At 33.1% G+C, this 124,807-nt stretch overlaps 13 protein-coding genes and 1 non-coding gene across 19 annotated transcripts; 9 read left to right on the forward strand and 5 right to left on the reverse strand.

The window, feature by feature from the left end:
• The first annotated feature begins 1,327 nt into the window (after positions 1 to 1,327).
• On the forward strand, positions 1,328 to 6,535 carry LOC120579434 (ABC transporter G family member 26). The gene is made up of 9 exons (XM_039831628.1): positions 1,328 to 1,542; positions 1,694 to 1,983; positions 2,288 to 2,443; positions 2,556 to 2,739; positions 2,830 to 3,111; positions 3,300 to 3,581; positions 4,395 to 4,679; positions 4,775 to 4,882; positions 6,235 to 6,535. The coding sequence occupies exons 1-9, from the start codon at positions 1,369 to 1,371 to the stop codon at positions 6,493 to 6,495; spliced, it is 2,022 nt and encodes a 673-aa protein (XP_039687562.1). The 5' UTR covers positions 1,328 to 1,368; the 3' UTR covers positions 6,496 to 6,535.
• Positions 6,536 to 9,593: 3,058 nt separating this feature from the next.
• LOC120579316 (uncharacterized) lies at positions 9,594 to 12,592 on the forward strand. Its single transcript, XM_039831259.1, has 2 exons — positions 9,594 to 11,635; positions 12,106 to 12,592. Exons 1-2 carry the CDS (start codon positions 9,752 to 9,754, stop codon positions 12,214 to 12,216), a joined length of 1,995 nt encoding a protein of 664 aa, XP_039687193.1. The 5' UTR covers positions 9,594 to 9,751; the 3' UTR covers positions 12,217 to 12,592.
• A 12,721-nt stretch (positions 12,593 to 25,313) lies between these two features.
• LOC120579317 (E3 ubiquitin-protein ligase At4g11680) lies at positions 25,314 to 28,974 on the forward strand. 2 transcript variants are annotated; one of them, XM_039831261.1, is made up of 4 exons: positions 25,314 to 25,728; positions 25,835 to 26,413; positions 27,559 to 27,940; positions 28,483 to 28,974. In XM_039831261.1, the coding sequence occupies exons 2-4, from the start codon at positions 25,950 to 25,952 to the stop codon at positions 28,627 to 28,629; spliced, it is 993 nt and encodes a 330-aa protein (XP_039687195.1). In that variant the 5' UTR covers positions 25,314 to 25,728; positions 25,835 to 25,949; the 3' UTR covers positions 28,630 to 28,974. The 2 variants fall into 2 exon arrangements, with proteins under 2 accessions (XP_039687195.1, XP_039687194.1); XM_039831260.1 differs by having other exon boundaries at positions 25,315 to 25,728; positions 27,550 to 27,940.
• A 14,745-nt stretch (positions 28,975 to 43,719) lies between these two features.
• Positions 43,720 to 47,049, forward strand: LOC25490734 (chaperone protein ClpC1, chloroplastic). Its single transcript, XM_024779203.2, has 8 exons — positions 43,720 to 43,984; positions 44,203 to 44,318; positions 44,408 to 44,647; positions 44,766 to 44,951; positions 45,061 to 45,273; positions 45,370 to 45,587; positions 45,696 to 45,771; positions 45,865 to 47,049. The coding sequence occupies exons 1-8, from the start codon at positions 43,720 to 43,722 to the stop codon at positions 47,047 to 47,049; spliced, it is 2,499 nt and encodes an 832-aa protein (XP_024634971.2).
• A 5,289-nt stretch (positions 47,050 to 52,338) lies between these two features.
• Positions 52,339 to 55,962, forward strand: LOC25490736 (protein FERTILITY RESTORER RF2, mitochondrial). Its single transcript, XM_013604617.3, has 5 exons — positions 52,339 to 52,547; positions 53,570 to 53,633; positions 54,550 to 54,719; positions 55,290 to 55,359; positions 55,486 to 55,962. The coding sequence occupies exons 2-5, from the start codon at positions 53,588 to 53,590 to the stop codon at positions 55,689 to 55,691; spliced, it is 492 nt and encodes a 163-aa protein (XP_013460071.1). The 5' UTR covers positions 52,339 to 52,547; positions 53,570 to 53,587; the 3' UTR covers positions 55,692 to 55,962.
• A 1,067-nt stretch (positions 55,963 to 57,029) lies between these two features.
• Positions 57,030 to 64,576, reverse strand: LOC25490737 (uncharacterized). Of its 2 annotated transcripts, none has more exons than XM_013604618.3 (11): positions 64,289 to 64,576; positions 62,265 to 62,357; positions 61,618 to 61,727; positions 60,535 to 61,274; positions 59,358 to 60,418; positions 59,023 to 59,238; positions 58,579 to 58,658; positions 58,337 to 58,429; positions 58,186 to 58,259; positions 57,964 to 58,099; positions 57,030 to 57,369 (listed from the first exon to the last, which is right to left on the reverse strand). In XM_013604618.3, exons 1-11 carry the CDS (start codon positions 64,371 to 64,373, stop codon positions 57,286 to 57,288), a joined length of 2,772 nt encoding a protein of 923 aa, XP_013460072.1. In that variant the 5' UTR covers positions 64,374 to 64,576; the 3' UTR covers positions 57,030 to 57,285. The 2 variants fall into 2 exon arrangements, with proteins under 2 accessions (XP_013460072.1, XP_024633512.1); XM_024777744.2 differs by having other exon boundaries at positions 61,979 to 62,357; positions 64,289 to 64,575.
• Positions 64,577 to 68,351: 3,775 nt separating this feature from the next.
• Positions 68,352 to 72,480, forward strand: LOC11443557 (calcineurin B-like protein 3). Of its 2 annotated transcripts, XM_024777598.2 has the most exons (10): positions 68,353 to 68,536; positions 69,499 to 69,544; positions 69,628 to 69,782; positions 70,116 to 70,198; positions 70,387 to 70,446; positions 71,193 to 71,301; positions 71,641 to 71,693; positions 71,779 to 71,859; positions 71,972 to 72,084; positions 72,236 to 72,480. In XM_024777598.2, exons 3-10 carry the CDS (start codon positions 69,659 to 69,661, stop codon positions 72,291 to 72,293), a joined length of 681 nt encoding a protein of 226 aa, XP_024633366.1. In that variant the 5' UTR covers positions 68,353 to 68,536; positions 69,499 to 69,544; positions 69,628 to 69,658; the 3' UTR covers positions 72,294 to 72,480. The 2 variants fall into 2 exon arrangements, with proteins under 2 accessions (XP_039687196.1, XP_024633366.1); XM_039831262.1 differs by lacking the exon at positions 69,499 to 69,544 and having other exon boundaries at positions 68,352 to 68,536.
• A 1,523-nt stretch (positions 72,481 to 74,003) lies between these two features.
• On the reverse strand, positions 74,004 to 74,801 carry LOC11443175 (uncharacterized). The gene is made up of 2 exons (XM_003600350.4): positions 74,581 to 74,801; positions 74,004 to 74,487 (listed from the first exon to the last, which is right to left on the reverse strand). Exons 1-2 carry the CDS (start codon positions 74,705 to 74,707, stop codon positions 74,240 to 74,242), a joined length of 375 nt encoding a protein of 124 aa, XP_003600398.1. The 5' UTR covers positions 74,708 to 74,801; the 3' UTR covers positions 74,004 to 74,239.
• A 4,278-nt stretch (positions 74,802 to 79,079) lies between these two features.
• On the forward strand, positions 79,080 to 81,578 carry LOC11440145 (peptidyl-prolyl cis-trans isomerase FKBP16-1, chloroplastic). The gene is made up of 8 exons (XM_003600351.4): positions 79,080 to 79,241; positions 79,369 to 79,539; positions 79,676 to 79,710; positions 80,247 to 80,340; positions 80,509 to 80,569; positions 80,666 to 80,711; positions 80,933 to 81,003; positions 81,164 to 81,578. Exons 1-8 carry the CDS (start codon positions 79,180 to 79,182, stop codon positions 81,266 to 81,268), a joined length of 645 nt encoding a protein of 214 aa, XP_003600399.2. The 5' UTR covers positions 79,080 to 79,179; the 3' UTR covers positions 81,269 to 81,578.
• A 5,632-nt stretch (positions 81,579 to 87,210) lies between these two features.
• On the reverse strand, positions 87,211 to 87,771 carry LOC11438678 (cyclin-B1-4). Its single transcript, XM_003600354.2, has one exon. The coding sequence runs from the start codon at positions 87,769 to 87,771 to the stop codon at positions 87,211 to 87,213; it is 561 nt and encodes a 186-aa protein (XP_003600402.2).
• A 1,987-nt stretch (positions 87,772 to 89,758) lies between these two features.
• On the reverse strand, positions 89,759 to 92,343 carry LOC112420184 (uncharacterized). The gene is made up of 2 exons (XM_024778865.1): positions 92,243 to 92,343; positions 89,759 to 90,725 (listed from the first exon to the last, which is right to left on the reverse strand). The coding sequence occupies exons 1-2, from the start codon at positions 92,341 to 92,343 to the stop codon at positions 89,759 to 89,761; spliced, it is 1,068 nt and encodes a 355-aa protein (XP_024634633.1).
• A 2,577-nt stretch (positions 92,344 to 94,920) lies between these two features.
• LOC11437621 (G2/mitotic-specific cyclin S13-7) lies at positions 94,921 to 95,754 on the reverse strand. The gene has a single exon (XM_039832017.1). The coding sequence runs from the start codon at positions 95,752 to 95,754 to the stop codon at positions 94,921 to 94,923; it is 834 nt and encodes a 277-aa protein (XP_039687951.1).
• A 4,369-nt stretch (positions 95,755 to 100,123) lies between these two features.
• Positions 100,124 to 100,227, forward strand: LOC112420533 (small nucleolar RNA R71). The gene has a single exon (XR_003010713.1). It is a non-coding gene; the product is annotated as a small nucleolar RNA R71 (small nucleolar RNA).
• An 11,146-nt stretch (positions 100,228 to 111,373) lies between these two features.
• On the forward strand, positions 111,374 to 119,617 carry LOC11445345 (protein transport protein SFT2). Of its 3 annotated transcripts, XR_003010664.2 has the most exons (6): positions 111,374 to 111,751; positions 117,059 to 117,326; positions 117,483 to 117,587; positions 117,918 to 118,054; positions 118,711 to 118,897; positions 119,137 to 119,617. XR_003010664.2 is itself a non-coding variant. In XM_039831265.1 (5 exons), exons 1-4 carry the CDS (start codon positions 111,570 to 111,572, stop codon positions 118,026 to 118,028), a joined length of 666 nt encoding a protein of 221 aa, XP_039687199.1. In that variant the 5' UTR covers positions 111,374 to 111,569; the 3' UTR covers positions 118,029 to 118,054; positions 118,711 to 119,617. The 3 variants fall into 3 exon arrangements, 2 of the variants coding, with proteins under 2 accessions (XP_039687199.1, XP_003600409.1); XM_039831265.1 differs by having other exon boundaries at positions 118,711 to 119,617; XM_003600361.4 differs by lacking the exons at positions 118,711 to 118,897; positions 119,137 to 119,617 and having other exon boundaries at positions 111,375 to 111,751; positions 117,918 to 118,293.
• The last annotated feature ends 5,190 nt before the right edge of the window (positions 119,618 to 124,807 follow it).

The raw sequence follows: 124,807 nt of genomic DNA on the forward strand, positions 1-124,807 counted from the left end.
ATCAATTTTGGCCACCACAAAACTAAACACACATTAAATAGTTATATAGATGATCTTCAACAAAAAAAAAAAAAAAAACCTATATGTGTGTTACTCTTTTTTATTTGTATTTTTCATGAATTTAAATATGGTGGATGAAAGCAATGAAATAATGTCTTGATTTTGATATTAATCAATGGTGGGTTAATTTTGTAATGTGTTTGGGTCAACCTTCTCTTTGTTGTCGATGATACCTCTTTATACACATCTTATGTCGGGAAGAGCCATTTGATTAATGCACATTTTTATTTTGTCTTAGTTTAAAAAAACATCATATTGAGAGTTAAAAAAATTAATTAACAAGCCGGCCCTAGTTTTCTCTCTTTAGGTTTTCTCTTCTAGATTTTCCATTAAGGGGTGGTTTTGGGTCAATTCTTGACCTTAAATCACCCTTCTTCATCTTTTTTCCTATATTTTAATCTAAATAAGTGATTTTCACAAGATCTATGTTTTTTCTTTGTGATTTCATCATCTAAGTATGGTGGTTTGTTGTTCGTCATCTTGTGCGGCGCTATTTGATTTCTCGTCTTCTTGCGCTGTTCATTTGATTCATATTGAAGATCGATTATTCAATCAAATATTTGGACGTCAACGTTGCAGATCCGGAGGCCAGGATATTCCGGTTACTTTAATTTTATCATAATTTTTTATAGGCATTATGTCGTTATATACTATTAACTTGGATGATGTGAGTATGCTCGCAGATTCATCATTTACGCGGTGTTGAATGATGTAATCTCTCGATTTAAATGAATTAATGAATTAAAAGAGTATGGTTCAAATCTCGGCTAAATAAGAAAGACTACTATGTAGATGGTTACATTAGACACAAAAAAAAGAAATTAATTTCTTTCTCAAAATTTGTCTGTATCCCCAAGGTATAATTGCGGACCACTTCATGTAAGGTTATTCTTATCTCACATTTCCTATAAGTGAATATTTTCATCATCCAAACTGTTTAATTGAAGTCACATTCTTTTCTCCCCATTTTTTCATGAAAGAAATGTTTAGTAAAATATGGAAAAACCAAGCCAACGAGTGACATGCATCTAACTAAATGCTGAAATATCGATATAAATGAGTTTTTTAAACATTCACTTTGTACCAAACAAAATGTTATGCATATCATAATAGTTGAAATCATACCCAAAAAATATGTTAATGGTTGAAAGGGCATGTGAGGATTATACTCACCAATAACCTTGCCATGCAAAGTATGTGTCATACCAACCGAAATGCTTCCTACATATATATGAAAGCTTAGTTGGTTAAATGCAGTTGACTCAACTCAACATATCTAAATTTTATTCCACATTTTGTTTTGAAATCATGGAAATTGGGGTAGAGGATGAGATTGTTGACATGTCAACCTTACCTCCATCAAATGGTTCCATGATGATGGCAAGCAGGAATGCTTACTTTAGGAATAGGTTTTCAGAGATTGATATAGAAGTTGAAGATTCAAATATCAACCAAAATGGCCCCCTCCCCATTTTTCTAAAGGTACTAAATAGTTTTATTCTAAAGCTTAAAATGTGTATTTCTTTGCTGCATATATTACTGTTCTAAGTGACAAGAAGTTAAACATAACTATACTATTCTGACTTTTGAAATCAAATCAGTGAGTTACACATCATTTTTCATTACCATGCAGTTTGAAGATGTAGAGTATAAGGTGAGAAATAGCCAGTTAGGCTCTGATAACCCTGTGAAGGTAATGGTGACAAAGGTATCCACACGACACGCAGTAGAAGAAGATAGATACACGAGAATTTTGAAGGGGATTACTGGAAGCATTGGCCCTGGTGAAATTCTTGCTCTGATGGGTCCTTCTGGCAGTGGAAAGACAACCTTGTTGAGGGTTATAGGTGGAAGATTGCTTGACAATACAAAAGGAAAAATTACTTACAATGATGTTAAATATACTCCAGCTGTTAAGAGAAGGTTAAGTGGTTACCTAGCTTCATATATAGACGAATTTAGATTGCTTGCAGTCGAAGGTAACATACAGTCAAACATCAGTAGCTGTTAAATCAATATCGGTGGTTAAGATTTCAAGACCGTCCGATATCGATCTAACGACCATCGATGTGCTGTCTGCGTGAATGCAAAGTATTTTCGACTGTAGGCAATCTGAATTCATATATAGACATTATTAATCATGAATCATATTTGTTGTGTAAAGTGCTTGATCCTTTTTTAGTAACATCGGCAAATACTTTTATTTTCTTTTTTCTTCTACTTGTAGGATTGGTTTTGTGACACAAGAGGATATACTTTTCCCACAATTAACAGTGGAAGAAACATTAGTCTTTTCAGCATTCTTAAGGTTACCAACCAGTATGACCAAGCAAGAAAAATACGCAAAAGTGGAAACAACTGTGAAGGAGCTAGGCCTTGAAAGGTGTGTTGATATTTTTTTCCCTATGACATTCTAAAACATTGATAAGAAAATTAACAACTTATTTCAAAACCTTGAACCTTGAATCCTAAACAAATCTCTTGTATAACCATAGATGTCGACACACGAAAATAGGTGGAGGATATCTCAAAGGTATATCAGGAGGAGAAAGGAAAAGAACAAGCATAGGCTATGAAATTCTTGTTGATCCTTCATTGCTGTTGCTTGATGAACCAACTTCAGGTCTTGATTCTACAGCAGCAAACAAACTCCTTGTCACACTTCAAGGACTTGCAAAGGTTTTTAATTAAATTTTATCACGTTACAATATTTAGTACCTTGGATTTAAATATATGCTGAAAAAAGTTTCATTTGATTTACCTATTTAGGCTGGAAGGACCATAATCTCAACAATTCACCAGCCATCAAGCAGAATCTTTCACATGTTTGACAAACTTCTTTTGATATCTGAAGGCTATCCTATTTACTATGGCGCTGCTAGAGAAACAATGGAGTACTTTTCGTCGTTGAGGTTCAATCCCGAAATAGCAATGAATCCAGCGGAGTTCTTGCTTGATTTGGCAACTGGTCAAGTGAATGATATAAGTATTCCAACGGATATTTTTGAAGATCAAGAGCCTACTCATGACCCTTCAAAATCGGTTATTAAGGTACGGATTCCTTTCACACGTGCACACACACAATCGATTGGGAGTACCCAAGTTCGAACCCTGTCTGAAACAAAGATTTTACTTAATATTCCGCGCACACACACTTGCTTATAGACACACTCATATAACATATTAATTACATGCTCTATATCTTATTAATATTATGAATTGTTTCTTTATTGTAATAGTATCTACAACTCAAGTACAAAACTCTACTGGAGCCAAGAGAAAAAGAGAATCATAGAGGTGTAAGCGCACCAGAAAATCTTCAACTAGCCATTCAGGTGAAGAAAGAGTGGACATTGAGTTGGTTGGACCAATTTGTTATTCTTTCAAAGAGAACATATAGAGCAAGATGCAAGGACTATTTTGACAAGTTAAGACTAATTCAATCACTTGGAGTAGCACTTTTGTTGGGGCTACTTTGGTGGAAATCTTCAACCAACACAGAAGCTCAACTCAGAGATCAGGTAGTTTCCATGACATTTCTTTAAAGACTTGTATTGATAAACAACGTAATTAAGCGCTTATAGCATTAACGTTTATCACATAAATGTTTATGTATAAGTTATTTCTGTAACAACGGATAAACTAAAGTCAAACTGTTTTCAACATAAGCGATAATTTGTTTCCATAAGTTATCATGAAGAGCTTATAGAAATAAGCTGAGAACAACTTAGAAGTCATGTTTGGACAAGCAACTTAATTAAGTGCTTATAGCATAATCTCTTATCACATAAGTGCTTAGGTATAAGCTATTTCTACAACAAAATATAAAATAAAGTCAAATTATTTTCATATAAACTATAAGCTGTTTTCAAAAGCTTTCTTAGAGAGCTTATAGAAAGAATATGAAGACAACTTATGGACAATTCATAACCTGTTTTCATAAGCTCTTTCAAACAGTCTCACAAACGCTGAGCTTAAACCAGTCAATTCATACCAAAATATAAAATGAAGTCAAACTATTTTCATATACGCTATAAGCTGTTTTCAAAAGCCTCCTTGGAGATATTATATAAAGAATATGAAAACAGCTTATGGTCATGTCACAACCTGTTTTCATAAGCTTCGCAAATGTTATGAAAGTAGATAAGCTCAAATCAGTCAATCCAGATAGACTAATAGACATGTCATAAGTAGTAGTTTCCCTAAGCTCTCTAAAACAGTCTCACAAGTACTTATAGAATAGATAAGCTTAAATAAGTCAATCGAAACAAACACCGACTATATTACAAGATTGAGCTACTAATTAAGCAATAATAACTATATCGACATTGCAGGTTGGTTTAGCATTCTACATCTGTATATTCTGGACATCTTCATGCCTTTTTGGAGCAATCTATGTGTTTCCATTTGAAAAGTACTACTTGATAAAAGAAAGGAAAGCTGACATGTATAGATTAAGTGTATACTATATATGCAGCACTCTATGTGACATGGTGGCACATGTTTGTTATCCAACTTTTTTCTTTATTATTGTCTACTTCATGGCTGGATTTAAGAGGACAGTGGCTTGCTTCTTCCTCACGTTATTTGTTGTTCTACTAATAGCTATAACAAGTCAAGTAAGTTATTATGTCAATGATTAATTAGAATAAGTGATTATTTAGTGTTAAATTTAAGCTTTTAATTTAACTTCTATTTATAATTTTGTTACTAGGGTGCAGGAGAAATGTTTGGAGCTGCAGTTATGAGTATTAAAAGAGCAGGGATGGCTGCTTCTTTGGTACTAATGTTGTTCCTCCTCACTGGTGGTTATTATGTCCAGGTATATTGACATTTTTTAATTTGGATCAGTCACCAATTTCATGCATTCATGTGGTTAGCACATTAGTCGATGTTGGGTCGAGATCGGACAATTCGAATTTCAAGTTCAGCATTTTAGATTTCTAAAAAAAAATATAAATCTATATTAAAATATGGATCGTCTGATCTCGATCCAACGACCATCGATGTACTGACTGCATGAATGCGTGCAATCGGTAGCAATTTGAAATAATGAGTGCAAGAATGACAATAAAAATGTAACATGATTATAATGTTAGTCACATGTATGTGAAATCATTCTTAAAAAAAAAAAAGCATGTGAAATGATTGGTAATCAATGTTCTTGCGTCATTTCAAAAAGAGTATGTTTGTTTGTGAAAACATTGTGCATTTACATTTCCTGTCTAAACTTGCAATTTATAAATTGATGCTTTTTCCTCAAGCTGTTTTCGATTATTATGGATTTGCACATGAACAAATATTTTCAAAGCTCTCCTACAAATTCTTGAAGAAAGAACAAAATTTCAAAATAAGTTGGTAATTTTGTAATTAAATGTACAAACTGAATAAAAGTAGACAAACTTTTTCTTATACTAAATATAGGCAAAAAAATTATGGTTAACCACCTTGAACTGCATACATCAAAATTGCTCAAATACCTACGGGTACTGATACCATTCTTCGGACATGGATAAATCCAGAAATTTTAATAAATGGAGTACATGTCATATCATAAAAAGACAAGTTTTTATTTTTATCAATCTAATTAATTACAAAACTTTTTTTATACGAAATTACTTATTTTGATTTCTTAATCAATGATTTTAGGACATTCATTAGTATTTTTCTTGGACAAAAAAATTACCATGTCAATGGATCACATTACATAAATATCTTGACAATTGGTTAAAAATACAATAAGCAAGTGGGGTTAGTTGGCCCCACTGCCCCCCCACCTTGAATCCACGCCTGCCTTCGAAAGTAGATGCTCATGGTTTTATTTGTCCTTATGACTAAGACGATGATTTGATCCGTGTCAATTTGATAACAACTAGGAAAACAAATACAAGTTCAGTTTTGAGGCACATATTTGTCTTCTTCTGATTTTGTCAAACTAGTACCGACTAGATTACTATCTCAAAAGTTACCATAAAGAGAATCGTAAACTTCTACTTTCGAAGGCCAACATCTCTCATTGTTGGAGTTTCAAATGATTTTCAAGTATTGGTCCATGATGAACCGCCTTTTATAGGCGGTTTACTATTAAAGAAGTCCTGAGGGTAAGACTCACACATATGCATTTCACTTGAGCAACATTTTAAAGCACTAACAAAACACATGTTTTTGTTGCAGCATATACCAAAGTTCATGCAATGGTTGAAGTATCTTTCATTCATGTACTATGGTTTTAGGCTACTTCTAAAAGTGCAATATTCAGGAGACGAATTATATGATTGTGAAAGCAAAGGAGGGTGTAGACCACTACAGAGTTCACCACAATTTGCCACTGTAAACTTGAAAGGTGGCTTAAAAGAAGTTTGGGTTTTGGCAAGCATGGCTATATGCTTCCGATTGTTTGCTTATTTATGGCTCCGTAGAAGAATTGATGTCTGAAAATTAATCTTAATTATTCTATGATGATGAAGTTTGTTGATTGAGAGATTCATGTTAATGTTAGAAATTTATAACATTAGCATATGATTTGAGAGATGTATTAACTATTATCAAATCATGTATGTGAACCCACTTGAAGCCGGGAGCGCAGTTAATAACTTTATTATTAGTTGATATTTAAAATATTTTTAAAACTTTCTCCATTACACTCCAAGAAATGAAAAAGAAGTTAAGCTTAAGCACAGTTTCTTGACCATGATGATTATTAAAGGAGAATATTGAAAGATAACTCTTGTTCTCTTCCCCGTGATTACAGAGAAAGACACCACAATGCACGAAAAACTCATTTTATTAAAAACTTAAATGCTCTTTTGGTCTTTAAGTGTTTATTTGGTATCGCTTTGGTTCCTTAACTAAAAAAAAGATTGTTTGAGTACTTTAATTTAATTTTCGTTACATTTTTTGGTCCCTTCCGTTAGGTTTCTGTTAGGTTTAATAAAAAACGTTAAGTGTGGTACATGTGTCGTTTTGGCATTGACTCTGGAAACATTAAGGACCAAAGTGATACCAAATAAATATTTAAGGGACGAAAAAAGCATTTAAGCTTTTTTTTATCATCTTCTTCATCATATTCATCAATTAAATCCAGAAAAAAAAAAAAAAACTAAAAATAAATATCAAATGAGCATATCCTTCAATCTTTCCTCTTCTGTGTTGAATCTCAAACTTAAAACCTCATGCTTTAAATAATCCTTTGTTGAATCTCAAACTCAAATCTTCTCTTGTTTACAACCAAGAAGAAAAACATAATTTATTCACATAAAAATTATTCAAGCATCTTCATAATTGTTTTTCAACGTATTCATAATTATAATAAATTTTTATAATTTCTTTAAATCATTCATTCTCAATTGATTCACTTCAACACAAATCCATAACCCCTCTTTTATTCAACCATGCCCAAATTCATCTTGATAAACAGGACATTGATTCATTTTCGAGTTCAATAACTCATCATCAACAGTCATCGTCGCCGTTTCTGGGAGGATCTAATATCCATTGTCGTTGTACCCGCGAGGATCTACTATCCATTGTTATTTTTCTAGATTCAAGGTTTTGATGAGAGAGAAATATGGAAATGGTTTTAGGAAACTATGAATAATAAGTTTAAGAAATGGTGGAGTTTGATTATTGCGCTAATCACCATGCTCGTCCAATTCTTCATGATTCGTTGTTCATTCCTTCACACACATCAAATTATTTAATTTCCTTTCAACAATTTAATTTAGCATCTTTTTCTGGGAATTAAAGTTGATATATGAGATTAGAGATTGAATGATTTTGGGTTCTAAATTGGTAAAGATTGAAAAAGATTTTTTTTTTTTGGATTGGTGTGTTGTTGATGATGAAGATCATGAAGAAGAGGATGAAAGGAGAAGGAAGAAGAGGAATAGTACAAACCCTAACGTTTTTTTGATTTTTTTTAACAGAAGGGACCAAAACAGGTAACAGAGATAAAGATAAAGTACTCAAACAATATTTTTTTAGTTAAGGGACCAAACCGATACTAAATAAATACTTAAGGGATCAAAAAAACATTTAAGCCTTTATTAAAAAAGCACTTAGGCCAAATCTTATGCATAAGCTATAAAAGATTAATCATTTGAAAGATCTAAAATGCGTTTAACAACAACCTTTACAACTTTTTTTTTTTACCTAATTACAAATCTTCATAATATAGAATTGATTTTACTTCCATAATTAATTTTAATCTAAAGATAGATTTTGGATATTTTGATTATACATTTGATTTTAAGACTTTTTTTTAAAAAACCATTTGATTTTTAGGCTTAAATAACATAAATATTTTAGAAAAGAGGTTAACTCATTTTAATTTCGAGTAAATTTTATCGAATTTTTTCATTCAAAATCAATTTTTTATCATCATAGAAGTGAATACATGTTTAAATCCGTAGCTAGTTTCTAAAGTTTGTATGTAAAAATTAAATTTTTCACTCTCAATTCTTTGTATATCATTTCAATTGACATTCTTTTGGTCTTTTTAGGCTATTTATGCTTGATCAGAACTCAATTTAACACCCTTTTTTTTATCAAGACTTCAATGATTAGACCCTTTCTTTTCATTTCAGTTCATCTAATATATTGTTACGTCATCAAACTAGATTGTTAAAATTATCGGTTGGTTAAATTTTTTAAAATAAAAGATCAAAATTGTATAATTAAAAATAGGAAATATATGTCCACAAATTCTAGCTCAATCGACAAAATATCGAAATTGTTAGATCGAACCCGAAGTTTAAATCCCACATATATGAGTGAGTTTCAATAGTTATTTATCATTTGACCAAATTGCATTTTTGGTCTCTTAACTATTTAGGTAGTATCGCTTTGGTCCCTTAATTAAAATTCGATTTATTTTGGTCATTTAACTTCTATCCGTTACACATTTTTGTCCTTTATGTTAGTTTTAATTCAAAAACGTTAGGTTTCCTTCATTTTCTTCTGGAATTTTTATGGGATTCTTATTGTTGAAGGTTGATGGAGATCATATGAAGATGAAAAAGAGGAGAAGAAGATGAAGAAAACTTAACGTTTTTGAATTAAAACTAACGGAAAGGACCAAAATGTGTAATGAAGAGAAGTTAAGGGACCAAAATAAATCAAATTTTAGTTAAAGGACCAAAGCAATACTACCTAAATAGTTAAGGGACCAAAAATGCAATTTAGCCTTATCATTTTATTATTAAAAAATAGGAAAACAAAACTATATTTTATCAAAATAGAAAAGAAGAAAAAACTCCATTTTAGCCAAAAACATTAAAAGGAAAAGTGATCAAATAGAAAACAAAACCCCATTTTAGCCAAAACAATAAAAGGAAAAGTGAGATTGATTGAACTAAAATACAATCAATCAACAATAAAAGATTGAAAAAATAATGCAAAGTCATGATTAGAAAACAACTGTACTCTTCCTTCACGTTCATTTAAAACCCCCCTCTGGCTGTAGGTCCCACTAAAAAAACACTAAACAAAAAAATTAACATAAAAACAAAATAAAATAAAAAAACCACTCACATTCATGATCATTAATTCATCATCTCTTATCTATAGTCAAAACCCAAAGAGTTTCCGACAATAACCACCACCTTAACTAAGGTTCAGAATTGGAACACAAACATAAACATAAACACAAATCAAATCCATTTTCTCTCTCCTCAGTGCATGTTTCATCACAATGGAAATGGTTCCATATTCTGACCCAAAAACTGCCACCACTCCAGCATGGCAAGACATGTTCCGATCTGCATCCTCACTAAAACCAAAACCATCCTCCACCAAACCGCCTAACGCGCCGTCAGACACACCCCACGCGCCTTTCATTATTCCCCACGCGCCGTCGTCTGCTCAATCCACCGCCGACCCAGATGGAAAAAACACATTTTCCGGCGATCCTCAGGTGAGACTCGCTCTATACATAGCCATGGCACATATGGGTCTTGTTTTCGCCATTTTCATTCTCTACACTGTTTCCAAGCTTTTGGAACAGTATCTAAGACCTCTTCAATGGGCTGTGCTTTGTTCAATTCCTCTTAGAGGAATTCAACAGACCATTGTTTCGTTTTGGGCTGAGCCTCTCACGTTGGGACTCACAGAAACTCTTCTTGCTGTTCCTGTTGCGGTTTTCAGGGTTTTTGTTGGTACTCTTGTTGAGATTAGAGAAACTTTGTTTAGAGTCATTATGAGGAAACCAAAGCCTCCTAATCCTCATCCAAGTAGGAGACGTAGTGGATTTTCAAAGTTGCTTCGTTTGTTGGTTTCTTTTGGGATATTCATTATTGCTTATGAGAAGCTTGGTGGTTTTGGTTCTTCATCACTTTTAGGGTTAGGTTTTGTGTTTAGCTCTAAGAATGTGGATTCAACTATGCACACTTTGTCTTCTTTGAGGACCAATAGTTTCAGGAGAAGTGCAATTAGTGCTTTTTTTACAAGAAGGGTGGTGAGGAAGTTGAATACTATTGTTGCAATTGGGCTTATTGTTGTTATGATTGTAGGATTTTTGACTGGGGTGATTTTCTTTTCGTATAAGATTGGTGTTGAAGGAAAAGATGCCGTTGTTTCTCTTAAGTTACATGTTGAGGAAAGTAATTATTCTGAGAGAATTGGTGTTAAGAAGTGGATGGAAGAGAATGATGTTGCTCGAATGGTTGATAGTTACACCACTAAGTTCTATGATACTGTTTCTGAACAAATTGATGGGTTGGCTGTGCAATATAACATGACTGAAATTGTGACTGGGATTAAGCATTTTGTGATATCAACTCCTGCTAACTCTTCAACACCTTCAAAAGCTTTGGTCCAACCTTCACCATACACAGAAAAGTTTTTGAGTTTGAAAAGTCGGGTCAAGAACCGTGAATGGAGTCAAATTTATGAGGAACTCGATTCACTTTTCCGAGAGCTTGTGATCACGCGTGAAGATCTGGTTGAGAAGGCAAAAGGGTTTGCTTTTAAAGGCATCGATGTAGCTCAACGTATTTTCGCTAGTAGTACAACTGTGCTTGGAAGCAGTACAAAATTTATGTTATCCATTGCTAATTCCATAGTCTCTGGTGCTGCAGAAGTTTTCAATTTTGTGTCTCAAACAATGGTGTTTATTTGGGTTTTGTATATTCTCATTACATCAGAGTCTGGTGGAGTAACTGAACAAGTGATGCATATGCTTCCAATTTCAATCTCCACTAGAGTTAGATGTGTTGATGTTTTGGATAAAGCGATTTCAGGTGTTCTTTTGGCTACCGCTGAGATTGCATTTTTTCAAGGATGTCTTACATGGCTTTTGTTTAGGTTATGCAAAATTCATTTCTTGTATATGTCAACTGTACTTGCATTCATTAGTCCTTTGCTGCCAATATTTCCATCTTGGCTTGCGACGATTCCGGCAGCTTTGCAACTAGTGATGGAAGGCAGATACATACTGGGCGTTTTCTTGGCTGTTACTCACCTTTTCCTTATGGATTATGGTGCGTCAGAGATTCTGGAAGATGTTCCTGGAAATAGTGCTTATCTTACTGGACTCAGCATCATTGGGGGAATGACATTGTTCCCATCAGCTCTTGAGGTAAAAAATTTAACTCCTTGATTTGATTTTCTGAGGTTTGGTTGTGCGGTGAAAAAATTATTTTGAATGAATTGATTTTGTCAAATTGATTCTGCCTAAAAGTGAGTTGGTTGTTAAATGGTTTATGTTTGGATATATTTATGTAAAAGTGGATAGAAGTTTAAAACAATAAATTTCAACAGTTGTAGATGCAAAAACTTTAAATTCCAGCTTCAAGTTAGAATGAAGTATATAAACATGTCAAAATCTATTCTACACCCTTAGAATCAATTATCTCCTCGAAAAGTGGATCTAAACATAGTTTTTCCATCATTCTTTCGGTCTTTATGCATCATGTTTTAGCTGTTTATCTAGGTTTCCACCCTTGTTTATTGTTATGTGTTGAAACAACAAGGGTGGAAACCTAGATATACACTTATCTTATATCCATGACATTGTTAGATTGACTGAAAGGGTATGTTGTTCTGCAGGGGGCTATTATGGGGCCATTGATAACTACAGTCATGATTGCTCTGAAGGATTTATATGCTGAATTTGTTTTGGAAGAACCAAAGGACAGGGCCAAGAAGAAAACTAGCTAAGCTTCTTCCACCATTGTTTATATAGAAGTATTTATTGGCTGTTGAAGTTTGCTGTAATTGCATGGCTTGTTAGTGGAGTTTTCCTTTCAATTGTGAGAGTTGCTCAATGGTCAGTCATTTTTTTTCTTTTCATTTGTATCATAAGATTATTATATAATTGGCAAAAAATAGGTCTTTTTTTATTGCTTTTTATCCATTTTTGGGGTCATCAAATATTTTGATCACTTGGTGGCAGTGTTTTGTTGAACTGTACATTTAGACTTGTAGTTGTATTTATTCCTGTACAATTATTCTTAATCATTGTATTTGTACCTAAAAAGAAATAATGACTTGTGCAAGTTCGTTGGAAATGTTTATTTTCTTCAATTTTCTTGGATATAGCGTGTTTTATTCAGTGTTGTCAATATTGCCCTTGACCGCTAAAGGATATGCGATAGTGAAATAGTATAGTCTAGCGGCTAAAATAGTCGACATTGTGGCCGTTGTAGTGCCGCGCCTTAGAATGAGATAGAAAATTTCAAAAAGGCCTTAAAATGTAAACGTTAGGGCGTTTTGGTTTGGATGTATTAGAGACTTTGCAATTTAAAACATGATAGCATATGAACTTCTCTCTCGCTCTTGCGGTCGACTCAAATAGCAGTCATTCTGATATTCCGGTAGTGTTTTTGGAGTCGACCGCAATGTTCTAATTGGGAGGTTGATAACACTAGTTTCATCAGCACTCAGCAGTACTTTTGATTATTCTTACTTATGTGCATAAATTAGCAACTATGCCAAGTTCACCAGGATCTTCCACTTGGCTGATACTATAATATAAGTACATGCAGGACACAAAGTACTTTACAACTTTTTGTTATGAAAGGATCTGTCTATCATGAAGTAGGTACTTTTGTAGCTAAAGGATACAGTTAACACTGACAATCAAGATGTTTTCATATATGATATAGTACTAGTGTAACATTACATTCGGTGTGCTAGTTTATTTCTTTCTGTCAAATGAATTCCTGAAAAAGTTGGCACTGGGAACCTGAGTTGAATTTGATGCAAAGAAAGTGTTTGTCAAGATGTAAAATACACCTCACCTCCCACATACAGAACAGGTACACAGTGGAGATGCAAGATACCTGCATTGGCCTGAATGAAGCATCTTGAGTTATTACACAAGTAAAACATATAAACAAGTCATAGTTAAAAACTATGAAATATGAATGAAAAGGTTGCACATGACAAAACCATGATTTCTTTGGCATATATTCATTCATTTTCTTGTGAATAGAATTTTTATGACAATAGGTACAATATATAGAATTTTTATGACAATAGGTACAATATACTACTTGAAGAACTAAATATATGATTTTTGGTAAGAAAAAAAATCTAAATTTTTAAGTTTAGGGGGCATTTTGCACATAAGTGCAAAATTTCAGGGGGGTATTTGATCATAACCGTAAACAGTTAAGAAAAATTTGACAGAGGGGTAAATTGATTAACGTTATGCAATTTCAGGGGGTAATTGAAGTTTTGTTAATTTCGGGGATAATTGACGAAACTTATAATTTCACGGTGAAATTGACTATTTACTCAATTTTTAATGTGTGTTGTTGTGGGATAAAAAATTGCTCATTCTATATGAAAGTTCAACATGTGCTATTGGTGAATAAAAAGGACACTCCGGTGTACTAAAGCTCCCGCACGCAGGTTTGAGAAGGGGCTCCATCAATTGAAAATTGGTCAATGAATTAAATAATTAGCTTTTCAAAACTAAAATACATAGAAATTAAGGAATATCCCCCTCAATTTTTTTCAAGGAATATTGATTTTTCATTTCAAAATTGGACGTTGGAAGAACGGAGAGGAAGTGTTTAAAATCTAAGCCAAAATAACAAAATTGAGATGATTGAATTAAATAAAAACAGGAAATTGAAGATTTTGACGAGGACATATATGGTTAGCGGAGCTAGTATAGCTCTCCCACATAATCGTTGTATGTTTAGATTAACGGTGATATTAGTACAATTTTAGTGATCTATTGTATGATTTTGATAAAAATTATACTTTGTAGCTTCATAAAATAAAGATGGTTTATTCAAAATAAAATAAAATAATAAAGATGGTAAATCATGGCTTCGTGTGATTTTGTCTAACCCACGGTCAATCTAAACATTTATTTCACCACGTATCTGGATGAATATGCCAAACTTTATTAAATTAAGAGTCTGTTTGCTACAACTTAATTTGTAAAATAATCACTTTAAAAAATAATTAATTTTGGCCATTTTCATCTGTTTGTTGCATACTCTTTAAAAAGTGTGAATATGAAAATAATCTAAAAACAACTTTAAATAAGAAGTAATTGAGTAGTTTCTCTTAAAAAATATTTTTTATGGTTTTTTTTGAATCGGCAAATATTATTAAATGCTATCCTTGCAAGACGCAAGGTATGAACAAAACAAGATACAAATGGTGCCGCATATAGACGTTACACCATAACCACCTAAAAACACCTCGGGAGATAATCCCACCAAAACACATCACCACCTAAAATAGAATCCTAAAAAAACAAGCACTGTAAACACCCTTGGAGATATTTTTTTATGGTTAAATATGTCTTTGATCCTATAAATCTATCAACTTTCCCTTTTAGTCCCTCTAAAAAAATTTCTCAAATTTTGTTCATCTAAATTTTCTGTTTTCAAACTTAGTCTCAATTTTTATTTATTTTTTACAAAAGTTCATGTTTCATTTTTTTGTTATTTTTTTTGTTATAAGGCTAACTAGAAAAATAAAAGAACAAAAAGCAACAGAATCAACAAAAGAAAAAGAAGCTAACGCCTCAGAAAGAGTGTTCCTAATTCATCCGACTGCAGCAAAGGGAGGAGCCCCTCAGGAGGGTGTGAGTGGATGAACAAATCAACAACATTTGATGCTCCAAGCTTGGCCATAAAATCTGCACACTGGTTACCTTCTCTTAGCGAATGATGAAGAAAGTAATTCCTAGAACTGATGATGTCTTTAATGTTCTGGATGAGCACGACATAGACATGATAATGATTTAATTCATCCTTGATGAGGTTAACAGTAAGGAGAGAATCAAAGTAGCAGGCCAACTCGTTATAATTAAGATTGACCGCTAACACAAGACCCTGGTATATTGCTGAAAGCTCCGCTAGAAGGATGTCATCGGAGTGTTGCAAGCGGCCTGAGAAAGCTGATATGTAGCTGCCAGCATGAGTTGTAAGAATACTACCAAAGCCAGTACAGATGGGGGCACCATTGCAGCTACCTTCAACGTTCGAAATGGTACAATGATGATTATTGCTGATCCAACGAATGTATTTGTTTCATGTTTGATGATCCAATGGATGAGTTCATGTTTCATGTTGTAAGTGACCTTTTTTGATAACATGACATTGATAAGACCTTAAAATATCATAAATTTTTTATAATGAAAAATAGATACGTTATTAAGTTAATTATACTTTAAGGTCTTAACAATTACATGCCATCATAAAATGTCACTTAAAACATGAAACATGAACTCTTGTAAAAAAAAAATCATGGACTAAAATTGAAAACAAATTAAAACAATTATTTTTTATTTGATTCATTTCAATTTTCAAAGATTTACCTTGTAGTATGCTACATGACGTGAAATAATTGGGCCATATGGCATTATGTTAATTTAAATATTTTTTTTTAACGCTGGGCTAACAGAAGAACCAATACTAATTTTTTACAAAGTTCAAGGATCTAAACTAAAAAAAAAAGTGTATAGACTAATGCTAAAAAATGGTAAAAGTACACAGACTAATAACATATTTCAGCTTTAAATTATTCTTACATTCTCCCACATGATTCATGTGACTTAAACAATACATTAATCATAATGTGCATCAACTTTACATGCATTAGTTCTTCCATTCATCATTTTTAAGTTATATATCATTTAATTGACTCATTTATATTAGATATTAGCAATTCTTCTTAATATGATCTTAAATTGAATCCTTAAAAAAATGATCTTAAATTGAAAGAATCATAACGAGTTTAACCATAATGTCATTATCAACATAATATGTTTTCAACACCATTAATTGCATGAATACATAAATAGAAGAATTTTGTGGAACAATATAATACAAACTTTACTCTTTACAATCTTGACCGTTGAATTTTGTAACGCCACATGTCAAGTACCAGTGAGGCTAACTGGGAAAATGGAGCAATTACAAACAGGAGCATATTTGAACTCATGCTTCTACATGTCGAAGCAAAGAGAAGATTTACAACAGAGACCCATATATCATCAATGATTATAAATATTAAGAATCCAATTCTATTTTTGGTTAATTCTATGACTCCAAAATGTAAATCATAAAAGCCACAGATAGAAAATGATTATTTGCCAAATTGGCCTTCACCCATATATAGTCACAACATATAGAACAATGGACACAAGAGGTCCTTATATTTTAAACCATAAACAGTTCACAGATGAAAAAGTAATGACAAATTTAATGTAACGAAAATATAAAGTCCCTAAACACATAATTAGGGTTCACAATAATTTGAGAGAAAATTAACATTCATTGGAAAATAACTTCATTCATGAAGAATCATATAACTCCACAATCTAATGTTTTGATACCACATGTAAGTAATACTTTTTATTTACATATTTATGTTCAATAAAACTATACATCATAAGAATTTCATAACAAATTATTGTTTATGAAAATTCAACATTCATTCATGAAGTTAAAACATTCAATGAGAATTATATAATTCCAGAGCATAATGTTGTGATACCACATGCAAGTTATAGTTTTCACATTCATGTTTACGTTCTAGAAAACTATGCATCATAAGGATCTTGAAACATATGATTCTCACATGATAAAGATATTACATGGCATGCATTCATATATGGTGATATAAGGTACATAGAAACAAGAATCTGCAAAGGACGGACAATAGAAACAATCCTCTGAATCTCAATCTATCTCTTTTCCATCCGTTCATTTTTACCATCCTATCTTGATAGTTAATTATCAGAGAAACTTTTATGAAAGAGACAAAACCCTTAAATTAGCAACTTGCATTCTTTCACATGAACATTTGCATCATTTCATGTATTATCACATTCTTTCACATTAATACTCACATCCTTTCACATGAGTCACCATATATAATTTATATTAATTAAATTATTCTTATGTATGTATTGTCTTTCATGATTTTCGACTACTTATCCTTTCGTTGTTTTGTGTATGTGCATATGCAAAAACACAGTCTTGTAGGTTGTTTTCAAATGGTCCCAGCTCTGATTAGGAATCATGGGGGTGGGAATATCTATTTTATCTCACACGACTCGTTGGAGTCGTGCTTCCATGGGTAGGTGTTATAATCTCTATTTATGATCATTCTTCTTCATTCCTTTTTAATATTGATGTGTAGTTATACATGAAACTCTCATATATATTTTAATATGTATTTCGAATTGGAGTTTGAGGTGTTAAACATAACATGAAATACAAAACAATAAAAATACAATACATAAGTCACAAAGAAACACACAAAGTCTAAAGCATAAATCAAACAATATATCTAATCGAGGATCACATGCACATGGTTTTGGTGTGGTATTCACATATACTGATCTATAGGAATGAATTAATTTATTTTATATATATATATATATATATATATATTTGATGTGACGTTCGTTGAGTTAAAATAAAGTCGTTGCAAGTGAGGTCACGAGGGTGATTCTGGTTGTTGGGAGGTAAAGGTGGGCATCTCAAATTTGAGGTTGGAAGGGACATCCTCCAAAAAGAAGGAAAAAATGACATTCATGACAATGGAAATGACCTTCATACTCTCCATTACAATTATAATGATCCAATTTCCTGTAAGTTAGATGTTTCTAACTAGGAGTTAAGATATAGAGATTTGGAGGGTAAAACATTGGCCATTAAGAGAAAGACTTAGAGAGGCCAAAACTTCTCACACTTAAAAATTAAGGCTGACACATTCTTATAGGAAGGTTGAAAAATATGATTGCATCAGTTATAGGTAGCAGGAAACCAAATTCCCAATATTCCTATATAATTTAATTGATTCAAATTAATGCTTACAATTACTGGTAAAATGGCATTAGACTATTGTTTTCCTCATTCTTAAAAGAAAAGAGAAAAATGAAATAATTAATCTTCGTTTACTTGAGAAAATATTCAAAATTTATACTAGTTTTACTTGTTAACGAGAAGAAAAATGATTCTTGATGCAAACAATTCTCTTATATTTCGTAGCAGGTATATTGGTGTGATTATACCTTCATAAGATTTCATTATTTCGCAGCAGGCCTATTCATGTGCTTTAGACCTTCATAAGATTTAACCTATTTAGTAATAGACTTATAGGTGTGACTAAATTTTAGTGTAAAATATGCTTTCAGGCTTCATCGGGCTTTTAAAAAGGTCAGACCAGACCTTTAAAAATGAGCATATGACGGGTAATAGGCAAGACTCAGGCCTATAATTTTTGAAGTAGGTCAGACTTAGTTCTTACAAAGTCCGGCCCCTCTTAACCCATTTTCACCCCTACACGCCGCCCTCATGATAAAAACAACCCATTTTCAACTATATCAGATTCCTAGTGTACCACCAGACCCGCTCTAAAAATACATCCTCAATATGGTACTTTAGACCACTCAATATGATAGAAAACCATTCTAACTTTCGAAGGAACAACCGAAGAGACTTTTTTCGAAGGGACAACAAGAAAGATGGACATGGTGGCTCAAAAGCTTGTTGATCAAAGTGAGGGAGAAGAGAGAAAACTCGCTAGTTGCTAAATTTTGGTGTGAGTAGAAATGAGGGAGAGGTGCTCATTATATAGGTGAGGAGCAAAGATTGGTTATAAAATTGATGATTGAGATCTTTTAATAGTTAGAAAATCAACGTTTTGATCTTGCCTCATTAAATAGCACACAAAAGAGAGTTGACTAAAGGGAGGGTGTGCACATGAGTGTGTTAGACACGTCCAGACATCTGTCAGACGCATACTGATGCATGCAAAATGTTTACATGGTGATGATGTGTACCGAAACAAAAAAATCCAATTTTTTTGATTAATTTTAGATTTCAGGTCATTAGAATATAATGCACTATATATACCATGCCCAGGCTCATCCAGGCTAGACAGCTACACGTAACGTGTGTGGTTTTCATGTTGATTGCGCCATCATCCATTTATAAAATTGTGTACCCCAAAGACGCACATTTAGAAGTCCTACCTCCACTACATAAACACTAATGATGTGTTTTTTTATAGTGTAATGATGTGTGTAAACTCTCCTATACATGACTTCTAAGAATTTTTAGGTCCACACATAAACACATAAGGTCTCTTTGGTAAAAGAGAATTTGAAAAGAGAGAAATAGGAGAGAGAGAAAGAGAGGAGAAATAGCAATGTTACCATGTTTGGTATAGCATAGAAATAGGGGGGAGAGATTAAAACTGGTAGGGTCCACTTACTTTTTGTTTCTCCTCTGGCCTCCGAAGAAAGGGGAAGCATGCCGCACTTTTTCTCAAACTTCCAGTTTTACCCTCTTTTATATCGAGTTCTCACACTTATTTTTTTTTTTAGGTCATCTTAATATTACAAGGTATTTTGCGTATGAAAACAAATGGGTTAGCAATTTATTTATTTTTTAAGAGGCTAGTTGGTTGCAGATAAAAATAATTGATCTTGTTGACGATGACACGTGATGTTAGCTTTTTTATTTATGTAATTAATTAATTGAATCAAGATAAAAATCAATTTGAATGTAACTTTTTTAATTTAAGGGCATTCTTGTACTTTCAAAAGATTAATACACTTCTCTCTTCCCTATTTCTCTTCTTATTCTCTTATATCAAACAATACCTCAAATCTATTCTATTTCTCACTTCTTTCTCTCTTCACAATTTCTCTTTCAAACCAAACATAGTGAGTGTTCCAACATAACCTTTTAAATACATTCATTACTTTTGTAAAAATAAAAATAAAATACATTGATTACAAAAAAAGTCGACGCGATTGTTATTTACCCTAGTCCGTTTGGTTCGGGGGTTTTGATGGGGAGGGGAGGGAATATTTTAAATTTGTTGTGTTTGGTTCAATTTTTAGAAGGGGAGGGGAGGGAGAGGAAGGGGAGCAAAATCCCTTATAAGTTCATTTATTGATCCCCCTCAAATTGGAGTTTTTTTGGAGGGGAGGGGAGGGAAAGATAAATGATTTAATTCAATTTTAATTATATTGACATAATTATCCTCATATTTATTTTTAAATGACAAAATCGTCCTTATTAAAAATTTAATGTTTCAATATATTGCTTATTACCCTTTTTTCTTAACATGCCTATATCATCCTTTTTTTTTTTTTTTAAGTAGAACCACATATTCTTTTCTTCTAATATTTTTTTTACGAGAATTCTTTTTTTTTTTTGTACTAACGTTGTTCTCACTTTTATATTTAATATTTTTTAATTGTATTATATATTAAAACATTATCAACAAATTTTGTGCGGGATTTTTTAAAAACATATTTTATAAATCAGTTCTAACAATAATTTTTTTATAAATATTTTTATATTTTCGTAGATTATTTTATAAATCAGTGTTCTAATATTTATGAATATTCAATATCTTGTCAGAAATTTTGTGTATGATTATTTATGGCGTTTACGGTTACTAAGTTTTCATGTTTAATTTTTTATGAAGTGAATAATTTAAAAATCGTGATACTATTTTAATATTAGAAGGATAAAAAAGTAATTTAGTTTTTAAAATCTCTTCTCTCCCCGTGTGAACAAAACATATATTTGATCAAAACCCCTCCCCTCCCCACTCCTTCGTTGAACCAAATAAACCCAACATGTCAACAATCATGTGTTTAGTCCATCCTACATGTACAAACATTAAGCCTTGGGTCTAGTTTAATAAATCAATGCACATAAATCATTTCAAAGTTTAATATATTAAGGCCTCGAAATATGTCTTTTTCATGTAGACCAATCATAAAGCTGGTGGATGTACATGTAGGACGAACTAAAATGTTTGAACCATTAATGAGGAGTGTTATTTGAACAATTAATTTGGGGACCATTTATTTGACAACCATAATTTACAAAGAAAAAAGTAGTATTGGCACGGACAACATAGCAATAGAGAGATAAAGTTAAAAATAATGTGAGTATGAGAGAGAAAGTTGTCATAAAAGTTGTACCAAATGGATGTTCAAATATCATTTTTCATAGTATAAACAATTGACACAACATTTCGCTAATAAAATTTGTTTAAAAGGTTAACGGTGTACACATTTTTTTTGTTTGACAAACAATGTGCACTTTTTTTTTTTTTAGAGGAAAACAATGAATTTAATGCACTACAAAATTTATTTAATTTTTAGAAAATAAATATAAAATATTTTCACAAAATAAATGATCTAGTTTTACTTACTTATATTTCATTAAAGAATAGCTAAATCATCAAGTTTTAAAATATAATAACTACATTATTACATATCAGTTCTACTCTTTACATCACCGATCCAAACATTTGCTTATAAGAAGAAAAAAAAACATCAAAACTTAACCACTAAATCCAAACAGACCCTAATTAAGTTTTTAGTTTTTTTGTTTTATGAAGGGAGACCCTAATTAAGTGTTGTCAACTTGCCATATTATCCAATCCAATTTAATTTAATCTAAAAGTGACTGTTTCTATTTCTTTAAGACATCAGAAATGTCAATTATGAACACGTTGCACGTCCCACCTTCTTAATTCTTAATAGGGTCAAATTTGAGTCAAATACGCCACCAACAAGCCAAACCTATAATTTTTGTTTGTTAATTATATAATTTTTCCTATAAGTACCACTTACTAAATAATATGTTTAAAGATTTTATTGGTTAGCTGAAGGTTGTGTATTTTAGTTGTTCAAGCAACATACGTTCCCAATTTGTTTTGTTTCCATTCATACCTCATCAAGGTCACATCCCTATAAATTTAATTTTCATATTTTATAAGCTAATAAATTTTATAATTGACCATAAATTGATTTTTTAATTGTGCTGTTAAACATGTAAACCATTCATCAATTGACAACACATGAGTATGACACATACTTATCAATCTTTTGCATGAATTTAGATTTGCCTTTGATTTGAAATATTTTAGGATGAGAAATATTTATTAGGGTTAGGATAAGTCTTGATGTTCAAAGAGCATCTACAAAAATATTTAAACCTTTTCTTTTTTCATCTTATGAGTTTTTAACGCGTCCTATGCAGTTTGTACTTTAGAATTCAAACTGCATAAAAACCGTCAAAAACACGTTGAAATATTTCAGATTTTAGAATCCGAATAGGACGCACAAAAATCTCACTTGATGAGAAAAATAATAGCCAAATCTTTAAAGATTATCCGTTAAATAGGTTACTTGAAAAATATAAGTTGGATTTATAAGCAAGTGAATTAACTCCTTATCATTTAAACCAACTTTAAAATAATTGTAAGCAAGAAGAATATTATGTGAATTTTTTTTATTTTTTTTTAAAGTAAATGATGTATTAACAAAAACATTGTTTTATAGCAATATAATCCCTCCCCTCTTTTCTTTCACTATCACTTTATAATATTTGTTTTAAAAAATAAAAATGACCAAACCATGCTATCATTTCAGGTAGGCCTACTTTCTATCACATTAATTGGAGATGCTGACCTATTAATTAAGCTTACTTGCTTGACAATATTTTTCATAATCATTTCTCTCAAAAAAAATATTTTTCATAATCATAATAATGAACACTAATCTTAATAGGCACTTCTAGTATTAATTCCTTGTATCAAGAAGATTATGCAATTTTAGTACATAAACTTCCAATTCGACGAATTGGAATTATATCTCCAGACCAGACTCCCAAATATTTTGATTATTACAATTAGATCCCTCCAGATTATGATATTTTTGCTTACAATTGGTTGCGATGTACGGATGTACTCTAAGGTCTCATTGATTCATGGTCTCTATAGTTTGAGGTTGTTATGTTAAAAGTCCTAAGTTAATCGTTCACTATAATTTGTTGATATGTGTGTGGTCTCTTTTCTTTGGCCATGTCAGCATGTTGGACCAAGTAAGCGCCACTCTTTAAGATTAGTGGTTAGACTTGCATGCCAAGACCAAAATTATTTTTTAATAGTTTAGCGATCATAATTTCACCCTTATAAGTGAAAAATTCAGAGTTTAAAACTCAATCTCTATGTCCCCATCCATGAGCTTAGCTCATTTGATAAGGGATAATGCACAATATGTGCAGGAGCTGAGGTTCGAACCTCGGACACGCCACTTATTCATCTTTAAGATGAATTTCTTTAGCCACTAAGCTACATGACAAAAAAAAAAAACTCAATCTCTATAATTTATAATGTCTATATTAATCGAGCTATCCTCGTAGTGACAACCAAATACGACTGATTATTTCATATTTTTTGGTCAAGTAGCTTAACGGCTTGAGAAATTCACCTTAAAGGTGAATAAGTAAGGTGTCCGGGGTTCGAACTCCGCCCATACATATCTTATGCATTATCCCTTATCAAGTGATCTAAACTCACGAGGACTTAAGATTGATTATTTTAAACAGGATAAACTTGCGCAACTAAAATTAATAGATCTATTTTATAATAATCCTTTCATGAATATATATAATTTTTTTACTACTTTATAATATTTTTTTATAAGATATTTTAAGTAGCGTTTGTGTTCATAGCTTATCATTTTATTTACATTTTCCCTTATTATTCTTATGTTCTGTTTGACCAAGCTAATTTTCGAGTGTATAGCAAAGTATAAACTCATATAACTAAAATAGTTTGTTTTGCAATATTTTTTTCACGAGTTTATAACATCTTTTTTCACAAATTAATAATATTTTCTTACTAACTTATAGCATTTTTCGTTAAACTACTTCAAATAGCATTTGCAATTGGTTATGCTAATTTTATCAAACTATGCTAGCTTATTTGCAATTAGCTATAAACTCATTCATTATTAACCAATTCAATTTTTTTTTACCAAACAGAGATTTATTAGAAACGGAGTGAAACTCGATTGTAACAATTAAAATATTATAGAGACTCATTTGTGTAAATTGAAAATTCACAACCCAAATTTCACATAAGTTATTAAATTTCACAAAAGTATATGACCCATTTTGCAAAGTTAAAAAACGTAATGAAGCTGTCTCCATCCATCAAAGTATTTATGCAACTAACATAAGTTACATAACAATACCTGATTTGATTCTGATGTCGGTCTTGGCTTAACTTAAAAAAAATAATCAGAACAGGTTAAGAAAAAGCTACCCCACAAAGTGTAACTAGTGTGACTAATATGTTTTCAACATTGTATCACGTAGAATAGGACCCCACATCACACACACTTTCTCTCATCAAACTTGACATGACACACATTTTTGCTGCTGGTTGGATTAGGTCGGCAACCCTTACCACACCACAAATTCTCTATATCAACTGTACCCGCCACAATTCAAATAAATCATTATATATATATATATATATATATATATATATATATATATATATATATTATATGTCGATTGCAGTTGACACATATGGTTAGACTTTCTGTCCAGAACAGGTCATATATAAAATGAAATTTTAGACGAATTTTATGATGCATAAATGAGATAAACTTTATATCATGTATAACTTTATTTCTGTCATTTAATTAATAAATCTTATCATTAAATTAAATATGAGTAGAAAACAAACTTGTGCATGTACAAAATTAATTAACTTATGCACATAAACAAAATCCAAATTTTATTATAAAACTTATTGAAATTTGTGGTTCTCTCTAACTTGCTTTGCTTATGTGTGTCTCCCTCTAACTTCAAAGAAAAGGAGAAAAAAAATTGCTTTTGTAGATATACACAAACATTAGACCTTAATAGTTTAAGTCTTATCCACTTTGAAGCAAAGAGACAAAAACTAATAAACTTTACTTTATTTCCCAAATATAAAAGATCTTTGCGTTGGTATTAATTTTCTCAAAGAAAAAAAAAGTTGTGAAATAGAAGTTTGAATTCTGAATAGCTTTTTGAGCTACTCTTACTTATAATAGAAAATATAGTTATTGATGAAGTTGGCGAACGGTTAGCTTCCCTCCAAACAAACCTTGTGAGAGTCTCTTATAATCAAAGCAAAGTTCAGTAGTCAGATTCTTGGTCACCCTCTTGACTCTCTAACTTTACCTTCTTGACATACCCTTCATACCTTCTCTTCTTTCCCTTCATATATATACATATATTTGCTTCATATTCAACAAACTTGAACCCTTGGTTTGTCACACAAGTTTGATTATTTATTGGCATGTTTTTGAGCTTGTGACATATCTTCTTTATTGAGGTGCTATTGAATTATTTCTCATGTGCCTTGTAACATAAGGTATTTTAAATTAAGCATAGTGAAATTTCTTCTATTTTTGAATGATTTCTCATGAGTTTAAATCATGTGTCTCTTTATAATTTTTTAATGATATGTTCATTTTTAGGACCTAAAGAAGACTTGATATGAGGATATGATTATATGAATATATAGAAGCAAAAGGGTCTCTTCAAATTTTGATAAAGTTGTAAACTTTATTTTCAATTTCAAATTCAAGCAACATGGTTTCATTTTCATCAAACTATGCAATAGGAGAAAATAGCATGGCTAGTAGTGTTCAAACCATGCCTCAACCAACTACCTTATCTCAAGATCAACCTTCATTTTTGACTAGAATGGCTATGAGAATATCAAGATCAAGATGTTTCAATTTTTTGAGAAGAGTGTTTCATTACCAAAATGGACCAAGATCTGATCTTGGTTCTAACCCTTTTAATTCTAGTACTTGGATGATGTGTGAGTTGATTGCTTTGTTGATTCAGATAACAAGTTCAACATTTACTTTGGCAATTTCAAAGAGTGAGAAACCTGTTTGGCCTATGAGGGTGTGGATAGTTGGTTATGATATTGGATGTGTTCTTAATTTGTTGTTACTTTATGGAAGATATCATCAAATTAATGGGACTAATGGAGATGCTCTTGGCCTTTCTGATTTGGAACAGCAAACAAACAATGAAGAAAACAGGTATTTCAAGAACTTCCTATTGGTTAGGTTAATATGTTTTAGTTCATATGAAATTACTTCTTAAGTTTAGTTTATATAAATTTTTATTCAATTTTAATCCATATTTTTATTAATTTTTATAAATTTAATTATATGTGGACTAATCTATAATTTAAGAGAGTATACTAATTGATGTCATGTTAGAGCCAGTGGAAATTGTTGATACCATTAATTTTTTTAGGCCAAATAGAACTTTCAAGATAGAATCTTCTGTTATGCATTAAAGAATCTAATAATTGTATTCTTGAGATTGAATTGATTATTTTAACAAATCAATAGAAAGATACGTGACTCATATGCTAAAGATAGAAAAATATTATTTAAATTTTTTCCCTCAAGCCTCTCATATAGCTGAAGTGGGCCTAGGTGCCCTCAGATAAGGCACATGGAAAGTGTGCCCTTAGAAGGTTGGAAATAAGGAGATGATGACTTACCTAATTGACATTTTTTTTTTAAATCTTTAATTTCAAAATATATATATATATATATATATATATATATATATATATATATATATATATATATTTTAAAGCAAAGTAAAAGAAAAGTAGAAGACAAAAAACATGATCCTTAGATATAAAGTTAACAAAGTTTCATGGTTTTAAGGAGAAAAAGAGTAAAGCAAACTTATAACAAAACAAAATTGGGTCATACAAGACCAAACATTTCATTGACTTAGCACAATCATATTTATTTGATTGAGTCTCATAAAAAAATATGGTACATACATGAAGAAACTTTTACACCTCCACACCAATACTTCATAAAAAATACGAATTTTATATCGTCTAAAAGTATACTTCTAGATAAAATTCATTATCTGCAAATACACTTTCAGAAACATACTTGATTTTTTAAATATGGATAGGAAAAGTTACTTTCTATTTCCTAAAATACAATTTGTGTCTGAGTCAAATGGATTCTCCTACTAAGTCGAGTCGATTTAGATATGAGTAGTAGAGGAAACTAAAACTAAATCAAAATTCAAAGAAAGTTGTTGAATGAATCAAAGTGATACTCTTCAATCCATTTTTTTTTTTTTATACCAATGATTAACTAACAAAATAACTTAATTCAATTGCTTTTGTACTATGCAGTGTATACAGGAGCACACATTTGATGAGCAAATGCAGAAGTTCACTAGAGCTTTTCTTTGCAATATGGTTTGTGATGGGAAATGTTTGGTCTTTTGACTCACGTTTTGGAACATTACAACAAGCTCCAAAACTCCAAGTTCTCTGCATCATTCTTCTTGTTTGGAATGCAATTTGCTACTCTTTCCCTTTTCTACTGTTTTTGTTGCTTTGTTGTGTTGTGCCACTCATTAGCACCCTCCTTGGTTACAACATGAACATTGGCTCCTCTTCTAAAGGTGCATCTGATGATCAAATCTCACAACTTCCATCTTGGAGATTTAAAGTGGCTCATACCAAAGTAGATGTTAACAATGATTCTCAATGCAGTGAAAGATTGATCGCCGATGAGCCGGTAAGTGACATAGCTATTATATATGCAAGTACATACATACATATCATTTGATCGTTTGAGGACAAGCGATCAATGTTGATTTTACTCAAACCTAATTTTGACCGGTCATATTTTAAACATCTTAATGAACTATTTTACTTTATATGTATCATATATGAGTTTATTTATAAAGTATAAACTTTCTATAGTTAGAGAGAACATAAGAGTAAATTTTGTGTAAATTTTTATATAAGTTGCTCGAATAACCGATTTTATAAATTATTTCAATTTCAAAAACACCTTGTTTGTGATCAAGGGGATGAGATTCTCTCCAAGTCCCAAGAGATTTTCACTATAGGGAGTCCATTCAATCACTTTTATCTTACGCGGTAAAGATAAATGTATGGTTGAGATTTCAGTACCGACAATTTGTTTCCGCTATTAAGTGATATTTTTACGAGTCGTTTTTTCTTTTTGACACCTAATAATATTTATTATATGTGTATTTCAACCTATAGTTTTGTGTTGATTGATCAATTTTGTGTTGTTGGTTATGGTGACAGGAATGTTGCATATGCTTGGCCAAATACAAAGACAAAGAAGAAGTTAGGCAATTACCTTGTTCCCATATGTTCCATCTAAAATGTGTTGATCAATGGCTAAGAATTATATCATGCTGCCCTCTTTGTAAACAAGGACTTCAAAGGTAGCAATAAGAAAAGTCAACACAACAACCAACATCATTTAATTAATCTTATATGATACATCATACATGCATAATATATACTCCCAAAGATTTTTCCCCACTTTGGTTACATGAGTGAGTTTGTACATGTACAGAAATAGTTCACCGGTAACCAAAATTTTACATTAAAATGCTTTCTTCTTTTCCAGTAAAATTGATGTACACTTTTTATTTTCTTGTAATTCAATATTGTGAGGTTGTCCATTAAGTGTATCCTTTAGTGTTAAGATTGGCATTGCAACCTTAAGGAATATAATTCAAATTCCTCCTGATACAATTATAAAGCAGTTATTCCTGTCATTTTAGTTAATAGTAATGTGTTCCTTTCCCATATTTTTTTTGTAACTCTAACCAATCTCATCATCTAAAATGGCTCTTTGGTTCTTTTTATTTATTACTCATTCCGTTTTAAAATGAGTGTCGTTTCAGTAAAAAAAAATTGTTTTAAAATAAATGTGACTTTCAGTTTACAATGCAATAATATTTTTTTTTTCAATTGTATCCTTCAATTAATATTATATACACTACTTTCAATTTTTTTTTCTTTAATGAAAAACAAACCAATAGTTGATTAGTATAATTTGGTAAAATAACATCTTTATTTCTTTTAATTAATGCATTTCTTAATGCATTTGGAAACCACATTCATTTTCAAAAAGATTTTTTTTTTAAAGAATTTGAGCGAAAGCATCAAGTGAAAGTTATGACATCCTAACTTTTTAAAGAATAATTGAATAGATGCAACCTAAAAAATCAAAGGTATATTGTGTAAATAAATTTGTGATTAAATTAATTAATCTACAACAAAATGAACGATATGATAATGATTGGAAAGGTATATGGTTAAAAAGATGTTAATTCAGCGGTTAGAGGTTGATTTTGTAATCTCAAGAGACAAAGTTCGAATCCCATTTCAGACGATCGTAATTTGATCTTTTTTTTTTTGCTGAATCAAAAGCAAAGGGAGGTATCAGGAGAAGATTGATATCCCAACTAAATTGACATCCCAAATCCACTTCCATCCTATACCACTTTGCTTGAAAATATTATTCAAATAAAAGAAAATTTGTACAAGAGGAGGAGTCCAATCCAAAACCATCAGAGAAAAAACATAAATAGAAAAACAAAAAACAATAAACCTAAAAAAACGAGAATTTTTTGTATATGTCGCTAAGAAAATCATCCCTCATAATTAAGGGTAAAGAGTCTCACCAAACAACATTCATAATTCAATGTATGTGGTTACCTAGCTCATTCGCACAACAATTTCATATACCTCTAATATTTTACAACAATTATATCATTTGTTTCTTTCACCAAGATATGCCGAAAAAAAAAGGTAAGGTCTTTTTGGAGCACCAAACAAATTTATGAGTTTGCTTAATGTTCCGTAAATTGAGTGTTAATTCTCCGAGTTTACGATTTTAGATACCAAAATCGTATTAAGACGGAGGTAAACTCGGTTTCTTGTAAAATCGGAAGGTTTGACGAGTTTGGCCGAATTAACACTCGGTAAACTCGTGTAAACTCGACCGAGTTTATAGAGTTTACATCTAAAAAAACATATAAAAAATTGGCCCTTTTTTGGGCCCATTTTTTTTCAGAACCTAATTTCTTTTCTATAAGTCCAAAGATAACATTTACTGAATAGTTACCTTTATCGTAAAACGTTGTTCCTGAAATGAAACGTTTCTTTTTCTTCTATGAGTTCTCAAACCATGAATAAGGGAGCACATACCAGTTAAGGTTGCAATTCCGACGGTGGAAATTTAGATTTCGACGCCGGTGATTGCGACGTCGGTTTGGGTTGCGGTGGTGGTGTTTGTTAACCTTTTGAAGAAATTAACTAGTTTATTTTTTAGATAGTTTTATTAACAACTTTAGGAACTTGTGAAACTTGTTTTTTTGAATGGTTTTATGGATGACTTAAACTTAGAGACTTATGAAACTTATGATTTTGTGCGTTAATTTTTGTATTTTGATGCTAAGTTGAACATAATGTTTTATGGTTGTTTGGTATAATTTACCTTTGTAACTAAGTCATATATGTTGGAACAAAATGTGTTTCACAATGAACCTTATTAAGTTTTGATGATAACAAGGTATTAAAAATTGTCAATTGGTTATTACTAATAATTGTTCAAGTGTACAGGACCAAAGGCTACTCAAGTTATTTCAATAGGTCTTGGAAGAACAATGGAAAGAAAAAAAAGAAATTCTGAGCATCTGAAGAAAACTGCTCCTGAAGCTAAACTGCTCCTGAAGAGATGACGTCATCAGAAGCAGAAAGTCATCAGAAGCAAAAGTTTTCATCAGAAGCAATATCTTCACCAGAAGCTACATTTGATCCTTTAATCAAACTGAAGATTCAAAGTAGCTGATTTTCAATTCAGTCTTATCAAGAAGAACGAAGAATTGAAAGGGAGGTATCAACGGATATATGGATAGCACTGAGCTCTTGTCTCTCGTTAATAGAGTTGACAAAGTACAAGTGTACAACCACTACCTCCACTACTCTGTTTTCTGTCTACGCTACAAGACAAAACAACAGCCATGCCTGCAGAATTGTACACTCAAGATGGGAATGAATTTGAAGTTTATTCTTCAAAGGACTACACCCAAATCAGGCAAAGGATCACTGGTGGATAATCAAAGGATTTCAAACGACTCTTTAGACGTGCTGATTATCTCAACGTCTCTTTCACACCTCTATATAAAGGAATGAAGACTTGAAGATTTTAGACAGATATACAGAAGTTCAAAAGCGCCAAAACTCTGTCAATTTGATTCTACAAAGCACACTGAATTTCTGCACTGATTTGATACATCTTAGAAATTCAAAGTCTAGAGTCTTTTCTGTATTGTATTGTGAACACCACTGATTGTATATCAAGTGTTCAATTCAAACTCAATTCTCTGTATTTTTGTTTGATTAGAAGTCTCTTGCCTGCGTGCTTGAGCATTAGAAGTCTCTTGCTTAGTGCTTGAGCATTGGAAGACTCTTGCGTGTGTGCTTGAGCATAGTTTTGTGAAGTCTCATACTTTGAAAGTATTGAGCAGTTGTAATCTTGTGATTATAGTGAAATCTCCTTGGAAGTGCAAGGGGGACTGGACTACTTCCGTGTTGTGGAAGGAACCAGGATAACTGCTTGTGTCTTTGTCTTTCTTTTCTCTGCTCTGTTCTTTTCCGCTGCAATCTGACTCTGATCATTTCATCAGAAGCAATCAAACTGCTTCTGAAGTTTTATCAGAAGAAGAATCCCTTTTTAAGAGAAAAAGAAAACACAATTCAACCCCCCCCCCTTCTTGTGTTTTTCACCTTCAATTGGTATCAGAGCTTGCTCTGTTATCACAGCACTTAACCGTGTTACAGTTCAAGATCTATTAGAAAAACATGTCTGGAGATGAGGAATCAGTTACTACAAAATACACAAGTGTCAAGCATGACTATGATACTGCTGACAAGAAAACAGACTCTGGAAAAGCTCCAAAGTTTAATGGAGATCCAGAAGAGTTTTCATGGTGGAAAACTAATATGTACAGCTTTATCATGGGATTGGATGAAGAGCTATGGGATATACTGGAAGATGGAGTTGATGATCTGGATTTGGATGAAGAAGGAGCTGCTATAGACAGAAGAATACATACTCCTGCTCAGAAGAAGCTTTATAAGAAACACCACAAGATAAGAGGAATCATTGTGGCTTCTATACCTCGCACCGAATACATGAAAATGAGTGACAAATCTACTGCGAAAGCTATGTTTGCTTCTCTTTGTGCAAACTTTGAAGGCAGCAAGAAAGTAAAAGAGGCTAAAGCTTTGATGCTAGTTCATCAGTATGAACTTTTCAGAATGAAGGATGATGAGAGTATAGAAGAAATGTACTCAAGATTTCAAACTTTAGTTTCTGGATTGCAAATACTGAAGAAAAGCTATGTTTCTTCTGATCATGTTAGTAAGATTTTGAGAAGCCTACCTTCAAGATGGAGACCCAAAGTAACTGCCATTGAGGAAGCTAAGGATCTAAATACTTTAAGTGTTGAAGATCTTGTTAGCTCACTCAAAGTGCATGAAATGAGTCTAAATGAGCATGAAACCTCTAAGAAGAGTAAATCCATTGCTTTACCATCTAAAGGAAAGACCTCAAAGTCTTCCAAAGCCTACAAAGCCAGTGAATCTGAAGAAGAATCACCTGATGGAGATTCTGATGAAGATCAATCTGTAAAGATGGCTATGCTGTCCAACAAGCTTGAGTATCTGGCAAGGAAGCAGAAGAAATTTTTGAGCAAGAGAGGTAGCTACAAGAACTTCAAGAAAGAAGATCAGAAGGGATGCTTCAATTGTAAGAAGCCTGGTCATTTCATTGCTGATTGCCCTGATCTTCAGAAGGAGAAGTTTAAAGGCAAATCCAAGAAATCAAGCTTCAACTCCAGTAAATTCAGAAAGCAAATCAAAAAGAGCTTGATGGCGACCTGGGAAGATTTGGATAGTGAATCTGGTTCTGATAAAGAAGAAGCTGATGATGATGCTAAGGCAGCCGTTGGGTTAGTGGCAGCAGTATCATCAGAAGCAGTATCAGAAGCTGAATCAGATTCAGAAGATGAAAATGAGGTATATTCCAAAATCCCTAGACAAGAACTTGTTGATTCTCTAAAAGAACTTTTATCACTGTTTGAACACAGAACCAATGAGTTGACAGATTTAAAAGAAAAATATGTTGATTTGATGAAACAACAAAAGTCAACTCTATTGGAACTGAAAGCTTCTGAAGAAGAACTCAAAGGGTTTAACTTCATATCAACAACATATGAAGATAGACTCAAGAGTCTTTGTCAGAAGCTACAAGAAAAATGTGATAAAGGTTCAGGCAATAAACATGAGATTGCCTTGGATGATTTTATTATGGCTGGAATAGACAGAAGCAAAGTTGCTTCTATGATCTACAGCACATACAAGAACAAAGGCAAAGGGATTGGATATTCTGAGGAGAAATCCAAAGAATACAGTCTCAAGAGCTACTGTGATTGTATCAAGGATGGATTGAAATCCACCTTTGTGCCTGAAGGTACAAATGCTATAACTGCTGTTCAGTCAAAACCTGAAGCTTCAGGTTCACAGGCTAAGATCACATCAAAGCCAGAGAATCTTAAGATCAAGGTAATGACAAAATCTGATCCTAAGAGTCAAAAGATTAAAATTCTGAAAAGATCAGAACCTGTTCATCAGAATCTGATTAAACCAGAATCTAAAATTCCAAAACAAAAGGATCAGAAGAACAAAGCAGCTACTGCTTCTGAGAAAACAATACCAAAAGGTGTCAAACCTAAAGTATTGAATGATCAGAAGCCACTCAGCATTCACCCTAAGGTACAAGGGATGAAAAGTAAAACCTCCAAAACTAACCCAAAAGGACCCATGAAGATATGGGTACCTAAATCTGAATTGGCTAAAAATGCAGGTGTGCTTAAGGGCAAGAGAGAAACAAAGGTCATGGTACCTAGACAGCGGATGTTCAAGGCACATGACTGGAGAGAAAGCTTTGTTCCTTACCCTTACAATGAAAGATGGAGGAGAAGTGAAGTTTGGTGGCAACCAAACTGGAAAGATCATTGGTACAGGTACTATTGGTAATTCCTCCATCTCAATTAATAATGTGTGGCTAGTAGATGGTCTGAAGCATAACCTATTGAGCATAAGTCAATTTTGTGACAATGGGTATGATGTAACGTTCAGTAAGACCAACTGCACACTAGTCAACAAGGATGACAAATCCATTACATTCAAGGGAAAGAGAGTTGAGAATGTCTATAAAATAAATTTCTCTGATCTGGCTGATCAGAAGGTAGTTTGCCTTCTGTCAATGAATGATAAAAAATGGGTATGGCATAAAAGGTTGGGACATGCTAATTGGAGATTAATTTCTAAAATTAGCAAGTTACAACTGGTCAAAGGATTGCCTAACATTGATTATCATTCAGATGCACTTTGTGGTGCATGTCAGAAAGGGAAAATTGTGAAAAGTTCTTTCAAATCTAAAGACATTGTATCAACCTCCATACCCTTAGAATTACTCCATATTGATCTTTTTGGTCCAGTTAACACTGCATCTTTATATGGAAGTAAATATGGATTAGTCATTGTTGATGATTACAGCAGATGGACTTGGGTAAAATTCATTAAAAGTAAAGACTATGCATGTGAAGTGTTTAGCAGCTTCTGCACTCAAATACAATCTGAAAAAGAATTGAAAATTTTGAAAGTCAGAAGTGATCATGGTGGAGAATTTGAAAATGAGTCATTTGAACTTTTTTGTGAAAAACATGGGATTCACCATGAGTTTTCTTCTCCTAGAACTCCACAACAAAATGGGGTTGTAGAAAGAAAGAACAGAACCTTACAAGAAATGGCCAGAACCATGATCCATGAAAACAACTTAGCTAAACATTTTTGGGCAGAAGCAGTCAATACTTCATGTTATATTCAAAATAGGATCTATATCAGACCTATGTTGGAGAAAACAACATATGAACTCTTTAAAGGAAGAAGACCCAATATCTCTTACTTTCATCAGTTTGGATGTACTTGTTACATCTTAAACACTAAAGACTATCTGAAGAAATTTGATGCCAAGGCTCAAAGAGGAATTTTTTTAGGTTACTCTGAAAGGTCAAAGGCATACAGAGTGTATAATTCAGAAACACAATGTGTTGAAGAATCTATGCATGTAAAATTTGATGATAGAGAGCCTGAAAGTAAAACTTCAGAGCAAAGTGAAAGTAATGCAGGTACAACTGATTCTGAAGATGCATCAGAATCTGATCAACCTTCTGAATCTGAAAAGTATACAGAAGTTGAATCTAGTCCAGAAACTGAAATCACTCCAGAAGCTGAGTCTAATTCAGAAGCAGAACCTAGCTCAAAAGTACAGAATGAAATTGCTTCTGAGGACTTTCAAGATAACACTCAGCAGGTTATTCAACCTAAATTCAAGCACAAATCTTCACATCCTGAGGAGCTAATCATTGGAAGCAAAGATAGTCCTAGAAGAACAAGATCACATTTTAGACAAGAAGAGTCATTAATAGGACTGCTTTCAATAATTGAGCCTAAAACTGTTGAAGAAGCTCTCACAGATGATGGATGGATATTAGCTATGCAAGAAGAGCTAAATCAATTCCAAAGGAATGATGTGTGGGATCTGGTACCCAAACCTTTTCAGAAAAACATTATTGGAACAAAATGGATATTCAGAAACAAGCTGAATGAACAAGGAGAAGTAACCAGAAACAAAGCCAGACTTGTTGCTCAAGGCTACAGTCAACAAGAAGGCATTGATTACACTGAAACATTTGCTCCAGTTGCAAGATTGGAAGCAATCAGGTTACTTCTATCCTACGCAATTAATCATGGCATAATATTATATCAAATGGATGTCAAAAGTGCCTTTCTTAATGGTGTCATTGAAGAAGAAGTGTATGTTAAACAACCTCCTGGGTTTGAGGATCTTAAGCATCCTGACCATGTTTATAAACTTAAGAAATCACTATATGGCTTGAAACAAGCTCCCAGAGCTTGGTATGATAGACTAAGTAATTTCTTAATTAAAAATGATTTTGAAAGAGGACAAGTTGACACAACACTCTTCAGAAGGACTCTTAAGAAAGATATTTTGATTGTGCAAATATATGTTGATGATATAATATTTGGTTCTACTAATGCATCTCTTTGCAAAGAATTTTCTAAGTTAATGCAGGATGAATTTGAAATGAGTATGATGGGAGAATTGAAATTCTTTCTGGGAATTCAAATCAACCAAAGTAAAGAAGGAGTATATGTTCATCAAACAAAATATACAAAGGAGCTTCTGAAGAAGTTCAAGCTAGAAGATTGTAAAGTGATGAACACTCCAATGCATCCAACCTGCACCTTAAGCAAAGAAGATACTGGAACAGTAGTAGACCAGAAGCTATACAGAGGTATGATTGGTTCTCTGTTATACCTCACTGCATCCAGACCTGATATTTTATTCAGTGTATGCTTGTGTGCAAGATTTCAATCAGATCCTAGAGAATCTCATTTAACTGCAGTTAAGAGAATCTTCAGGTATCTGAAAGGAACAACTAATCTTGGACTCCTGTATAGGAAATCCCTAGATTATAAGTTGATTGGATTCTGTGATGCTGATTATGCTGGTGATAGGATTGAAAGAAAATCAACCAGTGGAAATTGTCAATTCCTGGGAGAGAATCTGATATCCTGGGCAAGCAAAAGACAAGCAACTATTGCTATGTCTACAGCAGAAGCAGAGTACATTTCAGCTGCAAGTTGTTGCACACAACTACTTTGGATGAAACATCAGTTGGAAGACTATCAGATCAATGCTAACAGTATTCCCATTTATTGTGATAATACTGCTGCTATTTGTTTGTCAAAGAATCCAATTCTACATTCAAGAGCCAAGCATATTGAAATCAAACACCATTTTATCAGAGACTATGTTCAAAAAGGAATTTTAGATATACAATTCATTGATACTGAACATCAATGGGCTGATATATTTACAAAACCTTTGTCTGTTGAAAGATTTGATTTTATTAAGAAAAATTTGAACATGCATTTTGTGTCTGATTGAAAATTTGCTTGCCTCTGAATAAGAAGTTTGGTTCTGAAGTTTATTCAGAAGCATTTTGGTTCATCAGAAGCTCTTAACTGAGGTTCTGAGGAAAATGTGCTTCTGAAGATGACGTCAGCACTAAAACTTCAGAAGTGTTATTCTTTGCTTCTGAAAAGCTTGGTTAGTGGGAACGTTGGCAGTTACTTTATGTAACAGCTGTCCCATTACCCAAAAGGTAGTTTTCTGAAGAGTCTCTGACGTGGTCTATTTGTATTGGAGTATAACAAAAAGGGCAATGATGTTTTTATTCGCTTTTTAACATACTTACACGCGCCCCCAATTTGTCATTAATGCTGTGTTTGTTTGTCCCTTCTGAATTACAAACGTTTTAATAAAAAACACTAAGTCATTTCACACACTTCTCACTTCACAACAAACACTTTCTTATTTCCTCTCAACCCTCTGTGTAAGTAAGCACATTCTCTCAACCTCTCAAAACACCTTAGAACCCTAATTCTACTTCAAATCAATGGCATCTTCAAGTTCTGCCGGTGGTTCTTCATCGAATATGGATATAGATACTCCTGCTTATGAAATCAAAGGAAGAACTATGTCGATTGAGGAATGGGAACTAATCATTCAAGCGGAAAATCCATTGGATTTCACTTCTCTAACTCATCATGGATGCGACTTGGTAAGATTCTACAAGAAGCAGAAGCTAATGAGTTACTTCAGTCTCCTCAACGGTCCTACTTATGAAGTGCTTGTCAGACAATTCTGGGTAAGAGCTTCAGTGTTTGACAAAGTTGCTGCTAAACAGGAAGAAGCTCAGATGATTCTGGTTGATCATACTTTGGAGGGAAAAACCAGAGAAGAAATGGGTCTACTCCCCTTCACTGGGACTGAGATTAGATCAAACGTCATGGGGATTCCTGTAACAATCAATGAGCAAGTGATTGCTCAAGCTATGAGGAGAGATGCTTCTGGGACATACGATGGAGAAGAGATTCCTAACCCCAGAACAAGCCCATGGAAGGAAATAGTAAACAACACTATCTACGGATCAAAGGATGCTAAGCCTTACAGCACCTTAAGCATGGAAAAGAAAATGCTGTTGAAGATCCAGAATGAAAACATTTTTCCCAAAGGTGGAGGAAATGATCAATCTCACTTGGTCACAAAGTCTTTCTGCATCACACCATCTCTCAGGAAACAACAATGAACGTTCCTAAGTATATGTTTAAATACATGATCAAGGAACTCAAGAAGAGCCAGATGGAGAACAGGAAGTTTGTTCCCTATGGAAGGCTGCTCTCCATAATCTTTCAAGAAGGAGGACTCCTAAGTGCCCTGAAAGACGTGGGTATTTATGATAATCAGAAGCTGGGAGCAGTCATAGGAAAAATAATCAATGGGGCAACTCTAGTCAAGATGAGGCTGATTTCAACATGCAGGAAACTAGATACAGATATGCATGAATCTGATGTCATATCTGATCTAGTCACTCATCACATCCCCATCTGCAAGAAAGATCCTCTGGATGTGCAGAGAGCCTACATCTTGGACTACTACAAGAACTACAACAAGAAAATCAGCCTGAAAGATATCCCAGAAGAAATGTATGGTGGTGATCTGCCTGTGGCCAAAGGCAGAAAATCTAAAAAGAAGCAGATCACCAAGGAAGAATACCTTGCTGAAGATGCTACTGAGGTGGGTGCTCAGAAGCATAAGAAAGCCAAGAAGGAAAAATCTGCTATGTCCACCATTCTTGAGGAAGTGGAGGATTTGGATGATGTTCCTCTTATCAGAAAAAGGACAAGGAGTACTCAAGAAACAGCAGAACAGCCTGCTTCTGAACAAACTGGTTCTGAACAAGCTGCTTCTGATCAAGCTGCTTCTGAAAAGCCTTCAAGTCCCAAAAAGAAAAGAGAAGCTGCTCTTCAGACCATCAAAAGGAAGAGGTCTAATTTAACAAAAAATCTGAAGACAGCTGAAGGAAGGAGGGAAGAAATGTTGAAAGAAATGGAAGAAAATTGGGATGAAGACTCAAGCCCCAAGAAGGCAAAAAGGACTGCAACTTCTGAGCCCATAGTCATGCCCAATTTTGAAATGACTGAAGAAATGAGGCAGTATGCTAGGGAGGTTTCTGCATCCAAGATAGCAGAAAAGAAAAGGATGAAGATGTTGTATGAAAAAGAAAGGGATGAGCGTCTCAAGGCTGCAGGGTATGTGCCTACTCCTGTCATCGCTGCTTTAGCTTCTGAGTTAGAGCAAGAAACAGTTCAGTATGGAGCAACTCTGCTTTCTCAAGCCTTGAAGAATAAGCAAGCTTCAGGAGCAACTTCATCAGAACCAGCTTCAAAAGCTCCAGAAGCAATTCATCCAGAAGCTCAGTCCTCAGGTAATCCATCTAAAGCTCCAACTAATACTCAGTCTCTATCTCTACCCTCTTCACCCTCTTCATCATCCACAGAATCAGATGACCAACCCCTTAGCCAACATATAGACAAGCTTCTAAAAACCAAACCTACCAAACTAACAGAATTTGGAACACTTGACTATGAGAGTACTCAAATAGAATTTTCAAAAAATAGGATAAAACTTTGTGAGAAATTCAATTTGCCTACTACTCATCCACTATATCTAGATACTCCAGAACCTGTTAGTATACAACAACCTGAACCTACCCAAACAAACTCACCAAATAACCAAACTCCACAAAAAGCCTCTGAAGTAGCTTCAGATTCAACTACTTCAGAAACCCCCCAACACCAAGAATCCTCAACCCTTCACAACTTAGAAAAACATCTAGGTGGTGAAATGCAACCAACACCCACTAAGGCCTCTAAGACAGTTTCTGAAAAGACTGTCTTGGAAACCCAAACAGAAACCCAAACCATCCTTGAGCAAAGTGTTCAGGAGCAAACTGCTTCTGAACAAGTTGCTCCTGACCAAACAACTTCTGACCAAACAACAGAACAACAACAACAACCAGACTCACCCACTATAATAGACTTAACCTCTGACCAACCTTCCACATCACATACAACTCAAACTGAACCTTCACCCATCCCTGACCATATCCTGGAGTCTGAGTATATAGAGGAACAGCTGATTAGACTTAGTGATGAGATTCAGGCACTGATTCTTCGCAGAACAGTTCCTGCACCTCCTATTCACTATTATGTTCAGTGGATGGATCTTCAGAAGAGCTTTGATGAGCTGCTGGATCAGCTTAGAACTAAATGTGTGTCATCTCACTCTGCTATGCTGAAGAAGCTTTTGGATGACATGCATGAAGCAGCTAAGGAGAAAGAGCTGAACTTTGTGACATCACTCCTTTCTATCCAGAAGAAGAGTACATCACTAGGGCTGCTAGAATTCAGGCTGGATATAAACGAAGAATGAGGGAAAAGGATGAGCTACTTCAGAAGAAGGATGATCAGATCAAGTATCTCTTAGAACAGTTGTATAAGCAAGCCCAACCTTAGTTGCACACCCAACTCTAGCTTGTTTTTTACTTTTGTTCTTAGTAGCTGTGTCCTTGTATCTTAATCTTCTTTATATATATTATCATTGTTTCTGGATCTTGTGCTTTTTCACCTTCAATATGTTTTACAAGCTTTAACTCTGATGATATTTACTGTTTTTAATGCTGCTTGCTCTGATACTCTTTCTTTTGTTTCTATTCTTTTTGTTGATGACAAAAGGGGGAGTAAATGTATAGTATTTGTTAAGGCACTGAGCCCTACTATAACCACTTCTAAATTTCTCTTAAATACTTCTGATTTGATTTTATGAGTATTTTATTGAAATTTAATTAATAAGAATAGAACTTAGGGGGAGCTTACAAACCTCACCTTAAAGATCTATTAGACTCAGGGGGAGCTTACAAACCTCTGTCCCAGTAGTCAACTTATTAATTAGATCAACAACAATTGAACATTTTAAATACTATTGTTTGTCATCATCAAAGAGGGGGAGATTGTTGGAACAAAATGTGTTTCACAATGAACCTTATTAAGTTTTGATGATAACAAGGTATTAAAAATTGTCAATTGGTTATTACTAATAATTGTTCAAGTGTACAGGACCAAAGGCTACTCAAGTTATTTCAATAGGTCTTGGAAGAACAATGGAAAGAAAAAAAAGAAATTCTGAGCATCTGAAGAAAACTGCTCCTGAAGCTAAACTGCTCCTGAAGAGATGACGTCATCAGAAGCAGAAAGTCATCAGAAGCAAAAGTTTTCATCAGAAGCAATATCTTCACCAGAAGCTACATTTGATCCTTTAATCAAACTGAAGATTCAAAGTAGCTGATTTTCAATTCAGTCTTATCAAAGAAGAACGAAGAATTGAAAGGGAGGTATCAACGGATATATGGATAGCACTGAGCTCTTGTCTCTCGTTAATAGAGTTGACAAAGTACAAGTGTACAACCACTACCTCCACTACTCTGTTTTCTGTCTACGCTACAAGACAAAACAACAGCCATGCCTGCAGAATTGTACACTCAAGATGGGAATGAATTTGAAGTTTATTCTTCAAAGGACTACACCCAAATCAGGCAAAGGATCACTGGTGGATAATCAAAGGATTTCAAACGACTCTTTAGACGTGCTGATTATCTCAACGTCTCTTTCACACCTCTATATAAAGGAATGAAGACTTGAAGATTTTAGACAGATATACAGAAGTTCAAAAGCGCCAAAACTCTGTCAATTTGATTCTACAAAGCACACTGAATTTCTGCACTGATTTGATACATCTTAGAAATTCAAAGTCTAGAGTCTTTTCTGTATTGTATTGTGAACACCACTGATTGTATATCAAGTGTTCAATTCAAACTCAATTCTCTGTATTTTTGTTTGATTAGAAGTCTCTTGCCTGCGTGCTTGAGCATTAGAAGTCTCTTGCTTAGTGCTTGAGCATTGGAAGACTCTTGCGTGTGTGCTTGAGCATAGTTTTGTGAAGTCTCATACTTTGAAAGTATTGAGCAGTTGTAATCTTGTGATTATAGTGAAATCTCCTTGGAAGTGCAAGGGGGACTGGACTACTTCCGTGTTGTGGAAGGAACCAGGATAACTGCTTGTGTCTTTGTCTTTCTTTTCTCTGCTCTGTTCTTTTCCGCTGCAATCTGACTCTGATCATTTCATCAGAAGCAATCAAACTGCTTCTGAAGTTTTATCAGAAGAAGAATCCCTTTTTAAGAGAAAAAGAAAACACAATTCAACCCCCTCCCCCCCCCCCCCCCTTCTTGTGTTTTTCACCTTCAATATATTGATATGTTTACAATATTATATTAGCTTATATATGTCGTGCATATAATAAATTTTATATAATTTTAATTTAGGTAAACTCATACGAGTTCTCGAGTCGAGTTTACCTAGGCAAAACGAGTTGAGGTAAACTCTTAAGTTGTTAAACCTTTTATCATGATGAGTTTGCCTCTTTTTGGAGCACCAAGCAAATTTATGAGTTTGCCTCCTTATATGTGTGTTTATTTGATTATGTTTTTGTTTTTACAAGATTTATTTGGGTATGTATGTTGGCTTATGCCAATAACAAAATACCCAATCCGTTTCACAATACTTGTCGTTTTTGAGAAAATTACAAATATTAATAAATTAAATAAATTTTGTTATATTTTATAAAATTCACTGTGTTTTTTCTATAATACCCTTACCCATTTATTATTTTATTCTATTATTTCTCTCTCTACAATAAATAGGTAATATTATTGATAAACCAATAATTAATGTTACATTAAAACTTGAAAGTGACATGTAAAGTGAAATAAAATTATTCTCCAAAAACGACATGTATTGTGAAACGAGGGAAGTAAATAATTTTTTTAACCCTAATTTTTTTTCATTTTCTCATGTGTCACTCTCTCATTTTAAAGTAGTATTATTATAACAAGACTCACCTATGTTTTTCCCCAAACAAATTAGACTTGTTGATCATTATCGTACAAGTTACAGTGAGAAGTTGAAAATCGTATACAAAAATTGCATCAACCAAAAACTATGGCCGGTATCTAACTTAACCATTCTCCACATAGTATTTATTTTTTAAAATTCAGAATATAATCATTTATCAATGAAGTTAACCATATCAATTGATGATCATTTCCATGTAAATTATCGAGATGACAAAGATATTCTTAATTAAGTTAACTAAGGAAGGTAACTTCCTTGTTTCATTTTTCATTGCTATTATCGCTTGTCAAAGAAATAACCTAACAAATTATAAAAAAAAAAACAAAGAAAGAAATAACCAAGAAATTTAATAACAATAAAAAATAAAAAATCAAGAAAAAAATTCTAATATAAATAAGGTGATTTAGCTAAATAACTTGCTAACATAATTAAACTTGATACTTGTGTAGTGTAACAAAAATGTTGGAGAATTTAACAGAATGTGCAAAGAAAGTAATAATGGCTGCACAAAAGGAAGCTAGGTTTGTGGGACATAAATACATTAGCACAGAACATATACTACTTGGTATCCTTGGTGATTCAAATGGGTTGGCTGCAAAAATTCTTAAGTCTTATGGAATTGATTTTAATGTTAGTAGGGAGCAAGTGATGAAGTTGGTTGGTAGAGGTGGTGGTTGCAGTGGTTTTTCTTGTAAAGATATAAGGTTCACTTTTGATGCTAAGAATGTTCTTGATTTCTCACTCAAACATGCCAAGAGTCTAGGTAATTTCATTCTCATACCTTCTCATTTTTCTATCTCTTTTCTTTTTATATTTTAAAAGAATATGTTTAGTTGTTCTGGTTTATTTATTTTGATGATGTTTATAAAATTTAGTAATGCTTTTCGAATTAATATTTGATTGGGAAACCAATTTGATTAGGGAAAGTAAATGAAATTGTTGACTTTATTTCATTCCTCACATAGTTTGTTATGGCCTTAGGTTATGATAATGTGGACACAATGCACCTACTTTTGGGGTTGCTTCAGGGGTCTAATGGTACGGTAACTCAATTGATTCAAAATCAAGGTGCTGATGTAAACAAAATTAGAGAACAAGTAAGTCATAACTCATAATTTATTTATTTAACCATTGTTTTCCAATGTAAAGAGAATCTAGAAATGAAATTTCTTTGAAATGTGAACAGGTAATCAGACAAATTGAAGAAAATGTTCATCAAGTTAATCTACCTGCAGAAGGTTCAAAGAATCAAATGGGAGGCCAAGTTGAAGAAAATGTTACTGCTGAAAGTTCTAAGAGTAATCAAATTAAATTTCCTGTTTTAACTCAGAACAATAACCTAGGTGCAAGAAAAGATGATAACGCGAATAAACAAAAGTCCGCCCTAGAGATTTTTGGAACCAATCTGACAAAATTGGCACAAGAGGTATGGTGGTAATGGCATTGAATTTTGTTAATCAATGATTTGTGATTACAGCATATCATTGTGTATTACTTATATGAATTATAGTGCTAGAAAAATGTTTAAAAGTGCTTTTTTATAGGGTAAGCTTCATCCTTTTGTGGGAAGGGAAGAGCAAGTAGAGCGCGTGATTCAAATAATTTGTAGAAGGATGAAAAACAACCCTTGCCTTGTTGGAGAACCTGGAGTAGGGAAAACATCAATCATACAAGGTCTTGCTCAGAGAATTTTGAGCGGATCTGTTCCTGAAAAACTCAAGGGGAAAAAGGTAAGTGCTACTAGTACTATAAACCTATTCGTTACTAGTGCTAGTTTTATGATTGGCATGAGAAGAAAGATTATGCAGCATATTCATTTCCACTTATTTTATTTTTCAGGTGGTTGCATTGGATGTGGCTGATTTTTTATATGTAATATCAAATCAAGGATCTTCCGAGGAAAGAATCAGGTGTTTAATCAAGGAAATTGAACTATGTGGTAATGTGATACTTTTTGTTAAAGAAGTTCATCACATATTTGATGCAGCAACATCAGGAGCCCGTAGTTTCGCATACATTTTGAAACATGCCCTTGAAAGAGGTGTAATTCAAGTAAGATTTTTCTCTTGAAACTTGGTCCTTTACATTTCACACATTAGTCCAATAATTAGTCTTATATAGTAAATAATGCAAAATCTTTGTATATAGTGTATATTTGCTACAACAGTGAATGAGCACAGAATGCACATGGAAAATGATACAACCTTAAAAAGAATATTTCAACCAGTTAAAGTGGTTGAACCATCTGTTGAAGAAACCATAGAAATTCTTAAAGGCCTCCGCGGAACATATGAGTCGCATTATAAACTTCATTACACAGATGAAGCTCTTGTTGCAGCTGCAAATTTGTCTCAGCAATATGTAAGGTAAAAATGTGTTACTAAAATTATTATTAGCGCCAATTCTACAACATATATTATAACAGAAATGAGTCTCTAGTTTTTCACATATGTTTCTGCGCGAGTAAATTTCAGCGAGCGTTTCTTACCTGATAAGGCAATTGATTTGATTGATGAAGCTGGATCACATGTTCAACTTTGTCATGCAAAGGTGCGAAATGGTAATTAATATGTGATATAACTTATAATTCTCTAATGTTTGGATCAATCAAATGAGTATTTTTGTTGAATCCTTTTGAAACAGAACAAAAAGAGGGGTAATGTTTCTATTCCTAGTGTGAAAAAGTGTGATATTCAACATGTTATTTCTTCTTGGATTGGAGTACCAGTCAGTGATGTATCAAAGGAAGAAGGCGAAAATCTCCTCAACTTAGAAGACATGCTTCACAAACACGTCATCGGTCAAAACGAAGCAATCAGCACAATCTGCCGAGCTATTCGCCGCGCTAGAGTCGGTCTAAGAAACTGCAGAAGGCCTATTGCAAGTTTCATGTTCACCGGTCCCTCAGGCGTAGGAAAAACTGAATTAGCCAATGCATTAGCTACAAACTATTTTGGTTCAAAAGATTCATTGATAAGATTAGATATGAGTGAGTACATGGATAGATACAATGTAGCTAGGTTAATTGGAGCACCTCCTGGCTATATCGGTTTTGATGATGGCGGTCAATTAACCGAAGCTATTCGGAAAAATTCACATGCAGTTGTTTTGTTTGATGAGATTGAAAAAGCACATTCAGATGTTTTCAACTTAATGCTACAAATTCTTGATGATGGAAGACTCACAGATGGAAAAGGTCAAACAGTTGACTTTAAAAGCACACTTATTATAATGACTAGCAATCTTGGTAACAACATCATTGAAGGGACAAATAATGAAACTATGCAAATTATTGATCATAAAAAGAATTTGGTTATGGAGGAGCTGAAGAATCATTTTAGACCAGAGTTTTTGAATAGGCTTGATGAGATAATTGTTTTTAAAGAACTAACAAAATTGGAAGTGGAACAAATTGCAAATATAATGTTGAGAGAAGTTTGTGAAAAAATGATGGTTAAAGATATACATCTTTCTTTAACATGTAGGTTTAGGGATTATGTGATTCAAAATGGATATAACCCTAGCTATGGTGCAAGACCATTAAGAAGGACTATTGCAAGATTTTTGGAAGATACATTGGCTGAAAAGATGTTAAGGAAAGAAATAAAGGAAGGTGACTCAGTTGTTGTTGATATCAATGTTGATGAGGGAAATGTTGTTGTGTTGAATCAAAAAAATGTGAAAAGGGAAGATCTTTTTATAAGTTTTGTTGATCATTCAGATGGTTGTGATTATTTAGTTGATGGAAAGAGAAAAGACATGGTTGGAATTTCATGCAATTTGATGGGAAAAATGTTGGACATGTTTGGACATAGAAAAAGTCCATAACTATATATATATATATATAAGTTGCATTATTTTTTCTGTTTATTATTGCAATCAAGATTTTTCAATTTTGTATAATTTATAACTATATGGAATTTGAATGTTCTTTTAAAGAAAAGACTCTTCATTTATTTATTTGTCATGCATGTTCCAAAGCAACTTTACTTCACTGAGAAGATAAAAAGCTATGAATTGAAGCAAGTAAGATGGATTTTTACAAGGAATACATACAATACAATATACGGGCTGGTATGATGACCAGTATAAGAGATATGATTAAAATAATCACATATCAATATCATATGTCAGACACCAACAAGTGTTGAATATCTAACACATTTTCAATATAAAGTGTCGTTACTTAAAACCGTCTCTATGAAACTCGAAGCTTGATTCTCATAGTAAAAATAGGTCCTTAATAAAAAAAAAATGCACAATTTTTTTAAAAGATTAATATACTAACTATCTAAATGACCAAGGATTATGCCTCTTCCATAAGAAGGGTCGAATGTAATATCATTCTATTTTATTTTTCTGTTTTGAAGGATTATTTTTCTCACATTTATCACCACATAAAAAATTCAACAACCATAATCAAATTAATGTCCCTACAAAATGGTTATTAAGAAAGTTCAAACAAAAATGATTGAGTGGCACTCCAATAATGGACCTTGTCTTTCTTTCATCCTCAATTGGCGTTTGAAAGAAGGTGGAAATTTGTGGTCACAAACAAATTGTTGATATGGTAAATAGCACATACTTGAAATAGCAAAACAAAGTTTGTTACACCCCCATGATTTTAGCTGACTAAGCCTTAGTAGTTTTTTCCAACAGAATCTTCATTATTTCTTTCTTTGTGGGTAGGTTAAAACATCTAAACCTTCCATCTTTCTCTCCCTTTCTATCCAAAAATCATAATTTGGTATTTCATTTCTGAAAGAACAACTTCTTCTCGTTTTCTGCATGCCTTCTCACACACCTAGGTAATGTATATAATATGCAACTCTTCTAAGAAATAATTTGATTATGGTTATATTATAATTAATTCTTATTTTTCAATAATGGATGTGTATTTGATTTCTTGTTTGACAAACAAATTATACATAGAATAGAACACTATAACAACGAATGCTTTTTTTTTTCTTTTTTTTTTCCATGTTGTGTGAGGTCATATATATCTTGATGTCCAAATATGAATCATGTTTAATGACACAAACTATATAAAAACAAATCCTTATACAAATGTGTCAAGAGTTGGTAACATGATTCTCTTTCAGAAAAATAATTTGAATTCAATTTCTATAGTCGCTTATTTGAGAGATAATCCAATCCGTAAAAAAAAAAAAAACGGATTTCTTGCGGCTGAGTTTATGATTTCTTTGAGACGTGTACCGGAGGTCAAATAACCTAATGTGGAGGGTTAGAAAAAAATTACAAATCCTTATTGATTATTTTTCATTTGGTATAGAATTTATTTTGTTTTCTTCTAATTTTGGTTGTGTTCCTTATAATTTTATAAATTTCTCTATAGAGTATTGAACTTGAACATTCAAATTTTGTAATTTTCTTTCTTATTTACATACAATTTTGAGGCATATGTAATTTTTGTCATTAGTAACTCTTTGAAGATAATTGTGTCTTTTATTTATTTTTCATAACAATACAGGCAGGGTCTTATTAAGAGAATCTTTGAGAGGACAAGGATGGAGCCAAATATGGAGCAAAAGCCACCAAAGATGAATGTAAACATTCCAGAGTTAGATATGATGAATGCTTTCAAGAAAAACTCCCACATGCTTGTGTCACCAACATCTCTAGCGTCACCAACATCTCTTAAGTCAAACCCAAGGAAATCTTCCAGTGGAAGGTGGAATTGTCTATGCTCACCCACCACACATGCTGGCTCCTTTAGGTGCCGACACCATAGGTCCAGTGGAATGATCCGTGGTGGATCCGTTGGCTCAAACCTTGCCCAATTGGGGAATAAAGCCGGTGCCATTAGCGACTCACTCCATGCTCAGTAGCTTGCATTGCAAGTAATGTTGTTGCACATATAAGTATACTCATAATATAATATAAATACATGAGCCAATTTGTTTAAGAGTTTCTTCATATGTCCTTTGTCTTTTCAAGAATGTGAAAATTTTACTTTTCTGTTGAACAAACTCATCAAGGTATTCAATTTATTTGTGTGTAGATCATTGGAAAAAATATATCATAATTGGGAGGTTTTGTCAATCTATCCTTGTTTGTCTAGCTTTATTCTATATATTATATGTTATGTTATAGCAATAAGTGTAGAAATTGTAAACTCTTACATTTATTCTAGAGGCTAGAAAACTTGTGCAATAGAAGGGGTTGCATCTTTCATTTTGATTCTATGAAGATGTGCAAAGTTTTATATTCAAGAAATATTATATAAAGTAGTTGAAAACTTGCGATCCTTCTGCAAATAGATATTATAGAAGGTTGATCTTCTCCATTTTCTTTAGTTTGGAAATTTTCACTGCAAGATATATGACTTAAGAGCAAATATTTTTCAAAAAAACGTTAATTTATTTCGTAAACGTCTAAATGACATTCACTAAAAAAAAAATAATTGTTAAATGATCTATAATTTAGAACAAACATATTTTATTACAATTACATATAATTTGAGACGGAAAGAGTATGTAAGAGCAACACCTACAGACTTCGATATTACCAATCACGAAACACACCCAAAAATATCTCGTTGAATTGAATTTGTCGAAATCAAATTGAGCAATAAGAACAACTTCGTCTTTATCATCGGCTCTCCATATTGCTTGTCCTTGCAATATTTATTTTGTAGATTGTCGCGAAGAATATGCGTACATAAACTCAATTTTACTTAAACTGAGTTTTTGTACGCATGCAACTTGAGTTTACGTACATTCATAGGTTAAAAAAAAAGGAAAAATAGAAAATCGCTCAAAAATTCACTTATCAAGGCAATGAATTTTTTTTAGTACGATCAACTTTGTTCATCTCCGGTGAATGTTAGGTCCTCTTTCATTCAAAAAAGAAATTAATGAATTTTTGGGTGCAACCACATATTTTAGGGTGTAACTATAATTTTTTTTAATGAAGGTGATTGAAAGTTGTTTTTTGCCTTCAGATGTGGCGGTAGATAGTTGTCGGAGTGGTGACCGACCGACAAGTAGATGCAACCGTTAGATCAGTGGTAATTGATAGACTGCACGTGGCCACAATGATTCGAGGTTAAAAAAAAAAGGAAAAATAGAAAATCGCTCAAAAATTCACTTATCAAGGCAATGAATTTTTTTTAGTACGATCAACTTTGTTCATCTCCGGTGAATGTTAGGTCCTCTTTCATTCAAAAAAGAAATTAATGAATTTTTGGGTGCAACCACATATTTTAGGGTGTAACTATAATTTTTTTTAATGAAGGTGATTGAAAGTTGTTTTTTGCCTTCAGATGTGGCGGTAGATAGTTGTCGGAGTGGTGACCGACCGACAAGTAGATGCAACCGTTAGATCAGTGGTAATTGATAGACTGCACGTGGCCACAATGATTCGAGGTTAAAAAAAAAAGGAAAAATAGAAAATCGCTCAAAAATTCACTTATCAAGGCAATGAATTTTTTTTAGTACGATCAACTTTGTTCATCTCCGGTGAATGTTAGGTCCTCTTTCATTCAAAAAAGAAATTAATGAATTTTTGGGTGCAACCACATATTTTAGGGTGTAACTATAATTTTTTTTAATGAAGGTGATTGAAAGTTGTTTTTTGCCTTCAGATGTGGCGGTAGATAGTTGTCGGAGTGGTGACCGACCGACAAGTAGATGCAACCGTTAGATCAGTGGTAATTGATAGACTGCACGTGGCCACAATGATTCGAGGTGATGATGGTTGTGGTGGTGATCAAAGGTGGCTAAAATGGTGGTCAGAGAGGCGGTCAAAAGACGTGGTACAAGGTGGTCGTAGACTTGGAGTGGTGGTCAATGGTGATCAATGGATAAGTGGTTGCAATTGTTACCGTAGTTGTCAATATGGTGGTGGGCAGCGGTCGAAGTGGTGGTAAAAGTAGTATGAATATACGAGCAAAATGTGACATTTCCACTAAATGCAAACCCTTTTTTTTTTACAGCAAATTCAAACTTAGTTATTTACCCAAAAATTAAAGAAATGCAAACATGGTTTATTCTATTTTATATTTATGCAAGAGGATATAAGGTTAATTTAGTACACGTTTGGATTGATAGGGAGATTGTCAGAATCACAATGGATCATTGCAATCAAGACAAATGTTTTTTAATAATAAATATTAGTGTGTTAATTGTGAAGTTTTTTTTTCTTTTGTCGTGATTCGAATTATATGGGTCTTTAACTCTTTAACTCATTTAATCCTTTAGTTGAACCAAGAAGTGATAAATTTATTTTACACACGTATTCAACAAATGACAATAGTCTCTCAAAAAAAAAAAAATTACAATAAAAATTAAATAGAAATTTTGCCAACTTTATCTCATTTAAATTGAATACATTCAATTATATGTCAACACATGATTGAATGTATGTATTAAATGATTTTTTATACTATATATAAAGGAAATACATGAGTTTGTTGATTTTTTCACTTCTAATTATATCCTTAAATAAATTTGTCTATAAGAATATATATATATATATATATATATATATATATATATATATATATATATATATATATATAAAGGGAATACATGGTTTTTGGGTGGCTTTTTCACTTTCAATTATTATAATCCTAAGACAAATTTGTCTATAAGAAATTAAGAATGCTATATTGTTGTTAGTATTGTTTAAAAAAAAGAATTTATATTATATTTACTATATATTGTTGGTGTCATTAGAAAATATAAGTATAATTTGCTAAAAAATGAAATTGTAAATATTTATACCTATAATTTTAATCAAAGCTAAAATAATTTCAAACAAAATTTATAATTTACCACTCATAATTTATACACATTAGAGATTTAAAAATCACAATGTCATCTTAATTTTGTTAAATACATCGTCGATCCAAATATCGACTAATGGAGGAGGTGGGAAGTTCGAAAGTGATGTAATAATTCTTATTAAAAAAAAAGTGATTCTGACATTCTAATATTTGTGAAAAGAAAAACATTCTAACATTTGTACTTCAAATTTGTCAAAAAAAAATAAAATTATACTTCTAAAACAAAAGATGATAAAAAGTAAATAAATGATGATTATCTACGATATAGAAAATAAAATAAAAAAATTAGTATTATTAAATAAGAGATATGGTGCCAATTCGCAAGGTCTCTGAAATTTTGGGGCCAAACTGCTTCTGAAGCTATCCATCATCTTCCTCTTCCAAACCATTGTTAGGGTTTCAAATTTCTCACTCGGAGCTTCCAAATTCATCCATAATTCAACCCAATTGCGCAACCATATCATAGTTTTCGGCTGATACAACTCGCCGTATCGTAATCCATCAACGACTCCGCGTGGTACGCTACATATTTTATCCATTTCTTTAATATCAGTATATACTATAAAAATTCAATTTTTATAGTTTTTTGCATACCCTTTGTGGTTGTGTTGTTCAATTTCAATCATTGAAGTTTTTTTATGGATGTGTTATGTATGTTGAAGGTTTGAATTTGTTTAGTTCGTAGAAATGGGTATATGGGTTGGTGGGTTTGCATAAGATTTTCATATGGGAAAGAGATTTATGATGTGACCAAACGTGTGTGAATAGAACTAGAGATTGTAATATTTTGCTGGAGAGTTTAGAAGATTGGAGTTTAATTTTTTGATGCAATTTTGGTAGAAGAATTTTACATTTTTATTGAAGGATTTTGTTGGGCAACTCATGATGAATCTAATTTAATAAATGATGTGGTTGCCAAACTGCTATTTCACATAACGGATTTTCGGTGTCCACCGTTTTCTGCAATCAGCTAGTGATAACACTTATTTGTTTAGTCTAATGAAGCTCCATGGGGGAAGTATTGGAGAATGTTTTCTTTAAATGAACGAAACTGAATTGTGAAAAATATATTACAATTGAATATATTTGCAATCTAATTGTCACATTCTTTTGTTAACTGGATTTATTGGTCAACATTTCATTTATGATCACTGTATAAATTGAGAATCCCCTGTGCGCAAGCAATTAGTAATCTGTGTTGGTTGGTAGAGAGCTTCTTATCACCCCTAAACTTTACTTTCAATGCAAGAAACTATATATATTTTATTCGCGTATCCAGTCTTGGCTTCTAGTTTTTCTTTCTTTTTACATCTTCTTTCTTGGAAGTCTGTTGTAGAAATAGGTATGACAATCATCAATTGGGTTTGGGGATCGTCTTTTTCTTGGCATTCACTGTTATACATTTTTACCCACCTTTTAGAATTTGTTATCAAATGCTTCCTAGTTCCAACATACTAGATATTTTTATCTTTTATCTTCTTCGGAAATACTTTTGTAGTTTTATGTATGTTTTAACTTAAATTTCATTTTTAATGCCAGTTTTCTGTCTGCACACCAATGTTGGCTACAAGTGCAGTTGTATCTTTGCCCAAATTACCACCAGGTAAATGATAATTTCTGACTTCTATTATATTTCGGTTTAAATTCAGACATAATATTTAGGTAAAAGAAATATGAGTTCGGAAAAATTATAGTTCCCTGTCACTTTTATTTTCCATCTGCTACGGGATACCTGCACAGAGAATTCCTTGAAAAAATTGTTATAAATAAATATGTCCGCTGTATCCTGTTTTACACATAGATAAATAAATATGTGCGAGCTTGCCAATAAAAGTGTTCAGTTATGATGATATTACCAGAAGTACAGATTGGGCAATCTTGACTGTTGATTTACCTCCTCCGCTGTATACTGTTGATTGCTATTTGATCCAAGGATTGCATACACCCTCCTCCGGTCACTATTATAAGCAAAAAACAACATTTTAGATTCATTCATTAAATGATTTATGTGGTCTAATAAAGAGCATATACATCATGAATTGAATGAATCTAAAATGTAGATTTTTGCTTATAATAGTTACCGGATGGTGTATAGGTTTGGAATCCCGTGCTTTTAATTGACACATTCACTTGTGTAAAACTTCGAATATAGTCTGACACTTCAACTTGACTGGATACTATTTGAGGTTAAGGTTTAAGCTGTTCCATTGTGCACATTTGTGTTGAATGACTGCTTTCACGCACAATTTAAGGAAACTGCTTCCATATGCATCTTTGTGTTTTTGTTTTTTCCTAGTTGTATGGGTTATAAAAATGGATATCTCATTTCCTTGATTCCATTCCATCCCTTCCTGCTAAAGGCAGTATTGATCCAAAATCCTTGAGCTCACTGCAGCGGACTGTCCTGCTATACCATCTGACACATTTGGTTTTCTATTTGTCACAGAAGTCATTGAAAGCATTATTTGCTTATTCAGTTTTTTAACTATAGTATATTGATCATATTTTTGTGTGCACAGTGAGAAGAGGTGGCCACTGCGTGGAAGAGAATGGTGTTTCTACAGTTAAATTTCCAAGACGACTACAGACTGTTAATAATTCAAGATCATTAAGTTGTACACAGTTTCCACTAGGTAGAGGAACTCGTCGTTCTACTCAGGCAGCAACTATAATATGTGCTGCAGCTTTGGTAATGTTTTTTACTCTTATTTTAATTTATCATATTTGGTAGTCTAATCTCCTCCTTTACTCTAGATTGCAACTTTTTCCAATTCTTAGTCTATCAGTTTCTGAACTTCGAATATATTCTTCATATAGATTTTGTTTCATTCCGACCTGTAAAGAGTTGTGTTGTCTAACCATAAAATTTTGGAAAACAGCTTCATTACAGTCATTAGAGGTGGTCATTTATGTCATTTTTGGAACATGGAATGATTAACTTGAAATTTCACATATGGTTTATGAATTTTAACCTTTGGCATACTGCTTCTAGGCTATAAATTTCATACATTACTATGAATCAATAATGTATGTTATTTGATTTGATGTCCTTGATTTTTGGTATCTTTTGTGAAACATCCTAAGCTTAAAAGTCCTCGTCTTGTGGACCCTTATATGCTTGGGTAGAAAAACAATAAACATTCAGGAGTTTTGATATTGGTTACTTTTTACATTGTCTTTGAACGTACACTTGTTATAATATAAAGAACACAATACATTTCTCGATTCTCCTTTTACTAAGATCCTCTGGTATATGCAGAATGCAAGATGTAGTGCAGAGCAAACTCAAACTGTTTTACGAGAGGCTCCGACAATTACCCATCTTCCAGGTAATTGTTGACTGCAGAGATATTTTTATCTGTTAAAACATGTTTGTCTCCCTTCATTTCATGTATTACTAATGAATCCTTCCAAGGGTGCTCTAATGGTTTGCCATGGTTGAATTCAACTTTCAGGTAAGGAGAAGTCCCCACAAATTGATGATGGTGGAAGTGGATTTCCGCCTCGTGATGATGATGATGGCGGGGGAGGAGGTGGAGGTGGAGGCAACTGGTCTGGTGGATTTTTCTTTTTTGGGTTTCTTGCTTTTCTTGGCTTCTTAAAGGACAAAGAAAATGAAGATGAAGGTTACGGTTACAGGGATAACCGAAGAAGGCGGTGATAGGCAAGAACAAATGTATGCTTTGTTAGAAGATTTTGCTGTTGTATTCTTTAATTTCCTTATCATATATAAGTACTGTAGAATATATTGGTCAACAGGGGATTATTCTATAAGATGAAGTATCACTGAACTTTCTGTTACTGCTAATCTGTTACCAAGGAAAAAGCTTATATAACGTAACGAGTAACAAATATTGTCATTAATTGTAAGATTTGGTAGTGGAATTGTTGTGATATTTGTGGTGCATCAAATTTTAAGTAGTTTTGAAGTAGTGTACCGATCTATTTTTCAGTTTGAACATAGGAATTTAATTATGTTATCCAATGAATTCAACAATTATAACATTGTTCCATGCTCATGAACACATCCTTCACACATTTCTGAATTTGCAGTTCTCCTATTAACGTTTAGCTTCTCCATTTGACAAATCAGAGATGTACTTTTAACTTTTACAGTCACCACAAAATTATATTATCCAACCTCCAAGCAAATTCACCATTATCTATATAGTATTGGGCCATATACATGTCATAGGATTGTGTTTCACCACTGTGATAATGAACAGCTCAACCTTTTTGCACATGCATTTAACCAACACCGCATTTGTAATTTGATCTCAACTATGTATGTTTTGTAGGGATTTTGTTTTGAATTAGCTTATCTACAAGTATTCTTACTTTCAATGACACTTTGATACTCCATGTCTTTTAATACTTCTCATTTATTTCTTGTCCTGTGTGTGCCATGACAAATTTTGTTGAATACTCTCCAAAGCTACAACACCTTCCACTTTTCCAATTGGTCAATGTCTTACACATATCCTAACAGCGCCAAGAATTATAGCATATGTATGCTCTCATCCACTTCATTTTACTAAATTACATCCCCACCACTTGCATTCTATCTTGTTACATTTATAAAACAGCTCCCATGAATTGCAGTCAAATAGTCCTTGTGTTCCGGGAACATCTTCTCCAAACCTTTATCAGCTCCATAACAATGTCATTTGACAATTCATAATTCTTTCACTTTTCTCTTATTCCCTCTTCTAACTTTATATCTCTCTCTTTATTAAATTAAAAAATAAAAATATAATCAAGAAAGAGAGATTAAGAGAGAAATAGAGAGTTAGGAGAAGAAAAGAGAAGAAAAAAAAGTGTAAGAGATGATCCAATTTGCTTCTTCAGTCATGGTTGTGTCCATGTATGTTTCATTCTTCGGCAAAAAATTTAAAGAGTCTTTTTTTTATTCGTTGTTTTGCAAGCGTGCTACAAGTGACAAACCTTCAACGCTTGCTTGCTAGTTGATTTCTAGGGAACTAAATACAGTTTTATTCACTTTGCATTAAAAACGACTTCATATTACCTTCATTTCTTTTGGTTTGCAGCAAAGAACTGCTCAAGAATAACAATGTTCACCCCGGTGCTTCTAAAAAAATGCACAGTAACTATCGAAAAATACAAACAAATAAGAGAAGCAAATATTCTAAGCAGTAAAACCCATGTTAGCCATTCCAAACATATATATTGCCTATCTCATTGGTCGGGTACATGTCTTCTACGATGCGGTAGTGTTATATATTTCAGTGCTCATCTCATCTCGTTGGCCGGGTCCATGTCGTCTCTGATGTGACAACATTACCATAATAAACCTTCTTTGAGGCTTCATCCCAATAAGCCTGAAAAGCAAGTAAAAATTGATAAGAAAAAAATTCATCATCCGATATCATTATCCCTAATATCACAGACCAGAACACGCAAGACTGAACATCAATACTCTTGAACTGCACCTAGCCACATACCTACCATCTTTGTATAAAATACAGTAGCAACATCAAAAGTGAGTTTCCAGACTGGGTGGTGACAGCTATGAAGAGGATGCACACACATATCTTAATAGTGTGTATTGGTAAAAATTCCCTGAATGGGTATATTTATTTTTCTATCATAAAAAAAATAAAGTAGCACTCTTCTAATTCATCCGCCGGCTTGTATCCTATAACTAACCTCTATTTGTTTGATTTTACTAATAAATAAGTAATAAAAGAAACTCAATGTGAAAGGAGAGAAAACCAAGTTACCTCTGTTAAAACAGAAAACATAAGTTTTTGTGTGTGTGTGTGTGTGTGTTCATAAATCCTTTAAGCCAGCTTCCTCACCTTCAAAAAGCTTGCTAAAAAGAGACGACAGAACTTGAAGCACTTCACAATCTAATAAAGTACAGGAGATTCGCTATTCAAATAAAGCAATAGAAAAGGACCAATGAAACACACCTGCCAATTAGATGGGAGACCCTTGGCAAGTTCAACAATATCTGGCTTCTGTTGCTTACTACTCTCACTTGCAACTTCGACTTTGCCAACAGTTTCCTTTGCTGCTTTTGCCCTCTTGCGCCTGACCTTCTCCCGCCTGCATAAAACAAGAAATATATCATTGTTTATCTTTAAGTTTAGAGTATCAGTGGGTGTTAATTAACAGTCTCTGGAGTCTCATACCAATCACCACCCAAAGGTTGAAAATTAGCATTGTCTTTGGCCTCTCCACTTGCAATTTGCTTTGCACGCCACTCCTACAATGGAATAAACGTCAGAAACAAAACTTTGGGTGTTCGCAAAATTTTACAACAGGGTAAGTCCTCATGCAAACCTCTATTTCTCTTTGGCGCTTTCTTTCTAAGGCATCATACACACTCTCAGGTTCTTCTTCTTCTTCAAGCAATTCCTCTTTAGCTGCCTTCCACTAGTAATAAGAAACAGAAAATAATGTTCAAAAGTCAAACATTAGAAACTAAAAGAATTTTACACCAAACAAGAGCACAATCCATATGAAGTTTAAAAAAAAAAAAACTATAAAATCTAAAGAAAAATCATTGTAAAAAGGAAGCCTACCTTGTCCACCAGACTTGAAACCTTCTTATTAGACTTCAATGAGGATCCAACTGCAACTGCCCGTTTTCTACTACGAACAACTGAGGAAAAAGGTGATAGAAGTAAGTACCCGTGCATTGTAGCATAGTTAATATAACAAAGTCTAACTACAATTCACAGATACGGCGAGAAATTCGTTATCATATGGAGTAGACTGATTCAATAATTACATACACGAATTGACAAGTAAAACCACTAATGTTGCTGGACTCTTTCATCCATCACAACAATCTAGGATTAATTTTAACTTACCGTTATTATCAGTATTATTATTTATTCTGAAAAGAAAAACATATTACCCAACAATCTAGGATTATGTTATAAACCCCTAGATATCCAAAAAGACTGATAGATCGCGCTTCCAATAGTCTAGCCACTAATATCAAACCAGTCCAAAATATTTACCTTTAGTTTGTGCTTTAGCAGCTAATGATGAGGTGGTCTTGTCTGCATTAACTTCAGTGGTAGCTGGTGCCAATGAAACACTCGCATCAACTGAAACAGTTGCAGGATCGTGGATGGCAGCTGAGGTGGACGGAATATCACTAGAGACACTATCAGCCCCACTAACACCACCAGAATCACTAATATTGATATCCGGTATGGGTTTCAAACCAGCTCCTGAAAAATACAATAAGACAATGATTACAAAAGTAACACGATATCTATGAAAATATTCACAGTAATGAAGAAATGAAACATCATTAACTACTAATATTCTGTTACCAATACTAACGTACCATCTTGAGCCTCATAATAAGTAACGGGGTCAGTCGGATTGATCATAACTTGAGGATTTTCACTATATATGTTAGGAACTGCACTATAGTAGAGCTGTGCAGGTTGCATAGCAATTTGTCCATATATGTTGCTAGTTGGAACTTCAGCAGCTGTCTGACCATAATACTCAGAGCTAGCGCCAAGATAAGATGGATTATATTGAGCATAAGAAAGGGATTGGCCTGTTTCTGTGTAAGATGGGATAACATGATAGCAAGTTGCAAGTGGATCACCGGGTGGAAGAGGGGGCATTTGATCATCGTCAGGCGGTGGTGGTGGAGGCATATGCTCATTATCTGGGGGTGGTGGAGGGATCCATTCATCATCAGGAGGAGGAGGCACAGCAAATGCATCCTCGGGCAACAAAGAATGGTATTCAATTTGTGGATTTGACTGAAATGGTTGGTCTGTTTGCACATAATCATTTGCAACTGATGCATCCAAGACAGTATTTTCTGAGGAATTCATATCTTCAACTTCCATGTCAACATCCATATCAACATCTTCCCCAATGTTACACACATTTTCATGGGTTGACTCCTCCGGATTTATGGTGGCTTCAATTTGTGTGCTGACTTCGAGACTTGTTTCCGCATGACTGCCAGTAGAAATAGACAATGGAATGCGCTGAGCATCAGAGGAAAATTTATCGCTCACATCCTTTAAAGCTTCAACTGAAGCGTCAGTCTGAGATCCAATAGAAACTTCAGAAGTAAGAAAGCTCCCTTTCTTTTCATTGTGGTCTACTTCAGACTCCTGGCCAACACCATTCGGTTGCTCCCCAAATTCTTCAGCGACAGGTACAGGTTTATCCTCAACTTCAGCATGTTCTGATTTGTCAGTTTGCAACAATTCAACATTGATTAAACATTCAAGCACTTTAATCTTTCTGTCAGAGTGCACCCAGAACGGAAGCAAAGATGATCCATAGGATGAAAGCGACCTAAAATCAGAAAGTCTAATCTCAAGCTCTAGCATATACTTTGACAAGGAATCCTGACCTTGCAGATTTCCCTTTGACCTGTAGATTATTCCACTAAATATTTAAATATGGAGAATTAAGTTCTTCAACAAATAAAATAGTTCAACAAAATACCATAAACAAATAATGCAGAACAACTGAAGCTACATGCTTACTTTTCCAGTGATTTCAGCATCTCTAACAAACTCTCAGTCTGTTGGACAAGACGAGAAGGAAAGTCAATTTCAACTTGCTGTTCTTCAACACCTATTGAATGATCTCCACCATAAGATAAACTCATGAGATCATCATTTCTTATCAAATCATCTCCATGGATATTAGAACCCTTATTTTCATTTGTACATTCCTCGCTACATCCATTCATTTGGGACCCATGGTCATGCAAATCTTTATGAGAAATCACCGAGGTTTCCACAGTTTCATCAACTGTGAAAGCAGCAGAGGTACCCAGCATTGCAGCTGAGAGCATGTTGGAGTTGTCCACACCAACTGTAACATTGTCAGTTTTGTCATTGACAGAAGCAGGAGGTAAAGGATCATTAGTCAAATGATCAGCTTGAGCCAAAACCTGAGGCACTTCCCACGATGTCTCCCCAGTTAGAACATTCCAGTAGTAATAATGTTGGCTTTCTTCATGCAACACCATCTTCCATCCTGAACTTGTATCATTTCCATCCCGTTCATCAAAATTTTCCGAAGCATCCGTTTGATCTTTGGAAACAATTTCATTTTGCAAATTACCAAGAGCAACGTCACTTTCAGTTTTTTCACTATATTCAACATCCATCGAGGTTAAATTTTGCATTGTATCCTGATGTCCATTATTCTGAGCAACAGAATCTACAGGGACGCTGATGTTCGGGTCTTCAGATCCTTCATCAAGTGCACCGTTCGCCTGACAAAAATAAAACACTGGTATAAATAGTACATAAAGATTAATCATTTTTAGATTAAGTACTGTACTTAATCAAAAAATGATTGTGCAACTATACTATTAGGTGGTGGTGGCAAATATGAATATCATGAAATTACAGTAGGGAAAAGCAATTGTAATGTAGATACGTTCCAACCAATTAAGCATCTGTCATTTGTCTGACTTAATTACAGAAATTATCAAGATCATGAAAATCACAACAAAGCCCAATACAAACACACATACACGAGAATATGATACATATCTGGTATGAAAACATCAAGCTTTTGGCTAAGAAAAGATATGTAGATAGTACAATTAATACCTCTTCATGGCTATGCACCTTCGTATCATTAGGCCCTTTGTTTGATCTCTCGTCAGCTTCATCATCACTATATTGCCCAAGTAACAAGAGGGGATTTTGTGATTGTTGACCTGAAGACAAAAGCTGGCATGTCAGTATTAAAAAATGCTAGATATTAACCATATAGAGGAAAGAATATTTAAAAATAAATCCTCAACGATAATGTTATACAAGCGATCGCTACAAATAGCAAAAGAGACAAAAAAAAAAATTGAGTTGCAAATAGATTCAAAAGCTTTGTAGCTTGTATCATCGGAATCACCTGTTACAAATAGAAAATGTCAGCAAGCCACAAAGCAAATAAAGACAGAAACATACGAACCAATAAAACTTTCTACCGCCTGAACCTCGGAAATCCCTTGAAGCTGCCAAAAAGGAGGGAAAATGATTGGGAGTCATTCATATTTCAATGTGGCAGGGTCGACCTCATCTGAAATGAATGTTCCCAAAGACCTCAGCAGCCCTACAGTCAGAGAACAATTTCTTGGGGCAAACAACAGAACAAAATATGTCTCGTATATATAGTTCATCCATATTTCCACCAATTTAATGTTGAGCACTCATGTCCTCTAAATATAGTCCTTTTGAGGAAAGCTGACAGAACCCACCTGAAGAAGAGGGTGAATTGGGTAACCCATCATGCTGTTGTGAATTGGCATCTCCTCCGGCATCACCGTGTATAGGGGAGCCACCCAACTCTCCTGGAAAGGTATAAAATTGAGATTGAGATGAGAAAACAACCTATATAACAGATTTATGGATCTAAGATCTAATACTATTCTATAAATCACATATATAATAAAAAATATTGCACAAATTATTTCTGACACGTATGTTACAAAGACAGACATAAACTACCCCGTGGAATGCAGACACGATGCGACCCGACCCTCCTCAGATGTAAAAACTCGAACTTTTTTTGTCGACAACTAGAAAGTAGAAAGTACAAACATGATACGGACAGGGACAGAGGGATACGACAAATTTTTAAACTATGAAACACCATAATACAAAATATAAATTAATACGTTAAAAACACATCCTTTAAAAGTTGGCAGGAGTAATTGTAGACATAATATCATCTACGTAATATGTGATCTGCTCATCTGCATTAGTACAGATCATGGTAGTCAAATCGGGATATGTATTGTGTATCATTCGACCACTTTTTTGAATCGTGTACCGTAAGATACATCAACAACAACAACCAAACCTTATCCCACTAAGTGGAGTCGGTTACATGGTATCGTAAGATACATGAAAAAAAAATATGGCTTAAAATATGATATATATATATATATAAACTCCAAAGTACTTCAAATATCATATACTTCAAGATGCTTCAAAACTCAAGTCATAGCCTAAAAAACAAATGTTTTCAATCGAAAATAAAGACATAAGCATAACTCATAAATCCTAACTACTTTCTAGTTCATCCTCAACTTCAAGTATCTCATTCTCTTCCATTTCATCTCCATCTCCAACTATCTCTTCAATTTCACTCTCATGAGTCTCACCCTCTATTAAGATAGATTTCCCCTTCTTATTTGCCTTATTCAAGTTTCTTGGTGTGGGAAGTCGTAAAGTACAAGAACATGTGTGGCTTTTCGGAATAGTTCCAATTTAATTGGGAAGTTACAAAACAAAACCCCAGATACAAAGTGGTTCACCCAGTAATATCTGATGGGTCACACAAACCCGTCTGAGTCCCAGTACCGACCCATGTAAAAAACGGAAAAAATGGATTTTCTGGAGGGTCGCGCAACCCAACCCAGGCTGTGCAAGTGAAACGCGAATTTCACAGGTATCGTAAGATACTAGATTGAATCGGGATACGTCGGTGATACAGGGGATACGATGCATGACCATTTGGGATACAGACCCTGATACATATCGGCCATTGCTGTTTTCATATCGTATCGGGATACATATTGTGGGATACTTACTACACTGGTACAGATAACTAAATATAAATATTGGAAAACTACAGATAATAAATGCAAATTAGAAGTCTTAGTGAAAGTCCAACACAAAACTGAAAATCATGGAAAGCATACATAAAACAAAATAAGATAAAAGCCACTCGCATATGCATATTATTTGATAAAAGCATTTCTTCACATTAAGGGCTTGGTTTGGATTGGCTTATTTGAGCTTATCTACCGGCATAAGTTTTGTGAGACTGGTTTGGAGAACTTATGAAAACAGCTTATGGTACTGTTCATACGCTGTTTTCAGCTTATTTTCACAAGTTCTCCAAGATAGCTTACAAAAACAAATTATAGCTTATGTGAAAAACAAATTCACTTTATTTTATCGTTTGCTATACGAAATGCTTAACATGATAAGTGTTTGTATTCTAAGCTGCAAATAAGTTGTTTATCCAAACGGAGCCTGACAAGTAACAATTTTACCTACTGGTCACATGAAGTGCAACTCAACCATTCATCAATGTATTTGATTATCGTTTTTTTTTTTTGTTGGTAAAATAACATAATTAATTGTGAACATAACTAAAAAAATGTAAGACAAGTTGATTCCCAGATATGAACGAAATTAGGGTTTCTGAATTCAAATCAATCCATAAAATGAAACAATTACGAATAAAACATATAGAGGGAGCAATATTCACCTGAGGGTTCCGCGAAAAGATCGAGTTTGACTCTGCGACCAGCGTTGGAATGAGCGGCACGACGACGCTCTTTTCGGTTCCCCATTCGATTCCGTGTACGAATTTCTGCACGATTGAAGAAGCCCTTTGATGCGAATTCTGTGGAAGAAACTACCAAGGAAAGGAAATTCGATTTTTAGGGTTTGCAATTTGCATTGTTTGATTTTTGAATCTCTGAAACGAAAATTGAAAACCCAAATCGGGTCGGGTCGGTTACGGATCTTATGAAGCTACGTGTCGGACTCTATCTTCAACATGTTCAAAAGCAAAGAGCCACCTGGATAGATTTAAAAAAGAATAAATAGTCAATTTTCCCCCCTGAAATTGTAAGTTTCATCAATTACTCCCTTGAAATTAACAAAACTTCAATTACCACCTGAAATTTCACAACGTTGGTCAATTTACCCCCTCCGTCAAATTTTTCTGTTAGTGAACATGACGTTTTGCAAATACCCCCCCTGAAGTTTTGCACTTATGTGCAAAATGTCCCCCAAACTTAAAATTTTATATTACTTTTTTCATAAAAACAAACAATTAATAGTTAAATATTAAAGCTAACTATTAATTTTGGAGTTTGGAAAAACTACATACATATATACATCAAAATAGGGAAAAATGTGTATTTTTAAAGTGACAATAATGGTTATTTCTAATAGACAAATTATTACTTTTAGAGGTTTATAAACAAATTAATAATCAGATTTAAATTTATATTTTCTCTTTCACCATCTTAGTCTTTTAACTCCTCCAACTCCTTCAACAATTTGCTCAAACCATTTAAACTACACAACCCCCAATATTAATCCACAAATCATCCCATTATTGTCACTTTAAAAAATACATATTTTCCCCCATTTTGGAGCCTATTTTGATGTATATATGCATGTAGTTTTCCCAAATTCCAAAATTAATAGTTAGTTTTAATATTTAAATATTAATTGTTTGTTTTTAAGAAAAAAATAATATAAATTTTTAAGTTTGGGGGGCATTTTGCACATAAGTGCAAAACTTCAGGGAGGGTATTTGCAAAACGTCATGTTCACTAACAGAAAAATTTGACGGAGGAGGTAAATTGACTAACGTTGTGAAATTTCAGGGGGTAATTGAAGTTTGGTTAATTTCAGGGGGGTAATTGATGAAACTTACAATTTCAGGGGAAAATTGACTATTTACTCATTTAAAAAATAGGTTTGTCTAACATGTGCAACATTGCACATCTTAAAACAACTAACAGTAGTAAATTTTTCTTAAAAAACAACAATTATTTATTCAAAAAATTTATATTACCTCCGTCCCTAATTATAAGACTCCTTTGAAAAAATAATGGGAATTAAGATAGTGGATATTTGTGTTAAATATGTTTGTAATTACTATTGTTTTTACAATTTTATCCTTTAAGAAAGAAGGTTGGCCTATGTTTTCAACATTTTATTTATTGCTGATTGAAGAAAAATATGTATAAATAGGGGCATGTATGTAAAGAAATAATTAATATAGTTGAAAATAGAAAACGGGTCTTATAAAACGGGACAAAAAAAATTCTCAAAAGGGTCTTATAATTAGGGACGGAGGTAGTATTTAATATTGAATGTACAAGTTCTAATACAAAGTTTCTATAAAACCCTTAAAAAATATAGGAAATACTAACATGTGCTGGCACGCACATCATTAACACGAACACTGTGTTTGGTAGAGGTGATTTATGAGAGAGAAGTAGGTGAGAGAGATACAAGAGAAATGTTGTATTTCTTAGTTTGGTTCAGCAAAGAATTAGAGAAGAGAGACACACAGACGTGGAAACCATTTCTTTTTGGAGTCTTCACAAAACTGAAGAGAAAGAGAGAAGAAAGACTTGTTTATTCTGTATCTTCCAAAATTACCCTTTGTTTTCTCCTCTTCCATTTGTTTAGTTTTTTTTTTTTTTTTTAACTAATTATGCCAGCACATGATATTACCGTATGAAAATAATAAGAAAGAAATATCAACACATGATGAATCCAACATACCGTAACATTTTTATTGAGACAAAAATAAGTTACTATTTTTTTTTACGAAAAAATAAGTGAGTTAATGTATACAACTTACAAGATACAAAATCATTACGTCAAAAATATATATAAAACTATTTTTTCTGGTAGTGACAAAACTATTGTAATAGTGGATTCAACGCAAACGTCATAAATTACATGTTTTTATTAAAGGATATTTTTGTCTTTTTAAAAAATTGTAGCATCTCTTTCTCTTCTATTTCTCTTATACCAAACAATCCATCAAATCTACTATATTTCTCTCTTCACATACTCTTTCTCACCTATTTCTCTCTTCTCACAACCAAACACACCCTAAGAGTTCAAAGTGGAATTTGTTATAATTTATTTTTGTAGATGATGAAAATTAATGTTTTATAATAAATATCTACTATTTATGAAATCTTTTTTCACGGTACTATTTATGAAATCTTTAATATGTACTCTAAGGGCACAATATTTTTTTTTGTGGTGTCCGAGATTCAAACCTCAGACATTATATATATTATGCATTATTCCTATCAATTAAGCTAAGCTCACATGTATCTAAGGGCGCAAGTTAGCATAACTCAAAAAATATTTAGTTTGTGGTAAAGTCAATTTCATTTATTTTATAGGGGGAGACTCAACTCAACATTTTATTTTACATGCATTTCTTTAAAGAATTGAGTGTGTTCACGATGGAGTTTGGATCAATTATCAAAATTTATCTAATCTAAATGTAATAAAAATTAAGGATTAAAATATACTTATGTTGTTTGATCGTTTTGATATATTTGATTTTGTGTGATTTCAATTTTTTTTTTATCAATATGCAGTTTTGACTTGAATTTGAACACCTCTATAAAAAACACTTGTGTGTGTTAAGAAACCTTCTCATATTTCTATGTCATCAACACCAACTACGTCCTTTTGTGATAAACTTATGGGTCCAATCAGAGCCTCAAGTATGATAAAAGGAAGATGTGTGTGTGTTAAGAAAACCTTCTAATATTTCTAAGTCATCAACACCAACTACATCCTTTCGTGATAAGCTTATGGGTTTCAATTAGAGCCCACAAGTACGATAAAAGGAAGCAGAGAGATGCACAATGTTGTTTAGCAACGACTCTATTCAACAGGTTATTTGCAAGATAAATTCTTCACAACTCCATATTCTTCAACATCTAAATCACTCACACATGCTTGTATATGTTTCTTTGTAGGTGAAATTTTTTAGTCAGAAGGAGCACCTTCATAACATGTCTTTACCGAGATGTGCTTTGAGAGGGAAAGTGTTGCTCGAATTTCTCAGCGAAATTCATATGTTCTTCTAGGTTATATGTGATATTTTGGCAAGTTCCTCCGTATGAGTTACTCAGACTTTGTTAATGCTTGATGCCCCATGCTTAGCCATGTTCCTATTGTTTTTTTTTACCATTCTACCCAAACAATTCACACTCACTTTATATGTTTATATACAATGTCCTAAAAATTGTCGTCATTTTAGTTATTTAAATATCACTTACTCCCTCCGTCCCAAATTGTATGTCACTTTAGAAAAAATATTTGTCCGAAATTATATGTCGCTTTACAATACCAATGAAAAATTAATGTTACTTTTCCTATTATATCCTTAACTATTTATTACTCTCTCTTCTTTCAATTCCTTCATTTATCTTTCTCATATCATTTATTGAGGATAATTTTTTAAAACAACTCATAATATCTCTTTCCCACACAATATTAATTACATTTCTTAATATACGTGAAATGCCCAAAACGTCATACAATTTAAGACGGAGGGAGTATCATTTACACGTAAGTTTTACTTGACAAAACATAAGTAAAATGATTTGGCATCATAAATACACCAAATCTTTCTTACACAATTGAATCAATAAATTACATTTATTTTTTTACAAACAATAAATTACATGATATCTCATTTAATTTAGAGGCACATTTATTGATCAAATGCTGAAAAATAACTTGATGGCCACCCTATAATTGAGGTGAAAGTTATGTGTGGGTTGTACTCTTTGTACTCTACCTGTCATCGACCATACCACAGTCTCATTCTCATCACCCTCCCCTGCACTTCCTCTGCTGTGAACCTTCAAAATCCCAACCATCCAAAACTCCATTTCCACCACTTTATACTTCTCTGTTTTCTGCTCATATCATCTCTACCTCCATCAAGGTTTGATTTTTATCCCTACCCACTTCACCTTATTGCTCATTAATCATTGATCATACTTCTGTGCATGTTTTTATCATGTTTTTTGATGCGGTGTTCTTTATTTTTCTCTAAATTTCCTTTCTTTTTTGTTTTTCTACATGTTGATTTTTTGCTTGTTTATATAGATCGGTGAATTCTTTATGTATGAGTTAAGGGGTATGTGAAAAGTGGATTATCTTGAATTTTGAATCATTTTGGATTGTGGATATTGAATTTTGAATTTGGTGTTGCGTTATGGATCCATGTCTATCAGCTATTATAGTGGCGTGGTTCATGATGAGAGTTGTGATTGTTGTGGTTTATAGGATTGAGTATTTATCAAGAATTTGAATTTTGATGTGATAACATAGCATTGCCCCGTGTTTTGGAATTTATTATGGATTGAAATGGAGTGGAATATAGCAAAATTATTATTCTATAGTTTATTTTTATTTTTATTCCTTTCAAACAATCCAAATTACATAACCTATTATAATTTCATTCCATCCCTTTCCACTAATTTAAATATAAGCCTTGATTCTAGTTGCCGCTGTTTTTGTGTATGGTTGTTTATGGAGTTCCTTATCAGTCAATTCCTTGAATATATGAAGGTTCCGTGTGGCAAAACTACGACAACCAAACATCCTGAATTAATATAAGGAGTGTTGATAGACGTGTATAAATAGTTTGGGGGTTCATTGAGTACAAATTTATGCTCACAATGTTATGTTTTTCGCAGAGAAAGGAAATGAGCAATGTACAATTCATGGCTTTTGAATGCTGATACTTTTAGTATGATGTAACAATTTCATGGTTAAAATATGGAACTTGTTATGCAGTTGTGTTTTCAATTTGTGTACTTTCTGCTGATATCAGAATGTGATGGTCTGACTGGCAGATATGTATTCCAATTTTGTTCTGATTTTATTTTTTAAATTTCACAGATCGTGCTATTTGGGATTGTCACCTGAAATTGGAAATGGTTAAAAGGTTTGCACTCAAGTGCCATCTTACGATGACTTAATGATAAATGAACTACATGGGAATATCTAACTGATTTATTCATGGAACAGTTATGGAGAATTCTGATTTGCAAGAGATACCATGTTGCAGTGCTTAGAGGGATTCAAGTCTCTACTTGCTTCTGTATTGCGTTGTTGTGACATTGATATAAATAACCAGTCAAGAGGCCTTGAAGATCCTGAACTTCTTGCAAGGGAGACAGTGTGTACGCTGTTAATGCTACTTTATTCTATTGATTCATTACTTGATACTATTTGCAAAACTAGATAACAAAAGAATTTTAATATGCCAACATCTGTGAAGTGTCTGATGATTGAGATTTGAGAATACTTGCTTCTGAAATACTGTATCATGCAATATTCCGTTGAATTTTAAGGTAAAGTAATTAACGTTGATGAACTAGAACAAAAAAGAAACGGCATAGAACATGTGATTATCTCTTTGTTTGCTGATTCTATCATCTTTCACACTATTGGTTTGGAAATGAGTATGTAATATTTGTACTAAAGATGACTGTTTATTTTGAATATGTATGCAGTCAGTGTTAGTGAAATAGAAGCACTGTATGAGCTCTTCAAAAAGATCAGCAGTGCTGTAATTGATGATGGGTTGATTAACAAGGTTTGTCCTCTTTTGTCATTGAACAACTTTTGTTTGGTTTGGCATATTATGTTGAAGTTGTATGCATTGTCTATACTTATATGATATGACAATTTTTCTTTTTATTTTATTGTTTTCCTTCTTTGAAAAGGTTTTAGTTTTAAAAAATCTATCCGATGTTATATTCAATTTTAGTGCTCATCTTGCAGGAAGAGTTTCAATTGGCATTGTTCAAGACGAATAAAAAAGAAAGTTTGTTTGCTGATCGGGTACTGCTTTCCCTTCTATTCTATCTGTTTTGTGCAAATATGTTTATCTCCGGGCTATTATGTTAGTTCTTATTTTGATTTATACTTGCTGAAGATATTTTTATCACAATGTTTTCTTTTCTATTTTATGGGAAATCCAAGAAAGCGTTAAATTTACTTTGCACACTGGTATATGGTGTGGACAACATAAATTGAATAGTTCATTGAACATGAGAATCAAGAAAATTTTGTTCAACTTTGTACCTCTGGTAAATGTTTGTAGGTGTAACTAAGAAGTTAGATAACATCATATAATAGGATTTCAAGTTAGTTAGTGTACCGGAAAAATTAGTGTAGTTTCACCATGTAAATTAAGGTGCTACAATCAGTTTTGTCAATTGCAGATCGCAGAAAGTAGTGGCTTGTTCAAATTCCCTATAGCACTGTTATAGCTGCTATTTGATAACATCTTGTAGTAAATCGTGTATCGCGGAATAGTAGCAGTTTGTTAAAATTCCGTTTCACTATAGCCGCTATTTGACAACACTGGCTACAGCATTTCCTTAATATACAGTGCTTACTATCCTGTTCATATGTTTTGTTTATCACATGTTCCCTTACACACATATTTTCAAGAAAAATCACTTTCCGGACCGGATTAATTATCGTTTCTACTTAATTTTTTGTTCCTTTGTTATGTTTAATGACCGATTCTTATTATTCCATGTGGTTGGTATCTCACTCGAGCTTTTCTCTAACTCTATTAGGTATTTGATTTATTTGATACAAAGCACAATGGGATACTAGGTTTTGAAGAGTTCGCTCGTGCCCTATCCGTTTTCCATCCAAATGCCCCTATTGATGATAAGATTGAATGTATGTTGTATATTTTTCTTTTATTATTTTAGGCTGAATTCTCAGTAATTCAGCTTCTAAATTTTAAGAAAGCACATTTAGAGTAAATTCTTTAATGAGAAAAGGGGATATGCGCCGTCAGTGTAAACTAGTTTTGCACTGGCATCCAATCAGAATCCAGCACTATGCGGTAATTTTTAAATTGCAGTTACAAAATGAGATTATGTGGCAATATCATGAGATTTCATTGGACGTCAAGAGTGACAGTGCATCACCATTAAACTCTTCTTTAATTTATTATACACATCATCCGTCTCTTTAAATAAATGAGAACTAAACCATTGCAATTTCATATTTCAGTTTCCTTTCAACTATATGATCTCAAGCAGCAAGGTTTTATTGAAAGGCAAGAGGTAATTCATCTTCTTAAAAATCCAATTCTATTATTTTTGGCTCTCGTTCGAGACGAGCCTGATTTTTGTCTGTCTTTTTATACAGGTGAAACAGATGGTGGTTGCTACACTTGCGGAGTCTGGTATGAATCTATCAGACGATGTTATAGAAAGTATAATCGACAAGGTGCTACACTGTTCTTTTGTCACTTGCACTTCTAATTGCATACAAGAGTTTCAGTCTCTTTATTGAAAACTCACCTGGAATAGTTTAACATTAAATTTTGGATTACTTGCAGACGTTTGAGGAAGCAGATACAAAGCATGATGGCAAGATTGACAAGGAGGAGTGGAGAAACCTTGTTTTGCGGCATCCGTCACTTTTGAAGAACATGACCCTTCAATATCTCAAGTAATTTTTCAATCCATAATTTTTTAATAAGTTTTTGTGGGAAGAGTGAACTTTAGAATATTTGTTAAGTGAACTTCCAACATCTTTTATCTTCTTTTTTTCAGTCTTTGACTAGCCCTTTTCTTATATTGATTTTCATGTGTTTGGGCAGGGACATCACCACAACATTCCCAAGCTTTGTATTCCATTCGCAAGTAGACGATACTTGAAGGGCAAGTATTTTCTTGATAAATTTTCACATTTGGTTTTTTTGCCTTGTGCTGTAGAGTTACTTCTCCTTCCTTCTTTTTTTCCCTTTTTTAAAAAAAAAATATATAGTTTGTTGATTTGCTTACATTGAATTGGTTGTATATTTGAGTATGGTATTTTGTTTGGAGGATTCATTTGCCGCGGTTTCATGCAATCATTCCGACTTAGTTCATATATAATCTGTCGATCGGATTACAAGTATAATTTGCCAAAGTGGCGATTCACAATGCCTTAAAAATTAACCAAAATACAGTTCAACCAGCTGAGCCTTGAACCTGTCTTTACTATGGTTCCTTAATTTTGAAAGTTTAATCACGATTTTGTTCCAGTTTGAGTGGTTAAGGGGTCGAATTATGAGGTCTTACCATTTTGATGCAAGGTTCGGTTCTTAAAACATTGAGTTCACAACATCATGTCAGCGTTAACTTAGAAAAGGCAAGATGAAAATGACATATTTTGAGACGGGAAAATAGATTCGAGGGATGAACTGATAAAATCTAAGTCTCAAGTGTAGGGATTCTAATTATTTAGAATAGAATTCGATATAAAGGAAACTTTTTTTTGTAACAGGAATATAAAGGAAAAATTAGTTGATGAATATATGAGAGTAAGAGCTTTAGAAGGAAGAAGATAATTTGTTGAAATCATTGATTGATTTCATGAGCCACAAAAGCAAGCTTAAATACAACAATTAGAGGTAAAATAATAAACTGATGTAAAATAAAACTACTAATTAAAATAAGCTAATAAACTACCAATTTGCTGTTTTACATATTTTCTCTAAGGAAGCGTTTGGTTTGAATCAAGAGATTTTGTTCGGCTTTCCTCCAATTCTCACCAACACGTTGCAAAACAAGTTTCACATCCTTTTATTTAGCATGTGTATGTTAAAAAATATGATTAAAGTAAGTTATGTGAATAATACACGTTGCAAAAAATTGCAACATATATTTTGAAATGGAGGTAGTATTTTTTTTTCTTTTCAATTGTACTATCTAGTTAAGACGGCTTACACCACTCTCAATTTAATACTTTTTATTTTGCATTTATAGTAATGATATATAAATCAATACTTTTAGGGTCATATGAGACTGTTTGGACTCAAAAGAGTCGTCAATGCTTGCAGTAGTTGTTGCAGGAAGTTGATGGTAAGTAATTCGATTTCGTGTTGGTGATTGATTCACTCGCCAAACCTTAGACCCGTGCTTAATTGTTATAACTGTTTAGGATTGAATTCACTTTGTGGATATTTATTTTTTTGTTTAGTTTTGTCCGTTAGGGTTGTTGACTGGGTCAGGGTTTTATGTCCCCCAGTTTTATTTTGTAATTTTTCTTTTTTTAATAATATATATGACAATTGACAATAGATTGACAATAGATTAGAGTATGGTATCAATTTAGTTGGACACTATCATTTTCTATGTCATTTTGCTTTTGGCCTGTAAAAAAAAATATAAATCAATACTTGATAAATATAACGTAGTAAAAGTATGAGGAGTGTTATTTGAACATCCATTTGGTTGACAACTTTTATGACAACCATAATTTACAAAGAAAAAGTAGGTATTTGCACGAAAACCAAAGCAATAGAGAAATAAAGTAAAAAATAATGTGAGTATGAGAGAGAAAGTTGTCACAAAAATTATCATAAAATGGATGTTCAAATATCATTTCTCTAAAAGTATTAATTTATTTAGTTCATATACTTTTTTTATTTCGTGAAAAATGATCAAACACATCCATATATTATGATACTAAGGGAGTATCATTTTAGATTACTAATTAATGACTCTTATATATTGATTCTCAACACATCTATCTATTCAACTATATATGTATGTGTATGCCACAAATCAAAAGGATAATTTTGACAAATCATGCAAGCCTCTAGCTTCAAGCCTTGGAATCAAAAGAAGCCACCAACCAGAATCATTGCTGGAAGGCTTAATGAAGCCATCAATAAAGATGAAGATTTGATTGAATTGGTGCTTGCACTATTTTTTCCCTTATGTGGACTCTTCACGTTATTAGCTCCTCCATAAACTGTCCTTGCTCTCTTTGACACCTTTGCATGTTGAACAACATGCAATCCTAGATTTGTTTTTTGAGTGCTTGATGTTGGTTTGTTTGATTCCAATATCATACCATACATGTCTGCATGACCCAACAAAAATAAATATTAATATTCAAAATAAGGGAAAATTAGAAAGAAAAAAAAATAAACTAGGAAAGAAAAAACTCAATTACATTTAGGCTCCCTTTGTTGCTTTGAAGTACTAAAACCTTCAACTTGTTGTGTGGCTGTGATCTCATGAGCTAAAAAATTGAGGATGGAGATCAACAAAAATAACCCTAAAAGTGATGTTTTGATCATTTTTTTCAAATATTTTGAAGTAGCTATGAAGTTATTATAGGTGTTAAGAGGCACTTGAATTAGTAGAAAATTTCATCATTTATATATAGTGGAATTCTTACTAGAGTAAAGATGGTTCTAGTGAGTTTGAATTAGATTCCTTGTAGAAATGTATTTGTCGTGTGCAAATGTTCTGTTTATGTCTAATTCGTTGAATTGATGCATTTGTGATTATCGAATATAATGTGATAACACAGAAAGTATACGAACTTAGAGCTTTTTTCAGAGGAAAAAAGAATAACATGTAACCGAAAATTTAGAAAAGAACATTATTCTTTGTAATAGAAAATGAGAAAAGAATATATTCTTATCTTTCGCTAGATTTGTATTATACTTTTTGTCGGGAGGATAATTTGCCAAAAGGCCAATAGATTAATATGAAATTGAATTCTCTCCATCCAGGTTCAGATCTCAAACAAAATTTTAAGTTTGAGATCTAAATCCTTATGCAATCAATGATGGTAGGAAATCTCGATCCAGTAGATATAGAGCTCTTAAAATAGATTACTCGGCCTGTTTAAGGCCGATCCTTACGGACTTTAAGCTTTATTGACCTAATAAAAAAACTATGTTGAAATATGAGCTTTTAAAAAACTACTCGAGCACGGCCCTACATGAGCCACGGGCTAAAAGGACTGACCCATAGTCAAAATTACTTTTTTTTTAAAATAAAAAATACTATAAAAAACTCTAATAAAATTTATTATAAATAATATTTTTAATATGTTTAAATAATATTTAGCACAAAAAAAAATTGTAAACATCCGTGGCTTTAAAAAAGTAATATTGAAAAAAATTACTTCAACCAAGCCAAAGTATCTTATATAAAGATAAACTGTTTTTAAAATTATATTTTACAAGTCTTTTATCTTTTTCTTTTGCAAAATCTAAGATTTGAACCACATATTCAATCTCTTTCACAAAAATATGTGAAGCTTTACCACTAAGTGTAGTACTACCTCTCTAGCGATGAGTATGTGTTATGTTCTAAAATCAATCTAGTCACTCATTTGTTTTTTTTTAGAATTCTAACTCTTTCTTTTGGTTTTGAAACATCAAGACTCAGAACGTATATGATAGCATCTGAAGCAAAAGAAAAACTACTAAAATTTGAAACAAGATTTGAAGAAAGGGTTAACCAGAAAGATAGATGCATCACAAGACCACATTAGCATCCAATGACTCTAACTAGTTTTGTCGTCTTTTAAAGAAAGGTCGCTTTTAGACTAAAAGTAGTATATTTTGTTTTCTTCTGATCTCGTGGAACGACAAACAAAAAAAATTAAAGGACAACGAGAATGTAATATATCATTCTATTAGAAGCAAATAAATTTTGAATGACTACTCAACGACATTATCCATTTGAGACAACAACTTAATGTCTCTAATCAAACTTTTCAAAAACTAATTTGATGCGCTGACACTTCTTCAACAACGGGTCTCTCAATCTCTCCTATATAAATACTTGAGCATTTAAAGAAAGAAAACCAGGCTCCTATCATTTTACAAGTGCCCTTACTTTATCAAATTATATAGCGCACAAACACTTAAGAGAAATTCTTATAAACTTTTTATATTTAAAATTTCTTAAGTATCATAAGTCATCTCAACTTAAACTCTCTTTTTCTTATGTAATTGAGTAAAAGAAATCTCATTAACCTTTACATCAACCAAAGAAAAAGTGTTTTACGCCGTGAGGATGACATTTTTTTTTAGGCCAAATATCTCCCGGGTCCTTTAAGTTTCTAAGGTTTCAGATAAGTCCTTTAAGTTTGGAGTTTATTTCGGATAGGTCCTTTAAGTTTCTAAGGTTTCAGATAGGTCCTTTAAGTTTCGAGTTTGTTTCATATAGGTCCTTTCTATCAACCTCCGTTAAGCCAAAGTTGATTTGATAGAAAAAACCTACCTGAAACAAACTCGAAACTTAAAGGACCTATCTGAAACCTTAGAAACTTAAAGGACATATCTAAATCAAACTCGAAACTGAAATGACCTATCTGAAACCTTAGAAACTTAAATGACATATCCGAAACAAATTTGCAACTTAAAGAACCTATATCTAAAACTTTAGAAACTTAAAGGACCTATCTGAAACAAACGTGAAACTTAAAGGACCCAGAGAGGTATTTGACCTTCTTTTTATCACATCATGTTCTATCTTAGTTGCTTACTGTTTGGCAATGTAATTTATGAAGCTACTAATTGTAGAATTTGTAGCTTTTCCGTTGATATTTCCAAACACATGTTTTGTGTTTAGAGTTGCTTTCAAGACAGGTACCCGTGTGCAGAGTTGCTTTCAAGAAGTGGCGTGATGAAATAAAGTGGTTAGCTAACCCAGTTAAAAATAATGATCCGTAAAAACCCAAGTTCAAAATATTCACTAAAATAATCTCTAACCTAACCATATTATACTTACCTCCCGGGCAAACCTTCGATATTTTAAGAAAAGAAAAAGTTCAAATGACTTATAATGTGAAAGCAAAGACCGATAGTTAATATCCTCTTTTTAGCAAACACCTTGAAACTAGATAAAATTAAAGAACTCTTCGGGTCGATTCTCTACTTCTACCTTGTGATGGACTCCTAATTTTGGTTAGGAAAAGTAAATATGCTTGGGCCAAAATTGTAATGGGAAATTGGGAATGATCATCTCTATTTCATATATCTTTCATAATTTATTCATTTTTTGCATATCAAAATTTATTAATAACCAAATTATTGTACAACACGAATTAATTCATACACGAAAACCAAATCAATAATAAAAACAAACATTTGAAATCAATTCAACACCTAAATTAAGCTAAATCCCCACAAACTAGCTGAAATCAAAATTTGAGTCAAAACCTCACAAAAACAAAATCCAAACATCCCTCGATCGCCTGCTACTTACACCAAAGCCCCTTAAAAAAGCATCACACTTGCCGAAACCATTAACAACAACACTTCACCTTCTCATCACCACAACTTAGCCTAATTCCAACACTTATTCGGATACCACCACCAATCAACTCTCGGTCTCTCGGAGAAGACACTAAAACAAGTCCAAAAACTTGAGTCAACAAAATGACTCTTGATCTCGAATCAAAAGCAAATGGCCTACAATATGTCGGAGAAGACACCAAAACAAGCCAAAAAACTGATTCCCGATATCGAATCAAAAGTGATCGGCCCACCAGACTCTATAAACAAATCATTAAGGCACCCCTTTACCTTATGAGAAGACACCTTAATCATCCCAAAAACTTAAAAACTATACACTAACTTCCGATCTTGAAATAAAAACGATTGGTCAAGAAGTGGAACACTGGTGCAATTAGAACCAACTTGAAAATAACCCAAAAACGAACCACATAAATTAAACCACGAACCAACACGGAGAAAACCCACAACCAAACACGAGTGAGCATCGACATAGATGGATCCAAATATAAAATCACCACATAATTCATTTGATAACTAAAATAAAGCGAGACACTAGTCAGAAACGAGATGGCCCATAATAAGATGAAAAAAACTAACTAAAGACACATTTGCGGATCAAAATGATTAACAACAAACACATTTAAGTATGTTTTTGTGAATTTGATACATTCAAGGACCAATATGAGAGAATTTCACGCTTTGCAGTCCTGAGACTTATGATGGCATGTGTGTCTATTGTCCGAAACATCTCAGTGACACCACAAACAGATTCATAAATTTTTATAACTAGGGTCAAAACCATATCATAAAAGTTTATAAATGTATATAAGCAATAAAAATTCATATAAGTTATATTTATAATTGTTTTCAAATGTTGATATTTTATTTTTATTAGAAAAAAAATGTTTGATATGTTTTTGAAATATTTTTCCATTTTTAAAATATTAAAAAATATACTACTAACTAATTATTTTTCCAACCATGAACATCAATTACATGTCCTTGTTCAACAAATATAAGTATTAAGTAGTAGTTTAGAGTCTAATAGTAATTTTAGCATGTTTCTAACAAATGTCATGAGAGCATTGGTTAATGTTTTCATGAAAAGAAATTTACCTTGAAAATACAAGCTGTTCTTTAAGGTTTTTTCTAGATTACCTTTGAAGAATGGTGGGTAATTTACCCACCAACCAATGAAAATGAGCAATTTGTTGGTGGGGTCAAGATAGTTCATGATACCACTTAAAAATATGCTTATGTGGCTAATGTGTATTGGTTGAGGTAAATTACCCACCATTCTTCCATGGGTACCCTAGTTGTCACCATTGTTTAATTACAACACCTATATATTTCCTCTAAAAAAACAGTTACAACAACTACCTGGGACCAAGAAGTGGTCCCAAATCAAATTAGAAGCTTACATGATTATTACTTATGGATGAATATTAGATAGAGATAATGTTCTACTCAGTTTGAGCCTGAGTTGTGAACTTCCTTCCAAATTGAGAATGGGAGTTTTATCATTTCTCTCACTTCCACCATGTACTGCTTCAGTCTCTGCTTCTCCAAGGTATAAATTGTTTCCCCTCTAATTATTCATTTCAATCCATTTATCTCACTTCCTTCCTAAAAATAATATCATGCTTTTTGAGAAGCATTTCTCTTGACAATTTTGCTTAAAACTCTCATGAATCCAGGTGTACTGAGGATGCAAAGAGCTCGAACAACAAAATTTCTACGTTAATAACGAAAAAATATTGTTCAAGAAGGTTGATTCTTCGGTTTATAGGTATTAACCACATATTATGTTATGGTTCTCCTGCTTTGGCTGCACCAATCATGGACATGAACGAACCAGAAGTCATAAGGTTTGTCTGTCTTTCTTCTTTTTCATTCTATATATCTATATCTATATCTATATTTATTCTTATTTAGTAAATTAAAAAAGTCCACTGCACAGTGATTTGTGATATGTGATTTATTATTTTTATGTGAAGCATCTAGGACTTTGAAGCTAGCCAGTGGAGTGAGAATTCAAGGTAATAAAAAGTTCTTAAAATTACATGTTAGATTTCTTGATAAATAAAATGTTGTGCATATATATGATAAATTGATGCAAGAACTTTGAGCTTGCATTTACTGGATGAGAGTCACTTGTGTTTGACGCAAAGGCGTAAATTCTTCTTTTCCTTATTGTGAGTTTAAATTGTGGTTACGGTTATGCGGTGAACCCTGATATGTGAGTGATATCCTAGCAAAACGCAGTATATGTGGCCAATTTGGTTGCAATTGTGATTGCAATGTTGTTCCAGTGATCTCTTAAGCTTTTATATTGTGGTCGCACCTGCAGTTTGCGGTTTCAGACCGCAATTCAGAACTATGTTCTCCGCATCATATTGTATGACAGTATTCTGTCACAGTATGATGAGTTTGCAGCGTCTGACTATCAAATAGAAATGAAAATTCTTGGCTTTTGATTAAGCCCAATTTAAAGTTTAAACCTTATGAAAATTAAGTTGTGAATAAATACATGTGTTAGCACATAAATAGATACTTATATTAGTTTTCAAATTAGTTGTTACTGAAGGGGAAGGACCAGAAGCACACGGGGGCGATTTGGTTGAATTCAATTGTGTATGCAGACGTGCAAATGGATACTTTGTTTTCAGGTGATTTCATGATATGAATTTTCCCTTATCTTTATATTGCAATCAATAATGGGGATTTGCAGACTTGCTATTTCAATAATTTCTTGTTTAATATTTTCCCCCCTTGTATTGTGCTTAAGTCAATAACTGTCCTAATGTTGCTTGGTTTCATACTCTAATTCACTATAGTACAGTAGACCAATTCAATGGAGAAAGTAATCCTGTTATACTTCCTCTGGATGAGGACCAGGTTAGTTTATTTCTTTCAACTTGTGGGATCCAGAGAACTCTGAAATGTGTTTACCATTCCTTTCTGATGAGGTTTCTTATTTGTTGCTTAAAACAGATGATATTGGGGTTAAAGCAGGTCTTGACTGGCATGAGAGTTGGTGGTATGTTCTATGATTCTGTCATTATTTTCCTCACAAACCAGTATTTCCTCTCATGATTTTCTTATATATATATTTGAAATGATTCATGTAATTTTGGCATACATGTATATGACAATCTGGTCTACATATAACTAGTCCTGTATAATTTAGTCATGACTTTTTTTGTGTGTGGAAATTGTATCTTTTGATGTCATTGTGGTTACTCTTGGCCTCACTTGTAGGAAAGAGAAGGGCATTGATTCCACCTTCAGTAGGATATGTAGACGAGAACTTGAAGCCAATACCTGAAGAGGTTAGTCTTGCACTTGAATACAAAGGTCACACGTTCAAAGTTTTCTAAACGTAAATGCTAATTATTAACCACTTCAGCTATGTAATGAGGACTTTTTTTTTGGGACAGATTATCAATTCGACTATAGTTGATATTGTAAACCTTTTTGTGTTTATTGCAGTTTGGCCCTCGACGCAGTCTTCTTTCTCATGCACAAGAGCCTTTGGTATTTGAAGTTCAACTCTTGAAAATTCTGAGTGTGCCACAACAATCTGAATTTAATTAGTTTAGATTTTATTTTCTTCTGTCAATTGGATTTCATTGTTTTATATATGATGAAGTACATAGTCTTGATCTTCTAAAGACCATAGAGGGAAGCAATGATTTTTTTCATAAAGAAATAGAAGGGTGATCAGAACAGAGCTGTGTTAGATAGGATGGAAATTGGATAATGTTTGAGGAATGTGGATTTATATATGTAAAAACAGCATACATCCTTAGATTTTGGCTGCAACTAGAAAAATAACGCAGTGCACATTTGGTATCACGGTGAACCGTTATAATCTTGCAAAAATTAAATTGTACCGTTTCCGAAATCTTGGCGCCTTACCAATTACAATGTTTCGGACAAATCAACTATGATGTCAGGTATGCACATAAACTTCTATTGCAAATGACAGAATAATGTTATTAATAGTAAAAAACAGTTGAATAGCACACATGAAACATAGTTGAATCAATAGCCATGAAACTTCTATCTGCATCATGTGGTTGAACTTGCTCCTATTTATAAGGTATTGGCTTCTTCACACAGTCATTCTCAAATGCATGACAAGAACATATGTTTCTAAGATATACGAGACCTTCTAATCCACCTAGCCCACATGACACTACAGTCATACTCTATGTATCCCCCGAAATAAACGAAAGAATAGGAAGCAAGAAAATAAATAAGTCTAGCAAGTACAATCCCTCTAAGTGGGATCGGTTACATGGATCAAATGACACCTTAAATAAGTAAGTCTAGCAAGAAGAAATAAGGAAAAGTGTTCTTGTTATAATGCATGATACTTTTTGCGCACTATCTTGATTCCAATATTCTTTGAAAAACTTTTGTATCCTTCACCATGTTTTTTCTGCAACCTAACAACCTGTGTTCACCTATGCAGTAGGTCTTCGAATAGAACTGGTTTCAATTGAAAACACACACTGTTAAGTTAATCAAGTCCAGTAACTTGTATGGGCCTTGCATTGCATGAACTCAAACAAGCTGTTATAAAATTCTATCTATCAAAATAATAAGAGGCACAGAGTGTAAAACAAAAAACAGAACATAAGTCGTCATTTAAAATAGTCGTTTGTTTCTCGGAATAAGGGTTTTGTAATTTATCCACTCAAAGTAAGTTTATTATATCGGAAATAGAAACAGAGAAGTGCTGCAAAAATAAAAAATATGAAACCAAAAGAATCTATATCTATCTTTAAAAAGTAGTCGGATGCATCTTTTACCTCTTGATGAAGCCAACCTGTTCCGAGGGTGAGTTTTGAAGCAAATAGTCTACCATTTTGGTAGGTGCCGCTTATGGGTTGTACACCACTAATTTCAACGAATTCAAGTTACGTAAGTAAGGGAACTTAACCTCAGATAAATTATAATGAAAGCAGTGGAGAAGAACCTAAGCAATCAAGAAGTATTAGGATCAGTTGCAAGACATACATATTCTTGGTAAAATTTTAAAATTACAATATAAAAAGCAGCATTGATGTTATGAATATAAAGTACCCTAAGAGCAGCTAAAGTGAGGGTGAATGATTCGATATTAGAGAGCCAAGCCAGCCAGTTGAATAGAGTTGATTGTTTCTCCACCAAAATCAAAGAAGCTGCAATATGAATATTTAGATGTTTGATAGAAGAGAGAAGAGTCTTGCTTCCAAAATGTTTTGGAATATAATCACGACCGGTCAAAACAAGGGAATGAAGTGTTGGAGCATAACTCGATTAGGTTAAATCTGATTTTCTTTTACATGTCATTTTGGTCCAACAATTTTCTTAGCCTTCCCATTAAGTGGGAACAACAATTTTCTTTTGATTTTTAGGGTTATGTAATGTAACTAGAACTTTTAGTGGGATTGGGCCTTGTTCAACTTTTTGGTTGGAATGATTTTCGAGAAATAAAATTGCTCCACATGACCTTCTGGTGAGTCTCATTAGTACCAGTGAAAGTAATTCCTTTTGGAAAGATCCCTGGTTGAAAGGGAAACTTTTATGTGCTAGATTTTGGCGTCTTTTTGACCTTCATGCTAATGGTAATATTTCAGTGGTGAAGACGTGGATGTGAGGACAGGGGGTTGAGGGTTAATGACATTGTTATCATCAATCATATTGATACACATATCAGGCAAATTGATTTTGTTTTGTTTCATACTCATAGTCATACTCATTTTCATTGATTCCTTGTTTCGACTAGGAAGGGATTATGTTTCATTCTCGGATTACAACATTATATGGAGATGTTTTAATTGGGCTGACTTGTTAAATTCTGGAGCATATTTGATGAATAAAGAAATAGAAAAGGAAGTGGAAACCTAATTGACATCAATTTAGTTGGCTTATATTTAGAACTTTGATGCTACTTATTCAAGGGGTGCATATGATAGGAACCCAATAATTGAATTCCAGAGAAATAACATTATTAGTAGGGACTTCTACGGTACACCTCATAAATTGAGGTGTGCCGGTAATAGAATAGAATAGGAGAGATTTCTCTTCTCAAGGGACATGAATGAATTGAAAAAGTCCATTCTATTGTGATATATGATTTGTTATTTTTTATGTGAAGCATCTAGGACTTTGAAGTTACCCAATAGAGTAAGAATTCAAGGTAATAAAAAGTTTCTAAACTTTCATGTTACATTTCTCGATAATAAAATGTTGTGCACGTTGGATGAATTGATGAAAGAAACAGTTTAGATTTCATATGATGGATGAGAGTCATTCCTGTTTGATGCATGTTTAACTGTAAATAGTTATTTTGTTTTTTTAAACGTGCGAGTGTTTAAGTTTAAATAATCATTTTGGTTCTTAAACGTGTGAGACAAGGTCATTTTAGTCCAATTAACAATTCGATAGACCAAACTGATTAATAAAAACCATATTCAAGGATCAAATTAACTAATGAAAAATATATTCAATGATTAATCTGACTAACGAGAGACACATTTGAGAACGTTTTTGTAATTTTGGTTAGTTCAACGACTAGTGTCAGACACAATCAATGACCAAAATGATTGTTAACTCGTGTGTTTAAATTGTGGCTGTAGTTATGGTGCAAACTTTGATATTGCATCAAAACACGGGCAAATGTGGTCAATTCGGCTGCAATTAATGTGGTACCATATCGTTGCAACCTATATACTTGCGGTCATACTTGCTGCTCGATTTAGAACTTTGTTCTCCACATCACAAGTAGAAAGTTAGGAGTATTTGATCATTACATGCCTCTTTTTTCAAATAGAAGTGCAGATACTTGGTTTGTTATTTTAAAAAAAATAATTAAACCTTGTGAATTTTACATTGAATCAAGCTGTGAAGAAATACATGTGTTAGCGCATAAATAGAGACACATTAGTTTTGAAATCAGATGTTACTAAAGGGGAAGGACCAGAATCTCGTGATGGAGATTTGGTTGAATTCAATTATGTATGCAGGCATGCAGATGGATACTTTGTTTTCAGGTAATTTCATACTGTGAATTTTCCCCTTTATTGTGTTTAAGCCAATATATATGACCTTAAAACTGTCCTAATGTTGCTTGGTTTTATACTCTAATTCAATATAGTACAGTAATAAATGGAAATGGAGCAATCAACTTGCTTCACTGTATCGAAAATATCACCTTGTTTAAGCTCTTCACAGATCTCTGATGCAGTATCCATCAACAAGATACTTTGAGAAATCTCTGGTTTCACTGAATTGCGCTCAACCATGACATTATTATCGTGTTGGATCGATCCCATCAATAGAATCACAATCTTTATCAAGAGGTCTAGATAAAGCTCTATTGAAGAAATGCAATTTTTTCTTTGTGCTTTGATGAAATACAATGTTGTTGCAGAGACCTTTAAAAACTTTATATTGCGGTTGCACTCACTCGCAGTTTGCAGTTTCAGACCGCAATTTAGAACTATGTTTTCCGCATCTGACTATTACATGCCTCGATCAAATAGAAGTGCAAATTCTTGGATTTTGATAAAAAAAAAAAAAAAAATCAGTTTAAAGTTTAAACCTTATGCATTGTACTAAGCCTTTTGACTAAAATAAATTAAGATGTAAATAAATACGTGATTAGCACATAAATAGATACCAAAGGGGAAGGACCAGAAGCACATGGTGGAAATTTAGTTGAATTAAATTGTGTATATATTGTGCATAAGCCAATAGATGTGACCTTAACTGTACTGATGTTGCTATACTTTAATTCAGTGGAGAAACTAATCCTGATATACTTCCTCTGGATGAGAATCAGGTCATAACAACGTAATCCAACAAAAACATAACTGCATTAATATTAACAAATCCCGCAAAATTTAGACGGAAGAATTAAAGTACTTTCATAAAGATGCTGACATAACTGCATTAACATTAATGTCTTCTAAATGAAGGAGCACATCTTGAACTTTCTTGACTATATTTGGAGAAGGCTTAATTAATGATTTGGTCCCTTGAGTTATTTGTTGGTTACATTTTGGTCCCATAAGTTATTAACGTTACAATTTGGTCACTTAAGTTAGTTTCTGTTAGCCAAATAAATCCTCACCGTCAGTCTTTTGCCAAAACGTTAAATAGGCACATGTGAACGGCGAAGTGACAACTTGCAATGTGTATCCTCCTTAGACATTGGCTTAACGGTTTTGACGGTGGGAATTTATTTGGTTAACGGAAGATGACTTAACGGGACCAAATTGTAACGTTAATAACTTATGGGACTAAAATGTAACCAACAATTAACTTAATGGACCACATCATTAATTAAGCCTTTGGAGAATGCACAAGATCTGTGGGAACTGGGAAGTTTAGGCCTCTACTTTCTCTGAAAACAATAAACAACACACACACAAATGAAAATCATAAGAATCCTGTCGCAAGAAAATATTGTAAGAACAGACATTTATAAGATAAGATTCAACAAATGAAAATTTCGCAAATGAAGTAAATGTCAGAACAAATAAACAAAGAGATTGTTAATTTAAGTATGAAAAAATAATGATAACCTGCTATCAAAGTTGTAGGTGATGGAAGGAAACGCGGGTAAAGTGGACCCTCTCAAGAACAAGCTACTGCTATCGAAGTTGCAATGCTGTGCATCCTCTTTGTAATGACAGTTTAGGACAGCTTGCACTTATTTTTTGGATGACATGGCAGAGGGTCGGATTTTTGGCCTGATTTGCAGTAGACTACAGCAGTGCCTGATACTGCTTCTGATGCTGTGATTTTTAACCGCCTACAGAATCTGGACAATAGCAAGGTGTGGCAGCAGAAAAACTACACAGTCTGGAATGACTCTATTGAAACAGAAAACCAAGTGGAGCTTTGTGAAATACACCTGCTGGACGAATGGCACCTGGTACAGCAGGTAAGCACTGGACAACATCAGAGTATGCAACATGCTACTGATGTTGTGTGGAAAATCATCGTTAGGGAGTTTCAAATGTAATATTGACGCGTCTCTTTCTTCTCACCTCAACTTAGTCGGAAATTGGAATGTGCATTAGAGATGATAGTGAGTGATTAGGTTTGATTTATTGAGTTATTCTTTTGGTAAATGGTATTTGTAAATTTAGTCACAGTCCTTATTAGTGATAACTCTATATTTCGCTTAATTGTGAATAAAAAACAAAGAAATATGTAAACCATAAACAGATAATTTAGTTGAATTGGGAGGCATCACTGTAATATTTATTCATCACTGTAATATATATTCATGCTAGTTATTAGTTTTTGATGTTTATAAAAAAAATTCAAAACTTGAAATTCACATCATAATACAACAAAAACATAACAGCATTAAGAAATCCACACAATTTAGACAGAAGATTAAAGCAATTTAATAAAGAAGTATGCAGAGTTGGTACTTAACTTTTTATATTAAATGATGAAACAAACATCAAAAAGATGTGAACATATAGTTTTCGACAGACAATGAAATGTCACATATTGATACGAATTTCTTAAACTTCGAGAAATTCTTGAGCAATACATGAAACCCTAGATTGATGATATAAACTTGAAAATTTCTTAAAAACTTCCATGTATCCATCTCTACAAATTTGAATGCACGAATCCATCATAACACTGGCACAAGACAATAACTTGTCCTCAGAGTACCCTGTACACATCTTCAAATCATTGCTCCAAAAGGGATACCTTTCAACAACAAACCTTGCACAATACACGGAACAAGCAGCAATCATTGAAGGCTTATAGTCGCACACAATAGAATGATTTGTCAAGCTGAGTTCAGAAAAGAAAAACACCATCTTCTCCATGATCTTATCTTCATCAGATAAAAGGCATGTCCTTATGTTTCTAATAAGAAAAACATAAGGTGTTGGAACCGTTAAAATCCAACCAAGTTCTTGTAGGATTAGCTTCTCCATTTGACATATTTCTTTTGGCATATAAATGTAATCAGCCATGCCTTCGATGTCATAAACACCAACCACACTTCTTTGTTCATACTTGGAAGCCAACAACAATGAGGAGAGACCCATGAGTTTTAGTTTATCCATTGTCGTGACTTCAAACTCGATTTTGGAAAGAAATCGATCAAGTATGTTGACACAAAGATAGAGGGTTTCTGGCATGAGTTTTTGTTTATAGTGTGTTTGTATCAACCAATCTACGACAATTTTTCTCATTAGAAAATCTACCTTAAACCCTTTTGAGTTTGCCCTAATTTGAGACTCTTCAATATGATAAAACTTGTAGAGATCATCATCGTAATCGCTAAACTTTTGTTTATTGGAGATGAGTTTTTTAGAATCATGTAAATTTAAAACTTTTGGATTGGAGTGAAAACAAAGCATGTTCATCATTGGGAGAAACGGGAGAGTGGTAATAGATAGCACAAACGAGAATGGGAGGAAGAGAAGAATATGTATACGTAGGTTTTTGTTTTTTCTGTCTGAGAAAAGTGGGTTATAAATATCTATAACATATGACCTAATTCATAATTAAGTCGTTTGCATGAGTTTGTGAGAAGGATCTACCTTACTTATTACTCCGATTATATTCTATATTCTCGGAACACGGGAGATCTATCTTTTCTTTTTTTGACGGATCGAAAGGATATCATTTATCTTTATCTTACTCCAAATATTTGAAATCTAATATTTCATTTCATCCCTTCCGTAAAAATCATGGCATAGACTTTGGTTTAAAAATTTGATCATATTGAGTGTTTTTTAGAATGACAAAAGATAAAGAAGAAAAACCACTCAACCCTATGGCATCAAGCCTCAACATTGACTTCAACTTGGATGGAGGAGCATGTCAAAAAGTCACGCCTAGTCTTTAAGAGCAAGCTTAGCAAAAAAAATTGCGCAATGGTTGCACTTTCAAAGCATATGTTGGAAAGAAATGTTAGAAATATGTTCCTTTAATCCAAAAATCTTCATCAATAAAGAAGCGCATATATGCATATATGAGAGTGATTTGGAATTTATGTTAGAAATTTTAAATTTAATTTTTTTAACAAGAAATGTAAATTTAATTGATAAATAATTATTTGCTATAAATTAAATCTAATAATACGTTTTTTTTTTTTTTTTACGAAACGATTACAATTTAGAAGTACTTTTGTTTGGTAGTTTAGATATATTTGTATACATTTAAAAAGTGATTTTTACCGTTCTTAATTTTTTTTTTTTTATGAAAACATACTCACAAATATACAAAATTAACTCTTTAAAAAAAGATATACAAATTAAGTGTTAATCTTTATTCTTAGATATAAAAATCATCATATGTATGAATTTGAATGCATAAAGAGGAACAACTGAATCATCAATCGACTATAGTCTATATTTATAGCAAGTTGGTTTAAACTTGTAGTTGTTTTTTTGTTTTTGGTACAAAACTTTAGTTGTTCTTAGCATTTGAGATATTTTATATCGCATAATATCTTCCCTCTATCAGCATATATAGATTTTAATATTTTGACATTGTTGTTGCACATAGTGCATTGCCTATTTCCATGAATAACAAAAATTAATTAAAAAAAAAACACAAACTTGGATAATTGTAAAATCTTTGAAGGTGAGAAAAAATACAAGAAAGAAGGGTTGAATTGTGTTTGTTTTTTCAAAAATAAATAAATAAGTGTTTTAATGGTCAGAATCTGAGTGAGTTCAAATTCTTATTTAGGTTCTGAATACAGCAGGTTAGTTCAAACACCAAGAGAGAAAGAGAGAGAGAAAGAGGAGGAGAGACACAAAACAATTATAGTAATACAGTCTCCTTACATTTTCAAAAGATTTTCACTAAAATCACAAAAGATTAAAATGAATAAGCACACAAGGAAGAGACTTCCAAATGCTCAAGCATACAAGCAAGAGACTTCTAATGCACAATCACAACTGAAAGAGACTTCTTGTAATCTAACTTAATCTTTTTTTTTTTTCAAAAAGGGGGAAAAGAGCCACCCTTAATATATATATTAAAAGAAAAGGTAACAAGATAAACACAAAAAAGTGGGGGGACTAGGCCAAAACCCCATCAAAAAACAATTCTAAAACAAGGAAGTCCTACCTTGTTCTTGGCAAAATCATCTCTAATACTATTGTGAACATCATTAAGCCAAACCAAATCTATCAACGAAATACCTAAATTAGCAAGCTTGTCTGCACAATGGTTACCTTCTCTGAATATATGTGACACAACGAAATCCATAGATTGAATGGTAAATAAACAATACTTCCATCTCTGTCTTAACTGCCAAGGCACTATGGAACCAGATTGGAAAGCCGAAACCACCAATTTGGAGTCAGTCTCCAACCATAATTTCCTCCAATTATTACTAGCAGCTATCTCAATTGCTGTCATGGCTCCTACTAACTCAGCTTTGAGCGCATTGCCATTCTCTACTTTCAAAGTAAAACTACCCAAATGATCTGCATAGCTATCTCTAAATATTCCACCAGCTCCAGCCAATCCACTGATTCCAGACGCAGCACCATCTGTATTACATTTAACCCAATCAAAGATTGGAGGTTGCCAAATCACTTCCTTGATGGTAAGGGCCCTAGGAGGATTGATATTAACATTAAAATTCTTCAGAAGCACGAAATCAGAAATAGATGGAGAGGAAACTTTACTAGTGTAATTGCCAGAGAGATTAACATCAGCAATAATTCTAGCAATTGAAGACCTCCATTGGATCTTAGTGTTGTTGAATCTGATTTGGTTTCTTGCAAACCAAATAGCATTCACCGAATGAATAACTGCTGAGATCAGGACCACCTTGCATTGTAGGGAGCATTGCTTGTTCAACAAGGTATTCAAGTCCTCAATTGATGAAATGCTAACATTGCAGTTGATAACAGAAGCAAGCCAACTCCAAATACAAGAAGCAAAGGTGCAGCCAAAAAATAGATGCTTAGATGTTTCAGGTTCCTTACAACACAAGTTACAGACAGATGGGAAGTATAGACCTCTAGATAGCAAGTTCTCATCAGTTGGCAGTCTGTGGTGGAATAATCTCCAAATCAAAAGGAATTTAGAGGGAGGAACATATGGATTCCATATAACTTTCCCCCAACTTGTATTTTGACAATCTAACTCAATCAAATAAAAGTTTGTTTGGTTTACACTAGATATACAATTAGAGGTGTAAGAAATTGCAATACAAAGTCAGACTCTTAAGACTTTGGAATTTCTAAGATATGAACCTGGTAAGAAATTCTTAAGTGTTTGTGTTTTTTGAATTTGACAGAGTAAGAGCACTTGTAAAAACTGCAGTCTTATTATTTCTTCAAGTCTTTAGCTCCTTATATAGAGAAGGAAATGAGATACGTTGGAGAGGTGCCAACACATAAGTTTGAGTCATTGAGAAGCTTGATCATGAACGGTGGAATATTGTATAATATGGTTAATGTCGTTGAAAAGACATTCAAAATTCATTTGCTGCAATTGGAAATATCCATTTTATTCCTTTTGTCCTTGAATTTGACTTAGCACGTGATCCAGAAGAAGACAAATTGTACTTGGTTAGATTTTGAAAGCGACCCTTCTTCAAAAGAGGACAAGCTGGCATGGTTCCTAAGTCTTCAGAGTCTGGGTGACTCAGTGTCTGATGATCAAGAGTCTGACCATCAATAGCTAATGGACGGTTTTTCCACTTCTGATCAAAACCTTGACTTCTGGTTGACTTTTCTTCAGATCTTCTACTAAGTCTTTCATCTTCTTTTGCAATTCAAATGCTCTTATATATGTTCAATACTTTGATAAATTTTAATCTATGATCCTGCATGCTTGAATACATATTAGCATATCCCACTGTTCTTCAATACTTTGCTATCATAAAAACTTTAGAGGCATTGTCTAAATTCCATTTTGTTTCAACAATCTTTAGAGGCATTGTAGTTTTGGTTTGTTCAACGACTATAGTGATAGCGTTGGACACAATCAATGACCAAAATGATTGCTAACTCGTGTGTTTAAATTGCAGTTGTTGTTATGGTGCAAACTTTGACATTGCATCAAAACAAGGGCAAATGTGGCCAATTCAGCTGTAATTAATGTGGTACAATATCGTTGCAACCATTATACTTGTGATCATACTTGCGGCTCAATTTAGAACTTTGTTCTCCACACCACAATGTATGTCAGTAGATAAGTTAGCAGTATTTGATCATTACATGCCTCTTTCAAATAGAAGTGTAGATACTTAGTTTGTTATTGTTAAAAAAATAATTAGTTTTAAATCAGATGTTACTAAAGTGGAAGGACCGGAATCACGTGATGGAGATTTGGTTGAATTCAATTATGTATGCAGGCATGCAGATGGATACTTTGTTTTCAGGTAATTTCATACTGTGAATTTTCCCCTTTATTGTGTTTAAGCCAATATATATGACCTTAAAACTGTCCTAATGTTGCTTGGTTTTATACTCTAATTCAATATAGTACAGTAATAAATGGAAATGGAGCAATCAACTTGCTTCACTGTATCGAAAATATCACCTTGTTTAAGCTCTTCACAGATCTCTGATGCAGTATCCATCAACAAGATACTTTGAGAAATCTCTGGTTCCACTTAATTGCTCAACCATGGCATTATTATCTCCCATCAATATAGTCATGATCTTTATCAAGAGGTCTAGATAAAGCTCTATTGAAGAAATGCAATTTGTTCTTTGTGCTTTGATGAAATACAATGTTGTTGCAGAGACCTTTACTGTACTGATGTTGCTAATACTCTAATTCATTCATCACAGTACAGTAGATCAATTCAATGGAGAAACTAATCCAGATATACTTCCTCTGGATGAGAATCAGGCCGTAACAACGTAATCCTACGAAAACATAACTGCATTAATATTAACAAATCCCGCAAAATATAGGCGGAAGAATTAAAGTAATTTAATAAAGATGCTGACATAACTGCATTAACTTTAATGCCTTCTAAATGAAGGAGAATGCACAAGATCTCTGGGAACTGGGAAGACGTCAAGTTTAGGCCTCTACTTTCTCTGAAATGTTTCAAGTCATCTCAATCAAACAACAATAAAATTTAAAGAAATCTACTAGGTGAAAACAATAAACGACACACACAAATGAAAATCATAAGAGTCCTGTCCCAAGAAAAGATTTATAAGATAAGATTCAACAAATGAAAATTACGTAAATTACGTAAATGTAAGAATAAATAAACAAAGAGATTGTTAATTTAATTATAAAAAAAAATGATAACCTGCTATCGAAGTTGTAGGCGATGGAAGGGAAAAACCTGTAAAGGGGATCCTCTTTGTAATGACAGTTTGGAGGACATCTTGCGCATATTTTCTGATACCATGGCAGAGGGGCGGATTTTTGGCCTGATTTGCAGTAGACTGCAGCAGTGGCTGATACTGCTTCTGCTTCTGTGATTTTTAACCGCCTACTGCCTACAGAATCTGGACAATAGCAATGTGGCAAACTGACCAATGCAAATCAGGAGTGTGTGACAACAGAAAAACAACACAGTCTGAAATGACTCTATCGAAATAGAAAACCAAGTGGAGCTTCGTGAAATACACCTGCTGGCCGAATAGCACCTGATGCAGCAGGTCATCACTGGACAGCCGCAGAGTATGCAACATGTTACTGATGTTATGTGGAAAAAATCATCGTTAGGGAGTTTCAAATGTAACATTCACGCATCTTTTTCTTCTCACCTCAACTTCGTCGATATAGGAATGTGCATTAGAGATGATAGTGAGGATTTTGTTCTTGCAAAAACATAAGTGATTTTAAGCTGGTCGATTTTTAGTTGGATTCAAAATATGTGGTAGATAAATTTCTCAGTCAAAAGGAGGATATCCCCGAGTTGAACTCAAAATATATGGTTTGACTATTTTATTCTTTTGTTATAGTTTGACTTACTGAGTTTATCTTTTGGTAAATACTCATGCAGCATTGTGGCAAGTATATGTAATCAGGACTTGCAGGCGATGGAATGGAAAAATCGGTATAGAGAATGTGAGAATAAATAATGAAGTGCCTGATACTGCCGCATGTGCTGTGGTTTTTAACCGCCTGCAGATTCTGGACAGTAGCAAGGCGACAAACTGACCAATGGAAATCTGGAATGTGTGGCAGAAGATAAACAACACAGTCTGGAATGACTATCGAAACAGAAAACCAAGTGGAGCTTCATGAAATACACCTGCTGGCCGAATAGCACCCGATGCAGCAGTTTAGCCCTGGACAGCGGCAGAATATGCAACATGCTACTTATGTTGTGTGGAAAAAATCATCGTTAGGGAGTTTCAAATGTAACATTGACGTATCTTTTTCTTCTCACCTCAACTTAGTCGGAATAGGAATGTGCATTGGAGATAATAGATAGGATTTGGTTCTTGCAAAAAGATAGCGATTAGGTTTGACTTATTGAGTTATTTTCTTTGGTAGATGGTATATGTAAATGTAGTCACAGACCTTATAAGTACTAACTCTATATTTCAGGGTTAGAAGGGGCTGCCTAGAGAAACTCCTCATAATTTTCTCTTAATTGTTTCATGTTATATCTTGATAATTGTGAATAAAAAACAGAGAAATATCTAAACCATGAGCAGACAATTTAGTTGAATTGGGAAGCATTTATTTACCATTCAATTGAATCAATGTTGCTTTCTTTCTTATGTTCTACAAAATTTGACTCTATTAATTATTCCTTATATCTTCGGTGCCCCTTTCTATATTGCAACTCTATTTACCAAGATCTTAAAAACATAATCTGCTTTTTATATTATTTAAAACAGATAGATATCCTCATTGTTTTCCTCACAAACCAGTATTTCCTCTCATGATTTTCTTATATTTGAAATGATTCATGTGATCTTGGTTCAAACCTTTGGCATATATACACGTATATGCCAGTCTGGTCTTTATTAACTAATCATGTACTAATATTTATTCATGACTGTAATACATATTCATGCTAGTTATTACTTAGGTTTTGATATTTGCTAAAAAATTCAAAACTTGAAATTCACAACATAAACATAACAACATTAACAAATATCACAAAATTTAGATTGAATCATTAAAGCAATTTAATAATGAAGCTTGCAGAATTGGTAGTTTACATTCTATATTAAACGATAAAACAAACATCAACAAGATGTGAACAATGGTTTTCGATAGACAATGAAATGTCACATATTGATACAAATTTCTTAAATTTTGAGAAATTCTTGAGCAATACATGAAACCCTAGATTGATATAAACTTGAAAATTTCTTAAAAACTTCCATGTGTCCATCTCCACAAATTTGAATGCACGATTTCATCATAACATTAGCACAAGACCACAAGTTTTCCTCGGAGTACCCTGTGCATATCTTCAAATCATTGCTCCAAAAGGGATACCTTTCAACAACAAACCTTGCACAATACACGGAACAAGCAGCAATCAATGAAGGCTTGTAGTCGCACACAATAGAATGATTTGTCAAGCTGACTTCCGAAAAGAAAAACACCATATTCTCCATGATCTTGTCTTCATCGGATAAAAGACACGCCCTTATGTTTCTAACAAGAAAAACATAAGGTGTTGGAACCGTTAAAATCCAACCAAGTTTTTGTAGGATTAGCTTCTCCATTTGACATATTTCTTCCGGCATATAAATATAATCAGCCATGTATTCAACATCGTAAACACCAACCACACTTCTTTGTTCATACTTGGAAGCCAACAACAAAGAGGAGAGACCGATGAGTTTAAGTTTATCCACTGTCGTCACTTCAAACTTGATTTTCGAAAGAACACGATCGAGTACGTTGACACAAAGATAGAGGGTTTCTGGCATGAGTTTTTGTTCATAGTGTGTTTGTATTAACCAATCTACAACATTCTTTCTCATTTGAAAATCTACCTTAAACCCTTTTGAGTTGGCCCTAATCTGAGACTCTTCAAGATGATAGAACTTATAGAGATCATCATCATAATCAGTAAACTTTTTTTCCTTGGAGATGAGTTTTTCAGAATCATGTAAACCAAGCATGTTCATAGTTGGAATATAGAGAAACGGGAGAATGGGAGTAGAAAGAAAAAACGAGAATGGGAGGAAGAGAAGAGAATGTGTATGATCGTAGGGTTTTTCTTTCTGAAAGAATTTCTATCGTAAGCTATCTTCTTATATATATTAAAGTTTTGCATAATTTTACTGTTTTAACCCTAATGCTAAGTTAACCCGTAACCGTAAGCTCTAATTTTAACCTAAACTCTATTGCATAATTTTACTGTTTTAACCCTAATGTTCACACCTAATCTCCTATTTTCATGAACAACCGTAATGCTCACACATAATCTTCTTTATATATTAAAGTTAACCCGTAAGCCTTAATTTTAACTTAAACTCTATTGCATAATTTTACTGTTTTAACTCTAATGCTCACACCTAATCTCCTATTTTCACGAACAACCCTAATGCTCACACCTAATCTTCTTATCTTCTTATATATTAAAGTTAACCCGTAAGCCCTAATTTTAACCTAAACCATATTGCATAATTTTACTGTTTTAACACTAATGCTCACACCTAATCTCCTATTTTCATGAACAACCCTAATGCTCACACCTAATCTTCTTATATATAAAAGTTAATCCGTAAGCTCTAATTTTAACCTAAACTCTATTGCATAATTTTACTGCTTTAAACCTAATGCTCACACCTAATCTCCTATTTTCATGAACAACCCTAATGCTCACACCTAATCTTCTTTATATATTAAAGTTAACCCGTAAGCCTTAATTTTAACTTAAACCCTATTGCATAATTTTACTGTTTTAACCCTAATGCTCACACCTAATCTCCTATTTTCACGAACAACCCTAATGCTCACACCTAATCTTCTTATCTTCTTATATATTAAAGTTAACCCGTAAGCCCTAATTTTAACCTAAACCATATTGCATAATTTTACTGTTTTAACCCTAATGCTCACACCTAATCTCCTATTTTCATCAACAATCCTAATGCTCACACCTAATCTTCTTATCTTCTTATATATAAAAGTTAATCCGTAAGCTCTAATTTTAACCTAAACTCTATTGCATAATTTTACTGCTTTAACCCTAATGCTCACACCTAATCTCCTATTTTCATGAACAACCATAATGCTCACACCTAATCTTCTTTATATATTAAAGTTAACCCGTAAGCCCTAATTTTAACCTAAACCCTATTGCATAATTTTACTGTTTTAACCCTAATGCTCACACCTAATCTTCTATTTTCACGAACAACCCTAATGCTCTCACCTAATCTTCTTATCTTCTTTATATATTAAAGTCAACATGTAAGCCCTAATTTTAACCTAAACCCTATTGCATAATTTTACTGTTTTAACCCTAATGCTCACACCTAATCTTCTATTTTCACGAACAACCCTAATGCTCTCACCTAATCTTCTTATCTTCTTATATATTAAAGTTAACCCGTAAGCCCTAATTTTAACTTAAACTATAATTTTACTGTTTTAACCCTAATGCTCACACCTAATCTCCTATTTTCATGAACAACCCTAATGCTCACACCTAATCTCCTATTTTCATGAACAAAGCAAACCGGCATCGCTTTATTTCCCCTATTTCTTCAAAACAAATCGCCCTATTTCTTCAACAAAACAAATCGCCCTATTGAAATAAAAGGGTTTTGAAAGATTATAGCAACATTTCTTTTTGGTAATATTACATTTTTCATCCAAATTAGAACTGAACTCTCTTTGTTAAATATCTACCACAAAATGCACCAGAATTTGGCAATCTATATAAACAGGTGGAAGAAACATTTCGACAAACAGTTAAAGGGTATCATTTACGATAAATGCCAAATATTCGATAAAAGGAAAATTATTTAAATAAAACATTTTACATGTTGAGGTTAAGAATGAGCTATTTTTAGGTACATAATATAACTTTAACATATAATTTTTACAAAAGAATGAAGTAACATTTTGTCAAAAATAAAATAAAAATGAAGTAACATACCAATAATATAACATTGACATATAATTTTAACAAAAGAATGAAGTAACACACGATTGATAAAAATTAATATTTTTAAGGTGAATAAGTGTGGTGTCTGAGGTTTGAATTCCAACATCTGCATATATTTGGGACCATATATTTCATTATCTTTAATATGCATTGAGATTTGTTTTTGTCTACTACATCTACGATCCGCACGGGTGGAAAGTCTAGTTTATAACTATGTATAAGATATGACCTAATTACATATCTCAGAATAAATTCATTAAGTCGGTGGCATGAAATTTCTAAAAAGGGTCTACCTAACTCATATTATATATATTCTCGGAAGGTTCTATATATCTTTTCTTTTTTTGACGGTTTGAAAGGATGTATATTACTCCAAAGATTTGAAATCTAATATTTCATCCCTTCTGGAAAAAAAAACATTGCATACTTTATCCTAAAAATTTGATCACATATCGAGTACAAGTAAAAAGATTGATCAATTTTTTTTGGATAAAAGATTGATCATATTGTCCCATAAGCAAAACTATGTCGCTAGTTGCAAGCACAATTATATGTAAGGATTGGGTACGAACATTGAACCATCTCATCTCCACATTTAAAATATGTGAACGTCATGGGTAGGGTTGGGAATAGGCCAGGTCGGCCTACAGGGGCCTACGACCTGGCCTGCTTTGGCCTAGTCTGACCTGGCCTGTTTTGTTGATAGACCAAGGCTTAGGCTTTTTAGAAAGCATGTTTGGTTAAATAGGCCAGACTTAGGCTTTCAGAAAAGCTTGTTAAGCCTAATAGGCCGGCCTATTAATACTTATTTATTAAAAAATGTTTTTTTTATATTAAAATAATTGCATACATTAAAAATATAAACATTTCTTTCTCTATCTATTAGTCCCTTAATAGACTTTGTTGTTATAGGCTTTTAATTAGGCTTTAATCTAGTTAAAATTTACTTATAGTGAAATAGGCTTTAAGCCTGTTTAGCCTATTTAGTAGGCCAAATGAACTATTTGATGGCCTTAATGTTAAGTAGGCCTGTAATTAGGCTTTCAGACCAGTCCAGGCTTTTAAATAGGTCAGGTCAGACCTAGAAAAACGGCCTATGATAGGCCATAGGCCAGACTCAGACCTATAAATTTTTTCGTAGGCCAGGCTCCTGGCCTGGCCTATTCCCACCCCTAGTCACGGGGTTATTTTTTTTGTGGTGATCGGAGTTTGAACCGCGGATCTTGCATATATTATGCATTTGTCTCTACCAACTGAGCTAAGCTCACGAGGACCGTCACGAGGTTATTTAACCAAACAAAAAAGATTGATCATATTGACATTTATTTAAATATTTTGGAATTTATGTTAGAAATTTTAAATTAATTTTTTTAAAAGGAAATGTAAATTAATTGATAAATAATTATTTGATAGAAATTAAATTTAATAATACATGTCATTTTTTATAATTTTTTTATGTAATGATTACAATTTACAATTTAATAATAGTAATATAATAATATCTTCACTACTAAAATGACTGAAAATATACTGGAAATAACGTAACATGGCTTGTCATCAAACGTCATATATGTTCATGTTCATCAAAGCACCTCATGTTGCGGCATCTACTGTCATATCTGGCTGTTGTGTAAGACAACCCATCTATAAAGTCCGATACTCTAAAAGAAATATGTACTCATATCAGATATGTATTGGATACTGATACTCCACGGATACTCGCGGATACGTACCCACAGAGTATCGAAATTAATTATTTTAATTTAAAATATATATTTTATCGGATGCTTATAAGATACTCGACAGATACACATAGATACTTGTAAGATACTTCACATGACGTATCTTGAAAAAAAAATGAAGGGTAAAAAAGTGAGAATGTGTTGTGAAAAATCAATGGAGGTGTATTTGATTCAATTTAAGATATGAATCACTGTAATTGTTTTTCGCTTTAACCAATTAAAAATTGTGTTTTTTTGTTGATGAATGTAACGAGGGAGAGAGGAGATTCAATCAATCAACATTTTTATTGATGCATTTGTTGATTCCCTAATATATGAATAAAAATAGAATATGTTTTATTCGAAAATTTTATATTTTATATTTTGATAACATATATTATTTTTGGTAAATTGTGACTTTTATGATTATATAGTATAGAACAATAATCAATGTTTATTTTTTTCAATTATTTTACATGCATATAAATTTTAGTATAAATATTTTGTTAACGTATATTAGCCGTAATGTATCATGAACTTCAAACATTTCTTATATAGGCGTACCCGTACTAATGTATCGTACCCACACACACGTACTACATATCTGGGCTTCATTGCAACCTGTCATAGAAGGTGTGAACAGTCAACCACTTTTCAATCCCATGGTGAGAGCAGAGCCTAAGCATTTCCTTAAAACGCTCTCAAGTTTCATAAAGTGACTCCATATTTTTGAGAAAAATATTTGGTTTCTCAATTGAGATATTTTTTTTAGAAAAAAGAACCAAACCGAAGTCCCCCGATAACAACACAAAAAACTTGATAGGCCACAAGCACACATTTCTACGGTATAGAAAAATATTGATCCCACATTTCTATGGCGCAACATTTATTTTTATCTTGTGATACCTTTTCATCCTTATGGCCGCTTGTGCACCATTGGCTGGGTATTATAGGTGTGGATACTGTAACGCCCTAGTTGTTATTTATTTTATTTTGAATTATTTGGAGTCTCACATGTGATTTTATATGATTTTTGGTGATTTATGTGGTGTGTGCATTTTAATATATGGTTTAATAAAATAATAATTAAAATTAGTGGGAATTATTATTATTTTAGAAATTAGGGAGTTAATTAGGATTTAATAGAATTAAGGGGAGTTAATGAAATAAAGGGGAGTTATGTATTGGGGAGTTAGGAAAAGAAATAGTCAGAAAAGCAGTTTCACGTACAACAGACAAGTTTTGGGAAAAGGGAGAAGAAGAGCAAGAACAAGAGGGGAGGGTTTAGGAACCGATTGTGCTGTTTAATCTTTCTGCAAAACTAAGGTAAGGGTGAGATTTACTTTCAATAGTATAGATTGTAATTTTGATTTTGATTTAACATGTTTCTGGTAGAAATTGAGAAATTTGGGATTAGGTTTTGATTATTGGTTTTGAATGAAAAAGTGTAGAAACCATAGAATTGAATGGTGGAAAGAGTGGTTAATCAGGTAGGTTAGTGATGGGTTAACGTTTTAATGATAGGGTAATCATATGGTGATGTTTATGGATGATTTTGGAGAGTTTAGGGTTAAGAGATGGAGCCAAGGAGGTTCCCATGGTAGAAAATCGCAGAAAATGTGTAATTTTAGGATGTCTGATACTGTCGAAATCATGAGTCGATTCTAGAAATCATGAGGCGATTTTGACAGAAAAATCTGTAATTTTAGTATGTCTGATACTGTCGAAATCATGAGGCGATTCTGGTGATCATGAGGCGATTTTGACAGAAAATGTGTAATTTTAGTATGACTGATGTTGTCTTACCATAAACCCTAAAATGCAATTTTCTTCACTCCAAATGCTTCCAAACTTCTTCCTAAGTGTAGGGAATTTATCCTAAACGTATAGAGATGTTTTTAGGAAAGATATAACGTTGTATAAGGGTCTAATGAGTTCATGAGTGGTCCTTGGGGTAGGGATGGAAGTTGTCTATAAGGGTATAGCCTCTCAATGTATCTAAGCTAATATAATTGATGTTGTTGATTACTAATATCCTTGAGTTGTTGAATCCTGTTTGAATGTTTTGTATGGAGCTTGATGTATGAGCATGATTAAGATAAATTGTGCATTTTTCTGGATTGTTGGATTGATTAATGATGAACTATTGATGACGGTGCTGTATGTTTACATTCATTAAATCATACAAGTGTGGAGTTATGGAGAGTTGAGTCATATACATATATATATGCATTTGTTGAGTTGTATGTAGATATACACAGGTTGGGTAGTTGCATAACATCAAAGTGGGAGAGCTTCGGCTCTGGAACGCCTTGTCGTTCAAAGTGGTGGAACACTAGTTGTTCAAAAGCGGTGTTGAGCGGTGAGGACTTAGGTCCTGATGAGAATGCTTTAACCATTCGACAGCGGTGTGGGTCACGGCCCTGATTATGGTACCACGTGCATATTTGCATTTATTGAGGAGTCTAGGGTGTTGTCATGTCATTTGCATGAGTCGGTGTTGTTGGTTGTAGTTGCCATATTGACGATGATGATGTTGTTTGATGAAGTATATATTTATACCTATATAATGATGATTGATTTGATGATGATGATGTTATTTTATGAAGTATATATACATATACATATATGATGATGATTTGATTTGATGATGATGATGTTGTTTTATGAAGTATATATTTATGAATATATGATGATGAACTGATTATATTTAGGGTGTTAGATTCAATTGACGAATTTTAATATCTATATCTTATTGTTGTGAATCTCACCCCTTCTGCTTGAAAATGTTGCCCTTCCTATGGGTAACTTGCAGGTGATCCTGAGTAGTTGGTGGTGGCTCAAGTGTCGTGTCTAGGGCTCTGATACGTGGGATGGGAATTATTATTGTTTTTCTTTCCTATGTATCTTATTTTGGAACTTGATGTTGTGGCCCTATGTTGGTTGAATTATGTTGTTAAGGCTTTATGCCAAGATATTATTTTGGAGGTTTAAACAGTTGTTGATGTTTTGATGATAATATTCCGCTGCTAATTAAATGATGATTTCATTGGATGTTTATTAAATAGTTTTATATTCTATTTAAGAAAAATTTGAAAATGTAGTGTGACATGCCCGTTGGGTTTTACTCTGATGTTGAATTAATTATTATTTAATTACTTTTGGGTAACGGGGTGTTACAGATACCAACGTTCTACCAGATCATTTTCTCCAGTTTGTGAACTTGACAGGTGGTGGCAAAGCAACTCGCGCCTTCCTTCAGCTTATTTGACTTTTGTGCGTTTGGGTTTTATGGAATGAGCGTAATAACAGACTCTTTAATAATGTTGTAACTTATATTCCCATGTTGTTAGATAAAGTTAAATATATGTCTTTAGCCTGGTTGAAAGCCAAAAAGGTTGTTTTTAGGTTTGGTACAGATAGGTGGTGTTCAAGTCCCTTTCGATACTTGGGCATCACTTAATGGTTTGTTTTTGGATGCTTGTTTGACTGTTTGTTTTTAAAGTAATTCCTTTGACACACTTTGTGCTAGAGGAGTTTGCTTTTGGTGGTTAATATATATTCCATTTTTTATTGTTAAAAAAAAAAAAGAAAAATATTGATCCCATAGAGACTTTGTTCGAATACCAGTTTCTTTTCTATGGTGATTAGCTAAATTATTGATAACTAGGACTTTTACCCTTGCTAACGCCCGGGACATTAAAAATGAAGAAGCTAAAAATGTTCCGATATTATTCATTACATAAAAAATAAAATAAATAAACATAAAAAGCATTTAGAGGCGTACAAAATATTGGGTCACACATTTTCGAATATTTCCTTATAAAACTACATTTGAAGTGGTGTTGATTGATGACAGTCCGTCATTCGCTATTTGTAGAGTCTTTTTTATATGTATTTTGATCACAAATTGGAGTTCACAAGGCAACTTATGCAGCAAAAGAGTAGAAAACTGAAGAAAATACAAAGAAGAGAATCGTGCCACGATTTTGTAAAAACGTGACACGATTTTAGAAGACAAAAATCAAGCTTCGACATTGAAGAAATCGTGTCACGATGGCATAATCGTGACACGATCTGACGAAACCCTAATTCAGCGATTTGCGATTCAAGGAGAATCGTGCCACGATTTACTTAAATCGTGCCACGATTTTAGGCGAAATTCTGTGCCTATTTAAGCTGAAGTTTTTTCTGAAAACAGGGGGTGACGATCTGGAGAGAGCCAAGTGCGATTTTGAGACCTCAAGACGGCTAGGAGGGCGATTTCTTCAACCTTCTATCAGTTTGTGTATGTTTTAATTCCGCTATTGATTATGCTATTTGTAAACTCAATTATGAGTAGCTAAATCTCTTAGAGATTAGGTCTGAGATGATTCTTTGTAACCCTAATTGAACCATGTTGCTGTGAAACTCTATTTATTGTGAATGACAATCTAGTTTTTATTCAATTCAATTGTTCTTAATGCTTTTTATATCCTGATCAAATATAAACATGATTTAGTGAGAATGAATGACTACTGACCATAGCTTTCTACTTAGACAGAATTGAATTGTTCTAATAAACAGGGTTAGTCTAGGAATGGATAATCGTTTGTTAGTGATATTAGGTTAACATGCTTAAACCTTCAAAGATTATTAGACCACCTAAGGAATTAGGGGCTGTAGTTTGAGAAGAGGGTCCTAACTCAAGGGATTGATTAGGACTATTTTGTTAACTATCGTGGAACTAGAAAATCATTCATAAGAATAGGTGCAGTATACCAATTAGGGAAACATAGATGATTCGAAAGACCTGATCTCATCTCTCTCTTATTCTTTCCAACTCTATCTTTATATTCTGTTATTTAATTTTATGCAAACCAAAACTACTGCCTAGGGCAACTAAAAGAAATTTATACATCCTAAATATTTACTTTATTGCTAAATTGAGATTAACACAGTCCTCGTGGGAACGATATTTTTACTACTTCGATAGTATTTAGTACACTTGCTAAAAAAATCTATCAAGTTTTTGGCGCCGCTGCCGGGGACTGTTAAGTCATTTCAATTTGGTAATTTTGTTTTTATTTAGGATTTCTGTCATTTATATTTTTGTTTATATAAAAAAAAAATTTTAAAAAATATGATTGATACTCTTCTTTTTCTTCCTATTGTACTGTGCTACTAAAAAGTTTATCCAAGTTTTGCAGCTATGATAGACAGGTTATACCTCCATGACACAAAAGAGATTGATATGTTGAAGTATGAAAAATATATGCTATCTTTGAAGATAGGATATTTGGACAATAAAATCTCGAGATTAAATGAGAGATGTGGTCGTTATGAGGTAGATCAACCAGGTAGTAATTATAAAGAGAAGAAAGAGGTGATCAACATAGATTACAATACTCAACTTCAAAATATTTTAGATGAATTCTTGGTGTCAAATCAAGTTTCATTTGAGAAGTTTGATGTTCAGTGTGGTGATCTTGTTGAGAAGGCACATGAGTCTCAAAGGAAGTTGGTTAAGATGGAGACAGAATGTCACAAGGTTGTGCTAGAAGAAAATCCCAAAGTGAGGAGTGTTGATATCGGTCCGAAATCTGAACCAATGGAGGTAGAAGAAATAACTCGTGTGAAAATGGATGCACGTCCTTCTCTAAGGTGGGAGAGCTTAAATTCCAAAAGAAAAACAGTGAGTGCATGGGAGTATCTGATTCTTTATGCAAAATTCATGGAATTCCTACCAAACAAGAGGAAGAAGAAGGATGATATATTCTTTCTATCATATTTGCCACCCTAACAGTGGTTGAAGCGTCAAGCTCAGTGACGTAAAAGAAAGCGCTTGGTGGGAGGCAACCCATCCTTTTTATTATGTCTTTATTTTCAGTAATTTTATTCCTATTGTTGAGTCAGACAATTGTCAGTGTGTTTGAATAACTCAGTTGTATCCCCCTGTTATGTGATTGAATTTGCACTTGTTTATTATTGATGAATTTGCTTGTTTGTTGACTTTTTCCAGTTTAGTAACAAATATGTGTTCAAGTGGTATTCCAAAAGTTCAAAAGGAGGAGTGACTTGTGTTTCAAAGGCGAAGTGTACGGCAGTGAAAGATAGGTAGTAACAACTCCCAGAAATCTAAACTGTAAGGTTCATGGCCAAATTTTATTTTCAAATTTACTTCTTAAGAGTGTTCCATGCATTTACATTTCTAGAACTTGCAATTTTTCTCTGCTGTCGATTGATCTTTGTCATATACACACTGAGGCAAAAGTGCTTGGTCCTGTGAGCCTTTTGAGCCTACCCTGATTGTTTTGAAATTTTATCCTTTCTTTAGCCAAATTGAGCTGGTAGGTTTAGATCTTTTTGTTCGGTGACAAACTACATTACAAGCTTAGAGACTTTTAGGATTTATCCCTTATTGTTTTTCTGAGTTAGGCATTTTAGAATGTTGCTAAATATTAAGTTTGGGTTTGCTATTGGAATTTGCAACCAATTAAATTTGGGGTGGGGATACTAGAGAACAAAAGAAAAAAGAAAAAAAAATAAACATTCTCATGAAAACAATATGCCAAATGGTGTATTAAAAAAAAACAATATGCCAAATGGTGTATTAAAAAAAAAAAAAAAAAAGAATAGAATGAAAAAGGGACAAGACATTGAAAAACCGAGTAACTTCAAACTCGATTGTCCCGGTTGTTATAAATAATCTCTAGTATCCTTGCAAAATTGTTGTTCCAAAAGGTGATTGAATGATGGATTGAATTTTGTGCTTAACTTCTGTAGGAATGCCTAACTCAAATTTTGTGTAGCCTACTTATCCAAATATATCCCACCTTCACCTAAGCCCCGTTATAACCCTTAAAGACCTCAAAGTGTGCATTGACATTGATTTTGATTGACGTTTAGAAACTTTTCAAGCTTATGGTAATATGTAGATTGCATGTCGACTGTGTGTGAACCTTTTCATATTTTTGCGTGGAGTTGTGAATTGGTGGTTGCTAACAAGTCAAACTAGCTCATCTTAGCTAGTAAGGTGTTGAACTTTTGGTTACTATCGCTTGATCAGGTAATTGTTATTTTACTGTCGATTGTCAATATTACAAGTAAATTCCTTGAGGACAAGGAATAGTTCAAGTTTGGGGTTGTGATGACAGTCCGTCATTCGCTATTTCTAGAGTCTTTTTTATATGTATTTTGATCACAAATTGGAGTTCACAAGGCAACTTATGCAGCAAAAGAGTAGAAAACTGAAGAAAATACAAAGACGAGAATCGTGCCACGATTTTGTAAAAACGTGACACGATTTTGTAAAAACGTGACACGATTTTAGAAGACAAAAATCAAGCTTCGACATTGAAGAAATCGTGTCACGATGGCATAATCGTGACACGATCTGACGAAACCCTAATTCAGCGATTTGCGATTCAAGGAGAATCGTGCCACGATTTTAGGCGAAATTCTGTGCCTATTTAAGCTGAAGTCTTTTCTGAAAACAGGGGGTGACGATCTGGAGAGAGCCAAGTGCGATTTTGAGACCTCAAGACGGCTAGGAGGGCGATTTCTTCAACCTTCTATCAGTTTGTGTATGTTTTAATTCCGCTATTGATTATGCTATTTGTAAACTCAATTATGAGTAGCTAAATCTCTTAGAGATTAGGTCTGAGATGATTCTTTGTAACCCTAATTGAACCATGTTGCTGTGAAACTCTATTTATTGTGAATGACAATCTAGTTTTTATTCAATTCAATTGTTCTTAATGCTTTTTATATCCTGATCAAATATAAACATGATTTAGTGAGAATGAATGACTACTGACCATAGCTTTCTACTTAGACAGAATTGAATTGTTCTAATAAACAGGGTTAGTCTAGGAATGGATAATCGTTTGTTAGTGATATTAGGTTAACATGCTTAAACCTTCAAAGATTATTAGACCACCTAAGGAATTAGGGGCTGTAGTTTGAGAAGAGGGTCCTAACTCAAGGGATTGATTAGGACTATTTTGTTAACTATCGTGGAACTAGAAAATCATTCATAAGAATAGGTGCAGTATACCAATTAGGGAAACATAGATGATTCGAAAGACCTGATCTCATCTCTCTCTTATTCTTTCCAACTCTATCTTTATATTCTGTTATTTAATTTTATGCAAACCAAAACTACTGCCTAGGGCAACTAAAAGAAATTTATACATCCTAAATATTTACTTTATTGCTAAATTGAGATTAACACAGTCCTCGAGGGAACGATATTTTTACTACTTCGATAGTATTTAGTACACTTGCTAAAAAAATCTATCACTGATACAATCCCCATTGTCATCTGTTGATAATATATTCAGACCATCCCTTGATGTAACACGTAATATTGCAACATATAGTTGCCCATGTGAGAAGACCATCCCTTGATATTTCTTCATCTGTTAATAATATCATCTGTTAATAATATCTTCAGACAATCCCTTGATGTTTCTTCATTGTTGGACTCATCGTCATCTTCTTCATTGCAAGTCTATTTGATAACAATTGCTTCAAATTTATGAAGTTTTGGATCAACCAACGGGACAAAAGGTTGGAGTTTGGAACCAAAATCCTCAATCAACAGACCAGGCAGGCATGAATTTCCCTACAACAAAATTGCACATTTTTAAACCATAATATTTAGATCAAGACACAATAATGAAAAGAATGAGTGTTTAAAAAAGAACTTATGTTGGTAGGATCAAATTCAACCGAATATGTTCTGAATCTAAGTTTGAGTGAGTTGACAAAGATGTCTCTCTCGGAAGTGGCAGTGGTTTGAATGGGTGCTAATCACAATTTACATGGCTTAGCATGCATTGATCTTCATAGACTATATACATCAGAGACCTTATATTCAATTACAATTTACACGGGTGAATGCAAAATGGTTATTGATTACTGCCATTCTTTCATAGCATGCAAAATATACAATAATGTAAAAGCTCCTTAGAAATTGTGTATCATTTCAATGATGGAAACTACAACTCAAATTCTTGTTTGTCATGGGAATCAATTTTGAAAGGTGGGATATACTAATGTAACTAATGTTTCCTATCAAAGATGCAAAAGTATAATTTGAACCAACAAAACACCCTATTCTCATTACCGAATTATTAACAAAACCCAATAAAAATAATTATCCTATAAAAATAATTATCCTATATTATCCTATATTTCAGGTTTTGACTCTTCTGTCCAATCTTATATGTCCTACAATAAACTTCACCTCTTGGTTCTTCAATTGATTTATAAGATTATGTAACTATAATCATATGGTAATCCAATTATATTTGGCAATATCAAACTTCTCCTTTTAGTTATTATCTTAATGTGTAAGATTAAATAATTATAGTTATGAGCTTTTGACCCTCTTTTGTATCAATATTTTTTTTTTTATTATATAGCTGCAAACTTGAAGAATAGTGGCGGAGCCAGGAATTTTGTAGAGTTGGCCAAAAAATTTGACCGTAAATTCACATGTGACATAATATATAGTAGAATAGAAAATTTAAAAAATAAAATAAAACAATGATAAGTTTTAGTGACAACCGTAACTGTAGGTAAATGTCCATACTGTTTTTAAAACGGTCTCTTTAGAATTACCTACGGTTGTCCCCGTGAGCATAACTCAGTTGGCAGGGACATACATTGTTATATGCAGGGGACGGGGTTTGAACCCCGGACACCCCACTTATTCACCTTGAAAAAGTTGAATACTAGCCACTAGACTACTTGACAAAAAAAAAAAAAAAAAGAATTACCTACGGTTTTGTCCGTAGGTAAAGGTGGAAAACATGCAATGACAACCATTTGTCAAAGACAGACAAATTTATCTACGAAAATTTTCCCTGTATTAACGGAATTTGGCTGTCACTAAAAGTCAAATTTCTTTGTAAATTTCTTATTATGATACAAAGAAAGTATGGGTTGAACTCGGGGTGCCCATACTAGCTAGGTGGTAAAATCGTCCCTGATGAAGAACACTAAAATCAAATTAAAATATTTTAAAGATGTTACAAATATAAAGACGAGGAGAGAAATTTATATAGGGTTTTTGGTCCCTTTCTAGAGTTAATTTAAAGGACAAGTAACTAGTTTAATTGCATTTTAGTTAAGTATTGTAAAGATTTCAGCAGACAGACATGAAAAGACAGTAATAGGAAAATATGATTGAAGCCATGAACATACACCAAACCAAACAACTATGTAATTGTGTTATGCCTTTTTACAAGTTCACTGGTGTTGATTACTGGGACATAGTCATTAGGGATGTTTTGGTGGCAAGACATGGATCATAAAGTGAAGAAAGAAGCAAGACCAGCCTGGTCGTAACTCTTGACATGTGCTATGAGCTATGTGTCACGAGTTCCGAGAGAAAATCAAAGGTTTAGCCTCACATTGGCTTAGGCTACGCGCAGCATAGCTGCGTCGTAAGCATCTGAATAAATTGCCATGATCAGTCTCGCACGAGATCGCGTTGTGGATCATCAAAACCGTGTTACGAGTATCGAAAAGAAAAGGCAACATAATTGTTCTTGTCAAAGTTCGCCTCACGAGATATATGCTCGCTTCGCGGGATGCCTTTCCCTAAAACCTTGAAAATGCACGCCTATATATCCTTACCCCAAGGTTAGTGAGAGGACACCTTTCGACGATTAAAACACGGCGAAAGTGTGATTTTAAGAGTTTCAGAACGATTAGAGCACTTTAGAATCAGAGAAATCATCATCAATGATTATTTTCTTATTTTTTTATTCATATGTATTAATGTGTGTTTATACATCATGAGTAGGTAAATGTCTATAGGCTAGGTCATTAAAGATGAGCTTTCTATAATTGTGTCAATCATGTAACTTTAAATAATTACTGGACTTTAGACCCGTACGTCGCACAGGTCATTTCGACTAATATATAAGAATAAGTAATGGTAAAAAAAAATCCTAAAATAAATAAAAGATGAAGAGTATTATACATTTTACTTACGCAAGTTCAAAAAATAAAGTAGGAGATGACATGAAATCGTTTAAATGGAAATAATAGGAAGAATTTGTTAATAAGAGTGATATTTTTTTTTATGTTTATCTGTTTATTGTTGTGTTGTAAACAAAATAGAAGGAAATTATATATATATATTTTTTATGTTTATCGGTTTATTGTTGTGTTGGAAACAAAATAGGAGGAAATTGTTATAAGAATAGGAGGAACGATTTTTAAAGTTTATCTCTTAATTAAACAGGTTTAATTGAACACAGGATGATAACGTAAAAGTCATCATAAAATCTAGGTTAAAATTAGGTTAAAAATTGGCTTACGATTAACTTTTATATATAAAGATTTGGATTTTAGTTGATTGGTTTTGTTATTTTATTCAATTATAGTCGTGTTTAATTCCTTATCTTGTAGCAGAATTTTGTCATCACTATCTTGTCGGATACTATAAATTGCGATCAAAACATGTAGCACTGTACCTTGTATATATTTTATAATGACTTTTTGGTCTTTAATGTCTTACATCAATGGCTGATGAATAGTTGACTAAGGGTAGAGTCCAAACGATTTTCTACAGGCAGGATAACCAAACACTTGTTTGATTAGATTAGATGCTTCACTACTCTTTGGCATATCAGAGACAATGCTCAAATATGGTCTTGAACCATTTTTTGAATAATTATCAAAAGATACAAATACTTAAATTGATTTAAATTATTTTTTGTCATGAAACAAACATTATGGGATATAACTGTTCTCTTATTATCATCAAAATTATATCGGTCAAAAACAAAAATGAATTTAGATAGATATAAAGGTTAAAATTCAATATTCTTTTTAATATTTTACTAAAAAAATCATTATAAAGTCTTGAATTTATTTACTTTTATATAAAAAAAAATTATGATTTCATAAGTTAAGTAAATGTGACAAAAAATGTAAAAGTTAGGTAAATGAGTTAAGAGCATATGCAACACCAAACTATTCGTAAAATCTCGTAACTCTTCCAAATTCTCCGATTCAATCTTACAATTTCTCGCGAAGATTCGAACAAAGACGAAATTCACATTTTCTTCTTCGAATTTGGCGATCAGTGACGAAATTGAAAATGCAAAATTGGTTTTCGGGAAGCAGTGAAGACGATCTGAAACCTTCATCGTCTTTGCTCGCTGATTGGAATTCATACGCTTCTGCTCAATCCTCACAGGATGATGATCCTTCCAATTTCCCTTTTGATATTGAATCTGCTGTTAGGTCTGCTAACGACACCGTTTCGGGTACTTTCAGTGTGTAAGTCACACTCTTTGCTTTTTTTGTTTTGAAATGGTTGAATTTTGTGTAATGCATGAATTGGATGTGTATTTAGTTGCTTTTGTTATTAGCGCTTATGAAAATTTTTATTTTTTTGTTGTTTTTTTTTCTCCCATTTTGATTTTTGATCTTATGCATTGATTTTTATTTTATTTTATTAGAATTACAATTTACAATGAATGAGTTGCTTAATTAAATAGTTAGAATTTGAGTAAATCACCAATTCGCCCCCTTGGAATTGTAGGGGTCGAGAATTTACCCCTTTAAAATTTGCATATAGGCAAAAAAGATCTAGATTTTGAATGAAGTCTGGGAAATTTGGTCCTTTGGGACTAATTTTAGTAAGTAATATAATTCAGGGACTAATTTTCTAGTGAATGATATAACCTAGGGGCTAATTTGCTATTAAGTGATATACTTCAGGGACTGATTTGACAGAAAATTAGATACAAGTTAATAGAAGGACCAATTTGCTCGACGTAATTCAAATTGAAGGACTTTTTTTTGCTTACTCACGAGTAGGGGTGGGAATAGGCCAGGCCAGGCTTTGATAGGCCTGAGCCTGGCCTACGAAATAAATCACAAGCCTGAGCCTGGCCTATGGCCTATCATAGGCCGTTTTTCTAGGTCTGGCCTGACCTATTTAAAAGCCTGGACTGGCCTGAAAGCCTACTTACAGGCCTACTTCACATTAAGGCCATCAAATAGTTCATTTGGCCTACTAAATAGGTTAAACATGTCTTAAAGCCTACTTAAAAGCCTATTTCACTACAAGTAAATTTCAACTAGATTAAAGCCTACATAAAAGCCTATAACAACAAAGCCTATTAAGGGACTAATAGATAGAGAAAAAGATGTTTATATTTTTAATATATGCAATTATTTTAATATAAAAAAATATTTTTAATAAATAAGTATTAATAGGCCGGCCTATTAGGCTTAACAGTCTTTTTTTGAAGCTTAAGTTTGGCCTATTTAACTAAACAGGCTTTCTAAAAAGCCTAAGCCTAGGCCTATCTACTAAACAGTCCAGGCCAGGCCAGACCAAAACAGGCCAGGCCGTAGGCCCCTGTAGGCCGGCCTGGCCTATTCCCATCCCTACTCACGAGTTTATGGGTGGTGGAGGTAAAGGCCCGTCCGCTACAATTTTAGGGGCTGATTGGTAATGTACTCGTTAGAATTTATTTGTTGTGGGAGGGGCCGTGTAATTGAAGAAATCCTTTCAAAACCCTCTATTCTCTAACCATGGCTCAACCAATCAAATCTAAAATAAAACTTTCCATTTTTGTCACAATAAAACACAAGAGAAAACAGAAAAGAGCAACTAGTAACTTTTGAACACCAGTTTTTTTTTTTTTTTTTGTCATAAAAATTGAAAAGTTGGAAGATGTAAACTTTCTCTACCATCTAGAGTGAGCTTAGTCCATCATATATAGGGAAAGGCCTAATGGCATGATAGTGTTATCTCTGTTTAAAAATCCATATGTAGGGAAAGTCCTAATGACATGTTATCTCTATATTTTAAAAAAATCCAGACACGCTTTCTAGTATTATTGCTACTTTCTGTAGCATAGCAGAGGCTTGGGCCCCTGTAGGGATACACCTAGCTTCACCTCTGGCTTTATGCTTAGTTATTCCCTAAATGCTACTGACCATATTTTCCCAACCTTTTATTCCTTCTAATCTAATGTTGACGTTCTATATTAGGGGTTTAACAAAGTGAGTTTGTGCGAGTTTTAGGAGGTCAAATTGAGGGTTGATGGACTTTAGATCTGATTAATCATTTATCCAATATATCCATGGCATGTTTAGTGGATACATGTCATGGATGGATTTCCAACCCGCCATTCAAATTAATTATATTTTTTGCATTTTAAATCGATTATCGATCCCCCCGTTCTCTATTGATGCTTTCATCCCTTGTGCACCCCATCAATTTCAGAAGTTCTATCCAGTTCACATAAGTACAACTTGTTGTGATTCAGATGAGTGGGTGGCTTGGTGCGGGGAACGGCTTCAAGTTACCCATTTTCCACTTTCAATTTGTAGAAATCACCATCGACTTCTCAAAATAAAGTCTAGCACATATATGCCAAAGCATACGGGGCAACCAAAACTTGTAACTGTGGTGACTGCAAAGATAATATTGGCATATTTAGCTTTTTACAAGAGCTTCACAACAGGGCTGCTACATCCACTATTTGGCCATTACAGCCACTATGTGAAAATGCAACAACAGGGTTTCATGTAGCACCTAGGGGCTGCTACGCTATGCCGCTATTGACTAAAGAAAATACACAGTTGAGTTGGATTGGACATTGTTATGTCTTGGTGGGCTGGATAGATAATGATATTAATTGATCATTTTGCCACCTCCAGCGTATGTGTGTATACCTTTTCCATTTGGTAATTGTCCAACTTTCTCTCAAGACTTACCTTCTTTTCTTATAAATTTATACTCTATGATGCAAAGTGGTGTGAGAAAGAACAAAGGGGGACTATGTGAATGAGTTAGGAAAAGATGAAGGTAGCTATGTGAACTTGGTTGGTATTAATCTAAAAGATTAGATCTTGCCAGTAAACCATATGGATATGAGAAGGAAGCAAACACGCTAAGAAACATGTTCAATGGGCTACCCACATAGTTATGGTTTCCATGTGTATTAGTTCATTTAGGAGTTCACTAAGGTTGACTTATAGTCAGCACCAACCTTTGTGGAAAGCGATGAAGCAAGCATGTCTGTTGCACATCAATATTTTCTCTAAGGTTGCTAATTGTTTTTCAGTTGCAGGTAGTTGGTAGTTACTTCTACGTTGTAATAACATAACACTACTTCTTTGTATTTGGTTCGACATCCTGAAAAGTAATTCAAAAATAACAACCCAGATTATGGTAGCTTCTCTCAATTTCTCTCTGCACATTTTCTCCAGTTTCTCGCCCTTTTTCACACTTTTTCACCTATTATAATTCTGATATGGCATCATCAGCAAGGCAGTCAAACTTAAGATTTTATTCAAAAGTGAAGTAAAATTCTAAATTGCTGAATCGTAACACAAATTTTAAGATTCTATAAAAAAAATTAAAACTCATATATAACACACATAAATTCATCTGTATGCATATATGATAAGGATGTCAGAATGCTTTTTTTTTTTTGAACAATAAAAAATGGAAGGATGTCAGAATGCTTGAATGAGTAACACACTACAAGAACAACTATTTATATGCATGTTAAGTACAATTTACAAGAGAAATTAAAATTAGCATTAATGTTTTTAAGGTGTTGTGAATCTAAGAATGCAATAAACCCTATGATATAATGAATTCTCATTATGCTTGGAAAGCGAAACATTAATTATATTATATTTTCGGAAAGTTTAATTTAGATAATCTATTTGGGGACCAGGTGTTTGCGTCTTGGTATTTTGTACTTGACGAAGTTATTTTGTTTGTGATGAATTTGAGTTATGTATGGCTTTTTTTTGGTCAAGTAGCCTAGTGGCTAGAAATTCACCTTTTTAAAGTGAATAAGTGGGGTGTCCGGGGTTCGATCCCTGGCCCCTGCATAGGTGCATATGAGTTTTATAAACTTTGCAGAATCTTATGATTCATGTTACGACTTCATTTTCCCTTCCTGATTCTGAGTAAAATATTGAGTTTAACTACCTTGATATGGACTAAATCTTGTTGTAGACTTCATGAGCAAAGAATATATATGATTCACAAAAAGGTGCACATAAGTTTGTTGTCTTGTCTCTGCCTGTAGTTAGTAGGCCCTTGCTCTTTCTGAGAAACATATAAGTTGCGGGGATTGTTTCCCAAATGAAACTTCCCTTACCTCCTCTTGGCCTTGACACTTTAGTTTTTGTAGCTCCAGTTTACCTTCTTTTTTTGTAACAGGCTCCTAGATCATGGTTTCAGAGGTTGGGGTCTGCCTTTATTCTAGCAAATAATCTTTTGTTGTCTGCTCTCTATGCTCTGAACATTGTGTATTTGATTTTATATATGCGAATGGTGTTATTGTGACAACTGACAAGCAGTCTATGGATCTAATTTAGCTGCTTATTTCAAAGATAAGAACAAATTTTAATTTCAATCAATTACTTGAGAGACGGATGGAGTCAGTATATAATAAGAAAAAAGCAATAACCTCAGGGTTCAACCCGAAATTATATGTTCCATATTTATTTGTATAGTATGGAGTTGACTCAGGCAGCTCGACCCCATCACTGTCCTCAGTGGGAAGAACATATAGCTGTGTGTTCCTATTCATGGATACAGTCGGGGGTTGACTCAGCTGAACCTTATTATTGTCCTCTGGGAAGCAAGGATGACAAGCAATAACTTTAGTGGGCTCAGGCCGCGCTCAACCCTTCATAGATGTATTCCAATGTAATTATACTGTTAGACTTGACTCGTCTAAGCTTCATCACCTTCCTCTGTTTATGTGACAAAAAAAGTAGCAATTAGTAATGATCTATTTTCTCTTCACTAAGGTCAAACTTGTATCGCTACACTGGGGTTTTTCTATCCGTATCTTGTCATACAGTCATTCTTATATTAGTGAGTCATTGTTTTTCAAATATGAAAATATGACAAAATATATATTAGCGAGTAATTTAGAGCTAAGAAGCTGAGTTAATAGTATTTTAATTTTCAAGAATGTGCACTTTATGCCTGTTAAAAGGAGTATTCAGAGCTGTGGTTGAGATTCTATTTCTGATTGTAAGTTGTAGTGAGTAAAATCCTTTAAGTCATCGATGATATTACTCTCTAACTTCAGTGTTTTTTCTTCTTGGTGACAACATTATGTTTTCATACCACGGAAGCAATCATATACATACATTAAGTTTTTTCTTCTGTCTGCTTCATTATTATTATTATAATAATAATAATTTAATTGTTATTATTATTCAATATTGTTCCATTGCTTTGGATTGTTATTGCTATTATTGTTGATTGTTCCTATTTTAATACAATTTAACTAATTTTTTAATTGATAATTTAAATAAAATGATAAAATTGTTTAAATGAAGGGGTAAAATTGAAAAGGAAAAATCCAGCCCAAAAGAGTGTTGTATCCCCTTTATATATTGATATAGATTATTATTATTATATATCAATCTGTCTGTCTTATCTGAATGTGACAGACCATTTTTTTCCTTTTTCTTCTTCAGTTGCGTTAATTGATTGTATAATATTGTAGCAAGAACTTGCTAGCCAATGCAGAGTATCTTTGCCTGAGCTTGTCCTCAAGTATTTATGCAATCTGTCTTATTGTTCAGGGTTTCCAAAGGTGTGAGAGATCTACCTGGCAGCTTCCAATCTGCCACTAGTAGTGTTCCTTCTGGCAAAGCGCTAGTGTATTTTGGTTTGTTTCTGGCAAGTGGGGTCTTCTTTGTTTTCATAGCATTTACACTGTTCCTGCCTGTCATGGTGGTTATGCCCCAAAAGTTTGCTATATGCTTTACTCTTGGGTGTGGATTTATTATTGGATCATTCTTTGCTCTCAAGGGTCCAAAGAATCAACTTGCTCACATGTTGTCAAAGGAGGTAAAGAGAATTTAGTTTCCCGTTGCTTGCATTGAAGGGAAAAAACTTGATCAGTTGCTTCAGTTTGAGTTTGGACTTTCAAAAATATAGTCTATTTTGATTTGATTGCTCATGTTTGTAACACATTTTAATTGCCTCTTTGTGATTATTTTTCAGAGGCTCCCTTTTACATTGGTCTTTCTAGGAAGTATGATAGGTACCATATATGTTTCAATGGTGCTTCACAGCTACTTTCTTTCTGTGATATTCTCTGTAGTGCAGGTAACAATTCCTTGTTTTCTTAAAATAGTTATTCGTAGCTTTTCTCTTTGGCATGTATTTTCGGCATATGTTGGTTTTAAGTATATCCAAGTTTTTGACTTTTGAGCATAATATCTATTACAGTGAATAGCAACAATATTCATCATAGCAAAACCAATATAAATCTAAGAGCTACTATTCCCACATTCGTGGTTGTGCTGTGATTTTAACATGCTTCCAGCAAATGGGATGTGGGAATTTGTCTTCCTTACATATTTTTGTGTATACTTTTTAGTTTTTTCTTTCAAAAACTATAGTCTTGTATTATAATGAATTTTTCTTTACTTGTAGGTTCTCTCACTTGGGTACTATGCTATATCATACTTTCCTGGTGGATCTGCTGGAATGACATTTCTGACTTCTGCTCTTACCTCCTCAGTAATGAGATGTTTTGGGAGGTGACCTGTTTTTGGTTAATAACAGTTGAGGTCAGATGTTTCTTTATATAGTAGTTGGCTTGTACATTTTGTCTCTGAAGATCTATCAGCTGAAACCAAATTGACCTATGAATATTGCTAAGTTGAAGCATCATCTAACATTTTATTAGAGTTAAATGTGTGTTGCGACTTGCCATATCGGAGTGAAAAAGTTGAATATCCTCTTGAACTCAAGTTTCTAAATGCACATTGTCTGATTGATGAAGTAAACTGTTGCATTTTTCCTGTTCTCTTCTGCAAAATGAAATTTAAAAATAATTTTTCCTAAATGAGAGTATAAGTATGGTGTTATATCATGGAATACATGCGGATATCTCAACTAAGATCTTGCAATTTGAAAGAGAAACCATTGAATTCATCACACCTGAGTTTGAGCTGATGCCAATTGTGCTAAAAGTTCCTTTGTATATAAATTTTTTGTATTATTATGTTCAGTTGTTTACTGGTTGTGTACCTTTGGGTGACAATGTGCTATATCTCATCTATTTATGGAAAAGCCAATGATAAAAACAAAATAAGGGCTAGAGGAACTAAACACCGCCAAGGCAAATGGAAGCAAACAAACTTAGTGGATGTTGTTCTTTATTTCGATGCCTTTGCCAAATTCCAATTGATACGACACATTCTATCTATTGACTTCAATGCAGCTTGTGGAGGGGAACAAGAACAAATACTTTGTGATGATGGACAAAAGAAAGGAGAGAAGCTAGTTTTTATTTGTTGCTTAATTGTACTTTAAGTCCGAGATGTATTATGCTTGTGCAGTTTTGGTTCCCCAAGTATTCATCTTGTTACAATCAGATTCCTTCATCACTGGGTTGTCTAATTTTTAACGTAAGTATCTTTTACATGGCGTGTGGGTCTTATTTTCCATTCACTTAGGCAAGCTCAATAATGTCGTCAAGTAACAAGATTAGTCCTCATGTGCGTCATAAATCATTCTACCATGGACAACTACCATTGGGGTGGTCCACGATGAGACATGATTTACGATCACCGGGTTAATTCATTTAATATATCATTTGTAGCCTTTTGGTGTACCAAACAGTTTCCCCGCTTTCTCTCGTGTTCAGGCTCGCCTCTTCTACTAGAGTCGCTGACCACCAGTTTCGTCTATGGCGGCAAAGTCATGGATCCCCTAAAAGTGTGCACAAACGTTGGAGGCTTTACAATAGTATTGGCAAGTGTTTGGATATGTGGTGGGAGGTTTTGAAATCACGGCAAAACATCACGTTGAAGCTACAAATAGTAGCTTCTGATTTCACGGTGAGAAGGCATCCAATGCTCGGTGGCCGGTGGCGGTGAGAAAACATGTATTCAAAATATGCTAACTAAACTTGTTTCATTCAATGACTCTGAATCAGATCCACCACAAAATCACCTATAGTAATAGTTTGCTAGAATCTGCTTAATAGCTTTTAGCAAGTAAGATATAAAAGTAAAAGACTGAATGCAAGACTATTACACCCGCTCTTTACAGAGAAATAATTTTTGTACAACTAAATTTAGACACTTTTCCTAACAACTTTTTAAATGGTTGATAAAATTTAAATACTAATGGTTAATTACATTTGGTTGATGATTAACAAATATACCATATGTCGAAACAGGTTAACCACCAATATAACTTCATTAATTAACAATGAATTCAGACCAGAACTTTTAGGGGTTCAATTACATGTAAATTTGAACACTTGACGATTGTGGTGATCACGTCCAAATTCATTGTTAATGAAGTTACATTAATGATCAATGAGTTTTGATATATTCATCAACCATCTATTTAACTTGATAAACCATTTATTTGAACCGTCTTAATCACATAGATTTGTCGCAAAAGTTGTGAAATTTTGTTTTTTCAAATATGAGTCTTTCTCTTCATATGCTGATGCAAATCATATTGTGGCATAATGTAGTCATCATGCTCCAATTAAATTTAGACATCCACTGTACCCAGAAGGAAACAAGAAAGCACTCACTCCCAGTCACAGTCATGATGAACTTGACCCTTATTGGCTAATGATACTCATCGGTTGGCTGGTACTGGTAACATCATTGCTTAAAGTGGAATGAATCATTGCAAGAAATCTTCACCATTTTTTCCTGTCAAAACAATCTGCTTGAAACTGCTAAATTCTGGCCCCCTCCTTCCTACTTTTTTGTCCCCACTCTTCGAGACACTGTTGAATTGAATGCTGTAAAGAAACATAACCTTTTCCGGGTTTAATGGACCAAGTATGTCCCATGAAACTTTTGACCTGGCTTGCAGATTTTTGAAAGATTTGGTTTTGCTTCAGGGAATTTTTATCAGTTATGAAATGATTTTAAAGTGTAATTTACAAAATTACAGATTTCAATAATTATTTAAGAATTTGTTTGAGGAGCTATTTGCACTTGATCCTCTTAGATTTTGGATTAAATCTACTCTATAAAACCAACTTGTAAGACACAAATGTAGGTCATATTTCATGAAGTGTGGAACAATTAACACACTCTCCTCCCGCTATGGGATGAATATCTAGAGTGTTTGATTTGAGGGGCCCGATAGCAGGATCCTGATAGAGAAGTAGTCCAATAAATCTTGGATAGACTCATACACCATCTTGGATAGATTCTCACATATAAACACAATTTCATGTCATATTTCATCTAATGAGAAACTATTAATAATGGTTATGAAACGATTTTGAAGGATATACTTTGTGTATTTAACATTAATGATATTGGTCTCTCTCTCTCTCTCTCTCTCTCTCTCTCTCTCTCTCTCTCTCTTATTTGGCCGATATATAGGTAAAATCTGAAGAAAGATTATTTCGATCAAGATTCAAATTGAAGTTCTACCAATTGACTCTTTCTTTACCGTAACTAATTAATCACTCGCTTGGACTGAATCACTTGGTTAGAAATTTTAATTTTGCTTTAGGTTCAAAAAGAACTCAACATCTTAAAGTGTCAAAGCCGGCAAGTTGTTATCATCATTTTAATTTCCAAAAGTAAAATGAAGCAAAAAGACATGACATACCAATAATATTGACTCGTGGGGTTGATTGGACAGGTTCAACGTAGTGTGGTTTGGTATATGGAAGAATCTTTAAACTATCATCACTTTGTATCCATATTACCTTTCATGGTGATAATTTATAGTCTTTGGAAAGTTATTAGGGAGCAGGAACCCTGAATTTAAGGATGCATTTGGACAAAAATGATGAAAACGAGATAGTGATTTAAACTTTAAATATGAAGATTATGTATGACCAAGAGATTTTCTATACGTTATGACCTTAAAATATAATGGAAATTTGAAAGGCATAGGTCACCTTCATCGAGAGAAGACAAAGCTGAACTCAGTGGAGCACCGCACCTTGGACGGTTAAAGAAACGAAAGTGAAGTAAATGAGAAAACCAAATTGATGAGTCAAACTAATGAGTGAATCCATGGTACAACTTCAAAGCATTCAAATGGGATGGAAATCAGGAATATGCTTGCTTTTCATAATTGTCATAAGTAAAATATGACAAATGACAATTTCAATCAGGAATCAAACTCGGGTTAATTCAAACAAATTTTATAACCAATTTGCAATAATGAAATTATGTGATTTTGTATTTCTTCAATTTAATTTTAATTAAATTTATGTACTTAAGGTCCACAAGTTTTAGCATAACTAGTAAAAATGTTGAAATTACTAGATTGGACATCGTCGTGATCAAGGTTTGAACCAAACTTTTTCACTTATTTGTGAATTTCAAGTAATTATTATCATTTTGTCTATCTATCAAAGATGCTTTATATATCACAATATAACATCATCAATTCACCTAAAACTATTTTAACATCAATTTCTTGATTTAAAACACTAATGTGATTATCAATATGCAAGATAACCTCTATTCACCACATAGCTAAATCCCTTCAAATAACTATGAACCCCTTCAAATCCATGAAAATCTCCTTACAAATCTAGTTTCTATGAAATGACACTGTTTTTAACAAACAAAACAATTTCCCGTGATGGATTTGTTTGTGTTATAGAAAAGTTATCCACTCAGCTAGTCTTATCTCTATAATAATTTTGAGACATTAGTGCATATTAGAGGCTTGTCCAAATAATTAGAAAGAAACAAAGACTCATCATATATTGTATCTAATTGACAAAGATTTGTCATTTTGATAATTGACCAGGATCAAGCATTTTAAGCCCCTACATACGCGTGTGTAATTTTATTTTGGAAGGACATGGGACCTATAATAACATTATGATGTGATTTCATTATGTTAATGACACATATTGTTTTTGGATTTTTCATTCTATATTATTGTTGGGGATGTAAAAGTCCATTTGATGTAAATCCATTGCACGTGTGAGTGGTGACATGCATCAAGGACAAAAATTCTCATATGATTGTACAATAGTAGACCATAGCCAATGGGTCCACCCTCACCACAAATCATAAAATCTTACTTTTACATTCTAAATTATGTAAACTTCTTTGTATCCATCTTCTTCTTAGTAGATGGAATTGATTGACTATATACTTCAGTGGACTCCATAAAATCTTATCATATACCATGTTCAAAAAATTTTTAGCTAAAAAGAGATTTTGATGAAATACGATTTTAGTCCCTTAATTTTTAAATTTGGAATTTTAATCTCATCTTTCTCAACTTAATGAATATGACAGTTCATAGAAAATAAACCTTAAATCTAGAATTTTAGTCTCCTCTTAAACGTTTGGTTTAATTTGTCTATGTATATCAGAAAGTTTCTCACTAAATTCTTATTGCTATCATTTATAACTATAAATCATTATATAGAAAAATATTAGTGGTTAGTTTGTTAGAAGGAGAAAGAGTTGAGGTAGAGCATAGATTAAATCTTAAGTGTGTTTGGTTGTGAAAAGAAAGTGTGAAGAGAGATAAATTAAACCATTTTTATAACTGATAGCATAGACAAATATTTTTCATTTATAACTATCATTTATACATAGACAATTGATTTATTGGTCAGGTTGTATGGGAGTGAGCAAGTTTGTATGGGAGAAGTTTCTCCTTTAATGTCCTAACTAGAATTGGACTACACCTTCTCAATTCGATGAACCTTCGCTAAAACTCATTTAACTCCCCTCAAGTTACGAGTTGAGGTACCTATTTGAGAGTTTCCATTCATATGTATAAATTAAGGATGATGCTAACTTGTGCCCTAAAGGCACAGGTTAACATTTCTCATAAATAAATTTTAATAACTTTTAAAACTTTCAAAGCATTGAATGCACAACTTTTAAGAAAAAGTTTCTATATTTGCATCCTTAACTTATGTCCCAAGAACATAAGTTAACATTTCTCATAAATTAATCCATCATTATAAATGTGCACAATCTCTTCCAATAGTTGTACGTTGTGTTCAAAAAGCATATAAATGAACCATAGAGTGGTCCATCTTCTAACATTCTACTAGGTTTACCGACACAAGCTAGGTTCATGAATTGGAGACTCATTATTGTTACCAAACGGAGGGGATAGTTAATATGTTACTACTTTTTATGTGTAAGATAAATGCCATGCACTGCTTATGTTTGGCCACTTCTACTTGACACATATGCATTATTTTATCATCTAGTTTCTTACCATCTTTTTACTTTATATATGGTATATTTCCTTTAACTAATTGCCTCTCGTGAATGGCAAACACTTGCAGAATTCTTCTCTGAAAGTCACCTTCCAACTCTCCTTTTGAATTTGGATCATCTCGATGAACTATGAGACCTTATAAGTACGTTGATTACTTGAGAATACATAAAATAAAAATAGAAAGTAATATATATTAACATATATCATCAATCTTCTTGTATATAAATATTGTACTGGTGAACTTAACTCAGTTGGTAGGGACAATGCATAATATATACAAGGTCCGGTTCAAACCCCGATCACCACAAAAAAAAATTATTTATACGAAATACATATTTTTACATAATTATTCTTATGGGTAAATTTTATAATTTTTAAGCATTTAAAATACTTTATCAAATTATTTTAGTTTTTGAAACAAAATAAAACTCTTATTAGTAACAAGAATGTGGTAAACTTTACAAAAAATTTCAACAACTATAATATTGTTTTTTTTAGGAAATATAGTTTTGTTTTATAGCACCGGTATGTTTTTACTATTAAATAGTATTTGGCAGTTTCTGGTTTAATTATTTCTGCTCCTCATGTTTCAATTAATATTCAATTTAAGTGATAGTATTGAACGTGACATAGATCCAATCATACAAATCAGAATTCTCTTGACAATGTGATTAATAATTTCTAATATGAAATCCAAGTTCTTGTGAGTATGAAAAGCATTAGGGAAAAAGAGGCTATGATATTTGGATCCAATCTTAGAAATTAAAATTCCAATATATGTTTGCCATGAACCTTCTTCGTATCACGTGATTCATAATTTATTTATAAAATATGGCAGTGCATATACTCAAGGGTAAGGAAATTGCATAACGGAAAGAAAAAAAATGAAAGTAAAAGAAGAAACGCAAAGTAACATTTTTTTAATTGAGAAATACATCATAGTTCTTTGAATTGTAAAAGTAAAAAATGACTTTGTAAAATGTGTTATTCAAGACCGAAAGGAAACAAAATAATTTTGTTTTTGTAGATCGATGAAGTGCTTATTGCCTAAAAAGCTAATGATTCTATAGGTTTGCTAAGATATGTTTGGTTATAGATGAAGAAAATTATAATGG

This window comes from Medicago truncatula, chromosome 3 (assembly GCF_003473485.1).
Source record: "Medicago truncatula cultivar Jemalong A17 chromosome 3, MtrunA17r5.0-ANR, whole genome shotgun sequence".
NCBI lineage: Eukaryota > Viridiplantae > Streptophyta > Magnoliopsida > Fabales > Fabaceae > Medicago > Medicago truncatula.

Coding starts and splice junctions, on each gene's coding strand:
- LOC120579434 (XM_039831628.1), top strand. CDS start 1,369: ATGGAAATTGGGGTAGAGGATGAGATTGTTGACATGTCAACCTTACCT. Junction 1,543..1,693: donor CCCTCCCCATTTTTCTAAAG/GTACTAAATAGT, acceptor ATTACCATGCAG/TTTGAAGATGTAGAGTATAA. Junction 3,582..4,394: donor AAGCTCAACTCAGAGATCAG/GTAGTTTCCATG, acceptor TCGACATTGCAG/GTTGGTTTAGCATTCTACAT.
- LOC120579316 (XM_039831259.1), top strand. CDS start 9,752: ATGGAAATGGTTCCATATTCTGACCCAAAAACTGCCACCACTCCAGCA. Junction 11,636..12,105: donor TGTTCCCATCAGCTCTTGAG/GTAAAAAATTTA, acceptor GTTGTTCTGCAG/GGGGCTATTATGGGGCCATT.
- LOC120579317 (XM_039831260.1), top strand. CDS start 25,950: ATGGTTTCATTTTCATCAAACTATGCAATAGGAGAAAATAGCATGGCT. Junction 26,414..27,549: donor ACAAACAATGAAGAAAACAG/GTATTTCAAGAA, acceptor TGTACTATGCAG/TGTATACAGGAGCACACATT. Junction 27,941..28,482: donor GATTGATCGCCGATGAGCCG/GTAAGTGACATA, acceptor TTATGGTGACAG/GAATGTTGCATATGCTTGGC.
- LOC25490734 (XM_024779203.2), top strand. CDS start 43,720: ATGGCTGCACAAAAGGAAGCTAGGTTTGTGGGACATAAATACATTAGC. Junction 44,319..44,407: donor TAAACAAAATTAGAGAACAA/GTAAGTCATAAC, acceptor AAATGTGAACAG/GTAATCAGACAAATTGAAGA. Junction 45,588..45,695: donor TTGTCTCAGCAATATGTAAG/GTAAAAATGTGT, acceptor AGTAAATTTCAG/CGAGCGTTTCTTACCTGATA.
- LOC25490736 (XM_013604617.3), top strand. CDS start 53,588: ATGTTGGCTACAAGTGCAGTTGTATCTTTGCCCAAATTACCACCAG. Junction 54,720..55,289: donor TAATATGTGCTGCAGCTTTG/GTAATGTTTTTT, acceptor TGGTATATGCAG/AATGCAAGATGTAGTGCAGA. Junction 55,360..55,485: donor GACAATTACCCATCTTCCAG/GTAATTGTTGAC, acceptor TTCAACTTTCAG/GTAAGGAGAAGTCCCCACAA.
- LOC25490737 (XM_013604618.3), bottom strand. CDS start 64,373: ATGGGGAACCGAAAAGAGCGTCGTCGTGCCGCTCATTCCAACGCTGGT. Junction 59,239..59,357: donor TTATTATGAGGCTCAAGATG/GTACGTTAGTAT, acceptor TGTATTTTTCAG/GAGCTGGTTTGAAACCCATA. Junction 58,430..58,578: donor TTTCAAGTCTGGTGGACAAG/GTAGGCTTCCTT, acceptor TCTTATTACTAG/TGGAAGGCAGCTAAAGAGGA.
- LOC11443557 (XM_039831262.1), top strand. CDS start 69,659: ATGTTGCAGTGCTTAGAGGGATTCAAGTCTCTACTTGCTTCTGTATTG. Junction 70,199..70,386: donor ATGATGGGTTGATTAACAAG/GTTTGTCCTCTT, acceptor CTCATCTTGCAG/GAAGAGTTTCAATTGGCATT. Junction 71,860..71,971: donor TAGAAAGTATAATCGACAAG/GTGCTACACTGT, acceptor GATTACTTGCAG/ACGTTTGAGGAAGCAGATAC.
- LOC11443175 (XM_003600350.4), bottom strand. CDS start 74,707: ATGATCAAAACATCACTTTTAGGGTTATTTTTGTTGATCTCCATCCTC. Junction 74,488..74,580: donor GCAACAAAGGGAGCCTAAAT/GTAATTGAGTTT, acceptor TGGGTCATGCAG/ACATGTATGGTATGATATTG.
- LOC11440145 (XM_003600351.4), top strand. CDS start 79,180: ATGGGAGTTTTATCATTTCTCTCACTTCCACCATGTACTGCTTCAGTC. Junction 80,712..80,932: donor GACTGGCATGAGAGTTGGTG/GTATGTTCTATG, acceptor CCTCACTTGTAG/GAAAGAGAAGGGCATTGATT. Junction 81,004..81,163: donor TGAAGCCAATACCTGAAGAG/GTTAGTCTTGCA, acceptor TGTTTATTGCAG/TTTGGCCCTCGACGCAGTCT.
- LOC11438678 (XM_003600354.2), bottom strand. CDS start 87,771: ATGGATAAACTAAAACTCATGGGTCTCTCCTCATTGTTGTTGGCTTCC.
- LOC112420184 (XM_024778865.1), bottom strand. CDS start 92,343: ATGACTATATTGATGGGAGATAATAATGCCATGGTTGAGCAATTAAGT. Junction 90,726..92,242: donor GGATACTGCATCAGAGATCT/GTGAAGAGCTTA, acceptor ATTCCACCACAG/ACTGCCAACTGATGAGAACT.
- LOC11437621 (XM_039832017.1), bottom strand. CDS start 95,754: ATGAACATGCTTGGTTTACATGATTCTGAAAAACTCATCTCCAAGGAA.
- LOC11445345 (XM_039831265.1), top strand. CDS start 111,570: ATGCAAAATTGGTTTTCGGGAAGCAGTGAAGACGATCTGAAACCTTCA. Junction 111,752..117,058: donor GTTTCGGGTACTTTCAGTGT/GTAAGTCACACT, acceptor CTTATTGTTCAG/GGTTTCCAAAGGTGTGAGAG. Junction 117,327..117,482: donor CTCACATGTTGTCAAAGGAG/GTAAAGAGAATT, acceptor ATTATTTTTCAG/AGGCTCCCTTTTACATTGGT.